This window comes from Suricata suricatta, chromosome 9 (genome assembly GCF_006229205.1).
Source record: "Suricata suricatta isolate VVHF042 chromosome 9, meerkat_22Aug2017_6uvM2_HiC, whole genome shotgun sequence".
Taxonomy (NCBI): Eukaryota; Metazoa; Chordata; class Mammalia; order Carnivora; family Herpestidae; genus Suricata; species Suricata suricatta.
The window spans coordinates 90,519,673-90,658,440 of record NC_043708.1 but is presented as its reverse complement, the minus strand read 5'-3'; the positions used below and the strand labels follow the sequence as shown (position 1 = coordinate 90,658,440).

General features: G+C 40.3%; 4 protein-coding genes across 8 annotated transcripts in view; 2 read left to right on the top strand and 2 right to left on the bottom strand.

The window, feature by feature from the left end:
* The window catches only part of LOC115302018 (RNA polymerase-associated protein LEO1), a 40,042-nt gene extending 24,570 nt beyond the window's left edge, over positions 1 to 15,472 (top strand). The window contains exons 10-12 of the mRNA XM_029952007.1: positions 6,789 to 6,975; positions 8,635 to 8,732; positions 15,220 to 15,472. Of these exons, the coding sequence (XP_029807867.1) occupies positions 6,789 to 6,975; positions 8,635 to 8,732; positions 15,220 to 15,324 (390 nt within the window). The 3' untranslated portion in view covers positions 15,325 to 15,472. The remainder of the gene's footprint in view (positions 1 to 6,788; positions 6,976 to 8,634; positions 8,733 to 15,219) is intronic.
* A 5,534-nt stretch (positions 15,473 to 21,006) lies between these two features.
* LOC115302066 (RNA polymerase-associated protein LEO1-like) lies at positions 21,007 to 32,552 on the top strand. Its single transcript, XM_029952064.1, has 7 exons — positions 21,007 to 21,049; positions 21,627 to 21,711; positions 22,834 to 22,928; positions 23,416 to 23,550; positions 25,299 to 25,434; positions 26,301 to 26,460; positions 32,337 to 32,552. Exons 1-6 carry the CDS (start codon positions 21,039 to 21,041, stop codon positions 26,457 to 26,459), a joined length of 621 nt encoding a protein of 206 aa, XP_029807924.1. The 5' UTR covers positions 21,007 to 21,038; the 3' UTR covers position 26,460; positions 32,337 to 32,552.
* A 6,100-nt stretch (positions 32,553 to 38,652) lies between these two features.
* TMOD3 (tropomodulin 3) lies at positions 38,653 to 117,249 on the bottom strand. The gene is made up of 10 exons (XM_029951537.1): positions 117,064 to 117,249; positions 83,451 to 83,651; positions 77,221 to 77,377; positions 60,505 to 60,627; positions 58,768 to 58,854; positions 46,344 to 46,474; positions 44,514 to 44,621; positions 42,555 to 42,698; positions 41,454 to 41,598; positions 38,653 to 38,947 (listed from the first exon to the last, which is right to left on the bottom strand). The coding sequence occupies exons 2-10, from the start codon at positions 83,574 to 83,576 to the stop codon at positions 38,913 to 38,915; spliced, it is 1,056 nt and encodes a 351-aa protein (XP_029807397.1). The 5' UTR covers positions 83,577 to 83,651; positions 117,064 to 117,249; the 3' UTR covers positions 38,653 to 38,912.
* An 8,972-nt stretch (positions 117,250 to 126,221) lies between these two features.
* Positions 126,222 to 138,768, bottom strand: part of TMOD2 (tropomodulin 2) — a 71,689-nt gene continuing 59,142 nt past the window's right edge. For 4 of the 5 annotated variants that reach the window (XM_029950589.1, XM_029950593.1, XM_029950591.1 and 1 more), the window contains 3 exons: positions 135,602 to 135,746; positions 133,589 to 133,717; positions 126,222 to 126,319 (listed from right to left, as the gene is read on the bottom strand). In XM_029950589.1, the coding sequence (XP_029806449.1) occupies positions 133,683 to 133,717; positions 135,602 to 135,746 (180 nt within the window). In that variant the 3' untranslated portion in view covers positions 126,222 to 126,319; positions 133,589 to 133,682. Of the gene's footprint in view, positions 126,320 to 130,116; positions 130,352 to 133,588; positions 133,718 to 135,601; positions 135,747 to 138,768 lie in introns of all 5 variants that reach the window. The other variant, XM_029950592.1, reaches the window with a different exon arrangement.

Here is a 138,768-nt window from a genome sequence, read left to right as displayed (position 1 = left end):
GAGGTACATATGACCCTATGTATCAGCACTCCTGTGTCCCTTGGGTAGATACCCAGCAGTGCTATTGCTGGGTCATAGGGGAGTTCTATTGATAGTTTTTTGAGGAACCTCCATATTGTTTTCTAGAGTGGCTGCACCAGTTTATATTCCTACCAACAGTGTAGGAGGGTGCCCATCTCTCCACACCCTCGCCAGCATCTATAGTCTCCTGATTTGTTCATTTTAGCCATTCTGACTGATGTGAGGTAGTATCTCAGTGTGGTTTTGATTTGTATTTCCCTGATGATGAGTGATGCTGAGCATCGTTACACGTGTCTGTTGGCCATCTGGATGTCCTCTTTGGAGAAGTGTCTATTTATGTCTTCTGCCCATTTCTTCACTGGATTATTCGTTTTTCAGGTGTGGAGTTTGGGGAGTTCCTTATAGATTTTGAATGCTACCTCTTTATCTGATAGGTCATTTGTAACTGTCTTTCCCCATTCTGTCAGTTGCCTATTAGTTTTCTTGATTGTTTACTTTGCTGTGCAGAAGCTTTTTATCTTGATGAAGTCCTAAATAGTTGAGTTTTGCTCTTGGTTTTCTTGCCTTTGGGGATGTGTTGAGTAGGAAATTGCTGCGGTTGAGGTCAAGGAGGCTGTTTCCTGCCTTCTCCTCTAGGGTCTTGATTTTTTGTCTCACATTGAGGTCCTTCATCCATTTTGAGTTTATTTTTGTGTATGGTGTAAGAAAGTGGTCTAGTTTCATTCTTTTGCATGTTGCTATCCAGTTCTCCCAGCACCACCTGTTAAAGAGGCTGTCTTTTTTCCATTGGATACTCTCTCCTGCTTTGTCAAAGATTAATTGGCCATACATTTGTGGGTCCAGTTCTAGGTTCTCTATTCTATTCCATTGGTCTATGTGTCTGTTTTTGTGCCAATACCATACTGTCTTGATGAAGACAGCTTTGTAGTAGAGGCTAAAGTCTGGGATTGTGATGCTTCCTGTTTTGCTTTTCTTCTTCAATGTTACTTTGGCTATTCGGGGTCTTTTGTGGTTCCATACAAATTTGAGGATAGTTTGTTCTGGCTTTGAGAAGAATGCTGGTGCAATTTTGATTGGAATTGCATTGAATGTGTAGATTGCTTTGGGTAATAATGACATTTTAACAGTGTTCTTCTGATCCGTAAGCATGGAATGTTTTTCCATTTCTTTGTGTCTTATTCAATTTTCTTCATAAGTTTATTATAGTTTTCATCATACAGATCTTTTACATCTTTGGTTAGATTTATTCCTAGGTATTTTTTTTGTGTGTATGTGTGTGTAGTCGTGAATGGGATCAGTTTCTTGATTTCTCTTTCTGTTGCTTCATTATTGGTGTATAAAAATGCAGCTGATTTCTGTACATTGATTTTGTGCCCTACTACTTTGTTGAATTCATGGATCAGTTCTAGAAGGCTTCTGGTGGAGTCTGTCAGGTTTTCCATGTAGAGTGTCATGTCATCTGCGAAAAGTGAAAGTTTGACTTCATCTTTGCCAATTCTGATGCCTTTTATTTCCTTTTGTTGTCTAGGAACTTCCAGCACAATGTTAAACAACAGTGGTGAGAGTGGACATCCCTGTCATGTTCCTGATCTCAGGAGGAAAGCTCTGTTTTTCCCCATTGAGGATAACATTAGCTGTGGGCTTTTTTATGATATTTAAATTCCTTCTATCCCAACTTTCTCAAGGGTTTTTATTAAGAAAGGATGCTGTATTTTGTCAAGTGCTTTTTCTGCATCTATTGACAGGATCATATGGTTTTTTATTTTTGTGTGTGTGTTAATGTGTTGTGTCACATTGATGGGTTTGCGAATATTGAACCAGCCCTGTAACCTAGGAATGAATCCCACTTTATCATGGTGGATAATTCTTTCTATATGCTGTTGAATTCTATTTGCTAGTATCTTGTTGAGTACTTTTGCATCAGTATTCATGAAGGATACTGGCCTGTAGTTCTATTTTTTTGCTGAGTCTCTGTCCAGTTCGGAAGTTTTCCTTCTATTTCTATTTTTTGGAATAGCTTGAGTAGAATGGGTATTAACTCTGGTTTAAATGTCTGGTAGAATTCCCCTGGGAAGCCTTCTGTCCCCATGCTCTTATTCATTGGGAAATTTTTGATAACTGATTTGATTTCTTTACTGGCTATGGGTCTGTTCAGATTTTCTATCTCTTCCCGTTTGAATTTTGGTAGTGCATTTGTGTTTAGGAATTTGTCTATTTCTTCTAGGTTGTCCAGTTTGTTGGCATATTATTTTATTTTATTTTTTATTTTTTTAATTAATTTTTTTTTCATGTCTTTTATTTATTTTTGAGAGACAGAGACAGTGTGAGCAGGGGAGGGTCAGAAAGAGAGAGAGGGAGACACAGAAACTGAAGCAGGCTCCAGCCTCTGAGCTGTCAGCACGGACCCTGATGGGGGGCTCGAACCCACAGACCATGAGATCATGAGCTGAGCTGAAGCCAGACACTTAATTGACTGAGCCACCCATGTGCCCCTGGCATATTATTTTATATGATATCCCCTGATGATTTGCTTGTATTTCTGAGGGATTGATTGAAATAGATCCATTTTCATTCATGATTTTGTCTATTTGGGTGTTCTCTCTTTTCTTTTTGAGGAGCCTGGCTAGAGGTTAATCAATTTTGTTTATTTTTTCAGATAACCAACTCTTGGTTTTATTGATCTGTTCAGCTGTTTTTTTTTGACTTTATATTGTTTGTCTCTGCCCTGATCTCTATTATTTCTCTTTTGCTGGGTTTGGGGTGCTCTTGCTGCTCCCCTTCTATTTCCTTTAGGTTCTCTGTTAAATTTTGTATTTGCACTTTTTCTCGTTTCTTGAAAGAGGCCTGGATTGCCATATACTTTCCTCTTACGACTGCCTTTGCTGCATCCCAGAGAGTTTGAATTATTGTATTTTCATTTTCATTTGTTTCCATATATTTTTAAATTTCTTCTCTAATTGCCTGATTGGCCCATTCATTCTTTAGTAGGGTTCTTTAACCTCCATGTTTTCAGAGGTTTTCCAGACTTTTTCTGTGTTGATTCCAGATTTCATAGCATTGTGATCTGAAAGTGTGCTTGTTATGATCTCAGTTCTTTTATAATTGAGAGCTGTTTTATGACCCAATATGTGGTCTATCTTAGAGAATGTGCCATGTGCACTCAAGAAGAAAGTGAATTCCCTACCTTCAGGATGCAGAGTTCTAAATATATATATTAATTCCATCTGTTCCAGCGTGCCATTCAGGTCCATTGTTTCTTTAGTGATTTTCTTTCTAGTTGACCTATCCATCGCTGTAAGTGGAGTATTAAAATCCCCTGCAATAAGCACATTCTTATCAATAAAATTATTTCTGTTATTGTTTTATGTATTTGGGTGCTCCTGAATTTGGCGCATAGATATTTATAATTGTTAGCTCTTCTTGATGGAGAGACCCTGTAATTTATTATATGATGCCCTTTATCTCTTGTTACTGCCTTTACTTTAAAATTGAGTTTGTCCAATGTAAGTATGGCTACTCCGGCTTTCTATTGACTTCAAGTCGCATGATAGATATTTTGCCATCCTCTCAGCTTCAATCTGAAGGTGTCCTCAGGTCTCAAATGAGTCTCTTGTAGGCAGCAAATAGATGGATTTTGTTTTTTATCCATTCTGCTATCCTTTGTCTTTTGATTGTAGCATTTCATCCATTTACATTGTGTTATTATTGAAAAAATGAGTAAGAGTCATTGTGTGCTATGTAGGATTCATGCTTGTAGTTCGCCTCCACTGTGGGTCCTCTGGGCTGCTCCATGAGGCCCGCCTTGGTGGTTGTGGGGAGAAAAATGGCGGACCCCCCAGTCCCTTCTTGAACAAGCATTGCAAATCACTCTTGTGGTTTCATCTTGTGCTTCGGGCGCAGCCAAGGTGGGCAGTGTTCTATGTCCCGCCCCCAGCCTTGTTTCCAGCCCTCATTCCTTGTATAATAGTGATACTGCCTGAAGTGTAATCCTGCAAGCCCAGGCCGGGGCTCTTCCTAGCGGGAGATCGAGTGGGGAGCAGTTTCTCCTGATGCTGATTGAGTCCCTCGCATTTAGTCTGTACCAGAGGGAATTCCTGCGACTAGGGCATCCAGCCCAAAGAAGCCTCCGCAGTTAGAGATAGGATCCCTCTCCAAATGCCCTGTGGTTAGAGATGGAATGATAGGATCCCTCTCAGTCCTGGGCTGAGGTTTTTCTCTTCTCTAGGTATAGTTTTCTCAGCAGTTTCAGTGGCTCTTTTCCCTTTGTCTCTCTGCAGAGGAGGCTCCCTCCCCTCCGTGCTTCCGAGGCCCAGCCCGTTTTTATCTTCCCTAGTTTGCAATCACGCACCTATGAGGCTGTCTTCTTTGTGGACTCTGTCTCTTTTCCTCCCAGACTCTGTGGTTCAGTGTCTTTTGGCTTCAGCCCTTCTTTGTAAAAAAAAAAAAAAAAAAAAAAAAAAATTTAATGTTTGTTTAATTTTGATGGAAAGAGAGTGAGCATGAGCAGGGATGGGGCCAAGAGAGGATATACAGAATCCAAAGTAGTCTTGGGGCTCTGAGCTGTCAGCATGGTGCCTGATGCATGGCTTGAAGTCACGAACTGTAAAATCATGACCTGAGCTGAATTCAGATGGTTAACTGACTGAGCCACCAAGGTACCCACCCTTTGAAAAAAAATTTTTATATCATACTGTAGTCTATTAAGTGTGCAGTAGCTTTGTACCTAAAAAAAAATACATAGATACCTTAACTTAAACATATTATTTGCTAAACTAGTAACCATCATCTAAGCTTTTTAGCAAGTCATAACCACTCATCACAGATCACCGTAACAAATATGATAATGATAAAGTTTGAAATATTGCAAGAATTACCAAAATGTGACACAGAAACACAAAGTGAACAAATAAACGCTGTTGGAAAACTTAGGCGTGTAGATTTTCTTGGCAATGGGTTGCCACAAATTTTCAATTTGTAAAGAACACGGTGGCTGCAAAGTGCAATAAAATGAGGTATAGCTACATATTAAGAATAGCATTTCCCAAAACTTTGTTTCTCATCTCTTCTTGAGCAACCTTTTTTCTTTCCAGCTGGCATGAACAAGGGGCCGAGTCAATTTCCTAAGCATTTGGCAAACAAGAGTGATGTGGTGATGGTCATAAAACCAGCCCAGGGGGCTTGGGTTTTCTCTTACCAGGTTCTAAGGGCTCAGACTGGTGACTGAAAGGATCTGAACTTTCCCATATAATTTCAAAGATAATTCAATGAGCTGTGTCTGGCTTAAAATCCATGTCAAAAATGAGTGGAAATGCTAGAGATGTAGTCTAAAATAGAATAATAATAAACAGTAAATTTTAAGTGGGGACATGCTTCAAGGAGAATCAAGCAAAGAGTAGCTGGTGTTTTTTACGGTCCATTTATAATGTTCTACCTACTAGGTTTTCAAATTGGACTTAGTTGTCAATTAGGCACGAAGTCAGTTCTGGGCGTTGTTTCTAAATGATGGGAGTATAATGCTTATATCGACACCATTGGCCTTGTGTGCATCACTTATTTAAGAAGCCGAATGCAGCAGTATACTTTCATGCTTGCTTCTCTCCATCTTCTCTGATACCTGCTAGATCTCCCCCATTGCCCTGCTTGCTTCGTGTGGTTTCATTCCTTAGTGCAGCAGGGCCCAGTGAGGAGGCTAAGGCATTCTGGTTATCTCAGAGCCTTTCTTGCTGATCTCACTATCTGACTCCTCTCAGACTCTGCCGATGGTCTGGCCCTGAATGCCCTTATATTTTGTTCATGGAGGCAGATTAACTAAACGAGATTCATAGCAGTGCCTAACCTGATGGTGTGTAGGTACATTGGCTTTGAAGCCTGACTTCTTGCTCCAATACCCCACCTTTTCTCCTCAAGCCAAGAGAGCCAGAGGAACCTTCAGACTCCAGTCTAGCATTATTGGAAGAGTCCTCTGGACTACCTTACAGGATCCCCCAAACCGTCCTCCACTTCCCCAGTTTCCATGGAAATGCACAAGGAATGTTCCTAATCCCTCTTATACTGAATACAACAGTATGACCTTAAAGAAAAATTTGCTGCATAGAATGTCTACCAACGTACAGTTGTATGCAGTAATATAGAGCAGCCAAAAGAGGAATTTGTCAAGTACCATAATCTCTCTGACGTCTCATATTGTGTCTCTGCCTTGTGAACACCAGTGCGTGGATTGCTAGGCAGAGGAAGGGTGTGAAGGTGCTCCCTCAGGGCTCAGGGACGCTCCCCTACCAGCACCTCCCCATCCTGTTATTAGGAACAATGGGGAACTCTCTGGAGTGAGGGGCCCAGACAGGAATATCTGGGCACTGTTGTAGTTTGATGGAACCTGGGCAAGCCGGGTGTCTGTCAAAGGGACTAAGAGAAACATCCTCCCTCAGGCGTCCACTGGGCAAGGACCAGGTTCCTCAGGCTGGTCGCTGCTGTCTGGACTCGGACTGACGGGCAGCACTGGGGACGCTGCAGCTCCCAGGGCCATGTCTGTGCCACTTCTGATCGGGTGGTTGGTGCGAGGGAGCCTTCAGCCTCTTCACCCTGTGTAACCTTCACGCCTTAGAACTAAACAGAGTGATCGCCGTGGGTGGGAATAGGTGTGGAATGGAGACAACCAAGTGTTATCCTGGGCTGGGCATTCACATATTCTTTGTAGTAAAAGTAGTTTCAAATGGGCATTAAACTAGTTCATTTTTTAAAGTTCCGTTATCTTATTTGCTTCTTTACAGAAAGAAGAAGAACGTTTGAGGGCTTCTATTCGTAGGGAGTCTCAGCAGCGCCGAATGAGAGAGAAGCAGCACCAGCGGGGGCTGAGTGCTAGTTACCTAGAACCTGATCGGTACGATGAGGAGGAGGAAGGCGAGGAGTCCATCAGCCTGGCTGCCATTAAAAACCGATATAAAGGGGGCATTCGAGGTGAGTGTGCAGAAATTAAATTTCATAATTTTGGGTTCAGGAACTTATCTTTGCATTTGGCCTACTCTGAATGCCCAGTCACTGGACATTTTGTCTTTAAGGAATCTGTGTAATCAGTAATACATTTCAAGAGTTACTGTACTGGACACTGCAGAATTCTTCCAGGTGAGTCTGAAAGGGTAGAACTGTTGTCTTGTCCTTACTGAGGGAACAGAAGCTTGGAGAGGTTGAGTAACTTACCCAGAGATGCATAGTTAGTAAGTGAACCGTTCTTGAACCAGACCCGTCCGACTCCTGGGGCATCTGTCCCGGCCACAGTACTGCATCCAGGGATTTCCCCACAGCCCGCAGCAAGGTGACCTGTTGGAAAGCAGCCTGAACCTGAGGTACAAGACTTGGCCTGGGTCCCCGACCTGACGCTGCCTGCTCTAGTCTCGGTGCTGCCACTCTTCTGTCAGATGGCTTTTGAAAAGTTACAATACCTCTGTTACCTCATCAGGGGAAAAAAAACCCAACCTATTAATAATAGTATTTAAATGGGAGGTTTTTTGAGAACTGAAGGATATACTAAATGAAAAGTACTTTGCCCAGCACCTTACACATTCAAGCACTAAATAAATGTAACATAAATTATTGTTCTTATTCTTACCAGTCATCAGATTCAGGCACATGACTTCATATCCTGAGTATCCTGTTCCCTGTCTGTAAAATAAGACTCTAGTTGTCCCTAGGTTAGCCTGAGAGAGCTTTGGGAACCACCGTACAATGTAAGATACACCACAGGTGGCCATGCATCCTGGTTTTGTCCCTGCCGAGTGACAAATTCTAAGAACAAATTTTTTTCTCTATTGTCGTATAAAACTCCTTTTTCCTTTTCTTGCCGTGGCTGCATTTGTTTTGGTGAGCTATTACACCCTTCCTGCCCTACCTATTATTTATTTTGGGACTATAGTACAGAGGTGATTTTCTTTTTTTGTTAGTGCTAATTTCCCAGAGAAAAGATTAATTGTGGAAATACACCACATAAATACTAGATAAAAACAAAAAGATTGAGGATGCTTTCAGGGAGAGAGATCTATTCGGTTCACCAGAGATTGAAAACCTGACAAGTTCATTAGCACTTATTTCAGTTCTAGGGAAGGTTCTGGGTTCTCAGACAAGGGGGTTGGTCTAAAGTCAGCTGCTCTTGTTTCAATCCTGAGGGTCATCTGGGCTGGGGCATTAGTGTAAACTGTTACTGTTCTCCGTCTCCCTTTGAAATGGCCATCTGGCAACAAATGGTCTTCACAGGATCGGGAATCCACCACTTGATTTGATTTTCAGAGCTTACTTTGGAATTAAGTTATCTCCCAGGAAAGAATGAGTCGGGCGTCAGTAGCTAATTCTGGAAGAATAATAGTTTTTGTGTCTTTAGTGACCTTGCACACAGATTTTTTAATACTTAAAACTGGTCAGATGAACCATTATTGTATTTCAGGAGGGTAAATGCTTCATTTCAGCGTATTAAATCTTCCATTTATTTTTAAATCCAAAAATTTTTAATGATTTGTTTCTTGCAAAAATGTACAGAAGAAACTAAAGATACTCATCCGAAGAAAAACTCAGAAGTGAACAGATCACTGTCTGAAAGTCACTCACAGATCATTCCTTTGCTTTCAGAGGAACGAGCCAGAATCTACTCGTCAGACAGTGATGAGGGGTCGGAAGAAGACAAGGCTCAGAGACTACTCAAAGCAAAAAAACTGACCAGTGATGAGGTAAAGCCAAATTTGTTCAGTTGTAGGGCGTTACCCTGTATGCTTGAGTCCACTCCTGGAATGAAGAACTCACAGCCCAGGAGCACAGACAGATGGCTGTACATTTCCCTGAGAAATAAATGTAGTGACAGGACCAGGAGTGGCCCAGAGGAAGGTCTGACGCCTGTGATCAGGTGGGTGCTGGAAGGCTGCTCAGAGAAGAAGACCCTGTGCTGATGTTGAAGAAAGTGTTAGCTTGTGGGGCACGCTGGCAAGGCGGGCATCTAGGTGGATGGAAAGGCCTGTGAGGAAATGTGTGGGGCCCTGAGATACCAAGGCTTGACTGAAAACGAGGTTTCATTCAGTGTGGGTGGATCAGAAGTTTTCTCTCTTCTCTCTTTTGTCTATTTTCAATACATTTTAAAAAAATTAATGGAAATAGGGGCACCTGGGTGGGTCAGTCAGTTGAGTGTCTGACTTGACACTCATGGTTCATGAGTTCGAGCTCCACATCAGGTTCTGTGTTGACAGCTTGAAGCCTGGAGCCTCTTTCAGATTGTGTGTCTCCCTCTCTCTCTCTGGCCCTCCTCAGCTTCTGCTCGTGCGTGTGCTCTCTCTGTCAAAAATAAAATAAAACTTAAAAATAATTTTAAAAAATTAATGAAAATAGTTCTTATGGCAGAAAAACCTCTTTTTCTTTAGATGAAGTACTATTGGAATACTATTGAATCGTTAAATTTCTATTAAAATAATAAAAATTATTCAAAGTAATTTTAAAATATTTTAATTTATATTTTTAATAGTATCCTTTTCAAATTGTAAAATTACAGGTGCTGAGAAATTTTAAGTCTTTTATTGAGATGTAATTGACCTACCTGTAACTTTATTTTAGATGGTGTACAATATAGTGATAGTCAGTACATGTATATATTGCAAAATGTTCACCACAGTAAGTCAATATTCATCATCACACTTAGGTAACACATTTTTGTTCTCGTGATAAGAACTTTGAAGGTCTGTGCTGGGGCGCCTGGGTGGCACAGTCAGTTGAGCGTCTGGCTTCGGCTCAGGTCATGATCTCATGGTTCGTGGGTTCGAGCCCCGCATCGGGCTCTGTGATGACAGCTAGCTCAGAGCCTGGAGCCTGTCTTCAGATTCTGTGTTTCCCTCTCTCTCTGGTCCTCCCCTACTCATGCTCACTCTCACTCTCTCAAAAATAAATAAACTTTAAAAAATTTAAAAAAAAAAGAATGTCTGTGCTATTAGCACCCCTCAAATATATAATACTGCATTGTTAAACTAGAGTCACCATGCTGTACATTCCATTCCTAGGACTTCTCTTAGTTGAGCCTTTTGGATCTTTATTGTTGGTGTTCTTGAATCATACTGAGATATCTATTTGGTATTTACTTTTCTTTTTCTTTTTTTCAAGTTTATTTATTTTTGAAAGAAGGGGAGAGGCAGAAAGAGGGGTGGGGAGAGAGAGAGAGATGCAGACACAGACACAGACACCCAAGTAGTCTCTGTGCTGACAGGATGGAGCCTGACTTGAGGCTCAGTCTCACTAACTGTGAGATCATGACCTGAGCTGAAATCAAGAGTCAGATGCTGAATTGAGAGAGCATTTTTATTTTTCTGATTGGGATTTGTTCCTGAGTGTGAATTCATCATCAGTTCTGAAAATCTCAGTCATCAATTCTTCAGATATTATTTCTGTACCTTTCTTTCTGAAGCCCTGATTAAATGCATGTTACTCCTGTGTCCTCCACAACCTCACACCGTCTTTCATGCTTCCCGTGTCTTTGTCTCTGCACCCTGGGACATCTCTTCAGAGCTGCCTTCTAGTTCACTATGTCTCATGTTATTAATCTCTGTCACTGAGGTTTTACTTTATTTGTTGTCTGTAGAGGTTTAGTGTCTTTCTCAAATTGGCTGTTGTAAAACTCCTTTCCCTAACTCTTATTTCTAATTTCTCCTTTTTATATCTTAAAATGTTTTAAACCTGTATGTATAGTCTTTTATGTCTGGTAATTCCAGTGTCTGAAATCTTACATGTATAGTTTTATTACCTATTTACTGACTCTTATTTCTTGATGACTGACTTCTGTGTTCTATGATGAAATGGTTGATTTATTTAGCTCAGCTCGGTGGGAATTTTGAGGCCTAGATTGATGGCTTCCTACAAAAATGATTTAGATTAGCCTCTGCCAGGTGCGTTGCATATCAGCCACTTGGGGTCACTTTGACATATATTTCTTGAAACGAGGTCTTTTTAGATTATGTGAAAGTATCAATTCTGACTTGCTGAATGCATTTCCGAATGCATAACTGGTGGTTATGCATTTTCCTAGAATCAATTAATTTTTCTGTTTATTTTTTAATGATGACGAATATTCTGTGATGGAATCATTTTTTGAAAGCAGCTTTCTCAGACTACTTGGGTCTAGGTTGTTTGTTTTCCCTCCCAAATCCTGTTCATTCCTCAAAGAATTCAATTACATATAATCTCGTGAAAATTGAGAATGCCAACTTTTTCTTTTATTTTTTATATTATTATTTTTTTAATGTTTGTTTATTCTTGAGAGAAAGACAAAGCAGGGAGGGGGAAGGTGGCGGGACAGAGAGAGAGGGAGACACAGAATCCAGAGCAGGCTCTGCTCTCAGAGCTGTCAGCACAGAGCCTGATGCAGGGCTCGAACTCATGAACCGTGAGCTGAAATAGGATGCTTAACCGACTGAGCCACCTACGCGCCCCTCGATAGGACCATCTTAATAATGCTTTTCCAGTGTGTGGCACAGTTGACAGATGGGAATCCTCATCCAAGCAGATGCTGTTTTATTCCTGGCAAGCAGAAACTGTGAATGAAAATTGACAATTGCCATGGAACTTCTATTTCTAGTATTCTCAGTAATGAGATTATTAAATGTGATCCATCAAATAGCCTTCCTCTAGGCTGGGAAAACCTGTAACTGCCTGACTTAAAAATGCTTCTCGTAAATGCCTCCTGGCTATCTGTTACAGGAACTGCCCTCTACCTTCCTCATCCACATACTCTCTGTTAGGTGTCTTCCTGGGCCCTTCTTCCCCTTTCCTGACAACAAAGATTTTTCTGCTGCCTGGCCCCTCCATCCCCTGGTCACTTTGTTCTCACTACCTGGGGCTCCCCAGCTATCCGGTGGTACGTCCCGGGTCCTCCTCCTGAGGGAGGGAGAGAAAAAGGGGGCAGGAGAGGGAGACGCAAAGAGTAAAGACCGAACTCACGGTTCTCCGATCAGGCGAAAGAGAGCGTTTATTCAAAGAACTGTTCTTTATATGGTCTTCAGGGGGGAAAACAAGGCAAGCTGACCTAGGCAGGCTAGAGAGTCGAATGCATATCAAAGAAGCGCCCCGACTTTTGTCTCAGCAATCTTGGGGGATGGAGAACTAACACTGAATACGGTTTTGATCTTTTGTGTGCCTTGGCCACTCGTGTCTAGCTCAGCAAGACAGTCGCCAAAGTTATTTTGGCAATCTCCAGCCTCCAGATGCAAATCTTGTTTACTGGCTCACTCAATGGAGTGATAATCCTTGCCTGAGGCAGACAGAAAACTTGGCGGCCAGACAACTACCCCAGCTCAAGTCCTGGCTGTGGTTACAGTGGGAGAGAGGGTAAGGCTCACATGTACTCTAGGTCCCTCTCCCTGTTGGGGCACCGCGCCCGTCCAGATGCCAGGAGCCTGGATGTGCCTTTGAAATGCAGGGGAATTTGCAGATTCTAAATTCCCAGGGAACTACCATTATCAGCAGAGGCTTGGAATAAATTGGACTGTTGAATCTTGGCCACTTCCACGGCCTTGAACAAGTCATCTCACATTTCAGCATCTGTTCCCTCATCTCTGCAATGGGATTTGTGTTTGCTGCTTGCAAAGTTGTGGTAGGACCAAAGCATACGAAAGTGGGTAGCACAGTGAGATGTTATATCTGAATAGGAAACGCTAGTTTCCCTTCCCCAAAGTTAAAAAAATGAGAAAAATAGCTTTATCTCCTCCCTTATTTTTGGAAGTAGTTACAACTTTAAAAAACCTAAATAACTCGAAAGGTAGAATAATGGGTAAGAGGAGAACCTGTGGAAAAGGGAAAGACCCAAGTGGAAAGAAATATGAAGACAGTGGAAGAGAGGATCACACCCCATCCTCAGCTTTCTCTTAGACGGAGCCGGTGACCCACTGAGAAGGATCACTTGGAGTGTGGTGCCTGGTGGTCTGGTTCCTGTCCCTGCTGTTCCTCATGGAACCTTCATTCCCCACCTTGGCATCCCTGCCTGTTAGCGGCCTTTGCCCTCTGTCTAAGGGACTGTAGGTGACTTGGAACAGCACAGCCCCAGCTTCCCCTCTAGTATGGGATTTTCCAGGATTGGGATTTGGAATATATTTCCCTAGAAGCCTTTGACATTTTTGGTGTTGGTCTTTTATACTTTTATACCTTATTTATGTATATTCTTAAGTATGTTTTTTGTTAAATAAACTTTGAAAGCTGGTTTATTAGTATGAAAAAAATTAGCCTTAAAACCACTTACAATTAATTACAGTTAGTCTTAAGGACAAATTGTTGGAAAGCCCTCCGTCAAAACCGTGGGCTGCCTGTTGTTGTGTCAGTACGGACTTGAACTCACAGTGGTGGCAGCAAAACTCGCTCCAGCGTCACAGGAGTAGTTCTGTCATTTGGCGCAGGGTTTTCTCCAATCTATTCAATGTGGCAGAGTCCCACGTGTTTACCCTGCCCTGGCCTTTCCCAGCCTCAGCCTGGTCACCCTGTTCAATCTTTGAGGAAGCAAGTTAAATTCTGGATTGTTTAGATAATGATATATTTGAATTCTGTCTGTAAAAATTGTTTTTAGGGACACCTGGGTGGCTCAGTTGGTTGAGTGTCTGGCTTCGGCTCAGGTCATGATCTCACAGTTCATGGGTTCGAGCCTTGCATCAGGCGTCAGGCTCTGTGCTGACAGCTAGCTCAGAGACTGGAGCCTGTCTTCCGATTCTGTGCCTCCCTCTCTCTCTCTCTCTGACCCTCCACTACTCATGCTGTCTGTCTTTCTCTCTCTCTCTTTATCTCCCTCCCTCCCTTCTTCCCTCCCTCTCTCAAAAATAAATAAAACATTAAAAAATTTTTTAAAAATTGTTTTTAGATAACTTCCTGAATTGTTTCATTAGAATATTGTACATCATTCTTAATTTTTTTTATTTATTTTTTTAAGTTTATTTACTTAGAGCACCAAGCAAGGTAGGGGCAGAGAGAGGGAGAGAGAGAATGCCAAACAGGCTCTGCACTGTCAGCACAGAGCCCAACGCGGGGCTCCATCCCACAAACCATGAGATCATGACCTGAGGCTGAAGTCCAGAGTCGAACCCTTAACTGAGCCACTCAAGTGGCCCAACATTGTACATGATTTTAAGTAATGCAAAATTGTATAATAGGCCTTTAATTCAACTATTTTTTTAAAAAACCATTATGATGTGAGTTTTTAGTATATCCAAAACAAATCATTACTTTTAAAAATTGATGGTCTTTAAAATATTGAATTTTAGGTAACGAAGAGGTAAACTGCTGAGGAAGCAGAGAAAAGTGTAATCACCTGATCATTGTAAAAATATTCAATAGTGGTTGTATTACAAGTGGTGATACAGGCAACGTCTTTGGGAGAGCCTTGGCCCTTTCCAGGGCACACCTAGTCTGTAGTTTCCGCATCCCCTTCTCCATGTACAAGGCCTTGCTTCCAAGAGATTGGTTTTAATTGCTTAGCTCTTCCTTGTAGCCCTGAAGTTAGCTTGTAATTAACTCCAGATGGTTACCATTTTTGAATACTTCTAGTACTTTGTAGATTTGGGAGCTGGCCATGACCTTCATCACTGGCTTTATGCATCTGGTGAATGTTCTTGTTCTAAAAATTATTGGGGCGCCTGGGTGGCTCAGTCGGTTAAGCCTCTGGCTTCGGCTCAGGTCATGATCTCACAGTTCGTTGGTTCGAGCCCCACATCGAGCTCTGTGCTAACAGTTAGCTCAGATCCTGGAGCCTGTCTTCAGATTCTGTGTCTCCCTCTGTCTCTGCCCCTCCCCTGCTCACGCTGTCTCTCAAAAAACAAAAGAAAACAAAACATAAAAAAAAAAATTAAAAATTATTTTGTGTTTTCAGAGGATCATTCAGCTCAGAGCTTTTTAAAAAATTTTTTAAATTTTAGTAATTTTTTTATTAACAGTTTATTACCAAGTTGGTTTCCATATAACACCCAGTGCTCTTCCCCACAAGTGCCTCGCTCCATGACCATCATCCTCCTTCCCCTTTGCCCCTCCCCCTTCAGCCCTCAGTTTGTGCTCAGCATTCAAAGGTCTCTCATGATTTGCCTCACTCCCTTTCCCCAACTCTTTCCCCCTCCCCTTTCCCCTTCCCCCTTCCCATGGTCAGAGCTACTTTTGATAATTGTGACTATTCTCTGTTGACTATGAGATTTTTAAAACTTTTTATTTGTTTAGGAAGGGGAACCTTCTGGAAAGAGAAAAGCAGAAGATGATGATAAAGCAAATAAAAAGCATAAGAAGTACGTGATCAGTGATGAAGAGGAAGAAGATGATGATTGAAGAATAATGTGAAAACATTTTATGTATTTTTTGTACAGTTTATTAAATATGATGTAAACATGAGTTATTTTGATTGAAATGAATTGCTTTGCTTTTGTGTAATTTTAATTGTAATAAAAAATTTTAAAGCAAGTCTCTGCTCAGGAAATCTACTTTTCTGAAAGTGAGTTGATTTTTGTATAAGCTTCACATGAAGGCTCAGGTTTCAGTGAATTCCTGCTGCTCTTTCCCTCCCACCCCCCACACAGCAGCCTGCTGGTCAGGCCTGGTGAGGCACGTGCGGCATCCTTCTGGGGTGCAGCGCTTTGAAGGCTTGAAGAGAGCCTGGCATTGTTTCACTTTGCCAGGGCTGCTGTAACACAGCACCGCAAACTGGGTACCTTAAAACTGCCCAAAGGTATTCTGTCACAGTTCTGGAGCCTAGAAATGCTAAGTCAAAGTATTGGCAGGGCTCGGCTCCCTCTTAAGGCTCTAGGGAAGAATCTTCCTTGCTTCGTCCTGGCTTCTGGGGGCTCCTGGCAGTCCCTGTCGTTTGGCAGGAAATGCAGGCTTTCCTTGGTCTTCACATGGCACACTTCCCCTCGTGTTTGCTGTGTCTCGATGTCTCCAGGTCTTCCTCTCCTTTAAAAGACCCCAGTTAGTGGGTTTAGGGGCAACCCTGTCAGTGGACTTCATCTTAACTAATTACATCTGCAAGGGCCCTATCGCCACATGAAGTCACACTGGGAAGTTCTGGGTAGATACGAACTTTGCGGGGAGGGGGGCCCTGCTCAGCCCACTATAGTAACCAAGATAGGCAACGTCGTGATACCACATTTTTAAAAACTGGAACTAATGCAAAAATCCATGATGAACAAGATGTCATTTTCGTAAACAGGATTTGATGGCTTGGAATTAGGGCCAGGCGGCTGAGGCGAGTTGCACAAGTACCAAGCTGGAGGGATGCTCGCTTTACTTACAGTTTTGATATTTTGTTTATGGGTTTTTCCCATGGAGTTTTAAAAACTTGGTGCTGCAGCATTATCTCTCTTGATGGCTGAGATTCTGGCACGTGCTTTTCCCCACCCACGGCGGGTGTCTCACTTGCATCCCTGTTCTGGCCTTCCTTTCTCACAGGACGCCTGGGATCCAGAGACAAGCACCACAAGAGAGGAAACCAGGGAAAAGCTTTGTGACCTTTTTCAGGTTTTGTGTCTAGCATGGAAAGTCACATCGAAATCCGACACATTCTGTTCATTAAAAGTGAGTCACTAATTGGAGGGAAATTTGACTCAATAGTTGGAAAGGCAAAGAATTTGCAGGTATGGTTTAAATTTACTGCACACATTTGTGTCTTTTCTGTGGTGTTCTACATACACTAATCTTTCCCTTATGAATGGATTTCCCCCCTACTTCTTTCCTAGTGCTGTTGGTACAGTCTGGGCGTGGTGGCTGTGGGAGGCTTATCCAGAAGCCCAGCAACCGTAGAAAAAAGTGACATTGAAAGAGAAGTTCGTAAATCACCATTGTGCCACTTTTCTGACACCAAAACATTCAGTCTCCTGTTACCAAGTTGAAACTCCTATGCCTGGCTTTTTAAAGTTTATTTATTTATTTTGAGAGAGCAAGTGAGCAGGGGAGGGGCAGAGAGAGAGGGAGAGGGAGAATCCCAAGCAGGATCCAAGCTGTCAGCACAGCCCAACATGGGGCTCAGTTGCATGAACCACAAGATCATGATTTGAGCTGAAACGAAGTGTCAGATCCTCAACTGACTGAGCCACTCAGGCAGCCGTACTTTTATTTTTGACTAGTAAGCACTGTGTGTTGGCTACTAAGCTCTTTTCATTTCCAAACCTATTATACCAAGCTTAGTGATGCTGGGGCTAAGTTTCTGTAATCACATTTCATCTTTGCCAGCTGCCCCCTGTTAGGGGGCGCTGGAGGGAAACTGGAAGACTGGATAACAGAGAAGAGCTTACTCCTTCCTGTTTGTTTATAGACCTTTCTAGAGGCTTCCTGTCAAGTTGCAACTTTCCTAAGAGGCTCACAAACCCTTCTTCAGCCTCAGCAGCTCTGTCCAATTTGCAGGTTTACCAACACTTGGAGAGCCAGCTTTGCTGTACCCGCCCCTCCCAGAGGCATCAGGGCCCGCTGGACACTTCTTTTCCTCAGGAGTTTCAGCTTCATACTGTAAGTTTTTAAGTTTAATAAGTCCACCTCTTCCCATTGTTCCCTCATTTCTAGGAGTGCAAACCTAAGCACAGTTTTTAAAAAATGTTTTAAGGTTTGTTTGTTTATTTCTGAGAGAAACAGAGTGAGTGGGGGAGGGGCAGAGAGAGGGGGAGACACAGAATCTGAAGCAGGCTCCAGACTGAGCTGTCAGCACAGAGCCTGACGCAGCGCTCGAATCCACGAACCGTGAGATCATGACCTGAGCCGAAGTTGGATGCTCAGCTGACTGAGCCACCCAGGCGCCCCAGCACAATAATTTTTAAATTAAATTCTGTATAGTTAACTGGTGTGTTTTTCTCTTGCCCAACTTGGACCTGACTGGGCAGTCCAGGAAACATCCTCAAAGAGGTGATTTGTAGGTTAGTTTGGGTGTGAATGCAGGTCTGAGCTCCTCACGGACAGGAAATGGGATTGCTGGGAGTCCATGGTGTGGTGGCTGAGGAATCACGGTATCCGCTGTGTGAGGACTCTGATGGCTGCTACACTTGTTAGGCAGCAGTGATGAGTATTTGATCTGTGGTGTGGCATGGATGCTTCTGAGTGCCTGCAGGACTTACAGAAGACAATTACAAGCTTGAGTCCTTATATTTTAAATTTTTAAAAATGTTTTATTTATTTTTGAGACAGAGAGAGACAGAGCATGAGCGGGGAGGGTCAGAGAGAGAGGAAGACACAGAACCAGAAGCAGGCTCCAGGCTCTGAGCTGTCAGCACAGAGCCTGACGCGGGGCTCGAACCCACGAACTGTGAGATCATGACCTGAGCCGAAGTCGGAGGCTTTTAAGCGACAGCCACCCAGGTGCCCCACAAGCTTGGGTCTTTAAATATTCAGCTCAGGTCATGGTCAGAGAACCAGTGAGTTCATGACAGCCCTAAAAGAATCTCCTGAGGGCTGAGGTAGCTGGATGTTAAGCAACATTTAATTGTGCGATTGCAGAATTAAAACATTAGTTGAATCCACAGCTTCTTGAAGTCCCTCATGTGAAAGGACATTGATAGGGAAGCTAGAAGTGGGGTGTCTGTTTGGACTCAGGTGAAGCTGAGAAGCTTGCTTTCCTAGTCACTCTGAGACTCCCTTGCTCATGAGAAGTTTGCTTCCCTATGTCTGAAGAAACTGGTCCTTACTTGCTTGAAAATGATGATTTCTGTACTCAAGACTCACCCTATTGCATGCTGCCTGACCCACTTGTTACCAGAAGACCCATTGCTAGGATCTCCGCAGACTCTGACAAAGAAAGCACGAACTCCCAGCTGGGGAAGAACTGGCTTACACACCAAAAGAACAAGATTTTGCTGATAACAGGGAGAGGTCTAGGGAATATGTGTGGATTCTAAGAACGTGAGATGAAGGCCAGACTAGCGTGGGCCAAACGCACTGGTTTGGTACACTTACGTGTTCTGGATTTGATGCATTCGTGCATATAGTTGGTTGTTTAGCCAAAACAAACTCACTGGTGGCCTACTTGCATGCGCTAAAGCTTCCCTGGCATTATGTGCAGGGAATCCAAAGGCTTAGGGAGATAAGAATGTTGGAATAGATGTACCTTGTGTTACCTGCATACCACACCTCACCTCCCAACTCTGTCCCCCGAGAAGGCCAGATTAAAATAAGAAACATTTAATGTTTACAATTTCTGAGGGCCGTGATTGGCTTAGCAGGGTAGTTGTGGCTCAGGGTCTGTAATCAAGTGAAGCTGTAATCAAGGCACTCACTGAGAACACACTATCTCAAGGTTTGCCTGGGACTGAAGGATCTGTTTCCAAATGGCTCTTGTGCTGTTGGCTGCAGGCCTCAGTTTGTGGCTAGGTGAGCCTCTCCATAGCAGCTTGGATGTCTTCATGGCAGCCGACTTCCTCTAGAGCAGGTGACCTAACGAGAGAGAGCAAAGCAGAAAAGCCACAATGTCACGTCCTAGCCTCGGAAGTGAGGTTGAATTCTATTGATCGCACAGACCAGCCATGATACGTGTTGGAGGAGCCTATGCAAGGGCAGGAATACCAGAGGCAGGACCACCGGAAACGATCTTGAAAGCTGGCTGTCATAGCAGCTTTGCCTTCCACCAACCCACCTGGCCACCTTCCCTCTCCAGGGACGCTTGACAGGCTCCTGAGGGCTAGGCTCAGGGAGCCAGTTTGAGGTTGGTTGAGCGGAGATTTGGCTTATGAATCTTGGGAAAACGTTGCAGTAATGGGCTAAGAGCTGTGTGAAAAAGTTCAGTCAGTGAAATTAATAATGTACATTTTCTCCCAACACTGAAGGTTATAGTAGGACCATGGATCTGTTTGGAGACATAGGTGACATTTCTTCAGAGAGCGAGGGGGACAACGAACCACCTCTTCTGGGGCAGCCTGCTGTAAGTACACTCACTAACCTCAACAGGTCCCATTGTTGGAAGTTAAGAAACAAGCTTCCAAGGCTGACGGGCCTGACTTCTGTGGGGAGAGGACGTTGAAATGGGTGATTTTCTCAGCTGTGTTGGGAATATGTGGATATTAGCGGTCACAGAAGGAACGTCTCAGAATGAGGTAGATGCCAGACTTTAGGGGCTAACCTCTGAAAACTCATAATTTGAAAACCTTTGACTAAAGTTTTTCTTAACACAAATCTATACCAAAAAAGCATGTGCTATTTGACTTTCTTCTCTGATTTTTTTTTTTTTTTGAGAGATCTAGAAGGATAGAGAGAATCCCACGAGGGGCAGAGTGAGGGAGAAAGAAGCAGGGCATGAACTCACCTGAAGCAGGACTTGAACTCACAAACCGTGAGATCAGGACCTGAGCCAAAGTCAGATGCTTAACCCACTAAGGCACCCCGGTGCTCTCTTCCCCGATTTTAATAGTGACTCAGTACTGAAGGGTTGTACGGTTTCACAGTTCTTTTGTTTAATGTCTTATGCAAACTAGAAATGCCAAAAAATAGATATTTTTTTTCTGGTAATGCAGGTTAACAGGTTTTGTTTCCCAAGGTGGTATTGTTGGGGGGAGAGGATGAACTTTTAGGGAGAGACCTGGAGGGGTTGTTGACTGCTTTATTCTGAAAATGGTGCCTGAATTTATTTCCTGTCACTCCTGTATCTGCCTAGTGTGGGAGAAGAGCCAGAGCATTTCTTTCTTTTTTTATAATTTTTTTTTAACATTTGACTTACTTTTGAGAGAGAGAGAACACGCCTGCACACACAGGTTGGGGAGGGGGAGTGAGGAGGGCAACACAAAATCCAAAGCAGGCTCTGAGCTGTCAGCATGGAGCCCAAGGCAGGGACCATGAGATCATGAACTGAGCCGAAGTTGGACACTTAACAACTGAGCCACTCAGGTGCCTAAGCTAGAGCATTTCTGATTTCACGTCAAGCTCTCACATTCTGATTACTCTCGTAGGATGAACGCAGAGTGCCTCAGGACCAACAGAAGCTGATTTCTGAAAGCAGAATGGAAATAGAAATCCCCAATATCAGCTCTGATTTAGGAAATGAATTGTACTTTGTTAAACTACCTAGATTTCTCAGCATGGAACCCAAGTAAGAGAACTGGTGAAAGTTTTTTTTCAAGATCTTAAATAAAGATAAATAGAATATAAATGTTTTTTCTTAGGAAAAATGATGGCTAGTCATAAAGATGAGAGATTCCTCATATGATAAGGATGACACAGGTGTTTTCACTAGTGTAAAGCTGAAAAATGAGATGGAGAAAGTTTGCTGGAGAATCATAAATGTTCAGTGCAAAGCCACTGGGACTAGAAAAGAACATGGTCTTGAGCAACACACTAGTATTGGGTAGTTTTCATGAAGGTTCATGAGTATAATGATACTTTCCTTTTAAAATATTGAAAGACCATATGTTATTTATATTTCAGAAGACATTTCTTCAAATAAGACACTAAATCATTAGTCATATTTGGATTTTATTTCAGATGTTTTAAAATCACATTTCAAGAAAGTACACTAATTTTCATACTTTCTTGAAGTTTTACATCAAGTTATTTGTCTACTGTGATTTTTTAGGAACATCTTGATGCATGTTGTAAAGATTATTATTCTATAGCATTAATACTATTCATTACTAAATATGGCTAACAGATTAAAAAACCATTTTTAGACCTTTTGATCCTCAGTATTATGAAGATGAAATTGAAGGTGAGAAGGTGCTGGACGAGGAAGAAAGAATCAGGTTAAAATTAAAGGTACCATTCTGTACTTAATTTTTTTTTTAAGATTTTCCATAAAGTAAAACAGAGATAATGATTTGAGACTTGAGATTATGAAATGATCTTTTATGTTTAGTTTTCAAACAACAAATAACTGTTGAGACCAAGGTCTACAGGTCATCTCAGAGTGTGTTTAGGGGAGAAGTTACATACCCCACAGTCCCTGTAGGTGTCACTTTTCTAACCGTTTTTTTTTGCAATTTCAGTGGAAATAAAGATAAAAATCTCAAAAACTGTTAGTTCATTTTGGATAAATATAGTTAGGCATAGAACTGCCTCTACACGTTATAGTCGATAGGTCTTCGTGACTTCCTACAATACAAATCTCTCAGGCTCTTTCTGGAAATTCAGGCTATGCACAAAGAGAGGCCTTGTCTTTAGGTGCTTCCTATCGAGAAGGCCTGGGAAGGCAGGACACCCCACTCTTCACACAGGGGATCATCTTGAATGGGGCTCTGTATGAGCTACTGTCAGAGGCAGAGCCAATTTTCATGCTACCTTTGTGATTTGGAGTCACCTACTATTTGGGTAGGATAAATTTGACCTAAAACAAGCAAACAAAAAACTCTAAACAACAACAACAAAAATGGCAAAGCACAAGTCTCAGCTTTTAACTGTGAATATCTTAATTGTATATTCTTTTATTTAATATAATTATTTTTAACCTAATGCCCAGAATTTCCTTGTCTTACGAAGCCAGGCTTACTAGTCCTTCCTTCATTGGGTTGATAGCCCTTCAAGTGGACTTAACAGTCGGAGAGATCTCCATGTTAACTGCCCACCTCATGTAGACCCAAAGCCTCATCCTTTCTTTGGAACTCTTGGTGTGTCTGGTAATACCTCCGTCCTGCTTTGTACTTGGCTTCTGCCTCCACTGCTACGAACGAGAGCTCAGGAAAGATTTCAACAAAATGGTTAGTCTAATTAATACCTCTCGGTGTTCGTAGCAGGAGTGTTTCAGTGTTGCCTAATCAGCTATTTGGGAAACTTATTTTATCACAACGTGTGAATTCTTGGCACATGATCATAAGTCGCTTGAGGAAAAAGAACATGCAGTTGGTTACATTGGTTTTCTGATGCCTTTGTGTTTTGCACCAGGTGGAAAATACTATAAGATGGAGGAAACGCCGGGATGAGGAAGGAAATGAAGTTAAAGAAAGTAATGCTCGAGTGGTGAGGTGGTCAGATGGGAGGTGAGCCCATGATGCCTGAAGAGCATTGACAGACCCGGAGGGCTGCCCGGCAGGAGTGCAGTTCTCCTTGCGGGACCTTACTCTGGGGTCCTCGTTCATTAAGAATTAACAAAACCTAGGCCTCTGGGAGGACACTTTAGAAGCGGGCCCAAGACGTGATCAGATCTGTCTTATCTGAGTGAGTGCCTGGTGCTCGCTCCCATGGCCCAGGTGCTATTGGACAATATAAATTGGTATTTTGGGAAAAATGTTTCTGTTTCACTAATGAAGTGGTAGAGATTGGGAAAGTGACAAAACAATTTTATTTCAAATGGGAAGGAGAAGGAATTTTACCACCTTTTGCTTTAAAAGGGCACAAGTTATTCACGGTGTCTGTGTCATGAGTTCAGCGCACAGTTGGACGGCAGAAGTAAAGCCTGTCGGGGAGAACGGGAACCGCAGGGTCTGCTGCGTGTCCACCCAGTACTGACCGGGGTCTCGTTTCCAGCCTTTCCCTGCATCTGGGCAGTGAAGTGTTTGACGTCTACAAGGCCCCCCTACAGGGCAATTACAACCACCTGTTCGTTCGAGAAGACACGGGTCTACGGGGACAAGCCGTCTTCAAAGACAAACTCACCTTCAGGTAACTCTTCACACTGACGTGTTGGTACTGGTTGTTAAGGAGCAGGCAGGCTGGCAGGTTGTGCAGAAAGCCTGCCTGGGCCCTGACTGACATAATTTCTGGGTGCAGCTCACCAGGGGACGTGGTCGGTTCCCGTGCTGTTTTTTCACTTTTGCTACAAGTTGCTGTTTCTCAGGGAGCCAGTTCATGCTATCAAAACCAACAGAGACGGGTATGGAAGCCGGAAGACCAGTGAATGAATTCACCTTGGTCACTACACCCTGTAGAAGGCCTAGAGGACTGGTCTGCGCTGCCCCACTGGTCCATATCCTTCCCCGTGGGAGGAACGCAGCTGGGTCACCGGCGGATCGTGAGCATGTCATTGCCGTGTAAGAGGAGGGGAAGGGCTGGACGGTGTGACAGGCTGCGGCCTGACCCCAAGCTGACAGGCGCTGCACGGCCTAGCTGTGACCTTGCTGGGTGCTCTTCCTCTGCTCCTCGCGCACCTTCCCTCTGAAGGACACAGCGCCATTGTCCGTCATGTGGGGCATTTAACAGACTAACAGTGTGCACAGGGTTTCTTTCTTGGGTTCCTGGAAATACCTTAAAATCAGATTGTTGTAATGGTTGCACAACTTGTAATTTAAAAAATCATTTACATGGCACCTGGGTGACTGAGTCGCTTAAGCACCGACTTTGGCTCAGGTCACCATCTCGTGGTTTGTGGATATCACCCTCCACCGCCCCCCCCCGTCAGGCTCTGGGCTGACAGCTGCTTCAGATTCCGTGTCTCCCTGTCTTTCTGCCCCTCCCCAGCTCGTGCCTGCTCTCTCTCTCTCTCTCTCTCAAAAATAAACAAATGTTAACATTTTTTTTCTAAAAAATCATTAACTTGTGTATTAAAATGAGTGAATTTTATGGTATGTAAATTATACTCAATAAATACGTTGTTTTGTTTTAAAGATTAATAGCTCTGAGATTTAGAGAATAACAGTGTCGGACTTCTGTGTAAGTTTGAAGACTCTCAGTCTCACTAATTTTTAGTGTCTTTATCTATAAAATGGAGATAGTATCTAGTTCACAGGGATGTTGTGTCAGTTAAGTCAGATATTACATTATCTGTCATGCAGTGCGGAGCCCTGGCATAATAAACACTGTTCGGATCCGACCTCGTAATGAGCTTTTCCCAAAAGGTGTAAAAGACGATTCTGCAGCGTGACTTTTCCCATTGTGCCCCGTCTTCCACACTCCTTACGTCCCGTCTCTCGGTAGCCTCAGACTCTCTCCTAAGGATCATCCTTCCTTTCGGATGTACTAAGAGTCTGCCTGCCTGCAGTCCGGAGTGCTTTCTGCACCAGCCGTTCCTGTCCTCTGGGCTCTCGCGAGGCCGCCTAGCTTTGCCCTTCCTTCTAGTTGTGTGCAGCTAGAGGGGCTTGGAGTCCTCGAGTCAGGACTCCGGTCTCTGCATAACCCTCACAGACCTGGGACTTCCTGTCCCTCTTTTCTTTCTGCTTGTCACCGGGGACTTCTTTGTAAAACCCTTTGACCCTGCCGCCTGCTCTCCTCCCTCCTCCACTTGCACTTCACCCCCTTGGCATCCCTGGGAGATTGGACAGAGGGAGCCTCAGAGCGCCAGGACCGGTGGCCCAATGTCCCTCGTCTGCTAAAGGGGAATGTGGCTGTCGACACAGCTCTTTGTGCTCTCTCAGTATGATCGCCTGCAAAATGCTCTTAGTCACCATGGGACATTCTTGTCCATCTCCCGGCAGGCCTCACTCTAGAGACCGTGACACATATAGAAAGACGACCCTGCCGCTTGCTAATAGGTGCTCAAGGACACAGAAGATTAGAATCCTACCAATGGCTAGCTGTGATCCCGTGTGCCAGCGCACAGAGCTGATTAAGGTATGTTTGCTAATAAGCACTATGCTGGGGGTTTTGGGGGGTACTAAGAACTCACTTTCCAGAATACTAATTCACAATTTTGTATTGCCACAACTGTTTTATTTCTTACAGTTATCAGGTTATCATAGTTCTAGTTATCAGCCAGTTTTAAACCTAAGTGTGTGGTTAACCATAGGAACGTCAGTGGCTACTTGTGAGATACAGCCAACCAGACACTCAGGTGCTCTCTCTCCAGTTTATGAGATTTCAGGGGGAAATCTGATAATTTAGAAAATGTAACCTTTGAAAGATATACAACTTTGTGAGATATGAAATGCTGGGAAGGTCAAGACATTCCTGCCTGACTCAACTTGGCGCTGCCTTGTGAACACCAGTGCGTGGATTGCCAGGCAGAGGAAGCGTGTGAAGGTTCTCCCTCAGGGCTCAGGGACCCTCCCCTAACCAGCACCTCCTCATCCTGTCATTAGGGGAGATGGGGGGTCAGGGGAGGTCTCCTGGGTGAGGGGGCCAGGCATCATCATAGTTTGATGGAAACATCCTCCCTCAGGCGTCCACTGGGCAAGGACCAGGTTCCTCAGGCTGGTTGCTGCTCTCTGGACTCGGACTGACGGGCAGCACTGGGGACGCTGCAGCTCCCAGGGCCATGTCTGTGCCACTTCTGATCGGGCGGTTGGTGCGAGGGAGCCTTCAGCCTCTTCACCCTGTGTAACCTTCACGCCTTAGAACCAAACAGAGTGATCGCCGTGGGTGGGAATAGGTGTGGAATGGAGACAACTATATTCTAAAGACAAAAATTGTAGTAAACGTAAGGTTCAAGTGGGTTCAAGTGGGCATGTAAGGTAACTGGTTGATTTGCTTCTTTACAGAAAGAAGAACATTTGAGGGCTTCTACTCAGCAGACCGTCCATCTGTGGGATCAGGAGAACCAGCAGGGGCTGGGTATCCCCTACCAGGGCCCCAGTGGTGTCCACGAGGAAGAGGAAGGCACTGAAGCTGTGAAGAACCATTACCAAGGCGACCTCTGAGGTAAGCGGGGCACGGAGGTAACATTTCATCATCTGAGGGCCGCAGAGACTGATGGGCTTTTACTCCCTGTCCTGCTGTTATTTACTTAGGACAATGGTACAAAGGCCTTTTATTTTTATTTTGTTTTTGTTAGGGCCGCTTTCCCATAGAAATGCTTAGCTGGGAAGGTAAGGCACCTCCAAAAAAAAAAAATCAGTTAAATAATTTTTGCCCATATGGAGGAAAAATGTGTAATGAATAGTTTGCTGCTTGTACAATTGACCCAGTATTTAAACTGTGTAGTTTTTTAGTGTGTGCATAAAACCTCTTGCGTGTTTAAAAGTGATGAATCTTGGGGGCACCTGGGTGGTTCAGTCGGTTAAGCATCTGACTTTGGCTTGGGTCTTGATCTCATGGTTCGTGGGTTTGAGCCCATCATCGGATCCTGAGCCTGGAGCTGTTTCAGATTCTGTGTCTCCCTCTCTCTCTGCCCCTCCCTTGTTCACACTCTGTCTCTCTCTGTCTCAAAAACAAACATTAAAAAAAAATTAAAGGGGCACCCGGGTTGGTTAAGCATCCGGCTCAGTTGGTTAAGCGTCTCCGGCTTTGGCTCAGGTCACAGTTTGTGGGTTCGAGCCCCGCGTCATGCTCTGTGCTGACCGCTAGCTCAGAGCCTGGAGCCTGCTTCGGATTGTGTGTCTCCCTCTCTCTCTGACCCTCCCCTGCTTGTGCTGTCTCTCTCCGTCGCTAAAAAAAAAAAAAAAAAAAAAAAAAAAAGGCGATGAATCTCTCTGAGAATAAAACCTTTCAAATCTGTCATTTCAGCATGCCTGCAAGTTATATATACTTTCTCATCAAAACTTTAAAAATGTTGTTGGCTCCTCAAGGGAAAAGGTACAATGGGAAGCAACACTACTCGGAAGAAAAGCTCAGGAATAAACAGGTCTTCATCTTTGAAGGTCAATCCCATGTCTGGAGTTCGAGTTCCTTTGCTTTCAGAGGACCAAGCCAGAATCTATTTTTCAGACAGTGATGGGGGTTCAGAAGAAGAAAAGGCTCGAAGAAACTCGGCAGTGATGAGATAAAACCAGATTTGTCCATCAGTTCTAAGGGGTTTGTCCTGACTCCAGGAGTCAGCTCCTGGACTAAAAAGTAGCTCACAGCCCAGGGCCACAGACATTGTCTACACTTCACTGAGGCTCGGGGAGATAAATGTCGTGACAGGGCCGGGAGTGGCCCAGAGGAGGGTCTGACCCCGTGACCCAGTGGGTGGTGGAAGGCTGCTCAGAGAAGGAGACTCCTTGCTGGTATTGAAGAAGTGTTAGCTCGTGGGGCGCACCGGACAGGTGGACGTTCTAGGCGGATGTGCAGAAATGTGCGGGGCCCTGAGTCACCACCGTGCTCAGTGCGGTGGAGCAAGAAGTCTGTCACGTTTGTTGTGGTGACTGGGCGTCCTTATTGTCTGGGTCTATGCGTAGTTGATGGTTATTCCATGTCCATGTTATTAAAATACTTTCCCTTTAATTATTTCCTTTTCTGCTTATAACATAAGTGCAGATAAATTTTAAGTCTTAAATATACAAGGGAATATTTACCATGTAAATATACAAGGGCAAAATGGGAATTATTGCCCATAGCCATATTTAAAAAAACTTTTTTAATGTTTGTTTATTTTTGAAGGAGAGAGCATGAGTGGGGGAGGGACAGAAAGAGAGGGAGACACAGAATCCAAAACGGGTTCCAGGCCCTGAGCTGTCAGCACAAAGCCCGATGTGGGGCTCAAACTCATGAACTGTGAGATCATGACCTGAGCTGAAGTTGGAGGCTTACCCAACTGAGCCACCCAGGCGTCCCTGCGCGTATGTCATTTTAATTAATTCACTGTTTTCTGAACACTTAACATGCTTCACTCCAGGTCTGGAGTCACAAGTGGGAGTAAACATTGCAGAAACACAAATGTGAAGCGTTTTAAGTAAGGACTGGTCACCTAAGGGAGGCATTCATTTTTCATATAAAAAATAGACTTAAAACTTTGAAAGCATACTGTGAAAGCACATAAAATGCAAGCAGTCATTTAAAAATATCCCCAGGTTTTAAAATACTGAATTTTAGATAGGGAAAGTGAAATACTGAGTAAGGAGGAGAACGTATTTCAAGCAGTGTGATTGGGATGTCAGTCAGTATAGAGTGAGGAGGGAGTGTCCCTCCTGCCCCGCCCCCTGCCCGGGCAGCCCAGGTTCACGTGGCCTGACCCCCAGCGTCTGCGGACATGGGTCGCTGCTGAGGGGTCGCCTGCTGCTGTAAAGGGCTGGCTGCCCCATCAGTCAGGACTACCTCATTTATTTTTGAAGTTTTTGTTTTATTTTATTTTTTTATGTTTTATTTATTATTGAGAAACAGAGCATGAGCACGGGTGGGTCAGAGAGAGAGGGAGACACAGAATCCAAAGCAGGCTCCTGGCTCTGAGCTGTCAGCACAGAGCCCGATGCGGGGCTCCAACTCGCAAACTGTGAGATCATGACCTGAGCCGAGGCCGGACGCTTAACCGACTGAGCCACCCAGGCGCCCCTGAAGTTTTAATTTTAATTCCAGTTAGTTAACCTACAGGGCTACGTTAGTTTCAGGGGTACAGCATAGTGATTCAGCACTTTCATATGATACCCCGCTGCTCATCAGTGAGCGCGCTCCGCAATCCCCGTCACCGCCTCCTCCCCTCCTCTCCATTTGTTCTCTCCATCTAAGAATATGTTTCTTGGTTTATTTTTCCCCCTCTTTTGTTCATTTGTTTCTTAAATTTTACATGAGTGAAGTATGGTATTTGTCCTTCTCTGATTTCTCTTAGCATTATACTCTGTAGCTCCATTCATGTCATAGCAAATGGCAAGATTTTATTCATTTTTATGGCTCAATAATATTCCATTGTATGAATATATCACATCTTCTTTCTCCATTCTTCTAGCGATGGGCACTTGAGAGGCTGCTCCCATATCCAGCTATTATAAGTAATGTTGCCGTAAACCTAAGGGTGCGTCTATGCCTTTGAATTACTGTTTTTGTGTTCTTCGGGTAAATACCAGTAGCGCAATTGCTGGGTCATAGGGTAGTCCTCTTGTTAACTTTTTGAGGAGCCTCCACGCCATTGTCCACAGCGGCTGCACCAGTTTGCCGTCCCATCTCCCACAGGGCAAGAGGGTTCCTTTTTCTCCACGTCCTTGCGGGGACTCGTTTCGTAGGTTTCTGATTTTAGCCTTTCTGACAGGTATGAGATGATATCTCGTATTCAGTTTGATTTGCATTTCCTTGATGATTAGTGACCATGAGCATCTTTTCGTGTCTGTTGGCCATCTGTATGTCTCCTTTGGAGAAATGTCTGTTCATGTCTTCTGCCCATTTTTAATTGGGTTATTTGGTTTTGGGATATTGAGTTTTATAAATTCTTTATGTATTTTGGATACTAACTCTTTATCAGATATGCTATTTGCCATTCTGTTGGTTGCCTTTTAGTTTTGTTTCCTTCACTGTGCAGAAGCCTTTTTTTTTTTTTTTTTTTTTTTTTTTTGATGTAGTCCCAATAGTTTATTTTTGCTTTTGTTTCCCTGGCCTCAGGGTACCTATCTAGAAAAAAGTTGCTACGGTTGATGTCAGAGAAGTTACTGTCTTCTAGGATTTTTATGGCTTCAGATCTCATATTTAGGTCTTTAATCCACTGTAAATTTATTTTTTGTGTGCTGTGAGAAGCGGTCCAATTTTATGCTTTTGCTTGTTCCTATTCAGTTTTCCCAACACCGTTTGTTCAAGAGACTGTCTCTTTTCCATTGGATATTCTTCTCTGCCTTGTTGAATATTAAGTGACCATATACTTAAGGGTTTATCTCTGGGTTTTCTATTCTGTTCTTTTGATCTGTCTATTTTTGTGCCAGTACATACTGTTTTGATTAGTAAAGCTATATAACCAGAAGTTCGGGATTATGATGCCTCCAGCTTCGTTTTTCTTTTTCAAGATTGCTTTGGCTATTCTGGGTCCTTTGTGGGTTGTTCTAGTTCTGTGAAAAATGCTATTGGTGTTTTGATAGAGATTGCATTACAGGTGTAGATTGCTTTGGTAGTATAGACAGTTTAACAGTATTTTTTCTTCCAATATATGAGCATGGAATATCTTTCCCTTTCTTTGTGTTCTCTTTAATTTCTTTCATCAGTGTTTTAGTTTTCAGAGAACAGGTCATTCACCTCTTTGGTTAGGTTTATTCCTACATATCCCATTATTTTGGGTACAATTATAAGTAGGACTGTCATTTTAATCTTTCTCCTGCTTCATTATTGGTGTTTAGAAATGCAACAGGTTTATGTACATTGATTTTGTATCCTGTGACATGGCTGAACTCATGGATCAGTTCTAGCAATTTTTTGGTGGAGTCATTCAGGTTTTTTTAATGTTTCTTTAGTTTTGAGAGAGAGTGTAAATTGGGGAAGGGCAGAGAGAGGAGGGGACAGAGGCTCCATAGTGGGCTCTGCGCTGACAGCAGCAAGCCCAATGTGGGGCTCGAACTCAGACTGCGAAGTCATGACTTGAGCCAAAGTTGGACAGTCAAGTCACGAAACCACCCAGACGTCCCTCGGGTTTTCTATATACAGTTTCATGTCATCTGCACATAGTGAAACGTTTACCTCTTTGTTTCTGATTTGGTTGCTTTTTATTTCTTTGTCTAATTACTATGGCTAGGACTTACAGGACTATGTTAAATAAAAGTGGTGAGAGTGGACATCCTTGTCTTGTTCCTGACTTTAGAGGAAAGGTGCTTAGGTTTTCCCCATGAAGGATGTTAGCTGTAGGTTTTTCACAGATGGACTTCATTATGTTGAGGTATGTTCCCTCTAAACCTAATTTGTTGAGGGGCGCCTGGGTGGGCTCAGTCGGTTAAACCTAATTTGTTGAAGGTTTTTATCATGAATGGTTCTTGTACTTTGTCAGATGCTTTTTCTGTTTATTGAAATCATATGATTCTTTTATTGATGTGATGTATCACGTTGATTGCAAATACTGAACCACTCTTGCAAAATAGGAATAAATCCCGATCATGGTTTGGTGAATGATTTTTTAATTTAATTTTTTATTTTTACTAAAAATTTTAAAAAAATATTTTATTCTTGGGGCGGTTGGGTGGCTCAGTCAGTTAAGCGTCCGGCTTCGGCTCAGGTCAGATCTCACAGTTTGTGGGTTCGAGCCCCACGTCAGGCTCTGTGCTGACCGCTAGCTCAGAGCCTGGAGCCTGCTTCGGATTCTGTGTCTCCCTGTCTAACCCTCCCCTGCTCGAGCTGCCTCTCTTTGTCTCTCTCTCTCTCTCAAAAAAAAAAAAAAAAACAACATAAAATATTTTAATCTTTATTTTGGAAAGAGAGAGAGACAGAGTATGAGTGGGGGAGGATTAGAGAGAGAGGGAGACACAGAATCTAAAGCAGATGCAGAGCTATCAGCACAGAGCGTGATGCAGGGACCTGAGCCAAAGTCAGACGATTAACTGACGGAGCCACCCAGGCGCTCCAGTGTTTTATTTTTGAGAGAGAGAGAGAGAGAGAGAGAGAGAGAGAGACAGAGAGAGAGAGAATGTGTGTGTATGTGTGTGAGAGAGAGCGGGGTAAAGACAGAGAGGGAGGGAGACCCAGAATCTGAAGCAGGCTCCAGACTCTGAGCTGTCAGCGGAGAGCCCAACCCGGGGCTCGAACTTACAGACTGAAAGATCAGGAACTGAGCTGAAGTTGAACGCTTGACTGAGCCACCCAGGTGCCCCTATTTTTAAATGTATGTTGGATTCAGTTGAGGATAGCTCAGAACTACTTTAGACAAAATTTCTAGAACTGTTTGAACTGAATTTTACATCTTATCTCTTGTGTCTGTTCAGGAGGTGAGCCCTTCAGAACAAGAAGAGCGGAGTTTAAAGAGGAAGAACATGACTGAAGTATGAAGTGTGTGCTCACTGTGTACACTTGACCCCTGAACACAGGGCTGAACTGCACGGGCCCGTTTACACACAGCTCCTTGCTAGCTATGGTATAGTACAGTAGATGTATTTTTTCTTTGTAGCTTTTTAAAAAGTTTAATGTTTTATTTATTATTGAGACAGAGAGAGAAACAGAGCATGAGCAGGGGAGAGTCAGAGAGAGGGAGACACAGAATCTGAAACAGGCTCCAGGCTCCGAGCTGTCAGCACAGAGCCCAATGTGAGGCTCAAACCCATGAACCGTGAGATCATGACCGGAGCAGAAGTCGGAGGCTTAACCGACTGAGCCACCCAGGCACCTTGTAGCTTTCTTAGTAGCATTTTTCTTTTGCTTATTTGAGTATAGTATATAATACATTAAACATGCAATATATGTATTAATCAACTGTTATCAGTAGGGCTTCTGGTAAACCGTAGACTATTAGCAGTTAAGTTTCTGGGGGTCAAAAGTTGTATTTGGATTTTCAACTCTGCAGGGTTTTGGCACCTGTAACCACAACAGTGTTCAAGAGGCAGCTGCATATTATTTTCAAGTTTGTTTTATCTTTTAATAATTTTTCTTAGCTTTATTTTTGAGAGACAGACATAGTAACGGGGAAGGGGCAGAGAGAGGGAGACACAGACTCTGAAGCAGTGTCGAGGCCCCAAGCTGTCAGCAGAGAACTCAGCGGGGAGGTCAGACTCAGGAACCACCATATGATCTGAGCTGAAGTCAGACGCTTAACTGACTGAGCCACCCAGGCACCCCGTCAACAGTTTGTTTTAAAGCAACGATGAAATGATTTTGTTTTGATTGAAGTGATGAATTGAGTTGCTTTTGCATAATCCTAGTTGTGAATAAAAAAATGTTCAGAAGTAAGCCTGTGACTTTAGAAAATCCATTTACCCCAAGCAAGAGACTTACTTTGGTAGCTGTTTGCTCCGCGTCTTGGTTTTCTGTGTATTTCGGGTGCTCTGCCCTACTTCCTCCTCCGGGCTGAGCCCAGAGGTGGGCTTCGGTCCAGGTCAGGTATTGCCTCTTCCAGTATGTCCTCCTGTCCTGCCTAGCTGCGTTCGGGCCCCTTCTGTGCTTGGTCATCACCACTGGTGTGGCACTAATGTTCCTCTACCCACATCGCCCTGGATCTTGCCAGAGCAGGTACAGCACCCTCGGGCTCACTGGACACTGGGTGCTTTGCCCAGCGCTGTACCAGCCCTCCCAGTTCTAATCCAGAACAACGTGAAAGGTGGGTGCTCTTCTTTCCATTTACAGACATGCAAGGCGGGGGCGGGGGGTCTAAAGAACTTTAAGACCTCTATCCGAAGCTTTTTCCTTTCAAGTAAAAAAATAAGCATTTTGAGAGAAGGGTCATGGTCTTTTATATGGAGCAATCACAAGGTTAAACAGACACGTTAGTGGCCTTATGGAGAAAGACACCCAAACTACCGGAGATAAACGGTCATCATAAAATTTAGAGAAACGAGCAGTGGGCAACAAAATGCGAGGTTTGCCTGCTCGCTTTGTGACTGGTACACTAGCTGGAATATAATGGGAGCCTCATAAATATTGACAAATGAACAAGCCGACGGTGGCAGGTGTTGGGCAAGTTACTTGACTCTCTGAAGTCTGTTTCCTCAACTCAGTGGGATTTGGACTTGACCACATAAACCCTTTGTGGTTTACATGGCTTTTATTTCTCTGCCTCTGCAAGTTGTTACTAATAAGATATATTTTAAAAACGTATCTGACTCCTGCAGAACACAGTGAGTAGTACTAGCACAGGTTAATCCTAAGCCAGCTCCTTGTCACAAAGGCTGTCCCTGAAGCTCTGCTATGTCTGCAAACAGGCCCAGGGCTGGGTTCTCTAGGTCCTCAACCCTGGCCCGGTGGGAAGGAAAGCTTCACATTTAAAGGACAAAAGATGTCTGGTGAATTTGGACCCACGTGTGGTTGGCTGCCCTCATCATCTGGTCCCTCAAAGAGCAGGGGCCACTGCGCTGGGCCTGAGGGCACTGTCTCCCCGTGGCCACTCAGCCTCATGGGAACTGAGTCACCTGACAGGGCAAGTGCCCGCGCCTCTTGACGTGGCCCAGAGGAGGACAGACAGCACGACCTCCCGTAGGACAGGGTAAGCCCGCCGGCCATCCTCGCAAGGCCGGCCAACATCAGGTGCAAGGGGACAGTGCTTGTTCCCAGAGGTTCCTGAGCGCGGAAAATTTTACATTATTTGACTCTTATCCCTAATTCCTCAAACCCATTATAACACATTTCATTGATTTTTCTCTTTTGCTTGGTAGATTTGGGTGACTGCTTTGCTGTAAAAATAATCTCTAGCTTATGAGTAGCAATGGCTCCCATCAGGTGCAGAACGTACTGTATCGTGGGACTTGTTTCTTCACATTTGTCAACTCAGTTCACTTTTATGGATGGACCAGACTGACATGAAATTACTACTTTTAAAATGGGTAAAAATGGTCATGTATTGAGAGTTTTATATGGTTTAATGTGAGATTAAATTAAATTAAATTAAATGTAGGTTACAGCGGGATGCAGTAACTCTGGGAAAATAATAAGCTTGTTCCTGAAGAAATCTGTAAGAAATGAACTTTAGAACAATAGGAACTGAAGGGATTTTTTTTCAAAAAGTCCAAGTCTATACATAGAATATTTGATAAACTTTATTGAAATGATTTCAGTATGAAGTGGTAAGTTCTAAATGCATACAGTACAGAGTTTTCAAAAGAAACTTGACTATTATGAACCAAATTTAATATTTTAATATTCATGAGTATACTTAATATCAGTAATATTGGAATATCAGACTTGAGTGGAATTATAATGCAGAAGAATATAAGACAGACCAAATTAAAATGACATAAAAATATAAAAATCTTTGCTTATAAATACATTTTCTCAATTTAAAAATAGTGAAGGGTTTCTTTGGTAAGCAAGTCTTGTGGTGAGAATGATCTGGGAACGCGAATGCTCCGGAAGGGCTGACAGAAGGCGGTTCTACAGATGGTCAGACCCGCGAACTCACAGCTTTGAGAGCGGCACTTCCGGTACGTCCATGTGCTTGGGTCTCGCGGGCGCCATGTCTTGGGTTAGTACTATTCAGAAGTGGAGAGGCTGGAAGGCCATTATGCTCAGTGAAGTAAGACAGAGAAAGGCCATGCTGTATGATCTCATTATATGACTGTCTAAAAACACTGAGCTCAGAGAAACCATCGCCTGGTGGTTGCCAGAGGGCAGGGGTAGGGGGTGAAGGTGGTTGAAGCTACAAACTCCCAGTTAGAAGATGAGGAGGTCCGGAGGATGGAATGTGCGGCCTGTGATCGCAGGTGACTGTGCTGCGTATTTGAAAGTTGCTAAGAGACTAGATCTTAGAAGTTCTCATCACAAGGAAACAGTTTTTTTTTTTTTAAACTATGTGAGGTGATGGATGTTAACTAATTTGGGGGTACATATTTTGCAATATATATATAAATCAAATCATGGTGTAGATCTTAAAAGTAATACAAAGTTACATGCTAATTGTATCTCAATAATACTAGAAAAAATGTTTTTAAGTGAAGTGGATTGTGATGGAGGAGCCCGGGGACAGGACTGAACCTGCAGAGGACGGACGCTACTATGGATTCCAGAGAAAGCTCAGTCCTCAGATGTGCAGGAGGTACTGTGGTTCCCGACTCTACGGGGAAAGTGAGTCAAGCCCTGGGAACGCAGAGCCAAAAATACAAGATTTTATGAAACCTCATGCATCTTTTCATATGACTTTAATGGCAGCAAGGATTAAATATAATGTACAACAGAACATGACTAACATTTTATCAAAACATTTTTTCTAATTATACCATGGAATCCCCTTTTTAAATGAAAATACACCAGACACTGTCACTGGAAAAACCATTTACAAAGTTCTATTTACATGTAACTTTTCCCGAGTGCACCTATTGCACAAAGTGAGTATGTGGGTCACTTCATTCAAATAATGAGAATTTGCAATTTAATGACCAAGATAATTCTCCTTGTTGAAATCCCTAACAATCTGCAAGTATTTTTAACACACAAAATGTTTATTTGGTCTTTTAAAGGACAGGCACCCTTAGGAATGTAGTTCACCTAAACTTATGACTTCTACTAGAGTTTAGCTACAAGTTTATAGCACCAAAATCCATTTTAATAATATCAGCATTAGTTGTTAGTACTGATGTTTCTCAATACAATTTCATGTAGACATACTTAAAAAATTAGATCTTCAAATAGTATAAAATTTTTCAAAATGGGCAAGTAAAAGCTTTTAAAAAACAGTAATTTAAAAATGCAAAGAATATTCTTTGATTAGGTAAGTTTAAATTGGTTACCTATAGAACGTACAGTCTTAGAAAAATCTTTGGTTTAAAAATCACGATTATTTGAGAACTCTAATCCATTACAGCACTTCAGAGCTCTAAAGAAATACTGAATGTTACTAAATCGTTAAGAGGTGCCAGAATTTTAAAGATCAAAGTAAACATTAGTTTTCTCCCTTGAAATTTCAATTCTAGAAAGATTTTCTATATTCAGTTAGGTTAATGTTCAGCTTTAAAGATATTTATGAAGAAATCTTTTCTTCATTTATATAATGCACTGTCATAGCTGAGAACTGGAATGGTACAAGCAAAAACACTTAACGTCTTCATACTTGGGTAAATAATAAGTGAAAAAGAGATTACCTGTAAGTATGATACACATACTAACTAGGGTCCCACTTACCTTTATTAAAAAAGCCTTTACGCTAGAAGAGGTAATCTCCGTATCAATGCACTGACTCACAGGACGGCGAGCAGGGACGCTCTGCCCGCTCTGCGCTGACCCCCGCCCCGCTGGAAGGGTACCTGAGGTCAGGTACATTTCCCAGGTTGCTTGTGAGAAGGAGAGAGACGCGGAGAGCAACACTTGCTAACTTGGAAAACAACCATCAGTGGTCTCTGACAGAAAGGGAATAGTGCAAAGTCAATCTTTGGCCCCTTTAAAACACTGGGTACTGATTCAGAAAAACAAAGACATCCAGTTCTTCTGAGGGAAGCTTTTGCCTGTTGAGAAGCGTGAATACCAGAGACATACGAGAAGCTGCCTGGCTCAGTAAGTGAAGTGTCCAGCCCAAGCCAAAGGAGTGACGCTTTGTGATTCAATTTCAAAAAATCTTCTTAAAAGAATCAACAGACCTTCCCTACTCTTAACCAGGGGTCTTCCCTTCACTCTGTGTAAGTGGCCGAGCACAGGCAGGCCTGAGTCTCAGAGGCCGGGACTGCTCCGATTTCCTCCTGCCCTGACCCGGCGCACGGGCCAGCGCTCCCCTGACGGCGGGAGCGGTCCGGAGAAACTTCTCTTGTGAGCGACTCCTTTTACACAGGATGGGCAAAAAAGTACAAGGTGGAAGGAAACATGATACAAACTAGATTTATGAAGAACAGTTTTCCTTCCTGGTTGGAAAATTCCTGAGTGCCAATTCAATACTGCTGATACAATTCTGCAGCGCACACACTCTCCCAATCCTGTGCCACAGTTAATTTATACACATGCCGGTTTCTAATTTACAGTAATCATCAGTTTAAATGACTACTTGGCATGTGCTTCAGACTTAATTCCACCATGTTTTATCTTTGATTTCATGTGTTTAACAACCGCCTTTTTTTCTTACTATCTTAAATAACCAAGAATTGACTATATGTATGCCCTTTACAGGAAAGAAAACGGCTTGTCTACCTAGATGCTTTTTTACTGAATTTTCACAAAAACAGAGTAATGCCCACATTATTAAAATAACAGACTATAGTGATTTCAGCCATAACGGTTTACTTGGTGAAGCTGATGACTTTGTTGAAACAAGTCCAGGTGGTGGTGACACACAGTGGACAAGAGCAGTGACCATGAATGTGCAGAAGCCCCCTTTCTCCCCCCGCAGATCGGCTCAGCTGAGGACCAGATCTGGAGTTGTTTTAACATTCTGGCATTTTGCTTTCTTGATAGGAGCCAAACGCACACTCTAGCCAAGTTCATGTATTCTAAAACAGGAAAGGGCTCCATATGATGGACTAAGAAAAGCCGTGAATGTCTTGTACCTAACAAGTGCAACAGCAATTCTGATGGCAGTAATGTCCCTTTATGATTTAAAAAAGATTGGTCCTTAAAATGTTCATACTATTCTACGTAAATGATTTCCTAAACTTTTTTTTACAATTGCATTTTTTAACTCATGACACATCACAAACCATTTAAACTAAATTAAAACTGATTTTAGCAAAAGAAATGTTATAAAATACAAAATATCGCCTACTACTGATTTTGCAATTTGAAACTGATAACAATGGTAAACTAGAAAAAAGATACATGTAGCTAAAAAAAAAACATTTCCAGTCTTTTCCCGTCTACCCAGGAGAATTTTACATCTGACATCACCAACATGAGCCCTTGGTGACCTTTTAAAGTCTCCCAAAGATTGGATCTTGGTGGGTTTACTGGTGGTCTCCTTCAACTCGTCTTTTGCGAACTGTGAGAAGAAAAAGAGGGTATGTTAGAAATCCCGGTGACTTTGTACGGGGTTGACGTGCTCGTACGAACAAGCTGCCGAGGACCCAGGTACAGCTGTACTGCCGTGTAACGTCCATTACTTGCTAAGAACTGTGGGGCCTCAAAATGAGAAGACACGTCCTCAGCTCACCTGTGCTTACACAGCAGCATCAGAGATCTAAAATAATGGTCAGCAATCACCTTCAAGTCACTGCACCCATTTGTTATTTAAAAAGTTGATACCTCTCTTAAAATAACGAATTATAAATTACTGTGTTGAATTTTGAAATGACATTCAGGAAGCTGGGATTAGAAAGTATTAAAAATAACAAATATTTGCATATTCTGATTAGGCATTACAATGTATCTCCTTAGTTTGTGAAAGAATATACCAAAAACATTTTTGTCTTTTTTTTTTTAGTTTCTTTCTCTCTCTCTCTCTCTCTCTCTCCCACTCATGCTCGCTTGCTCTCTGTCTCTCAAAAATAAACCTTAAAAAGAAAACAATGAGAGGGAAAGACATTATCGAAATCAACACTAAAGATATGATACAGCCCCATCTGCAAGGTGAAAAACGATTGCCCAAGATTCTGCGTGTTTTCCTGTCTTGTTTGGTATGGCTTTCTGGTGGCTACGTATTAGATCGCCTGTCAGACGTATGTCTTCATGCTGGCAGCCGTGATCTGCGGGCAGAGATCAGCAAAAACCAGCTGCGGCTGCTGGGAGCACACAGAGCGGAAGACGGGGCCGAGGGTTGTTTCTGACTCTCCTTTCTCACCAGGCACCTACTTGTTCCAAGCAGGTCCTTGGCTCAGCCTCTAGATGAGAGGTTAGAAATTTGGCCCTATTAACAATTCATTGGCAATTTCTTTCCAGAACCCCCCCCTGCTAATAATAGGTTCTCAGTGCTCTGTGATCAATCAATTGCAAATAAGTTCAAGCCTCATACCCTAGCTCTAGAAGAGTAAACGGGTTTTTTTTGAAGTATCATTTTAATCATGCATTCAGTAACTCTCAAATGCCTCCCACAAAAAATCCAAAGAAACTAAGTTTCTTCCCATGGAATCTGAGTGCCTCTACCAGCATTCCCTCCTGACCTGCTGACATCACTTTTTATTCTGTTCGCATAAGCAGCAAGTGCTTATTGAAGATTTATTCTCGAGGCAGCATCCTGCAACAAGAGTCAGTTTTCAAAACCTGCGAGCTGTCCTCTGCGCATAAAAGAACTCGCTCGATCCCAAATCTGGGCTTTTCTCCATGCCTTTCCCCCACTCCAGGAATGTCCGTATTCTCATTTCATATCTGAAAAGCTGTCTTGGATCAGAATGAAACAGCATGAGGGGAGGGGCTAGAGAGCTGTTTGCTTTCCCTCAGTTCCGCCTCACGTCGGACCACACCTTCAACCTGACCTCACCTCCATTACACACGCCGCCAGCAGCTGCCTGACTGCGCGGCGTCAACCAAAGCAGCCTAGGACACAGCCTTCCTGTGCTCCCTCACCTTCTGGTGTACTGCTGATTTTTGATGTAATTAGCATGGCTTTGCAAATTACACTGAGAATCACCAGTCCACCAAACACACCAATTTTCTAAAATGCAAGAGACTACAGAAAGGGTTTGAACTGATACTCTTCAGAGTAATTTGGGTTGAGGGAAGGAAGCTGTAACTTTTCTGCTTTGGAAATCTTTTAAGAATGCAAACTCAAATATGGCCGAAGCTTTAAAAGAACCGCCTCACTCTGAAGTGCTACTCGCTTTATGAAGTGTTCCTGTCTGAATACATCTTTATAAAGTCCTTCAGTGACAAACACACAAGAATCAATCTTTGGAAACATGTGGAAACAAACTACAAGCATCAGATTCTTTGGTTCAGCGTTGGCTGCAAAACTATCAAACAGAAGCACAAGCATCAGCAGTATTTCGGTGGGAACCAGGGAAAAAACGGGCGACAGCCGACCATGACCGATGTGCACAGTGAAAAGTCAAACTGCCCAGTGAGGGCTGTGTCAGGGAGACCAGTAAGGACAGCCAACACTTAGGTGCCACAACCTATATAACTTGGATCTAAACTATAATTACTCCATATTTTGTCACGTAAAACTAGATTTCTATCTAGGCCTGTTTAATAAAAAGGGCAAAATCTTTCCTATAATGTCGAAATCTTTAAGAACTCCAGGAGGTGACTTGTAACACAGAACAAAATATTTGTTACAGGTAGCATTTATTATAATATTTCTTATAGAAAACTGTTCACTTAAAGCTGTGAAATGTTTGTGACCAGAAGAGGTCACCCACTAATCCAATAATCACTACAACTGCACTTACAATGAACTCTAATTCAATCAATATAAAAAGGCTTGTGCAGATTTAAAAAACAAAGATCAAGTCATCTGTGTTAACATATTTTTTTAATTAAAAAAAAGTTCCTCTACTATATTAGCTTAATGATATAATTCAGAAATTTGATTTAAAATTTACGTGTCTTACCTAAGTCATTGTTTTTTGTTATAGCATTCGCCGCTCTGGTTCGGGGTCCCTGCTGTGTAAACTGATATCCAAATTTAAGGATATTTGTATTTTCCTCAAGCATGTTGGCGATTTCCAATTCCACAGCTGTCCCCAACTGCTGCCTCTGGATTAAAAATAAAGAATAGTATAAATAAACTAGATAAAATATTTTTCAAGGTAAGTCAAGACTAAGGTAATTCAGGTACATGCTGATTCTGTTGGTTTTTTTAAGTTTTCCCAATTCTTACAACATACAAAAATAAGAGAAATTTTAAAGTTCAGTAGGGCGGCTCCATAGCTCAGGGGTTAGAGCACTGGTCTTGTAAAGTTCAGTATATGATCATACAGACATCAAAAACTGAAGACTACCAAAATAACATACCACTTCATACCCATTATTGTAGGATGACTATAATACAAAGTGTTGGCAAGAATGTGGAAAAACTGGGAACCTCACACGTGCTGGCAGGAATGTAAAATGGTGCAGTCGTTGTGGAAAACAACGTGGCCACTCCTCAGAAAGTTAAACACAGTGTTACCACTGAACCTAGCAACTCTACTCCTAGGTGTATATATATACATGTGAGAAATGAAAACCTACGTTCATATAAAAACGTGTATACGAATGTTCCTATCAAGATTATTCCTAATGTTCAAAAAGTAGAAATAACCTAAACGGATATTCAGCCATAAAAAAGATTAACTACGGATACATACAACATGGATGAACCTGCAGAATATTTTGCTAAGTGAAAGAAGGTAGACACAAAAGACCATCTACTATATAACTCCATATACATGAACTGTCCAAAATAGGCAAATGTGTAGAGACAGAAAGTGGATTATTGGTTGCCGGGATGGTGGAAGGGGTGATGAAAATATTCTGGAATTAAAGGTGATGGCTGCACAACTCTATGAATATGCTCAAAATCCATACTAAGAATACGAAGTTAACGTTCTGGACGCTTCAGATGTCTTCATCTCCTTTCAGCCACCGCTGCCCACAAGCCTCCCCCCCAAAGCCTTCCTCCCACGGCCTCCTAACCCCGCGGCCCCACAGCAGAGCCGGCTGGCGCTCACCTGATTGTCAATCTTGAGCTCTGCCAGGGTTTCATTATCTCTCAAAGCATCAATCAGCGCTAGGATCCCAGCTCCTGTAATAAAGTTGGACTCCAGATTTAAGCTCTTCAAATTTTTGTTCACTCTCAGCATATCTGCAAAAGCCTAGAAATTAAAGAAAATATTTGGAGATAAAAAGTGACAGCATCTATCACATATTATACCTGCTATGAACAAAGCCACTAATTAACAGAACTGCTCTGGTGTTTCTCATTAGGTGGTTTTATCCTGACACCACCTCACAGGCTTCCCATGGATTACTTTTCACAATATTTAGAGTTGTCCCTGTTGGTAATACTCTCTGCTGCTATTCGCATTGTTTTGCTCATTCACACCCTACTCCTCGCTTTTCTCTCCTGTGTCTCTCATCCTGTCTCTCAGCTCCTGTGCAGGACTAACTTCATCATGGTCTCTTTGGAACTGCTTTTCTTACTTAGGTCCTACTGCAGCCTCGTTACTGTATAGCCAAAATGAGGATAAATTATGGACTGCTTTTCAAGGCAGAGACCGGAAGGGATGCCTAGGCAGAAGAAAAGCTCACAGATAAGAAGAACTTAAAGTCAAGTTAAAAAAATAGGCAAGAGGGGGGAGACAGAACTTGGGACAGATATCTATTTCACATTTGATGCCACGTAAAACAGCTGGCTTTGAGATGGGAAAAACGGACATCAGCAGCTCAGTGAGGAGGCTACTGCAATAATCCAGGTGAGAGAAGATGGTGGCCTAGACTGACCAGGGTGGTAGTCGAGAAACGGGTGAAAAGTAGCTGGATTCTGGAATATTTTGAAGACAAGGTTGGATATATTTAAGGTGATAGGAAAGGGAAGTCAAGGATGACTCCATTTCTTTCTGTCTTGAGCAAATGAAAGAGTGAGTTTGTCATTTACTGAGACAGGAACAAGTGGGGGAGGAACAGGTGTGAGAGGGAAGTCAGTTGTTAGACATCCAAGCACGCTGTTAAGTAGGTAGGTGGACATGAGCATGGAGTTCAGGAGAAAGGCACGAACAGGGAATAACAACTCTGGAAGTCAGCAGCATGTACAGACAATATATAGCAAAGAAAAAGACTGACATCACCTAGAAACTGAGTGTAGACAGAGAAAAGAAGAGGGCCCAGGACTGAGACCTGGGGTCATTCTAATCCTTAGAGGCTGGGGAGAAGAGGAGGAACCAGCATAGGGACCAGAGAAGGGATGTGCAGTGAGGAGGAGAATCCAAGGGAGTGATGGCCTCAAAGCCAAGTGAGACCAAGTGGGACTTACCCCAGGAATGCAAGGTTGATCTAATATGCAAAAATTCATCAATATGATATACCATATTAAGAGAGTAAAGGACAAAAACCACATGATCATCTCAATAGACACATTATAAGCATTTGACAAAAATCCAACACTGTAGATCCATAAATGGAATCCTCTACAGATGTCAAAAGTCTAGAATTTTATGTAGTAATATGAAAAGATCTCTAAGACATACTGTTGAGTGAAAAATTAATGCAAAACAGCATATATTACCTGAATTCATTTATGTTTTTAAAATTATAAAGGTTGGGGCAGCTGAGTGGCTTAACTGATTGAGTGTCTGACTCTTGATTTTGGCTCAGGTCATGATACTAGGGATTGAGCACCACGCTGGGCTCTGTACTGAGCTTGGAGCCTGCTTAAGATATTCTTTCTTTCTCTCTTTCTCTTTCTCCCCCCTCCCCTTCTTGCCTCTAAAAATAAAAAAATAAAATTGAAAAATTACAGAAAAGAAATACAGGGGAAAGAACTCATAAAAATAGATTATGTACTGCCTAATCGTGGGCTAAATACCAATGGAAAAAAGAGTAAATCTTGTTCATAAAATCAGTTTAGCCACCTCTGTAACATGCCCTTGTATACAAGCATAATTTCAATATTATCAATAGCAGTTACTTACAACAGCAACAGGGTCATTGCTCCGGGTAGCTGCGAGACTGACACATTTCACATGTGTGTTGGTTTCCAAAGCTTTTGCAAAATCTTTTAGAGTCGGGATTGGAATATTCTTGAAAGACAATAATATGAAATATAATATTTTAGTTTTCAGGAAAGTCAGTCCATTAATCAAATATATTTGTACTTTTTAAAAATTAAATGAACTCAGAAATTATATAAACATAGCATCTAGTCTACAAATGAAAACAAGCAGCATCCTTCATATCCATGTGATTTCTCTCTTATGGTACATTTGCACGAACTGCTGACCTAGAGCAGAGCATAGATCATTATTTCTCTAGCATCTAAAGAAACTTCCATTATTCTATACTTAACTGTTTTGCTTCTAAGAAGTCAACGCCTGAGTATTCAAAATGGATCTGACTCTTCTGCAAGACAGAGAGGTCACTTACTTAGTTTAAGTGACAAAGTATTGAGATTAACCTTACACTACCTAAAATGTGGAAGACAGAGTTCTAGAAGGTACTAATTTCTCCTTTTAGTACAAGATGACAATTCTTGATAGCCCAGTTATTTTCTGACCATTACTTGTTGATTTAGATATGAGGATTGAATTTTTTTTTTTAATTAAAATTAGTGGTCAACTAGGAATGTTAGCTTTTCCCAAGGCTTTCCTTTTTCTGCTCAGAGGAAGAAACAGCCACTAAAGGAGCAGAGAGGTCTATTCCCTAGCTTCTTAGAATTACCAGATGCTCCCTCAGCCCTCAATTCAGGTAAGTCAAGATACAAAATGAGGATTGCTAAAAAATATTAATAAAATATGAAGGAATTCTTAATGTAGCTATTATTAATGACCATTAAGAGATATTTTGAATTTATTCTTTGTATCCCTATGCCCTCCTAACTCATTTCTCCTTTACTTCAAGGAAGAGCTACATTAAAAAAAAAACTCAGTAAGATCCCAGAAAGCCCACTACCAGGCGTCCACTCAAGAGAAATGAAAACATGTTCACATGTTCATAGGTGTTGAATGACTTTCTTAAAATCATCCCAAACCAGAGAGAACCTAGAGGTCTGTCAACTTGTGAATGGATAAACAAATTAACAAACTGCAGCATATCCACATAAGAGAATACTGCTCAACAAACTACTGATACACACAACCTTAGAGCGGAATCTCAAATGCATTATGCTAAGTGAAAGAAGCCAGACTCAAAAGACTACATGTTATATAATTTCATTTATATGACATTCTGGAGAAGGCAAAATGATAGGGAAAGGAAAGAGATCAGGTGCTGTCAGGGGGCTAGAGTTGGGGGCAGAAAATGATGACAAAGGGGAGTGACATGTTCTACATCTGTGGTGGTGGTTGTACAACTTACGCATTTGTCAAAACTCACTGAACTAGACACGAAACGGAGAGTTTCACTATGTATATCGATTGTACCTCAAGAAACCTGATTAAAAAAATAATAAAATTCAAAAGACTAAAAGCTCTTTGTACTTTGAAAGTCAGAGAGATTTATGCTGACCGTCTATAGGGTTTACATGTTTATATTTTATTTTTAAAAAGCAAGTCAGAAAAATATTACATCTTAATCTCTAAAATATAAAGGAATCTAAGCATACTGTTACGACCAAAAACTTTACCTTTAAGTAGAATTACACTATATCAAACCTGCCCAAATCTAAACTATATATATATATCTCTCAAAAGGAAACCAACTTGACAATAAACTATAAATAAAAATAAATAAAAAATCTGCCCAAACTTTCATCCTACATCTGACTCAAGCAATTAAAAACTTTATTATTTGCTTAGCACACCTACCTTTATATTATTCAAATTGACTTCAACAAGACGAACATCATTTTCTTTAATTCTCTTTAAACTCTCTTCAACATTGGTTGGATTTGGTGGCTCATCAAATACTGGAAGAATCTTTTCACCTTTCACCACATCTGTAGTAACAAATGAAAAGAGCACATGTCTCACTGGCTGATGCTATTACAGTGAATTCATCCACGAACTTAGTAACACATATAACACACACACATACATGCATATTTAAAAGAACTAATCAGAAAGTTTCCTCCCCACAATTTCTAAAAGATTCTTTATGTGCTGACACATATTTAAAGCACTCAAAAAAGTTTTATCCTCTCATATCATTTTATCTGAGATTTAACTAGTAACTACTAGGAAAAGCAGTAAGAGTCACAGACTTGAGGAAACACAGCCTCAGTGAAGAGAGTAAAGTGACGGAAGGACACATGACCTGTCTCTCGTACGGGGAGGACTACACCTGGGAGAGCGGAGGACAAGCAGGAAGAGGGAACAGGGAAGCAGAGAGGTAATGGTAGACAGAATAGCTACTGAGACAGAAATCCCCCAAATTACTGCCCTCCTTCACTCCTATCCTCCAATCCTTCCTCATGTATACTATACCCACACACCCAAATACAACTGTGCAAAGCCAAAAGAGGGCATAAAAGCCCTGAATCTTCTAATGAGATCTAAATGCACTTTGATGTATATGTAAAAGTCTATGAACATGTTTAACTGGCAAACTTCTATTGATAGATTTTCTGGGAAGAAAACCTATAGCATCAGATTCACAAAGAGGCAAATGATAGAAAGATTGACATGGTCACTGTATGGCTTAGTTCTTCCTTTCTGCCTTCTTCTAGTTTTTAGCAGCAAAACTCCTCTTAAGAGAAAGTATACTGAATAAATTCCATCTAAGAGTACCTTGTTCTTTCTAAATACCAAACACATGTACACACAGCATCCTGAGGAGAACAACTTAGATGATCATCTGAAAATTATTTTCCTGAGGAGAGTGTATGGACATATATATTAAAAGAAAGGATGCACACTTTTTTCATATTTATCTTGAGGAAGGAGAAGAGAGAATTTCAAGTTCTGAAAGGCTGGGTTAGAACAGGTGTAGATCGCTAGGAGGTAGAATTTGGTTCAATGCAAGGATGAGCCTCCTATCAAGAGCTCTGCTAAAAGGATAGAATGGGCTCCTTCTCACATAAGTTCAGCAAGGTAATCTTCTCCAAGACCGTAGATCAAGGAGGCTGGAGAAGAGTTTTCTCATTATAAAGAAAACTGAGTAAATTCTGTCTCAATTCTAAGTTTTATAAAACCAAAGGATTTCTTTTAATTTCACAAAATATATGTGTTTATAGGCCTTTGCTTATGAATAAAGTAATGCAGCCAGTAAATGGGATGCTGAAATCATTAAGAAAGGCTCATGGCAGGTTTTAAAATGGATGGATCAGGGGTGCACCTGAGTGGCTCAGTTGGTTAAGCAACCAACTCTTGATCTCAACTCAGGTCTTGATCTCACAGTTGTGAGTTCAAGCCCCATGTTGAGCTCTACACTGGGTGTGGAGCCTACCTAGGAAAGGGGAAAAAAAAAAAAGGATGGATCAGGTTGCTAACATTTGAACACAGTGATGACTTTTGGCACATTCCCCAAAGAGGAATGACCAGACTTGATATGTTTCCTAATGTGATTCAATCACCACCTAGGAAGCATTCTTGTCCCAAAAAATAAAAACCAAAAAGCTGTACCTGAATGTGAATAAGCCTCTAGAAAATAATAGTTTATAGAAACACAGAGGACAGAGAAATACATAAAATGATACCACAAGAGGAAGACAGTGATGGAGTAGGAGGACCCTAGGTCAGCCTCATCCCATAAGCACAACTAGACAACTAGCAGATCATCCTAGATACCCCAGAAATCAACCTGAAGACGGGCAGGACAAACTCCACAAGTAAAGGCAGAGAAGAGGCCACACACAAGAAGGTAGGAAGGGTGAAGACACAGTTTGGGAGAGAAATGGATTATGGCCTCTGTAGTAGGGAGGAGGGCTCCAGTTGTAGAGAAGGGTGACAGACTAGCACTCGGGACAGAGCACAGGAAAAAAATGAATCCCCACAAGTTATCAGCCTGGAAGGTGAAAGTCTTGCAACCAGTAGGGCTTAAAGCCCGGATTTTAAAGGTCAGGATCCTTGGCTGCGGGAGACCTCGGAGGACATAGAGGATGAGGACGCTCTTGGAGAGAAGGCAGGCAAACAGCCTGTGCATATACAGCATGGAAACAGCAATCTGAAGACCAACTGGGACACACAGTGGGGAGGTTAGTTGCCTCATCTCGGATTGTGTCCCAAAGAAGCAGCATTCATGGCCCTCTTCATAAAGCTATTACCCTCAAGAACAGGAGGTACAGCTGACGTTCCTAACACAGAGAACCAGGCACAGAGACTTAGACAAAATGAGAAGACAGAAGAATCTGTCCCAAATGAAAGAACAGGACAAGAACATGGCCAGAGATATAAGCAAAACAGATATAAGTAACAGGTCTGATGGAGAATTTGAAGTAATGATCATAATACTCACAGGACTTGAGAAAAGAGTAGAGAACATCAGTGAGACCATTACCACAGAGAAAAGGAATAACACACCAGAGATAAAGGGCTCAAAAAAAGAAATGAGAAACATGCTTGATGAAACAGGACGGAAGAACCAGAAGAATGAATTAATGACATAGAAGGCAAAGAAGTGGAAAGTAATCAAACTGAACAAATAAGAGAAAAAAGAATTATGCTTATACAAAATGAGAACAGATTTAGGGAACACAGTGACTCCATCAAACATAATGACATTCATATTATAGGAGTCCCAGAAGTAGAAGAGAGCAAAGGGGGCAGAGAATTTATTTGAAGAAATGATAGCTGAAAATTTCCCTAATCTGGGGAAGGAAACACACATCCAGATCAGGAGGAACTGAGATCCCTCAACGAAATCACCAAAGAAGTTCCACACCAAGACACACTAATTAAAACGGGAAAAAAATAGTGGTAAAGAAAAAATATTCAAAACAGCAAGACAAAAGAAGACAGTTACAATACAAAGGAAACCCAATAAGGCTATCAGGATTTTTCAGCAGAAACTTGTCAGGCCAGAAGGGAGTGTGATATAGTCTAAGCGCTGAATAGGAAAAACCTGTAGCGGAGAATACTCAATCCAGCAAGGCTATCATTCAGAACGGAAGGCGAGGGGCACCTGGGTGACTGTCAGTTAAGTGTCCGACCCTTCATTTCAGCTCAGGTCGTGATTTCATGGTTTGTGAGGTAAAATCCAACATTGGGCTCTGTGCTGACAGCATGGAGCCCACATCAGATCCTGTCTCCCTTCTCTCTGCCCCTTCTCAGCTTGTGCTCTCTCTCTCTCAAAAATAAATTAAGAATAGAAAAAGAAATAAAGAGTTTCCCAAACACTAAAGGAGTTCATGACCACTAAACCTTCTCAGCCAGATATATTAAAGGGGACTTTGAGTGGAAAGACAAAAATGACAGTATGAAGGTAGGAAACACAAAAGCAGTAAAAATGAGTATTTCTGTAAAATTAGTCAAGGAATTCACAAAATAAAAGGATATAAAATATGATACCATATACCTATAATGTGGGTAACAGAGAAGTAAAGAATGGGTTCAAACTTAACCACCAACTTAATATAGACTGCTGTATGCAGAAGACATTATACACAAACCTAATGATAACCACAAATCAAAAACTACTAACTGGGGCACATGGGTGACTCAGTCGGTTAAGTGTCCAACTCTTGATGTCGGCTCAGGTTATGCTCTCACAGTCTGTGGGGTCGAGCCCTACATCAGGTTCCACACTGATAGCATGGAGCCTGGTTGGGTTTTTTTTCTCCCTCTCTCTGTTCCTCCCCTGCTCACACTCTGTCTCTCAAAATAAATAAACCTAAAAAAAAAAAAAAAAAAAAAAAAAAGGAGGCCCCAGCTACTAATAGTATGTGAAGAGCAAAGAGAAAGAAATCCAAATATGTAACTAAAGAAAGCCAAGAAACCATTAAAGACAAGAAAAGATGAGAGAAAATCTTAAACAACCACAAAATAAGTAATAAAATGGCAACAAATACGTATCTATAATTTAAGTGTAAATGTAGTAGATGCTCCAATCAAAAGACACAGGGTGACAGAATGGATTTTAAAAAACAGGACGCATCTATATCCTGCCTACAAGAGACTAATTCTAGGGGCGCCTGGGTGGCTCAGTCGGTTAAGCATCTGGCTTCAGCTACGGTCATGATCTCACGGTTCATGGGTTCAAGCCCTGCGCCAGGCTCTGTGCTGACACCTAGCTCAGAGCCTGGACCCCATTTCAGATTCTGTATCTCCCTCTCTCTGACCCTCCCCTGCTTGCACTGTCTCTCAAAAATAAATTAAAAAACATAAAAAAAGAAAAAAGAGACTAGTTCTAGACTTAACACCTGCAGATTGAGAGTGAGGGGATTAAGAACCATCTATCATGCAAAGGGATGTCAAAAGAAAGCCAGAATAGCAGTATTATATTGGACAAAATAGATTTTAAAACAAAGACTATAACAAAAGACAAAGAAGGACACTATAAAATAATAAAGGGAATAATCCAACAAGATATGACAACTGTAAATATTTATGCACCCAACACAGAAGCACCCATATACATAAAACAGTTATCAACAAACATAAAGGAACTAATCAATAATCACGCAATCATAGTAAGGGATTTAACACCCCATTTACAACCAATGGACAGACCATCTACACAGAAAATCATCAAGGAAACAACTGATTTGAATAACATACTGGACCAGACAGATTTAACAGATATATTCAGAACATTCCATTTTAATACAGCAAAATACTTTTCAGTGCATAGAACATTCTCCAAATCACATATTAGAACACAAAATAAGCCTCAACAAATTAAAAAAAAAAATCGAAGTCATACCATGCATCTTTTATGACCACAAAACTCCTATGAAACTAGGAGTCAACCATGACAAAAAAATTTAGAAAGACCACAAATACATGGAGGCTAAATAACATGATACGAAACAATGAACTGGTCAACCAGGAAATAAAATAAGAAATTAAAAAGTGCATGGAAACAAATGAAAATGAGAACACAAGGGTTCAAAGCCTTTGGGATGCAGCAAAATTAGTATTAAAAGGGAAGTTTATAGCATACAGGCCTACTTCAAGAGACCAGAAAAATCTCAAACAACCTAACCTTGCACCAAAGAAACTAGAAAAAGAACAAACAAAACCTAAAACCAGCAGAAGGAAGGAAAGCATAATGATTAAAGCAAGATAAGTGATACAGAAACTAAAAAAACAAACAAAAAGCAAAAGAAAAACAACAGAATGAATCAATGAAACCAGGAACTGGTTGTTTGGGAAATAAAATCAACAAAACTGATAAACTTCTAGCCAGAATTATCAAGAAAAAAGAGAAAGGACCCAAATAATAAAATCACAAATTAGAGAGGAGAAATAACACTACAGAAATACAAACAACTATAACAGAATACTATGAAAAACATTAAGCCAACAAACTGGACAACCTAGAAGAAATGAATAAACTCCCCAACACATTAACTACCAAAACTTAAACATGAAAAAATGGAAATATTTGAACAGAGTGACTAACAGCAAAGAAATTAAGTCAGTAGTCATAAAACTTCCAAGAAACAGAAGTCCAGGACAAGAAGGCTTCACAGGCCAATTCTACCAAACATTTAAAGAATTAATACCTATCCTTTTCAAACCATTCAAAAAAAAAAAAAAAAAACAGAAAAGGAAAACTTCCACATTTGTTCTATGAGGCCAGCATTACCCAGATAACCAAGCGAGATAAATACACCACAAAAAAAGAGAACTACAGTCCAAATCTCTGATGAACATATATGTAAAAATCCTCAACAAAATGCTAGCAGACTGAATACTACAATATGCCAAAAAAACCCCCCAAAAAACCCAAAAACCAAATCCCACCAAAAACCAAAAACCATTCACCATGATCAAGTGGAATTTATTCCTGGCTTGTTGGGTGGTTCAATATTGACAAATCAATGTGATACATCACAGCAATAAGGGAAAGGATAAGAATATTATGCTCATTTCAACAGACACAGAAAAAACCATTTGATAAAGTACAACATCCATTCATGATAAAAACCCACAACAAAGTAGGTTTAGAGGGAACATAACTCAACATAATAAAGGCCATCTATGAAAAACCCATAGCTAACATCCTTAATAAGGAAAACCTGAGAGCTTTTCTTCTAAGATTAGGAATAAGACAAAGATATCCATTCTCATCACTTTTTTTTTTTCTTTTAAGTCATTCATTTAGTTTTGAGAGAGTTTGAGTAGGGAAGGGACAGAAAGAGAGGGAGACAGAGAATCCCAGGCAGGCTCCATACTGCCAGCATGGAGACAGATGCGGAGCTCGAACTCATGAACCATGAGATCATGACGTGAGACAAAACCAAGAGCTGAAAGCTTAACCAACTGAGCCACCCAGGCACCCGTCACCCTCACCACTTTTATTCAATATAGTGCTCCAACTCCTAACCACTGCAATCTGACAACAAAAAGAAATAAAAGGCAAGCAATTTAGCAAGGAATATGTATAACTTTCACTATCTGCAGATGACAGGACACTGTATATAGAAAACCCAAAAGACTCTACCAAAAATTGCTAGAACTGATAAATTCAGCAAAGTCAGAGGATACATAATCAACATAGAGAAATTTGTTGCATTTCTACATACCAATAATGAAGCAGCAGAAAGATTAAGATGACAATTCCATTTACAATTTTACCCCAAATAATGTCTAGGAATAAACCTAACCAAAGAGGTGAGATCTGTACCTGAAAACTATAAAACACTGATAAAAGAAACTGAAGATGATACAAAGAAAGGGAAAGACATTCCATATTCATGGATTGGAAGAGCAAATATTGTTAAAATGTCTATACTACCCAAAGCAATCTACACCTTTAATGCAATCTCTATCAAAATACCAACAGCAATTTTCACAGAACTAGAACAAAAATTCCAAAATGTGTATGGAACCACAGAAGACCCAGAATAGTCAAGGCAATCTTGAAAAAGAAAACCAAAGCTGGAGGCATCACAATTCCAACTTCAAGTTATATTACAAAGCTTTAGTAATCAAAACAGTGTGTACTGGCATAAAAATAGACACATATATCAAAATAACACAGAAAACCCAGAAATAAACCCTTAAGAATATGATCAATTAATCTTCAACAAGGCAGGAAAAAATATCCAGTGAGAAAAACTCTCTTTAACAAATAGTGCTGGAAAAATTGAATGACAATACACAAAAATGAAATTGGACCACCTTTTTATAACATAGCAAAAATAAATCCAAAACGAATTAAAGATCTAGATATGACACCAGCTATACCCACTTTGTTCTAGTTAGGTGCCCCAAAGCAAAGGAAACAAAAGTGAAAATAAACTATTGGGACTACATCAAAACAAGAAAGCTCCTGCACAGAAAGGGAAACAATCAACAAAACTAAAGAGGCAACATACAGAATGGGAAAAGACATTTGCAAATGACATATCCAGTGAAGGATGAGTATCCAAAATATATAAAGAACTCATACAACTCAACACCCAAACCCAAATAATCCAATTAAAAAATGGGCATAAGACATGAACAGACATTTCTCCAAAGAAAACACATTGATGGGCAACAGACACATGAAAAGATGCTCATCATCACTAATCATCAGGGAAATGCAAATCAAAACTATGAGATATCATCTCACACCTGTGAGAATGGCTAGAATAAAAAAACATAAGAAACAACAACTGTTGGTGAGAATATGGAGAAAAAGAAATCCTCTTGCACTGTTGGTGGGAATGCAAACTGGTGCAGCCACAGTGGAAAACAGTATGGAATTTCCTCAAAAAATTAAAAATAGAGCTACCCTGTGATCCAGCAATCACACTACTGGGTATTTACCCAAAGAATACAAAAACACTAGTCAAAGGGATACATGCACCTCTATGTTTATGGTGACATTATTTACAATAGCCAAGATATCAAAGCAGTTCAAGCATCCATCAACTGATGAATGGATAAAAAATGATGTTGTGTATATATACAATGGAATATTATTCAACCATAAAAATGAATGAAAGCTTGCCATTTGCAATGACCTGGATGGAGCTAGAGAGTATAATGCTAAGTGAAGTAAGTCAATCAGACAAAGACAAATACTATAAGATTACACTCCTACGTGGAATTTAAAAAACAAAGGGAAAAAGAGAGAAACTAAGAAACAGATTCAACTATAGAGAGAAAACTGAAGGGTATCAGAGGAGTGGTGGGTGGGGGAATGGGTGAAAGAGGTGATGGGGATTAAGGAGTACACTTATTGTGATGAGCACCACGTGATTAAAACAAGAAGTTAAAAAAAGTGATACCACAAAGTTGCAATCAACTGAGAATGTGGAAAATTTGACATGACAACCCAGTTTCTTCAAGAAATGAATAGCATGAAGAAAGAGGGAGACAGGTTGAGGAGGGAAACTGTTGTGAAATTAAGAACGATTGAAACCAAGTGACAACCAAATACAATGTGTGACCCTTATATGCACCCTAATTTGAACAAACCAACTGCGAGATATAATGTTTTTGACAGAACCTGGGAAATCTAAACATGGACTGGGCAGCCGAGGACATGAAGGAATCATTAATTTTTAACTTTGATAATGGCATTGTGGTTATATTAAAAGAAAAGCCTTTATTTGTGAAAGACACATATGGAAATATTTATGGGTGAAGTAACACAGATAAGCAGTAATTGCTTTAAAATATTCCGGGGGGAAAAAAGTGAAAGGGGTGGGGAGGGAGGCAGACAATGGGTGAAACAAGGCTGACAAAATGTTAAAAACAGTGGAAGCTGAGTAACGGATAATATTATTCTCTCTTCTGTGTGCAATACAACATTATACAGATATCTGAATGAGGCAGATCTCTATGTACTAAACTGGAAACATGACAAATTGCTAAGTGATACACTACATAGCATGCGTTTGAAATCCTTACCACTAACTTTGTGTGACACTGAAGTGAGTTACTTAACCAATTTAAACCTCAGTTCCTCACATACAAATTAAGGATAATAAAACTTATTTCACATAACTGTTGTAAGGATTAAATGAGAACAATTCATATTCAAGGGCGATGCATACAACCTGCCCACAGTCAGCATTCAAGAAAACGATCAATACAGTTGACTCTTAACATAGGGTTGAGGCCCTGACCCCCACAATGGTCGAAAATCTGGGTGGAACTTCTGACTCTTCCAAAACTTTACTAATAGCCTGCTGTTGACCAGAAGTCTCACTGAGGACATAAACAACCTAATTTGTGTGTTATATGTATTATATACTGTATCTTACAATACAGTATTGTAAAGAGAATGTCATCAAGAAAACCATCCCACACCAATATGGTCAATTAATCTACAATATAGGAGTCAAAAATATACAATAACGAAGAGTCTCTTCCATAAGTGGTGTTGAGAAAATTGGACAGCAAAATGCAAAAAAATGAAACTGAACCACTTTCTTACACCGTATACGGAGATAAACTCAAAATGGGTCAAAGAACTAAATGTGAGACCTGAAGCCATAAAACTCCAAAAAGAAAACATTGGCAATAATCTCTTGGACATCAGTCTTAGCAACATATTTATGGATATGTCTCATCAGGAAAAGGAAACAAAAGCAAAAACAAACTGTCAAGATCACATCAAAATAAAAAGCTTTTTGCACAGTGAAGGCAACCATCAATGAAACAAAACAGCAACCTAGCGAATGGGAAAGATATATGCAAACGATGTATCTGATGACGGGTTAAAGCCAAAATGCATACAGAACTTCTAAATTTCAACACCAACCCCCCCCCCAAATAATCCAATTAAACAATGGATAGAGGGACTGAATAGACATTTTTCCAAAGAAGACATAACAGATGGTCAAGAGACATGTAAAAAGATGCTCAATATTACTAATCAGGGAAATGCAAATCTAAACCACAATGAGCTATCACCTTACACCTGTCAGAATGGCTATAATCAAAACAACAATAAAATAACAAGTGTTGGTTGACAAGGGTGTGGAGAAAAGGTAACTCTTGTGCACTGTTGGTGGGAATGTAAATTGGTACAGTCACTGTAGGAAACAATATGTAGATTCCTTAAAAATTAAAAATAGAAATACCATATGATCCAGTAATTCCACTACTAGGTATTTCCCCAAAAAAACAGAAACACTAATTGGAAAATATATATGTACCTGTATGTTTACTGCAGCATTCATTATTTAGAACAGTCAAGATATGGAAGCAACCTAAGTGTCCATCCACAGATGAAGGGATAAAGAAGATGTGGTATACACATGTAATGGACTAGAACTCAAACGTAAGAAAGAATGAGATCTTTCCATTCAAGACAAGGGTGGACCTAGAGGACATTATGCTAAGTGAAATAAGTCAGAGAGAGAAAGACAAATACCATATAATGTCACTTATATGTGGACTCTAAAATATAAAACACCAACCAAAAATACAGACTCTTAAATACAGAAAACAAAGTTGTGGTTTGCAGAGGGGAAGTGGGTGAGGGGAGATAGGCAAAATAAAGGGCATTAAGAGACACAAACTTTCAGTTATAAAATAAAACAGAGATGGAAAAGTACAGCATAGGGAATACAGTCAATAATATTGTAATAACACTGAACAGTGACAGATGATGACTAAACTTATCGTGGTGAGCACTAAGTGACAGAACTGCTGAATCAATGTGCTGTACACCTGAAACTAGTATAACACGGTATGTCAAGCACACTTCAATAATAAAAAGAAAATCATAAGAGAAAAATATATTTATACTATACTGTAATTATCAAAAAGAATCCACATTTAAGTGGACCCACACAGTTCAAACTTGTGTCAAAGGTCAAATGTAATATTATTGAAAGGGGCCCCTGGGTGGCTCAGTCAGTAAGCATCCAACTCTTGGGTTCAGCTCAGGTCATGATCTCATGGTTTGTGAGTTCAAGCCCGCTTTGGGCTCCATGCTGACAGTGTAGAGCCTGCTTGGGATTCTCTCTTCCTCTCTCTCTCTGCCCCTCCCCTGCTCACTCTGTCTGCCTCTCTCTTGAAAATAAAAATAAACTTAAAAAAATATTAAGTTGCAAGAAATACCTACAGTAGGGTCCCATTTTGTAAAAAACAAAAGACTATGTAAAACATATGTGTGTATGCATGTGTGTTTGTATGAACATAGAACAAGTCTAGAAGGACATCAACCAAACTGTTAACAATTTAGGCCGGGGCCGGGGGAGCAGAAGGCACGGTGGCTATGACACTTTTACTTGTTAGGTCTTACACTTAGGTATTGCTCATATGTGTTACCAAAAAATGCATTATTTTGGTCATTTTAAAACATCCTATAAATGATTTTTTTAAAAGAGTCTTGTAACAGATTAAAAGGTTCAGATTTGGGGCACTTGGGTGGCTCAGTCAGTTAAGCATCTGACTTTGGCTCAGGTCATGGTCTCACGGCCGTGAGTTCGGGTCCTGTGTCACGCTCTGTGCTGACGGCTCAGAGCCTGGAGCCTGCTTTGGATTCTGTGTCTCCTTCTCACTCTCTGTCCCTCTCTTGCTCACACTATGTCTCTCAAAAATGACCATTAAAAAGTAATAATAATAAAAAATTAAAAAAGGTTCAGATTCAGATGGTTTCTCCTGAATCTGATTTTATAACAGTTTCTTTGTCAGCATTGTTGTGGTCTTCTTGAAAATCAGTAACATTGAAAACAAAATGTCAACAAAAACCAAAGTTTGATTACCTTTTATAGTGTTTACCATTTATCATTATTTATTTTTAATTATTATTATATTTTTTAGTGTTTGTTTATTTTAAGAGTGAGAGCAGGGAGGGGCAAAGAGAGAGGGAGACACAGAATCCAAAGCAGGCTCCAGGCTCTGAGCTGTCAGCACAGAGCCCCACACAGGGCTCAAACTCAGGAACCAGCAGATCATGACCTGAAGGAAAGTCTGATGTTTGACTGAGCCACCCACGTGCCCCACATTAGTATTAGTGAGGTGAGAGTAGTTCATATTAAATTTGCTGGCACATTAAGAATATTTAATACTCGATTTTCAATAGTTTTCCATGTCAATACCATCTAACTGGAATCTTAGGTTTCAAGTAGTTATATGGAACATTTGGTATGTACATACTGAAGTTGATACATGAAGAAAACAAAATACAGTACATTTAACAAAGGATTCAAATTCATAATGCAGTACAAATACTCACTCGAAAAATGTTCTTGGTCGACACCGTTACTTCCCACTATATTACATAACTGTGCATTCGTTATCAAATTGTGCATCCCAAGGATAGCTATAAATATAGGGGAAAAAGGTTATTTTTATTTCCATCAGTTTTAAACATAAAGAACTCACTTTACAACCAAAAATTTGATTTTTAACATTTTCCTACTCAATTAAAATACAGATTTTGTAGCCCCAAAACAGAAACAACGTGATTAAAAAATCACCTGCAATATCTTTCTCATTAATACCCTTATTATTTTCCCCTTTCATTTTGGAATTTAGATCTCCCCACATTTCTGAATTCAGAGATACAACTGGAACCAGCCTAACCCTAACTGTAAATTTACGCTTGGCTCCATTTGGTGGCTAAAAGAGAATACTGAAATGATGTTTACTGTTCATCCTTTGCACAAGGTTCTAGGAACAGTGCAAAGGTGGATTTTCAACTTAACCATTATTTTTACACTTATTAGCTTTCATGTTAATTTACATTCATATTTTAGCTAAGGGTAAATAGCAAAAGTATAGTTGAACTCTTATCTTTAAGATTAACGTAGCAACCCTCAAAAATGACAGGAGTGATAAATCCGATTTTGGTTTTGATGCCCTTTTTGCACCAATGTGCCAGAAGCTACAGTATGCCCCAGCCCAATCCACCCTGATGAAAGCACCATTTACAAACACCTCAGTCCTCAGCACCCCGAGGAACAAGACACCTGCTCTGGCTGTAGCACCATGCTTTGACTGTCCTTGTCCTAGGTCCTTCCATAAGAACCATCACTCTCCTTCCAAACATGTTAGCTCTTGGGGTTACTTGGTGCTAAGATATCCCCATAGGTCATATTTTTCTACCCAGGCAAATGGATGTGTGCTGAGGCTGGTGAGGGAGATACTGGTCCAGGTAAGAAACCAGCAATGATGAAAATAACAGGGAGGTCTGGAGTGTTGCATATATTTCAGAAAAGATGGGAAAGTGGTGAGTATAACTGCTTGCCAGTTATTCATCTTGGGGTCCTCTTTTTCTACAAAGTTTATTTATTTTTAGTAATCTCTACACTCAATGTGAGGCTCAAACTCATAATTCCAAGATCAAGAGTCGCATTTGGGGCACCTGGGTGGCTCAGTCAGTTAAGTGTCCAACTTCAGGTCAGGTCATGATCTCGCAGTCCGTGGGTTTGAGCCCTACATCAGATTCTGTGCTGACAGCTCAGAGCCTGAAGCCTGATTTGGATTCTGTGTCTCCCTCTCTCTCTGCTCCTCCCCCATTCACGCTCTGTCTCTGTCTTTCAAAAATAAAAAAAAAAAAAAAGGAGGCGCATACTCTACTGACTCAGCCAGTCAGGTGCCCCTCATCTCAGGGTCTTCTGATAAAATGGGACAGTGGTTGACCCTGAAGACTCTTTTTCAACTTAGACAGGACAGCTTCTGGCTGAGCACCCGCTGATAAAAGCTTTTTATAAAGACTTTCGATATGGTAACATGGTAAAAGATGTCAAATACTACAATACATTTCATTAACAGAAAAAACTACCAGTGACAGCATTTTAAAAACTAAAATCTTTTAGGTCACTTTTATAGGGCACAAAAGAAAGCCAAGTATGTGGTCAGTGATTCAACAGCACTTGCTAGGCCAAGGAGGCATCTATATGATGTGCACAGGGGCGTGCTGATACTCCCTCCCCTCCACACTCATCCACGAACATGATTTAGGAGATACCTGCAAGGTCACACAATTCTGTATCAGAAGCACTTGTCAAAGCTTCTTCTAATTCTGGGTCAAGAGATACTTTTTCTTCTGTGAAAGTCTGTACAGGCTTCTGTTTAGGGATAAATATTTTCCCTGTAAAACAAAGTAGTTTGTTAATTCCAATACTACTCCTATGAACTAACTCATTACATTTACACTTCTAACAAAAATTATGAAACGTATGCACAATTGAAGCTGAAGAAAAAAGTCAAGATAACCATCTACAATAACATTTCATCTTTAATATGTATGATAAGTTTCCAGGGCAATATTTGGTGATAAAAGTTGAAAGGAAGAAAAAAAAAATCACATGAGAAATTCTATTTGTGAAAATAAAAACAAAATCTAATTGCAAAGAAATTCCTGTTTGTCCTAAGCGGTATCCTGAAACTTCAGGTCACTGTTCATCTAAGCCATGATAAACACTAAAAAGGGTTACCTGATAAGAAACTAGTTATTGTAGAGAACTAAAATCTTTATTATGTGAAAATCACTATTTTATTACCATATGTCCAATGCAAGATTGAAAACATGAAGAGAATGGGAAATGATAATGATACAATTGCTGATCAAACAAGATGTACTCACACATGGTGGAGCCTGGGTTACCAAGAGTGCCTCCAGTTTCTCTCCCAGCACAAGTGACAAGTCTTACTAAGTGATCTGGAAAGGTCTATGCATAGATTCACAGATGTGCCAAAGAAACTACCAGAGATATATGAAGGAGTATGTGGCCTGATGGATCTATGCAGTGCTCTATCAAAAGAATGTTTGTGGGCTCAGAATCAGCAAGTGTTAGGTACTTTTTCAAGGTACACATCAGTCAGTGTATACCTAAAAGGAATCTGGCCAAAACTGTTCAGCCATTTTCTGCTAAGCCCATCTAAAGGATCTTAATTTTTGATATTATATGTTTTTTGTGTTTAGTATTTCCATTTGGTTCTTTTTAAAAAAAGTTTTCATGTCTCTGCTGCAATTCCTCATTTGTTCATGCATGCGGTCTACCTTGTTCACGAGATTCTTTGGCATTTGTCATACTTATATTTTTTCATTTTTTAAATTAATTTCTTTAAATTTACATCCAAGTTAGTTAGCATATAGTGCAACAATGATTTCAAGAGTAGATTCTTTAATGCCCCTTACCCATTGAACCCATCCCCCCTCCCACAACTCCTCCAGTAACCCTGTTTGTTCTCCATATTTAAGAGTCTCTTATGTTTTTGTCCCCCTCCCTGTTTTTATATTATTTTTGCTTCCCTTCCCTTAATGTTCATCTGTTTTGTCTTTTTTTTAATGTTTACTTTTTTTTGAGAGAGACACACACAGAGCGTGAAAGGGGGAGAGTCAGAGAGAGAGGGAGACACAGAATCAGAAGCAGGCTCCAGGCTCTGAGCTGTCAGCACACAGCCTGATGCGGGGCTTGAACTCACAAACTGTGAGATCATGACCTGAGCTGAAGTCTGCCACTTAACCGACTGAGCCACCCAGGCACCCGTTTTGCATCTTAAAGTCCTCATATGAGTGAAGTCATATGATATTTGTCTTTCTCTAATTTCACTTAGCATGATACCTTCTAGTTCCATCCACATAGTTATAAATGGCAAGATTTCATTATTTTTGATTGCTGAGTAATACTCCATTGTGTGTATGTATGTATATATATGCGTGTGTGTATCTGTATACACACACATCCACCCCCACACACCCCGTATCTTCTTTATCCATTCATCAATCAATGGACATGTGGTCTCTTTCCATACTTTGGCTATTGTTGATAGCGCTGCTATAAACATTGGGGTGTATGTGTCCCTTTGAAACAGCACACCTGTATCACTTGCATAAATACCTAGTAATGCAATAGCTGGGTCGTAGGATAGTACTTTTCAATTTTTTGAGGAATCTCCATACTGTTTTCCAGAGTGGCCGCACCGGTTTGCATTCCCACCAGCAGTGCAAGAGGTCCTCTTTATCCTCATCCTCGCCAGCATCTGTTGATGCCTGACTTATTGATGTTAGCCACTCTCAGGTGTGAGGTGGTATCTCACTGTAGTTTTGATTTGTATTTCTCTGATGATGAGTGACGTTGAACATTGTTTCATGTGTCTGTTGGCCATCTGGAGGTCTTCTTTGGAGAAGTGTCTGTTCATATCTTTAGCCCATTTCTTCACTGGGATGATTATTTCTTTTTTGGGTGTTGAGTTTGAAAAGTTCTACATAGATTTTGGATACTGTCATAGTTATTTTTTTTATTATCATCATAGTTATTTTTAAAGTCCCTAGCTGATAACACCAATATCTGGATCATGTCTGAGTCTTCTATTGACTTATCTTCTTGAGTATGGGGCATATGGGTCTTAATATCTTGGATTCCAAGCTAAGAATTTTTGTATACAAGTATGGCAGAAATGGAAGGAAATGGTATTTCTTCTCAGAAAGAAGCATGCCCCCTAGGTCAGTGTGAAGTCAATATACTCTACAGTTGAGCTAAATCTGGCCTTTGTTGCAACTTTAGTTTGATTTAGTTCCTCATTGACTTCAGACATTTTGAATACAGGATCAAGACTTTCTCTCTCAGCAGGGCCTTCTGTTACACCCATGGTGAGGTTCTGGAGATCTCCTGAGCTCCTTCCTGTTTTGAACGGTGAACTTTGAGATTTCTCCTGATACGTGGCCTAGCCATCAGCTTTCTGGATGACTAAGGAGCCCTCTTTGTCTTCTAGTCCCATTGCCTGATTTTTGGGCTTTGGCAGATCTTGTCTGCTTTATACTCTGTGAAGTTGGGGTTGGCCTTGAAGGGATTTGTCCAACCCCTCCTGCCTCTCCCTCAGTCTCTCCCAGCTGAAAACGTATGCCTCAGGAATTCTCTCTCTGCTCTGCTTCTTTGCCTCTGTTCTTATAGTATGTCTGGCACTAAATGAAGACCTGCAGGAAAGAACTGGGGGTAGCAGAGTCTCATCGTCTGTAGGGCTGCACTGTCCAATATGGTACCCACTAGCCACATGTCGCTATTTAAATTTAAATTAGAAACTCAGTCCCTCAGTCACATGAGGCACATTTCAGGTACTTGACAGCTACATTTAGCTATTTATTTTTGAGAGAGAGCTAGAGGCAGAGTACGAGCAGGCGAGGGGCAGAGAGAGGGAGACACAAAATAGAAAGCAGGCTTCAGGCTCTGAGTTGTCAGCACAGAGTCCGATGTGGGGCTCAAACTCATGAACCACAAGATCATGACCTGAGCTGCAGTCAGACGCTTAACCAACTGAGCCATCCAGGCACCCCTAAACTGGTGACTTTCAAACTTAACTTTTTAGCAGTAGACTTTTCCCCTCAAACAAATACCTCAAATATATGATGGCATCTAACTGATCTTCTTAGTACCAAATTTTGGAATTCTGATTAATCTTTTATTATTGGTTCACAGACAGAGGCAAATCCAAATCATTACATCCTGATAATTCCACAGTACTTTTCTCAGTGTTTGTTAGTATACTTAAAGTAGCATACCACTCATGACTTTTACTGTCATTTCACGATAATTACATTTTCCTGAGCTTAGTCTCACCTGTATTTTCAACTGTCTGTGGGAGGGGCTTCTCAAGATTGGGTGCACACTGGATTCACCTGGGGAACTTTAAAAAATTCTGTATGTTTAAGTCCCAGGGATTCTGATTTAATTGGTCTGGTGCACTGCATGAGACATCTGGACTTTTTAAACTTCTCTGGGGATCCTAATGCATAGCAGTCAAGGTTGAGAACCACCAGATTATGGGATTCACTTATGAAACAAAACTACACAAGCTATCAAATAGCTGCCCATGTCTTATTCTAGGGACCAATGGAATCTAAAGCATTATAAAAATCTACAATGTTTATTTTTGTAATCCTCATCTACATTCCATAGAGGCATTATTCAAATCTAAGTTTTCCCATACATAAACTTTTGCCAAACTTATAAACACAAAATTAATCTCACCATAAAAAACAACAAAGCAAAACAACTAAATTTTGAAGAGCTTATGGAAATTTTCCTATGATATGTAATTCTTCTGTTTTATACAGCTCTGAAATAGTTTGGTACCTCATCTGGTCCTCCTCTTTATAATAAATTCTCTGTATACAGAGATTTTTGTTGCAGAGCTATTTAGCCTATACAATATTCTGTTTTTAACAATATAAAAAGTACTTCATATTTCTTCATGGTTAGTTTAACATTAACACTAAAGAATTCTGTTTGAATGCATTTTTACAAAATCTAGTTATAGAAAAGTAACAGTAAGGAAAATTAACTTTATAAGAAACAAACTAGTCAGAAACGAAGTTTAATATTATGAGTACAAAACCTAAGGAGATTCCTCCCAAATTAATTTATGGACTTAAACTCTCCCTTTCAAAATTTCAGCTGACTTTTTTGCAAGAATATGACAAGGTGATGCTAAAATTCATATGGAAATCCAAAAGGCCCAGGACTGCCAAGTAATCTTGAAAGAAAAGAACAAGATTGAAAGACTTACACATCCCAATTTCAAAACGTAATATAAAACTACTGTAATCAACAGTGTTATGGTGCATCAGGAAAGACATCTGGATCAATGGAAGAGAACTGAGAGTCCAGAAATAAACCCTTTATGTATATGGTCAATTGAAGTCTATAAAGGTACCAAGGCAATTCAATGGAGAAAGAATGGTCTTTTCAACACATGGTGCCGGGAGAACTGGATTACTACATGAAGAATGAAGTCAATCCCCTATGTCCTACCATACAGAAATATTAATTCAAAATGGATTATAGGCCTAGATGTAGGAGCTAAAACTAAAACACTCTTATAAAAAGCAGTAAGAAGGGCACCTAGGTGGCTCAGTCAGTTACTAACATCTGACTCTTGATTTCAGCTCAGATCGTGATCTCAGGGTCATGAGATTGAGTCCCGTCTTGGGCTCTGCAGTAAGCGTGGAGCCTGCTTAAGATTCTCTCCCTCCCCCTCTCTTTGCCCTTCCCCCGCTTGTGTGGGTTCTCTCTCTCCTCTCTCTCTCTCAAAAAAAAAAAAGAGCAATAAGAGTAAATTTCCATGACCCTGAGTTAGTCAAAGATTTTTAGATATGTTACTACAAGCACAAGAGAAAGCAGATTAGTGATTTTCCTAGGGCTGGGAATAGAGTGAGGAGTGAAGACTGACTTCTAATGGGGAGGTACATGGTTTCTTTTTGGGTGATGAAAATGTTCTAACCTGAAGACTGTGGTGATAGTTGCACAACTCTGCAAATATGCTAAAAATCATTAAATTAATCACTAAAAATCACTAAATCATTAAATTATATACTCCAAATGGGAAATTCTATGAATACATACTGCATCTTAAGAAAGATGTTCAAAAAATGTGTTAAATACAGGTTTTCTGTCTGCCCAAGTAAACTTCTATTCACCCCCTAAAATGTAAAGAAAAAAGATAATTTTCTGAGACATACTGAGTCAGAGAGCAGGTTTGTACTTCTTAGTCAAAATCAGCTGTTTTCTGAGAAATACATTATTAGCAAACCACTGGATTGATCCCCTAAAACAGAAAATGCCTTTCTTAACATGTGTCCTAATTTAGTCTTTTATAAATTAGACTTAGGTTAAAAATCTTAATGATGTTGACAAATATAATAGATCTTTATAATGGTTAGATTGGTTTGTGCCCCAATATCGTGCAAGATGAGTGAAATGTTAGGATTCTGTTAGAGGCAGGGGTGTTTTTTTTTTTTTAATGTTTTTATTTATTTTTGAGAGAGACAGACAGCATGAGTGGGGGAGGAGCACAGAGAGAGGGAGACACAGAATCCAAAGCTGGCTCCAGGCTCTGAGCCATCAGCACAGAGCCCATTGAGGGACTCGAACTCGCGGACCACAAGATCATGACCTGAGCTGAAGTCGGACACTTAACTGAGTGAGCCACCCAGGCGCCCCGAGACAGGGAGGTTTTGTATGGTGGTATTTTTTGCAGAGTAAGGAAATGCACAACAAATTTGATACTGCTTTTATATAAAACTATTAAACTTATAGCATTCCATTTTATTATGATTATCTTGATTCTTTTGTGTTTTTTCAAATCATGGATTATTTCTTTAAAGAATTCTCCATCTCATTCTGTTAAATTATTTAACATATATAAAGGAACTGGTACATAATAAACATAATAGACACATTAATTCTTTATTCTTATTTCCCCTGACGTGTATGTGTGACAGAAAGAGATACGGTTTTCCAAAACAAACTAACAATCCAAGAAGATTGAAAATCATATAGTTCCAAGTATCTTTATCAGTGGTTCTTAAAATCAGGGAACTGAAATTGGTTAGGCATGAGTATTTCTGAAAAAGTTCCCTAAGTGACTCTGATAATTACTTATTCAAATTGATAACCACTAATCTGTATGATTATAGTTCTGAAAAGATTAGGATGAGTTACCCTGGACTAATCTTACTTTTTCTCTCCTAAAAATATGGTCAAAAAGCCCTAACTTGGGGCACCTGGGTGGCTCAGTCGGTTAAGCATCGGGCTTCCGGCTTCAGCTCAGGTCATGATCTCAACAGTTCGTGGGTTTGAGTCCCGTGTTGGGCTCTGTGCTGACAGTTAGCTCAGAGCCTGGAGCCTGCTTCCGATTCTGTGTCTCCCTCTCTCTCTGACCCTCCCGAGTAGTGCTGTCTCTCTCTGTCTCTCAAAAATAAATTACAAAAAAAAAAAAAAAAAGTTAAAAAAAAAAAAGCCCTACCTTATAACTCTATCTAAATGACTTTATGAAATGACATGCCCCTCCCACCCCCAAAAGAAACAAAACAAAAACAGAGCTATGACTCTTGGTTGCTAATGTTAGAACAGTTCAGTGATGTTTATGTAACTACAAATGACAGCTAAGGAAATAGAAGAAACCAAGATAAGAATTCATGTAATAGTGATTTAAATGCATGGCACTTACCCAAACTCATGTTTGTGCCAAGATGGGGGAAAAAAGGGAAGATCTTGCCAAGACCCTTGTTTTTGTTAAAAATCAGTAGGAGATACTGTTAACCATGTTAACAATTTTATTGCCAGGACCTTTCTTCACTAGTCCTCATCTCTTCCTTTTGCTGTAATATCAAGTTCCAGCTACCACAAATGTTAAGAATTATCTTGGTCATAGCTTCTAGCCTTACTGAGTATATAAAAGGTACAATAACATGAAACAGAGACGGCTCCTATTTATTTCATTTCTACAGAGGTGAAAGGCCCCAACTAATTTTAGTGTTTGTTTAAAAGCTACCTGTTCCAGAACAGATTCCAGGCAGTTAGGCCACTTTAATCTCCAAGGGGCTTTGACATTATGCCTTTTGATCAGATGCACATAAACTTCAAATCAACCACACTCAAGAATGAAGGGCAGATCCTGGAAAGGCATTTTTGTTTTCACCCAAAGACACATGATACTTACTCAATACTGCAATAAATGCTCATTTATTCAACAACTGTTTAGTAAGTTTGTATATACTAGATAACGAGCTACAAAGATATTCTAAGGAAAATATGGTATCTTTACTTTGGGGAGAGAGAATTTTGGAGACTTCCACCTGTGGCCAAAATGAAATAATAAAGACAGTATTTACCCCCGTGCTTGAAACCCCAAAATGGACAAGATACATGAAAGAAACTTTCAAGATACTAATAATCATCACACAATCAAGGACATCAACTGCAGGGAGATGAGAAACAAAGGGAGCCCTGTGATTGTTCAGCTTCCTGCCTGGAGAAGGTGTCTGGCTGCAGCACAGGGAGCGGGAACTCAGGCAGAGTTGGGGGAACATTCTGGACTGAGAGAGCTGAGGTCCAGAAAGGCCAAGGTGGCTGTGTGTGTGCAAGACAGAACACCAGAGAGGAGAGAGCTGCAGAGACGGTGCTCTGGAGATCTGCAGAGGGCTGCCTTTTCATACTCAGCACATGTGCGTGATGGAACTACTTGGCATCAAGGAAAAAAAACACGTGCAGAAATTATAGATAATAGTGCCTCTGCTCATGCCAGGCTGGGGGTAAGACCTGTCCCCAGCAACCAGACTGTGAAACCTCATCCTTCATAGGGCATTGGATAGGGAGCTCACAAGTTCCCGCAGTGGAGAAAAATTTAGCCCTAGACTGAACACTGCTCTAGTCTCACTTAACAAATCTTAAAAACAAGTCCCTAAAAATCAAACCATTTCCAAGTTACTTAATCGTGTCCCAGAATGAAATTCAGGAATATTTACAGGGAAACCAAAATATCCAGCACCCAGCAAGTTAAAATTCATAAGTCTGGGATGCCTGGGTGGCTCAGTCGGTTAAGTGTCTGACTTTAGCTCAGGTCATGATCTCACAGTTTGTAGGTTTGAGACCCGCGTCGGGCTCTGTGCTGACAGCGAGCTCAGAGCCTGGAGCCTGTCTTCAGATTCTGTGTCTCTCTCTCCTTCTCTGACCCTCCACTGCTCATGCTGTCTCTCTCTCTCTCAAAAATAAATAAAACATTAAAAAAATTAAAAAAAAATTCATAATGTCTTAATCAAATTAAAAAAAAATAACCAGAATGTAGGAAGCAGGACTATTCCATCCAAAAGGAAGGAAAAACAATCCAATATAAGTGACTTAATAATGACAGATATAAAAATAGCAAGGAAGGATATTAAAACTATTATTATAATTATATTCCATATGTTGAAAAAGTAAAGGAGAGACATGGAAGATATGGGGGGGAAGGAGGAAAAAGGGAACAAGGAACTGATGGGTCAACAGAAAAGATATTCCATCCTGGCACTAATGAAAAGAAAGGAAGACTGGCTATATTAATATCAAACAATATAGGTTTCAGAGTAAAGAATACTTTCCAGGGGTAAGGAAGATCACTTCATAATGACAAAATGGTCATTTCATCAAGAGGACTTACCAATCCCTAAATGAACAAAAACTAGTAACAGAGCTGCATAGTATATGATTCTGGAACAATTAACAGCAGTATTCTATACAGTATGTAAATTATACACTACAATGTTGGAGGGAAAGGAATATGCATTCCCTGGTATGGTTATCCAGGGGATAGTTTCCATAAAACGAGATCTTAACATGAGCGATGAACAGTCCATCTGGCTAACTCCTTACCCCAAAGGAGTAATGAATGAATCATTCAAAAAGATACAGTGACCAGTCTGAAAAGGAGACACCAGCACCTGCATCACTACACTTAAGCAGCCCATTTCAAATACCAGCTTCAGTGCCGTGAAGACCACTTTACATAGGTGCATAGAGGGGAAATTTAAATTTATAAGACATGAATACAAAAATAAGAGCCATCTTTATCTTCAATTTAGTGGAAACGAATTACCACGGGCAGCTACATAAGCCTTTTTGTTCGGGCAGGTTATAATCACAATCTTTCTGGTTTACAAAGGGATGAGGTCTGCTTTTTCTCCAAAGAAATCATGTACTCAGCAAGGTGAAGGAAGCCTCTTTTAGTGTAAGAGTAACTACTGTAAGTTTTCTGGAAAGCTAATATAATTGTGAATAAATAACTTTGAAAGTGCATGAGAAGCTTTTAGTGTAAATCATCTGGTTAAATTCACCTTTTGTTAACAAGCAGAGTAAGGGAGGGCATGTGAGATTTGTGGGAATGAAACCCAAGGGCGTTCCTTTCTCAGGGAGGGAAAGAAAAACAACAAGAAGCTTAGCCCACTCTCCCCTAAGGGCCAACAGGGAGAACAGGAGGCTCTCTGCCAGGAACGGAGGAGCCCCCTCTCGGGGCATCGGTGGCTCAAACGGAATTCTCTGGTGCACCTGAATGTAGTATACAAGGTGCAGCACGGCTCTGGTTCATCTGTGAAATAAGGAGCACTTAGGGGAAAAAACTGAGGCCAGGTAAGGGTGAAGGGTGACAGGAGAAATGCAAAGGAAGACTGCTGGCAAGGAAAAGCAAAATGACAGCAAGAAATACATATTAAAGAGTAGGGCAAATTATTTCTCCAAGAGCCAAATTCATGGCAAAGATCTATGCCTTATCTATCCTGGAGACAGAATAGTCAAGATGGGTAGAAATAGAATGGGAAATGCTAATACAGCCAGCACTCTGCATTTTCACCATTTTCAGGAACAAGAAAGAACAGGATAGATGGACACTCTCCTTCACCCTTGTCTTGGTCTCTACCGCAGTTACACATTTTATAACATTTCAAGGAAAAATAGGTAAAAAACTTCCAAAAGGTAAAAAACTTCCAAACATTTTAATATTATATTTTTAAGTAAAAGGAATGAATATTAGAATGCTGTTTAAATTTTCTTAGGTGCTGAGTTTCTCAACATTTTGAACACAGCAGATTTGTAAGACAAACATTTTCTTTTTTTTAATTAAAAATTTTTTTTATGTTTATTTATTATTGAGACACAGAGAAACAGAGCATGAGTAAGAAAGGGGCAGAGAGTTAGGGACACACAGAATCCGAAGCAGGCTTCAGGTTCTGAGCTGTCAGCACAGAGCCCGACGCGGGGCTCGAACCCATGAACCATGAGATCATGACCTGACCGAAGTCAGACACTTAACTGACTGAGCCACCCAGGCGCTCGAAAAAAACATTTTCTTTAATACTTGCCAAGATTACTGGATACCACATCATACCCAGCATGAGCTTATTAGAGTTAGGTGAACTTAACAGATGCATATATGCATATTGTGAATTCTGCTGTAAATGATGCACTTAAAAACAATCCTGAATACATCTTGTCAGCTCTGCCTTACTAGCTGCCTAATACCTTCTTTTTGCTATTAGTAAAACCACACTATTAAAAGCAGAACATTTACTAGTGCAGGACACAATGTTCCCAAAAATGCATCTAGGATTAATTCCTTCTTCTCAGATGTTGGCATACACCTTCAATTCTGTAACATTTCCCAAATCACAAAATGAAATTACTAATTTATCTATATATAACCACTCTCAAGAGTCCTTTTTAGTCTGTCATGTTTTTTTTTTTTTCACATTTATTTATTTTTGAGAGGCAGAGCTAGACAGTGTGAGCAGGGGAGGGTCAGAGAGAGAGACACACACAGAATCTGAAGTAGGCTCCAGGCTCTGAGCTAGCTGTCAGCACAGAGCCCGACACGGGGCTCGAACCCACGAACCATGAGATCATGACCTGAGCCGAAGCCGGACGCTCAACCAACTGAGCTACGCAGGCCCCCCATGTCATGTCTTGTTAAAACATTTTGAGGAGTTCCTGGATGGCTCAGTTGGTTAAGTGTGGGATTCTTGATTTGGGCTTGGGTCATGATCTCACAGTTCATGAATTCAAGCCCTGCATTAGGCTCTGTGCTGGCAGTATGGAGCCTGCTTGGGATTATCCCTCTCTCCCTCTCTCTCTGCCCCTACCCTACTTGTACTCTCTCTCTCAAAAAATTTTGAGATGATCTAGAAAGACAAAATTTGGCATACGTATACAGTTTCTGTCAAAAGAAAAAATCCTGAAATGTCCAATTTTCAGTTTTACGTTAATTCCCTTCGGTCACACCAATTCTATGTAATTTTACCTCCACAAAGAGGGTGTGTCTTTAAGTGAACAAGTGTAATTAATCATTTTGTCTCAGAACATGAGAAAGCAGTCAACTTTAATGATTGGATAATCCTTTTAGTGGTTTCCAATTTTTTGCTTAAAAAAAATTGAGTTGTCATCTCTTCAGTCTTTGGCAATAATTAAGACGTGAGATCACTGTGTGATTTTGGCACGTAACTTGGAACTCAGGGACAGTGCTGTAACATGCACTGGCACAGACACCTAGTACTGTCATTGAGCATTGAATTCTGCAACATAGCATCTTAGTGTAAAAAAAATTTTTTTTAGAGACTAATAGCACATTTTACATGTTCTACGTGGCCCAAGTACATTAAAAAGTAAAACACTTTTCTTAACAGGTTTGTAAACTTTTTTTAAAATAAAGAACCAGGAGAACCTCTATTGCCTAAAAGGCATCCTCAATAAGAAAGCAAGTCTATCTCCTATGAAATAAGCTATTAAGTAAGAAATTTGGGACTCAATCCAGGTGTTCAAGGTAAAAAGTCATAGGAGAAGCATCTTAAACATCTTAAAAACATACATACATCTTTAAAAAAAAACAAGCTTTGGGATTTTCAAAGCTAAGGGGATTCACATTTAGCTCAGTTGCAAGGTATGCTAATTAGATGAACTATTCTCAGGATCTTCTGGAATGTGATCAAGATCTTGAAGATGAGACCCAAAGAAACAAAGGCATATTAGTGACTAAGGATAACTAAAGCTACCTGATTTAAGGATGAGAGCCTAGAGTGGATTTGAGAACATGAGAGCTGGCTTTTAACTCTCCAGTATTTCAAAATAGAGCTGTACGACCAAAGTCTCCCAATTGTTGAAGATTACTTTGTGTTTCCCTGGGTCTAGAACACTGTAACATGGCTTCTTCTAAGGCTTGACCCACCCAGTCTAGGGTGGTAGTATTTGCTTCCATCACATGGAGTCCTGAAATTCAAACTTCATTTCTGTGGTTCTGGACCACTTCAACATGATAGAAATTGAAGTCCCTTGTGTGGTAATAACATCACCCTTACAATCCTTTAAAATGACTCCACCACCACAGGGGCACCTGGGTGGCTCAGCTGGTTAAGCATCTGACTCTTGATTTCAGTTCAGGTTACGATGTCAGTTACGAGGTCGAGCCCCACACTGGGCTCCATGCTTTCAGCATGCTTGGGATTCTCCCTCCCTCCCTCCCTCTCTCTTTCTGCCCCTCCCCTGCTCGCACTGTCTTTCCATAAATAAATAAACTTAAAAAAATAAATAAGGAAAATGACTACACCATAAAGGATTTTAACGGTGATTTCACTATACTCATGAACAAATCTGGTCCACACAAAAACTATATGAATAATGCAAAGCAGATAATTCAGACTATATGATGCCTTTTACATAAATTTTAAAACAGGCAGAACTAATTTACTGTATTAGAAGCTAGGATGGTGGAGGCACCTGGGTGGCTTAGTCGGTTAAGTGTCCAACTCTTGATTTCGGCTCAGGTCATATCTCACAGTTGTGAGATTGAGCCCATGTTGGGCTCCATGCTGAGTGTAGAGCCTGCTTGAGATTCTGTCCCTCCCTCTCCCTCCTCCCCTCCCTTACTTGCAACGACAGACAGATAGAAAGGAGCTAAGATGGTGCTTACCTCTGAAAACAAAAGGAAAAGTGACTGGGAAGAAGCCAGGTAGTGGCTACATGGCTGTGATTACTATATAATCCACGAGCTACATCCTTCTCATTTGTACATTTTCTGTAAGCATGTTATGTACAGGAAAAAGCTCACTATTTTTAAAAATGCCAGTCTTAGTCACTGCATCATAGCTGCCTGTAAATAGTATTCAACAAATATACACATCTTAAAAGAAGCAGTAAAAATAGTGAATGTATTATAAAAAGAAAACAACTGATTATGAACATAAAATTACCTGCTTTTTAACTCAATTACTTCTGTTTCTTTCATACCCATCCAAAGTTTAAGAAATGAGATAAAAAACTTTCTAAGTTATAAAATGGGGTACATGGGTTGCCTAGTTGGGTGGGCATCCAACTTCAGCTCAGGTCATGATCTCACAGTCTGTGAGTTCAAGCCCTGCACTGGGCTCTGCACTGTAAGCTTTGGATGCTCTGTCTCCCTCCCTTTCTCTGCCCCTCCTCTGCTTGCTCGCTCTCAAAATAAATAAACACTAAAAAAAAAATAAAATCTTAAAAAAATACACAATTTTAGGGGCACCGGGTGTCTCAGGCGGTTAAGCGTCCAACTCTTGATTTCGGCTCAGGTCATGATCCCTTGGTTCATAAGTTCAAGCCACACATGGGCTCTGTGCTGACAGTGCAAAGCCTGCTTAGGATAATCTCTCTCTCTCTCTCTCCCCCTCAAAATAAAATAAACTTTAAAATATAATAAAATAGGGGCACGTGGGTGGCTCAGTCAGTTAAGCATCCAACTTCAGCTCACATCATAATCTTGCAGTCTGTGGGTTTGAGCCCTGTGACCAGCTCTGTGCTGACAGCTTAGAGCCTGGACTCTGCTTTAGACTGTGTGTCTCTCTTGGCCCCTCCGTTACTTAGACTCTGTCTCTCACAAAAGCAAACATTAAAAAAAATTTTTTTAAATAAGAAAGTCATAAAAAGAAACAAAATTATTACACTCCAGCTGAAGGAAGATACATTTTTTTTCCTTTTCACCCATATTCCTTGCCTCATTTCTCCCCACTAACATTTTCTTGTTTTCCACAATTCTTCTCTACCTTCTTTCCTATTTCCTTTAATCCTCCAAGATTTTTCCCTAGGCAACTGGAGATTATGAAACAAGAGCATACTGGGAAGCTTCCTGGGTCAGCTTAGGACAAACGTGGCTCTTTCACATCTCTTATTTCCTCTTCTTGTCCTCAAATTCCACATTTTTTTCTGCCATCTCTCCATTTCTACCTCCATTCTTCTTCCTAATTATACTCCCCAAGTCCATCTAATACACGCACAACAGTAAAAAATGATCAACCCACATTTATTCTAATAAAGTCATGTTCTCCTATAACCGTATTGAAGCTGTACACACACACAGCGACGTTACATGTATGGCTGTCCGGGTGAAAGCATAACCAGGTCTTTTCTGTGATAAACACAAAGGAACGGACAGTTTTGTTCATCTCTGATTCTCCATACTTCAAAACTACATATTGGTTTTCAGTCCTTTTCCAGGTCCGAAACATCTGAGGGACAAGACATTCCCATCTCTAACAGTAGTGCGATGGTTAACTTTATGAGCCATTTTGGCTGGGCACTGTGCCCAGATAATTGGTCAAATATTATTCTGGATGTTTCTGTGAAGGTGTTTTTTGAATGAGACTGACATTTAAATCAGTGGACTTTGAGTAAAGTCATATGTGGTGGGCCTCATCCAATCAGCTGAAGGCCTTAACAGAACAAAGAGTGATCTCCTCTGAGCAAAAAGGAATTCTGCTGGCAGACTGCCCTTGGACTTGAACTGCAACTCTTCCCTAGGTCTCTGGGCTGCCTGCCTGTCCTACAGATTTCAAACTTAATAAGCTTCCATAATCTCATGTGCCACTTCCTTAAAATAAATCTCACGCCCCTCCCCAACGCACAGCCTTTCGGTTCTATTTCTATTTCTCTAGAGAACTCTAAAACAAGTAGCTATGGTAATGATGCTGAACTAGAGATAAACGGGAGGTCGGGTGTAATGAAAGAGCAAATGAGTTGGGGATGATAGATAATTTTAAAAAGGCTTAATACAGACCTTGTGAATTACCCACTTAAAAATCATTTACCAGCCTTCCTCTATTACAGAAGCTAGAATGCTAAAATGAATTTTCCAGCTTCCCTTGCCACTAAGGGGTAGCTATGTGACAGAGCTGTGGCCAAATTCTTGAGAAGGGCTTCCTGCCTAAGAGCTAAAGCCTAACTAGAAGAAAGCACTATGTTCTAACCTTCTTCCTGTCTGGAGTACTAAGGATTCAGATGTAAAATCAGTGCCTGGAAGAGTCAATCTTCAGATCTTGCAACTGCTGCCACCATTCACCAGTATTCCATACATGATACCCTAAACAAGGGTGCAAGCAGACTGGCTTTGCAGGCCAACATGCACAGAAAGCTGAGAGGCTTCATCTACTTCATGTTGTAAATTATACATAGAACTTTAAAATATATGGGGCAACTGGGTGGCTCAGTCAGTTAAGTGTCCAGCTTCAGCTCAGGTCATGATCTCACGGTTCATGGGTTCATGCCCCGCATCGGGCTCTGTGCTGACAGCTAGCTCAGAGCCTGGAGCCTGCTTCAGATTCTGTATTTCCCTCTCTCTCTGACCCTCCTCCCTGCTCGCTCTGTCTCTCAAAAACAAACAAACAAACAAAATATATGGCTATACTCAGTCTCCACTAAGGCTACCTAAGGTCAAACTGCAGTGGGAGGGACCTGGACTAGAAAACTTTCCTGAAAGTAATGGTTATGAAGCATTGGCAATTATAACTATGAATTACTAAGGAAGGCTGTGAGGTATCCTTTAAAAAGTCTTTGAAAATATGGCCTGAATTATTTTATGACAGTTCTCCTTAAAGACAGGAGTTAGAAAAGAGTGCTGCTTTGACATCATTTGCATTCTGAAATGCACTACTGCATTAAAATTTTTACCTCCACACACTTTTAAATCCATTATGGTACAGAACTAGAGTGTTATATAAAATCACTACATAATAAAATCTCACAAATCAGTAAGAAGGAACTTATTGGCCAAGTTGATGAAAAATGTAAATGAAGATGCAAATTACCTAACAAGTTTCTAAGTCAACAAGTGTCAGATCTTTAAGGCTACTTATGATACATCTCTAAAAATATTTCTCCTGGTGCACCTGAGTGGCTCAGTCGGTTAAGTGTCTATCTTTGGCTCAGGTCATGGGTTCAAGCCCCACATCAGGCTCTGTGCTGACCGCTAGCTCAGAGCCTAGAGCCTGTTTCAGATTCTGTGTCTCCCTCCCTCTATAACCCTTCCCTTCTCACGCTGCCTTTCAAAAATAAAAAAACATTTAAAAAAATAATTTCTCCAGACCTACTTTACCTATAAAAAGAAAAATCAAATGCTATCAAATAATGACTTCAAAGTTTACCCTTTTTTTCTCCAGTGTAGGGCACATAGTCTTCCCTGTCCTTATGCTCCAGTGCCTCCTTCTCCAGGTATGAAAGGAGATGTTCTCTATCAAATGGTCCTGTGGCGGACTTTGAAGTCTGGTTCTTCTGCCGGAACCCTGCAGGCAGAAGGGCATTCTGCCAAAGAGAATGAATCAGCCATTATGACCACCAAGAATGCCAACACTATATGCTCCCATAGATCACCCATTTAAGAAAGAATTATAGACCAGAATGTGATACATTAAACATTTCATTTTAGGGCAGCAACGTAAAAGTGGTCCACACAAAGTTTTATTAGGTTAGAATTCACATTCATTATTAAAATAAGCACATATTTTCTTCAGAAAGTATTCTACTAGGAGGAAACATCCTTACTTTTTAAATGTCCTGGATGGTAATAAAAAATAGTTTTCTTAATGATTAGTTACTCCTCAGCACATATGCATATACAGAAAAGAATTCTAAACAATACATATATCATATTCCTTCATAATGACATCTATTTCGTGGCAAAGGCTTTTTCATATAAAAACATGTTTTCCATAGAGTAGGATATCAGGATATTAATGTTCACTGTGTTTAAACACAATGTGAAAGATTCAATGTATGTATGTATACATCAGCACTAGGATATATTTGCAGCAATCACTGTCATTGCTACTCATCCACCAAGGCACGCTGAGGCACTCCAAGCAAGGGTTGTACCTGTGGGGTTCCATGTGGGTACAGTTTCTTTGAGGGCATGGAGGGACTGAGAGTGGGGAAGGGGTGCAAGGTAATGGATTAAAGTTGTCTCTTGTAGTCCCTACTCTGAATTTTCACTAAGTCCAGGGATAGCAAGTGGCGATTAGACAGTGTGAGCTCCATCCTTTTGCTTATCGAAAGGCAAAAAGGTGGGGCACCTGGGTAGCTTGGTCAGTTAGATGTCTGACTTCAGCTCTTGCAGTTCTTGAGTTTGAGCCCTGCTTCAGACTTTGTGCTGACAGCTCAGAGCCTGAAGCCTGCTTCAGATTCTGTGTCTCCCTCTTTCTCTGTACCCCCCCTGCTTCTGCTGTCTCAAAAATAAATAAACATTAAGAAAATTTTAATTAAAAAAAAAGGGAAGGGGCGCCTGCATGGCTCAGTCGGTTAAGTGTCCGACTTTGGCTCAGATCATTATCTTGCAGTCTGTGAGTTCCAGCCCCTGTGCTGATAGCTCAGAGCCTGGAATGTGCTTCTGTTTGTGTGTCTCCTTCTCTCTCTGCCCCTTCCCCACTCATGCTCTCTCTTGCTCTCAAAAATAAATAGAACATTAAAAAATAATTCGGGGGTCCCTGGGTGGCTCAGTCGGTTGAGCGTCCGACTTCATCTCAGGTTGTGATCTCATGGTTTGTAGGTTTGAGCCCCGCGTCAGGCTCCGTGCTGACAGCTCAGAGCCTGGAGCCTGCTTCGGATTCTGTGTCTCCCCCTCTTCCTGCCCTTCCCATGATCATGCTCTGTCCCTATCAATGATAAATAAATGCTCAAAAAATTTTTTTTAATGATTAAAAAAATTTAATAAAAATAAAAAAGAAAGGCAAAAAGGTGATACTGCCTTGTTTCAATATTTCTAGATATTCCTTTGCTTTAGAAATGGAAGGCAGCCCAGTAAGTCACACAAAAGGGCCAGCTGTCTTTTGCAACACCTCCCATAATGCTGAATCTCATGGATGTTATAATTTTCATTAAAAAGAGAGATCATATATAAATAATAATAGGGAATGTACATTTTTATAACTAGAAAATATAGCACTTCAACTGTGGCCATTTGTTGAGATCCATAATAATTTTCATAAAATTCACCTTTGCATTCTCCTCATGTAATGGTATGCATTACACAGAAAGCTCACCTATAAATATGAAATACAAAGGAGGTCTGTTCCTAACCCTGCACTAACAATGTTTTTTGTAACCCAAAATTGTCTACAGGAACATAATAAAGAAACAAGATTTCTACCCACCAACTTTGAAATCAAGAGCTATGCATGAAGAATCCATTCCCAATGAACCATCAAATCCTACCCATTTTTACTTCCTAAAAAACTTATTTGTCTATTTATTTCTCTCCAACTCCAACACCATGACTTGGGTCCAAGCTATGATCGAGCTGGCATGGAATATTATATTAGCTTCCCAACTGGTTTCCCTGGATCAGTTGCCCAATACTTATCATCCTTCATTCCCATTCCATGATATTACCTTAGCCCCACCTCACATACCCTCCCCATTCCAGCCACACTAGCCTTAGTTCCTTCCCTGTGCTCGCCACACACTTCATTCTACCAAAGACCTTCTCTGGAATACGCTGTCCACCATTTTTTGCTACTTATTTTTAAGACTGTAGCTCCATTCCCCCCAAGAGAAGCTTTTCTTGACCTCCCATTATATGCTCTTATACTAATAGGATACAATTATTTGATTAATGCCTACCTCCCCCCAATCCTACCACTCTGCATCATGAGGGCAAAGACCACATTTGTTTTGTTCCCTCTTGTAACCCTAAGACTAGCATAGCATCAGGATCCATTGGTTGTCCCCCAAATATTGACTGAATAAAGATTTGAAAACACTTTTAAAGAAAAATGCTCATTAAGGCAAATTAATCGAAGTTACTTCCCATCACCACCAATAACACCTACTGCTCTTTCATGGTGGTAGTAATGGAGTTGCACTATTCCACCCAACTGCTCAAAATCATGTGAAACATAGGTGTTTGGTTTTTAAAATTTTTTTTTATGTTTATTTGTTTTGAGAGAGAGTGGGACAGCACAAGTCGGGGAAGGGCAGAGAGAAAGAGGGAGACACAGACTCCAAAGCAGGCTCCAGACTCTGAGCTGTCTGCACAGAGCCAACGCAGGGCTCGAACTCACAGTGAGATCGTGACCTGAGGCAACACTGGATGCTCAACCGACTGAGCCACCCAGGTGCCCCAAAACGTAAGTTTTAAATGATACATTAACTAGAATTCTGGCTCCTTAAATACATTTTTGAACATAAAATAAATGAGAAATAACTGGCTTTGGAGGCTATAAACTCATCAACCATGCTTTACTAGAAGTATACTTTAGTCAAGTTACTAGATCATAATTATTTTAGAACAGGTAAAGATTTCATTAAAATGATTCTCACTATAAAGTACATGTTTCTTCCTCACAGTACAGTTTTGTTGTAATGATATATATATTCCAAGCCATGGAAATTTAAAAAACAAATTAGCTTTTACCTAGGCTGGCTGGCTGTCTTGTAGAGATAGGTATTTTGAGAAAATGCAGTAGGTTGGCAAATAAATATACTGAATGCAGTATATAGAAAGAAAATGGCCCTTTAAAATGTAACAAGGAACCATATACAACCTCTATCTGCTCTGGTCTTCTGAGAATTTACAAGTTACAGTGGTGTTTCTCTGCCTAAAGTGGAAACTACTACCCTTGCTCTTTTCATACCTCACTTTCACTGGCACTCTTGCCCCAAACATCACCCAACAAGTGGCATGCTGTCCATAAACATCATTGTTCTTCCCGTCTCAACTAACAGTACCTGAGGATGGCTGAGTTGCAACTGGGGTTGGGGAACTGGCAAAATACATCCAAAGGTTACATCCCATACAAGAAGCAGGCCCCATGGTTTTGCAATTAAGAAAATAGAAACCATCAGCTTCTACATGTACAGCGTAGTGCATGTATTAAGAGGGGACTCACTGCAATTTAGCAGAAAGATCACTGGACTCTGCCAGGGAGCCATCAGGCAGCGAGGGATCTGGCCTCAGTTCTTCCCCTAACTGTAGTAACTGAATCAAGTCACCTGACTTTTGTTTTCTATCTGTAAAACATAGGGCAAGTGCCAGATCAATGTTTCTCAACTGAGGTGCTTGCATAGGGGACAACTGGCAAATATCTGCAAACATTTTTGGTTGTCATGACTTAAGGGGAAGAAGTATTAACCATGTTTTCTATTTTCTGTATTTTATGGTGCTTTGCCATCTTGGGGGCTAATTCCTAGGGAGAGCAAACGACTTCCTCTGCCCTCCCCCCAGCAGTGTTTTTCCATATGAAAACCAAACAATCCAGAGCCCATACCCCAACTACCTCCTTTATCTCTCACCCAGCAAACCATGATTTCTCCTGCCCTAAATCACCCAGGGCCAGGTAACTAAACAACTGGAGACTATTCCTGTGGCCCAGAGCCCACTGAAATTACTCAAATTATCCATTCCTAACTTTGCTCAAACCTGCCAACCCTGTCTCACCCATTCCTTCCCTTGGATACCTCAAGAACGGTTCTGGGCAGCACTTGTTCCTTCCTGCTTCTGCTTCCTGACCAACCCAGGTGCTTTCTTTCTCATGTTCCCTCTTGGGAACTGAAAGTAATAAACTTTTTTTCCTCCATGTCTGTAATCTTACCATAGCTAATTAAAACAAAATCCAAGGGGCGCCTGGGTGGCTCAGTAGGTTGAGCATCTGGCTTCGGCTCAGGTCATGATCTCATGGTTCGTGGGTTTGAGCCCTACATTGGGCTCTATGCTGACAGCTCAGAGCCTGGAGCCTGCTTCGGATTCTGTATCTCCCTCTCTCTCTGACCTCCCTGTTCATGCTGTCTCTCTCTCAAAAATAAATAAAACATTAGAAAATAATTTAAAAACAAAAAAAAATCCCAGGTACATTAAAAAAACTTGTGTTTTTTTTTTTTTACACTTTATTTATTTTTGAGAGACAAAGAGTGAACAGGGGAGGGGCAGAGAAAAGAGACGCAGAATCCGAAGTAGTCTCACAGGCTCTGAGTTGGCTGTCAGTACAGAGCCTGATGCAGGGCTTGAACCCACAAACCATGAGATCATGACCTGAGCCGAAGTCAGATGCTCAACGGACTGAGCCACTCAGGCGCCCCTCCCAGGTACATTTTTAAACGGGGGTGTGCTACTGGCATGTAGTGAGTAGAGGCCAGGATGCTGCTGAATAACTTAATGATACACAGGACAGCCCCCATAGCAAAGAATTATCCAGCCCCAAATGTCAGCAGTGTCAAGGTTAAGGAACTCCTGACTAGATGAGCTCTTAGGGTCCTGCCAGTTCTACAACCACTTGTTAAAACAGTCTAATAGGTTGAACTGTTTGTAGAAGAGATTGCTGTGACAGGATCAAAACAGCACTGTTATCCTGGGTTCGCTCAACTTCAGAGTACCACAAACTTTTTCTTGTGATAACTGCTACAGTTAAGGGTTTTGATCTATGGTATAGACATATTAATGAAGCGCTGAAGTAATGCTGAAAAAAAAATTCACAATAAAAATTCAAAAACATTCCAGCAAGAAATAAATGTGTTGTAGTAACAAGAATAATTTTATAAAACAAACTCAATTTCAATTCTTAAAAGGTACTAAAATCAATGTCTCACCCATTCCTTCCCTTGGATACCTCAAGAACAGCATAGAGAAACATGGAGTAAAGACAAGAAGCCTAGCAAATGACCCTCACCTTCAGGGTAAGTAGCCTCAAGGACTCTCCCCTCAAGGACTCTGGGCCCACCCCCACCCCCATACATACCAGGGAATAACAATTCAGGTGTCAAGGGACTCTACCTTAGCCTTGTCTAATTTATAAGACAAGTAACATCCACTTTGCAATTAAAACATATGTATATACATATTATACACACACACACACACACACACACACACACACACACACACATTCAGGTTTGTTCCACATGGACTGCAGTACTGCTGAGAGTCTACTTAGATCTAGTCTACTAATGACTAGAAACTTATTCAGTTTGGTCAGCATCTTTCAGAAAGGTAACAATTAGACTTAAAGTCACAAAACACCTTCTAGAGACACTCTACACAAGGGCCATCATAGTACACAAGCTCCATAGAGGCACAGAGGTTGGCATACATCAAGACCTAATCATCTGCTTCATTTTACCAAAAACATTCCTTCCTGCCCAAAGAGAAAAGATTTCATACAGGACAGAAAATGTCAGATGTTTGAAAATAAGGGTGTTGGTGAAAATGGTTAGAATAGGCATGTCTGGAGATATTGGGGCAGAAGGGAGGGAACTAAAAAGAGGCAAAAAGTTCATTTGGATAAAGAGAGAATGTGAGGGGTATCTGAGAAAAGTCATGAAAAAGCTAACTGCTCAAAGAAGTTACTTAGTTTCAAAGGGTTTGAAAAAGTATTTCATTAACACCTACCTCAGGGTCAAGATCATCGAGAACAGTTTCTAGTTGTTTTAGTTCTACTTCTGATAGATTTCCAAGGAGCTCATCTTCATCCAGGTCCTTGTACTTTTCTAAGTCCTTCCGGAATGGTAGTGCCATGATTTGCAGTATAGGAAAAGTCACTTAATTTTTGCTATTCAATATAGTCAGGAGTGATTTCTACTTTTCTTAAAGCTATGGAGAGAAGAAACAAACACATTTAAAATGTTAAGTCATCTCCACCTACTTAGATTTATTATTAGGTTACGTGAAATGTAATTTCCACGTGTCAGATATTCTTTATCAATCTATCACATATTACCTTTGCTCAACAGACTGAGCCACTCAGGCACCCCTTCACATATTACCTTTGTATACGGATCATTCAATGTCCTTACCTCTTATTTTTGGTTAATGAAAAAATCAGCTGGGAAAAATAAGGGTGGAGGGAGTAAATTCAAATGTATTAAAAGAGTTATTTGATAGAATTTAGAATTTCTGGTAACTGAGTTTTAGGAGGAAAGAACTCATCATGTGCCAAAATAAAATTTTTCTCATCAGTGACTTTCAAATTATTCTACCAGAGTACTTTGCTTAAGCATGATACGTTTAAGACGCATTTGTTTTACTGTAAATTGTGTATGAGAACATTATTTTCTGACTCACTACTAAAAGGAGGATATTAATACACTCCCCATTGAAGAGTGGCCACTAGCCACTGGAAAAAATAAGTTTTAGAAAGGCACATCAAAAAATTTTTTTTGAAAAAGTGTTTTTAAAGGAAAAAATACAGCTTTCTGAAAATGTTTCTTCAAAACTATGCTGGGATATGTCAGCCACCAACTGGCAAAGGTGGTCAGAAAAGTCTGATTATAGGAAAGGACCTTTGTCATTTCCTCACCGTGTGAATCTTTCCCAAATGAGGTAAAACTCAACAAGCAGCCTCCTTCCAGATACAGCAGAACTGTTCCAAAGGAAAAGATACTTTGAATTGATTCCACAAAATGTGCAAAGTAGAAATAAAGTATTTCTGTAAGTTCTAGCCACAAATGTGGATCATGTTTCATAAAATGTTCCTATATGAACAAGAAATAATCCTTAAAGATTTTGCTCAATTTTTCTTGGCTGCAAAACACTCAGTACTTCAAAGTCCTGATATATTTCCTTTACTACTCCTTTCTCCCAAGGTTTTCCAACTTACTATTTAAGCTAATATATTTTCCTCCTCAAACCAGTAACAGTTTATGGATCCTTTCACGTGTTTTCATCTCCTAAGAAGAAAGGAAGGTTCACCACAGGGGTCTGTCAGGGCTGACTAGCAGCCACCTGGGTCCAATAACAAGCAAATTAAGAGAACTGTGCTTATGCACATGTTAAACTGAAGGCATTTTGTGTAACTGCCCAAGACAGGTCTGGCTTACACCTTTTCTACCTGGCATCTCATCTGGCTTGGTTTAAAAATTATCCTGGATTTTTTTTCGGTGGGTTGTTTTTTTTTTTTTTTTGCATAAATTATCATCATTGCTGTCATTACTAAGCTTGGTAAATCTCTGCTTTATCCTTCCAACTTTAAGATATTAAGCTCACCAAGTACCTTGAGAATATATTTTCTCAATTAAAAATAATACACTTTGGGGGCACCTGGGTGGCTCAGTTGGTTGAGCATCTATCTCAGGTCATGATCTCAGGGTTGTGAGATCGAGCCCCAAGTTAGGCTCCAAGCTCAGTGTAACAAGACTTTCTCTCTCTCTCTCTCTCAAATTAAAAAAAAAACAACCCACTGCAGAGAAGATTCAATAAAAGGTATAAGCATTTTCAAATATATTAACCAACAAATACATCTTTAAATAAAGTGGGAGGCAATTTTAGGGAGAAAAATAAAAATTACATTAAAATAATATTCCCTTCATAGGGGCTCCTGGGTGACTCAGTCGGTTAAGCATCCAACTTTGGCTCAGATTATGATCTCATGGTTTGTGAAATGAGTTGGAACCCTGCATCAGGCTCTGTGCTGACTGACAGCTCAGAGCCTGGAGCCTGTCTTCAGATCCTGTGTCTTCCACTCTCTCTGCCCCTCCCCTACTCATACTCTGTCTCTCTCTCTCTTTCTCTCTCTCAAAACTAAATAAACATTAAAACAATATCCAACTCATAAAAATACCAATGACATGGTATTTGAGACAGATAAAGGTAAGAAACTGATAAAAGTATATGAACATATACCAAGAGTAATTATTTAGCTTTTGTATTTTAATGTTTAGACAATCATTATAAAAATGTTTTTAATGTAGTTTAATATAATTTGTTTTTGGGGTTTATAGTATATAATAAAGCCAATTTCTTAGTCAATAAGTAATTCCAAGAAATTGAGCATTCCCTCCCTTTACCCTTAAAAGTTTTCCAGTACAGGCCATAAGTTTAACAGTCACCCTATTGGTAAGGCACTAGTGTCAATATGGACAATATGATAATGGACAATATGGACAATAATGGATGATATGATAGGATGAATACCCAGGAATGCACTATCCAGCTTCAGAAAGAGAACATTACAAGGTCTCACATGTTTCCCTTTCCACTTGCATCTCCTTCTCCCAAAAAAGGAGCAAGTAACATTAAAAAAAAGTGGACTGAATTTTGAATTAACCATTCTTTTGCTTTCTTGTACAGTTTTACCTTACATGTACATGTCCTTAATGGTTTTAGTCTGTTCTTTTTTTTTTTTGCACTTTATACAAATGGAATCAAACAGCATGTATTTTTTGGTGACTTGCTTTTTTCACTCAATATTGTTTTGAATTCATGCTTAGAGCTGCACTTCCATTTTCATTCTTGTAGAGTATTTCATTGTATAAATGAACATAGTAGTTGTCCCCTTCTATTTTTCTGCTATAAACAATCTTGTTACCTATTTCCTGGTATTCATGTGCATAAGTTTCTCTAAGTTATTGAAACCTAGGAATGGAATTGCTGGGGAAAGGGTATAGTAATACTCAACTTTACTAGGTAATATTAAACTGTTTTCAAAGTGGTTGTATCAATTCATATTCCTAGAAGATTCAGTGCATGACAATCTATGTTGCTCATCCTTGTTAAGTGTTGCTATTCATGGTTTCCTTATCCATGTTGCCATTATCCTTGTGTATATCTCCATTACAACCACAGATTGTATGTAAGAATCCTCAAAGCTTAAGGGTACAACTGATAATGTTAACATACAATGATGAGAGATTGTTTCCCAAAGAAATAGAATAAATTACTACAGAATGGTGTTAGCGTAACTAAAGAAGGCAATAAGCATACAGATGTAAGAAAATGGGGTTCATCAAGCAACATGTGGCCATGTTCATTAAGCACAAGGGAGGTATGGTGTCCTGTGCAGCAGATGTGACTGGCTAGCTCCCACTGCCAGTACGGTCATGGTACAGAGAAGCATCAGACAACCGAAGCCTGATGTCATCTGACATTTACATCACCCGATTACTTCCCTTTATTCTTCTCCATGCTCAGCAAGTAATCTTCTAATAAAAATTGGCTGTTCACATAGCTTTCCTCATTGTAAATTAATAAACTGGTTTTCTGGCTTATGTACTGCTCTTTTATGAGTGTGGTTAGCATGGGTCACTTTTTAAGAGATTAGGCACCTACTGGAATCAGGTCTCTACAAAAGCAAAGCTGAGGACCACCATGTGAAATCTTACGCATGGACTGGCTGGCCAGCGACTCCTAAAGATACCTATCTCAGGGAGGAGCCAAGATGGCGGAGGGGAAGGGAGCTCTGTAAAACTTCGTCCTCCCCATCTATCAAATTGAGAAGGACATTACTCTCATCTGCAAGAGTGGAAGGAGAAAATACAGACTCCAGAAAGAAAACAACCTCAAAGATGCCTGAGTGAGTGAGTGTGAACTGGGCAGATGGGAAAATGGGCCAGCCCGAGAAGGGGAGGGGAGGTGGAGCCTCAGCCAAATGCAGGGAAAGCGCACGGAGCCCCTGAGAGACAAAAGGAAGAGAAAGAGAAACTGAACACACTCATAGTACTGTCTCTAGAGAAGAGATAAAGAACGTTTAACCCTGCATGGAGAGAAAAACTCTCACTCCATATATAACCGCTGGGAAGTCCAAATCCCAAACTGCAGTGGCACAAGGGAAAAAACAGCCTTCACCCCTGCACGATCCTGGCAGGGAATCTGTGGCCGCAGTGGTGGCCCCGGGGGCACGCACTTCGGCCTTGGCTGGGGGAGTGGGAGCACATACCTCATTTCCACAGCGCATCTCGCCTCTAGCATTGGCTGCCGAATCCAGAATCCCGGGTGCCAACAGGGAAAAATAGCCCCCACACCTGCGGGATTCCAGCAGGGAGTTGGTGGCGGCGGAGGCTGCCGGACTGCTCACATAATTTCCGGCAGCGCCCAGCACCTCAGGCAGCGGCATCACGAATCCCAGCAGGCACCAAGAGAAACTGCTCCCTCCCCTATATGCAATCCCGGCTGGGGGCTGGAAGTTGGCGGTGACGTCTGTGGGGGCGTGCACTTTGCCTCCTGCAGTGCACCTTGCCTCCGGCAGCAGCCATAGTGCAAATCCCTGCTGGTGCCAAGACAAACTGCTCCCTCCTCCTACCAGATCCTGGCTAAGAAGCCAGCCACCAAAGCAAGTACATCTCATCTGTGGTAGAATAAAAGTGCAGGGACTAGGATTTTGAAACAAGGTGGGCCTGGAAAATACAGCTTGGCTCAGCTGCAGCACATGGAGATTGGACTCATTAGAGGGGCCTGCAGCACTTAGTTCCAGCAGAGCTTGGGGCGCCATCATTCATCCTCTGCAACCACCATGGCGGGGCCTCTGAGAGCAGCCCCCAGACCTATGTACACCAAACCACGCCTATCTGTGAGGGAGAGCTGCTTTTTTTTTGTACTTATTTTTATTATTATTACCCTTTTTACTTTAAAAAATTTAATTTTTACTCATTTTCCTTTTTCCTTCCACCCCCTTTTTTCCCCTTCTTCTAACCATCCAGATATATTCTCCCTTATCTCCTCCTTATCTCTCCCCTCGACTGGTTATACACTTCTAGACTGTCCACTGTCCTTTGTTGTCTCTGCCCCTCTTTATTTTTTTTTTCTTCTCTTTCCTCTCCCTTCTTTTCTTCCATTCCCCCTTTTAATTTGTTTGTTTGATTTATTTGTGCATTTACGTGCTTCAGTTCCCTCTGTGTTTGTCTATCTGTTTTCCTTCTCAGGGCTACCCCAAGAAACAAGCCAAAGTACGCATGACGGCAAGTCCCAAATATCACTGAGTAGGGAAATAAAATAATCAAAGGCACAACAAGAGAAACTGAGAGACACCACTAAAAGACTATTTCCTGAAATGACAGGCTCTGGACAGTCAATAAGCCTCCTTTAACTGAGCAATACTAACAGGTACACAGTGCACAACTAGCTTTTAAAAACTGACAAGAGACAGAAAACTAGCTGAAATGATAAAACGAAGGAACTCTTCTCTGAAGAATCTCCAGGAAGAAGTCACAGTCACAGAACTACTCAAAACAGATCTAAGCAACATAACTGAACAAGATTTTAAAACCATTGTCATAAAATTAGTTGCTGGGCTTGAAAAAAGCATCAGAGAAGCTACTGATACAATGACTAGGGACTTTCAAATTGGTGTTACGAGTTTAAAAAAAAAAATGGCTATAAATGAGGGGAATAATAAAATGGAGCTGGCCACCTCACAGATTGAAGAGGCAGAGGGAAGAATAGGTGAACTGGAAGACACAGTTGTAGCAAAAAGGGAAGCTGAGACAAAGAGAGAGAAACTGATCCAGGAGCAGGAAAGGAGAATTCGAGACCTGAGTGATACAATCAAACAGAACAACATCCGTATCATAGACATTCCTGAAGGGAAGGCAGAAAGAAAGGTCCTGAAGGGATATTAGACCAAATTATAACTGATACTTTCCCAAATCTGGGGAAAGATATAGACATTCAAATTCAAGAGGCACAAAGAACCCCCTTAAGACGTAATTTGAATCGACCTTCAGCACAACATATCATAGTGAAACTGGCAAAATATAAAGATAAAGAGAGAATTCTGAAAGCAGCTAGGGATAAAAGGGCCCTCACATACAAAGGGAAACCTATCAGAGTGGTTACAGACCTATCTAATGAAACTTGGCAGGCCAGGAAGGAATGGCAGGAAATCTTCAATGTGATGAACAGAAAAAACATGCAGCCAAGAATCCTTTATCCAGCGAGCCTGTCATTCAAAATAAAAGGAGAGATAAAGGTGTTCCCAAATAAACAAAAATTGAGAGATCATGACCTAGGTGAAGTCCGATGCTTAACCAACTGAGCCAGGCAGGTGCCCTGAGCAGTTTTTCCTAAAAAGAGAGAGATGAACTAAGGAATGACTATTTCAGTTAGTATTTAGTATTAATTTTTTGTGTTATACCTATTTTTTTCTGAGGAGTTTAAAATGGCTCTATGACACCTAGAATTCTCAGTATGGTTTTAAAACAAAGTCTCTTGGTTAATATTTTCAGGACGGTTTTGAGATCCACTTTGTGAACTGCTCTAATATGACAACTGCTGAACAATTTTTGGACAAATTTTTTAATAACTACCAATGAACTGAACAAATAACATAAATAAGCCAACTACCAATTACTAAATAAAACAAGTCCTATGGTCTTCATTTTATTTGTATGCTAAATCAAAGCACATGTCTTCCTTAATACCTTTTCTGGTATCTTCTGCAAAGAGCTAAATCTAAAAAAGCAAAAAGAAACATGTAATTTGTCATGATTCTTAAAAAATATATATACAATTACTCTTATTTTCTTTCCAGTATTTTCCATGCTTAGAGTCAAACTGCTAAAGAGATGGTCATGAATTTGGCACCCAGCATCGTCATTTCAAGATCTACCAGCTGACCCTTCCAACACCTCTACTCTGAGTTCCTTGACCTTCTCTCTTCTGATGATCCAGTCTTCTGCCCTGCCTCAGTCCTACATAGCCATGGTTGTAACCTAGTCCTTCTCATTACCAATAATTATACCCCTCCACAACTTTTAACAACCTTGATTGAGCCTCCCTGTCTCTGAACTTCTCTGGCAAAACCCGAACCCTGTTTAAAACTCTCTTCCTACTCCTCTCCTGCACCAGGGTGGCAGATCATGTGGGAGAAAAACACACACACCAACATGTCATATTTAATATTTATCATCGCTAACATCAAAGAGTCCTGCCTAGCAATCCTATGGCATATCCCTAGTCCAGTCACTCTCCCACTCTCTTACATGGCTCTTTACTTCTTCTCATGCAAACCTTTAATATATCTTATCAGTCACTCTCAAAGACTCAATCTTAATATTTCACTGAGATTTATAAAGACAATTGTAAGAGGGTGGACATCTAAGCTCCCACTGCTATACTAACCAACCTACTACATCGATACCGTATACTGTACCTTCCCTTTTGCTTCTATAGATGAACTGTCCATACTCTTACCTAAAGCCAATCTCACCTCTTGTGACCACAGCCCATCCCTGCTCCTCTATGACATGATTGCTCCAGTAACTATGACCTTTTGTTACTAGTCATGCCCATGAGCATACAGGCTGTAATATGTCCCCTGACTTCATAACCCCTTCCAGATACTATCCTACTTCTTGGCTCCTCTTTACAGAACACTTTAAAGAAAAATTCAGTATCCCTCGCTCCTCTCCCTTTTATTCTCTCAAACCTTCTCCAATGTCGTTTTTTTATTCCCAGCATTCACACCACCCAAACTGATCTGGTTAGCAATAATCTGCACAATGTCCTATCCAACTGTCAATTCTTACCCCTCATCTTATGGGACCTATCAGCATTTGACAGCAAATCACTCCTGTCATCCTACAACACTTTCTTCAGCTGGCCGTGGGGACATTATTCTCTCTTGGTCCCCCTTGACCCCTTTACTACTTTGGCTGTGCCATCTCATTCTCCTCTGATGGTTCTTCCTCATTTCCCCTACCTTTAAGTGTTGGAATATCCCCAGGTCCCCCTTAGTTCTTTGGACAGCTTCCTTCTATACTCAATCCCCAGGTAATTTCATACATTGACAATTCTTGGATTTATATATTCAATCTGGACCTCTCTCCTGAATGCCAGACTTAGAAATATTTATGTAACAGCTCTACTTGGATAACTACCAGGTGTCTCAAACATAAATGTGCAAAACAGACTCCTAATTTTCTTCCTTATACCTGCTCTTAGTATATTTTTCACCATTTAATAAACAGCAACTCCATCCTATTAGTTGGTTGGGCCAAAAATCTTGGTGTTTACTGTGACTACTCTTACATTCCATATCTGATCTGTCAAATAAATCCTCTTGGTGCTAACTTTAAAATATTATGTCGCACTATCTCCACTGCTTCCATTCTGGTTCAAGTCATCATTTCTTACCTGGTTTATTGCAATACTCTCACTCTAATGGCTATATAGTCAATCGGTAGTCTATCTTCTGCAAAGGTGCCAGAACTATCATGTTCTTTCTAACTGAAGTTTTTATTGAGATAATTATAGATTCACATGTCAGTTCTAAGAAATCATACAGAGAGATCCCTTGTACACTTTGTCTAGTTTCCCTCAGTGGTAACACTTTGCACAACTAATGTATACCACAATGAGCATACTGACATTTATATAGTCTGCTGATCTTCTTCTGATTTCCCCAGTTTTACTGGTATTTGTGTGTTTGTGTGTAGGGTAGGGTTATGGCCTACATTTTTATCACCTTGTAGGTTTAGGTTTGTGTACCCGCCACCACAGTCAAGATACCGAATAGTTTCAAAACAAAGATTCCTCCTGTTGCCCTTTTGTAATAACCAAACCCACCTTCTTCTTTAACTCCTGGCAAACTATGAATCTGCCCTCTATTTCTAAAATTTTTTCACTTCAAAAATGCTATATAGAATCATATAATATGCAACCTTTAGGAATTGGTTTATCATTAAACATAAATCTCTAGAGATTCTTCCAAGCTTCTGTATCAGTAACTCATTCCTTTTATTGTGTTCCACGGTATGTATGCATCTCAGTGTAACCATTCAGATGTTGAAAAACTTCGAGAATGATTCCAGTTCTTAACTATTACAAATAAAGTGTCAGTGAACATTCGTGTACAAGTTTTCGTGTGAATATAATTAGTGAGATCAAATTAATTCCACTGTTCACAATCTTCTAATGGTATCTCATCTCTGTCAGTATAAACGCCTAGTGGCTCCCAACGCCCTGCATGATCTTCCTCCAAGCCCCAACTTATCTCCAACCATTCTATCCCTTGCTCACGACACTTGATGTTCTTGCTCCTCCTCCAACAAACCAGGCACATGCCTGCCTTAGGACCTTTGCACTTAATGCTCCTTCTGCTTGGAACACTCTTCCCTGGTACAGCTAAATAACCTTTTCCTTGGGGCACCTGGAGGGCTCAGTCAGTTTAGCTTCCAACTTCAGCTCAGGTCATGATCTCACAGCTCATGAATTCAAGCCCCACATAGGGCTCTGTGCTGACAGCTCAAAGCCTGGAGTCTGCTTCAGATTCTGTGTCTCTCCTTCTCTCTCTGCCCCTCTCCTGCTTGAACCCCACAAGCCCCCATAATGCTGCACTAGGCAATCTCTTCTTACCCCATATTTCCCTCTGTATCATTACCTGACAATACATATTTATTGATTTGTTGTCTGTATTCTGTCACTAAAATCTAATTTCTATTCAAGCAAGGACTTTATTTTGTTCACTACTGCCTCGTCAACAGAGAACAGATTGTGGCACATGCTAAGTACTAAAAAATAGTCAATATAATTATTTTCAAGGCTAACAGTAAACTTATAAAAGTCATTTACGTTAACTTGGAGTCATCCAAGATTTTCGAAACAACTAACTTTTTAATTTCATATGACAGTAACTTTGTTTTAGATCAGATCTTTCTAAATTAGGAAGCTATTTAAGAAACTAAAAACTCAAGAATATTTATTTCTTCTTTACACTAAGAATTAATGGGAAGCTTAAATCTCAATTAAGATGGGTAACAGTATTCTTAAGTTTCTCATGTTAAATTGCCAGGCCTAGGGTTTTTTCCTTCAAAATCTGCCTTTTTTAAGTTTTATTTATTTAAGTAATCTGTACACCCAACATGGGGCTCGAACTGATGATCCTGAGATCAAGAGTTGCATTTTCCTCCAACTGAGCCAGCCAGGCACCCCCAAAATTTGCCTTTTTAAAAATAAATATGGGGCACCTGGGTGGCTCAGTCAGTTAAGTGTCTGACTTCAGCTCAGGTCATGATCTCGCAGTCCATGAATTTGAGCCCCACGTCAGGCTCTATGCTGACAGCTCAGAGCCGGAAGCCTGCTTCGGATTCTGTCTGTCTGTCTGTCTCTGCCCCTCCCCACTCATACTCTGTCTCTGAAAAGTAAATAAACATTAAAAAATTTTTTTAAATACACACACACACACACACACACACACACACACACACACACACACTCCCAGCATGGCTAAAATAAAAATGACATGTACCAAGTGGTGATAAGGACATGAAGCAACTGAAACTCTTATACATTACTAGTGGAATGCAAATCAATTCAACCACTTTGGAAAACAATTTGGCAGTATCTACTAGAGCTAAACAGACTCAAACCATAGTGGCACAGCAATTTCATGTTCGTCTCATAAAAGACATTAGTGTTTGTTAATAAAATAAGATGTACAAATACGTTCAGTGCAGCTTTATTCATAATATCCCCAAACTGGAAATGATGCAAATGTCCATTACTTTACTATTTGTGTATACAAATAAATTGTGGTACTGTCACAAAATAGAACACTACATAGTAATAAAGTACTGGAGACCTACAAACATATGAAGGACTGTCACATGTAATATGTCAAAAGGAATGTAAAAAACTAAACATGATATAATAAATACTGTGTGCTTTTACATAGATTAAATTCAAGAACAGGCAAAACTAATCCATGGGGATGGAAATCAGAATAGCTACGGGGGGCGGGGGCAGGGCTGCAGATTAGGTAGGGACATTGGAAAACATTCTGAGGTGATGACAATGTGCTACATCTTAAACTGGGTGATATATATGCAAGTATATATACATGCATAAAATTAACCTGTCCACTTAAAATTTTCTTCCTTCACTCTGTTATACTTCAAAAAATTTCAATATACCCCTGCTTTGTGCAAGTAACTGTATGTATCTGATGTTGAGAATTAAAGTTCCCACATAGAACAGACTGATTTTTCTTTAGCCACGGTAATGAGTAGTCATCAAAAACAAAAAACAAAAACAATCTGCCTTTGTAAGCCAATCAATCACCATCAGTTTCTCACTTCTGAAGGAAACATTCCTGAGCCAACGAAACAACAGACTCACCCAAATAATCATGCCTCTACAGATGATGTCATTATGGTCTTGGAAAAGTTTGCCAGGCCTAAAATTCCACACTTTCCAAAAACCCTATATAAAAAATTGGTCTTGTCTGCTCAAAGAGACTATACCTGGCCAACAAAGTTTTCCCTTATTATATAAGTATTGCTGAGCTTTGTCTTCTCGTTTCAGATATTGACTACTGGCTGATAGTGTCATTATCCTTTCATGCTAAAGAAAACTTCTAGTCATTATATATGTTTATTTTTAAATAAAAATATTTTAATGTTGATACATAGTAGTTAATAACTACTACTGGTTAATCACTACAACTAGTTAATAACTACTAGTAGTTAATAACTACTACTAAATATTCCCCCTAGATAAATACCCATGTAATCATTTGAACTAGATATGACTCATCATCTGATAATCTCTTAAATTATCTACTTCAATTTGCTTTGGTTAAAAAAAATTCAAATTGGGGTGTTTTGGTGGCTCAGTCAGATAAACATCCAACTCTTGATCTCAGGTCAGGTCTTGATCTCAGGGTCATGAGTTCAAGCCTCGTATTAGGTTCCATGCTGGAATGTGAAGACTACTTAAAAACAAACATCAAACCAGCATTGCTTTTTCTTTTTTGTTTGAACCTGGCTTGGAATTAATTTGGAAACAAATTTAAAGTAAGTTAATTCCACCTGGAGATTTTAACATGTAAAAGTATCTAAAATGCTCTCTTATTTAATGTTAGGCTTGAGTTTCATCTCTGTTAGTTTGAGGAACATTCTCTTTGATAAAGAAGACTGGAGTAAAGAAAGTCATCTATTTTTCCTGGCATTAGTAAAGCCGAGGCTGAGTATGAATATCTGTCAGGGACAGTGTACAGCAGACTTCTCAACTGCAAGGGAATTTAAGAGTCTCATAAGATCACTTCCTTTTTATGAGCTTATGAATTCTAGATAACACTAATTACAACCCAAACATGTGCTTCCTGTCCACTGCATCCAAAGCACTATGCATAGAGTACTTATCTTCTAAAAAGTAAAAACCATTTTATTTTACTTGTATATAATATGTATTACTTTTATAAAAAACTTTTTTTCAAGGGAAAAAATGAATGTTAAATCATCCTTCTGTTCACTACATCTTCAATACAATGAGGCTGAAACGACAGTACATTTAATAATTTTGTAGAGTTGTGTGATGCTATGGTTGACCCTGATGAACACACACTGAAGAGAGGTAGTTGCTTTGCACACAGAAATTTAAGAAAATGGTGGCTGAGGGGCGCCTGGGTGGCTCAGTTGGTTGGGCGGCTAACTTCAGCTCAGGTCATGATCTTGCGGTCTGTGGGTTCAAGCCCCGCACTGGGCTCTGTGCTGACAGCTCAGAGCCTGGAGCCTGCTCCAGTTCTGTGTCTCCCTCTCTCTCTCAAAAATAAACAGTAAAAAAATGTTTTAAAAAATGGTGGTTGATTATTCTGTGTAAAAATTCCATGGTAATGAACCAACCCACATATGAGATTAGCTAAGTAGTCCCATCTTTCCTGCCACTGCTACTGATGCCATCTCGAATTTTTTTAAATGAGATCTCTAGATCCCAAAAGCACAAAAAAAGAAATCTGAAGTCTGGAGACCCAAAAAAAACTTGTTAAGGTCAAAAAAGGAAGAGATTTAATTGGAAGAAGGTCACTGACGGCATTCTCAAACTAGAAACCAGCCAGATAATTTCTGTAACTATTACAAGAAAATACTTCACAGGTTACTCACACCACAACAAAAACAATATTTCAATAAGACCAGTAAGAGACTCTGTGGCTCCCATGTACCCCACTTCCTTCTCTGGTTCAAAGCAGCCAAACTAGCTCCCAGCCCTAGCCTACCTTCTCTCCTTTCATTCTTCTTAGTGGTGTTGTGGCACCAGAGATAGAAGGCCAGGTCAGAGAGGAATCCATTTTGTGCACCCCCCTGATGAATGCCACAACAGCCACACTCTTAGCATACTCTGTTTCTCAGTACCAAATGTTTTCAGTCTTCTTCTCCTCCTCCTTCTTCTCTTTGCTTTGTTTATTTAATAGATTGGGGAGGCTAGGAAATGCTGAAGCTTTTCTAAAAACTGTTGCAAACTCAAAAAGTCTTAAAATAGAAATGACATCATACGAACAAGTCTCTTGGGGGTAATAAGCTTACAGAGCTGGTAATCTTTGCTGGTTAACCCAGAGCCTTCTACCAGTCATAATGTGGACAGAACCAAATATGATACGAGGTAGCTAGGGGAAGCTTGACAGTGCTCAGCCATCAATCAAAATGCTGAATCCATTCCAAGCATATAATGGAGAGACCCATCTGAGGGCTTTCTTTCTCTTTCTCTCCCAAAGGGAAGTATCACTATGACTCATTCTTCCTCTTGCAAGAATTTTCTTAATCCAGAGTTAGTAAGCATTGAACTATATACAAAACCCTAAAATAAACAAGGCTAGGTCTAAAAGGAATCATGCTGAGAGCAATCTGAATTTCATGCAGTGAACACAAGGTGAACAGTAACATCTTTTCTCAGTTTCATCCCTTCTGAATTTCCTGGGCTTCAGATCAGATGCTTTTTCCCCATCATTCTGAAAAGCTCCCCTTTTCCAACATTCCCAATTTCCACATCTTTAAATCAGTATATATCTGTATACACTGATTGTCTATTACATACTTGTTTTTTTCTCCCCACTTTATAAATGCTTCTCAAACCGGAATTTAAGGTATCAGTCTAAGACAAGACAATTTAAGACAAGAATCAAAGATGGCACAGATAGGGAACAGACACTCTAATACTCGATTGTAGATTTAATGTTAAATGTAGGTACATACTTAATACTTTTAATTTTCTTTCGTTACATGTCACTCTCTGTTTTCAAAGGCAGTGACCAGCAAAGTTGGGCATAAAGCGAAAGTAAATCGGATTCTCCCTTGGACTCTCCTGCCACCTTCCATCAGAGTGGCATACAAAAAAGAACCCATCTCTTCTCTTTCTTCACTCCCTTTGTCCATCCATGGGTACGCAGAACTCTAACCTCTAGCAATGCTGTATATCAACAACTGTGCCACAATAAAGATTAAGAAGGAAATCGCAGTTAAATGGAAAACATGTCTATATAGGAAAATATACTTCTAAATGAGAAAACTATCCTGGGAGAAATCAACTATTCTCAGCAAAATGTACCTAGATGAAGATGTGCATAATGGTTGCTAGCAATACTTGCACATCTTCTGATTGACACTTAATAAGGCATCAAAATATTTTGTATGAAAGCTATACCAACATTCTAGGGACTGTAAGAAGGTAAGTTTTTTGGTAAAACACGGGAGAAAGTGCTCTAAGGGATTACCAGAACTAATCTAGATCACCAAAATAAACCCACAAAATATGGAAAATGTCAGAAAGAATATTTTTTATTTGAAGATTTTCTAAATTGATGACCATTAAAAAATACTAATATATACATAGTATGCTGAATCCATTCAATATGCAGCTACTATTGTCATTTGTATTGTTTACTGTTAATTGTATTTGTATGCAAAATAATGCACTACCTTGGTCAAAATGGCAAGCAATATAGTAGACAAATGTCTAAAATAAAAAGTTCGGGGCGCCTGGGTGGCTCAGTCGGTTAAGCATACAGCTTCGACTCAGGTCACGATCTCACGGCTCATGGGTTCGAGCCCCGTGTCAGGCTCTGTGCTGACAGCTAGCTCAAAGCCTGGAGCCTGTTTCAGATTCTGTGTCTCCCTCTCTCTCTGACCCTCCCCTGCTTGCGCTGTCTCTCTCTGTCTCTCAAAAATAAATAAAAGACATAAAAAAAAATTTTTTTAAATAAAAAGTTCTTAAAGTATATCCCTATTCTGTTTCATTCTACCAGTGTTTTAATCCTTCCTGACTAGATTTTGTTATTTACCCAACAATAAAATTCAGTCTTCCTAAATAAAATTCTACTTTTCCCCCTTTTGGGGGTAAGGTGGGCCTGGTTGGATTATAATATAGAATATGGGATAATATAATAACAAGTTTTAAAAATTTAATTGGAAAGTCTTCAGTTTTAAAAATAAATGAAAAGAAAATTCTCAATTTTAGGTAAACTGTGTAACTCAAGTCCCTTTTCTCTGGTAGCATAAGGAAAATCCTATCTTTAGACTGTATGATGAATACTTCTGAGTTTTTTCTAAAGAAGTAACAAACTATAACAAACTTAAGTATCTGAGAGAATTCAATGATTACTCAAGGAAGAAAAACAACAAAAATCCAGAACACCAGCAGTCTTAAAGAGAAAATGCCTAGCATTTAGCTCCTAGCACTGAACTCCAGGAGGTCTGCAGATGTATGGACTTAAGAGCTCTGTGACTATGAGCAAGTCACTTCGCTTCTCAATTTGCTTGGGTAGATGGAGAATAACTAACACACGGCTCCAGTTCCGACAATGGACCCATCCACATCCACAACAGACACTGCAAATCAAATGGCCTTTCCCCCAGGAAACCCAGACGCAGCCTCAGTCCTTACACAGCCACTACCAACAGAGGACAAGTGGCAAAAGGATGAAGCCTGTTCACTTTAACCCTGGGCTCAACGGCCTCAGGTCTCTCCTAGCTCTAATAGTCTATTATCTTAAGGAAACCCTATTTAACTCGACCTTGGAAAAAAATAGCAACTTGCTCTCATCACTGCCAAGATGAACAATGTTGTAAGTAGGAAGGAAATATATGAAAGCTGAATCATGCCAGATAAGCACAAAAACAAAGTAAAATATTTCAGGAAAGGGACTTGAAAAACCAGGACAGATTAAACAATGAAAAAAGTAAATAATGAAGTCAAACATGGGCCAGTGTTGTTGTGTAATAGAGAAAAAGAAGTTAAGGTGGAATGACCATATTAATAAATCTTTTCCTGAAAAGTCACCAAATAAAGCAAATTTCTATCATTTCCTATTTTCTTGTAGTAAAATAGAAATGTTTTATGAAAACGTGTATTCCCGACACATCATAAATCACAGGAATGGATGCAAAAAATTTTTAATTGCAAAATACAAATTTTATTACTACAGTAAAAATACTAGAGTAGTACATTCATTTCTGCCTTGTGTTTTATTTCATTTTTTCCATTTTAAATTTTTTCAAGTTTATTTATTTTGAGAGAAAGAGACAGAGAGAGTAAGCACAGGATGGGCAGAGAGAGAGAGAGAGAGAGGGAGACAGAGAATCCCAAGCAAACTGTGCCACCAGCATGGAGCCTGATGTGGGACTCAAACTCACGAACTGTGAGGTCATGACCTGAGCTGAAGAGTCGGATGCTTAATGGACTGAGCCGCCCACATGCCTCCCCCACTCCCATTTTTAAAAATTCAAATATATCTAACTCTTGTCACTATCTTCATTAAATTTTAAAACCAATACAACTCAAGAGTAGAGCAGTACTGGAAGATATTACCAAAAAGACTTTTAGAGTAAGGAAAATAGGTTAGGAAAGTAGATTTGGAATTTAGGAAAGAGATGTGTGGAAAACAATCTTCATACGGCTTTAGTTTCAGATGGTGATATTCTAAGGAATTTTAGAGAGGTCAACCAATTCCATTATTCACATACATCCATTCCTCAACTACGGTTCACTTTTCTCTTTTATAATGAAAAACGTTAAGGGTTAACAAATGACTCTTAAAATCCTTCCAGATCTAAGAGTCTAACTAAGATCATTTAACTTTTAAAAATAAGTGCAGGGGCGCCTGGGTGGCTCAGCTGGTTACGCATCTGACTGCAGCTCAGGTCATGATCTTACGGTTCGTGGGTTGGAGCCCTGTGTCTGGCTTTGTACTGACAGCTCAGGGCCTGGAGCCTGCTTCAGATTCTGTGTCTCCCTCTTTTCCTGCCCCTCTCCTGTTTGCACTCTCTCTCTCAAAAATAAACAAATCTTAAAAAAATAAATTTTAAAAATAAAAAAATAAAAATAAATGCAAAGTTCCACTTTGGTGGAAAAGCAAAACTACAAAAAGCATTAGCCATCAAAGAGTCCTACTAACAGAACTTCAGGATGTTAATTAAGAAAAAAACCTAACAATCTATAAGACCAATATTCCCAAGTTTCACAGCTTGGGACCAAAGGCCCTCTAATTGAACACTCTGAAACTGGGACTGAGGCCAGTTTTAGGGTGTTTCTTCCTTTTCCCTAAAGAAACATCAAGAGTAATAACTTCAACTTTTCTGAAGTTCTGTGCAGGCCTTCAAAGTCTTATGTTTCTTGACCCTGCCCCTTACCAGGAATGATTCCAGTACCTAGTGAAATTTCTGGAGCCTCATAATGAAAGGAAGTAAAAACAATGCTTTACCAAGCCCTCTCTCCCAGGGACAAGCAAACTCCTTGCCTGACTCTAAGCTCTTGTTTTCCTGCTCTAATGATCTTGCTTACAGTCACCTGATCACGCTTCCTGTCATAGTGTTTTTACATTTCATTCCTTTGGTTAGAATCTTTGTTAGGTGTATTTTGATAAAACTCCACTTTCCTACTTTCACTAAGAATTATTAGGAATCCTCTGCTCTAATCTGGCTGGCTTCCTCAGAGTTTCACAAACCTCCTAAATTCACTACAGCCCTTTGCCTCATTTGTTTCCCTCAACAGTCTGTACTTATCTTCAACAATCCTCCCTACCCCACCCTCAAGTTTCACTTTTCCATTCTATCTAAACTCTGCACACCCTTCCAAGACTAGCTCAAATCCACCCCCTCCAAATCCCTTCCTAGTTCTTCCAACCCTACTTGGTCTCTTTTCTGAAGGTCAACAATGCTCAGGGTGCACATCATTTAGCCCTGATATTTGCCAACATTTGCACCAGGTGTCTGGTGCCCTGACTGGTATGAATGCACACTCCTCCAGACTATGTGTCACTCTTAGATGGTGAAGACGTTTCATACACCTTCCTAGAAACAGCACACTTGTGACTTTTAGAGATACTACCAGTTTTACTCTGATTTCAGGAGACTGGGGACATACTAACTTTTGCTACAGCAATTAAATTAATTTTCAGACTAACATGGAAAAGCAGTTAGAATGGTTTGAAAGACACATGCACAATGTGTCTTGATGTTTCAAGGGGATGACAGAGACTACAGAACCATCCAAGGGGATTGTAGGCCCCGGAGGAAGAGTATAATTCTCTTCAGGTGAAGAATATTAAGAGAAAGTCAAGTTCGATCAGTCAACAGTCAGGCAAAAAGGGAGCCATTCTTCAAGAAAATGGCATTACTCCTTCAATCTTGACTCTGACTCCCAAGTGCAGGTAACCTCAATCTTAACAAGTTACTGTATTATGGAGAATGAATAACTGAAGCAATAACCAACAGATGGGTACTTGTGAGTCACCACACAGCAGCCAGGAGCAACAGCCACACAGGCCAGAGAAGTGATCTTGGGAACAAAACGGGGAAAGGGCAAGTTAACTATCACCGTCTAGACCAAAGACAGCACTGAAGAGCTTTTCATAGGAAAAGTTATTTGGTATTACTGAATCGTACATTTAAAATGGATGAATTTTATGGTACGTAAATTATGCCTTAATAAAACTGTGTAAAACAAATTTGGTGACTTGAGCTGGAGTATTTGCATGTGGTGAAGCATCCATGTGATACTACAGGTTTTTATCAGGGTTTCAAGACAGAAGGCAAAAAACCTCTGGTACAAAACCTGAAATTTTTCATAATATTAAAATAAGAGAGTTCCCTATGAATAATGAAAATTACAAAAAGACAACCTTTGAAAAATATATAATCACATATCAAAAAAAACCAAACCACATAAAACTACTGAAGTAATGAGTGGGAACAGTTGCTGGGAAAGGAGAAATGGAAGAGAGTGAGGATGAAAAGAAAAACTAATATTTTAAGACTGATGATAGCTGAAAAAAGCAGAACTGATGAAAGAAGGGAAGTTTTAGAAATTATTGCTATTTGCCCAAGAAGCGTGGTTAACTGCCCCTAGGGTCATGAGGTTTGCCCTGGCACAGGTTCTTTTAAAAGGGGCTGATGGGAAGTTTTCCTTTAATAGCAAACAAGGGAAATTCCAAGAGCCACTGAGAAGTAAAGGCAATTTAATGCAGGGAACAAGAGATGTTGCTGAGAAGACCCAAAACAAAAATTTAGGATAATATATCTCAAATTAACACTTATCATGCCAACTGAAAAAATATTTTTAAGTGAGAGAATAAGACTGTCACTATCTTACATCTACACACATTCTTTCATTTATCGAAGTTTCTCAAATTAATGAAGAGGCCATATGCCATATTCCAACATAATGGGGGAAATAAAGGAATCAACTTCATTTGCATACCTTTTATATGCCAGGTACTTTACCATATACATATCCTCATACTAACTCTGCAAAATATTACTATCCCCATTTCATAAACGAAGAAAAAGAGGCTCAGAGACAATAAAGAGCCTGCCCCAGGATGTGTAACTTCTTTCTCAACAGTGTATGTGAGATTTAAACTTGACCCTAACACCCATGCTTTTTACACTATATCACACTGCCTCTATAAAACACTCACTTTCTACCACCGTTTTACTTTTATGTTACAACACACTACACATTAACAGAAGCAAATCATTCAAGTGACAGTTATTGGCAACAAGAAGCCACAGGTGGATGCAAAAGGGAAGGCCAAACTATAAATTAAAACACAAAAGTGTGAAACAATTTAATGGAATTACCAACAGCCTATAAAAGTCAACAACCTCAGAAGGCAAGTCAATAGTACAGAATAATATCCAACGCATTCAATGAATTTTAAATTCTATGGGGTGCTTGGGTGGCTCAGTTGGTTAAGCCTCTGACTTCTGGTCAAGTCATGATCTCCCAGTTCATGAGTTTGAGTCCCACATCCAGCTCTGTGCTGACAGCTCAGAGCATGGAGCTTCCTCAGATCTTGTGTCTCCCTCTCTCTGCCCCTACCCCCACCCAGCTGCTTTCTGCCAGCTCTCTCCCTCAAAAATAAACAAACATTAAAAATTTTTTAAAAAAATACATTTTATATCCTCCAAATCATCTTGGTTAAATTAAATTTGAACGACTCTATTTAAGATTGTCATCAACAAATGGTGTTGCTACATGCAAAAGAATGAAAGTGGATTTCTTTCACATACACAAAAATAAACTCAAACGGACTAAAGACCTAAATGGGGGACCCGAAACCATAAAAGTCCTTGCAGAGAGCAGTCAGCAATTTCTCTGACATTGGCCATAGCAACATTTTTCTGAGATATGTCTCCAGAGGCTAGGGAAAATAAAAGAAAAATAAACCATTGAGACTACATCAAAATAAAAAGCTCCTGCACAGCAAAGGAAACCATCCACAAAACTAAAAGGCAACTTATGGAATGGAAGAAGAGATCTGCAAAACACATATCTGATTAAGGGTTAGTATACAAAATATAAAAAGAATTCATAAAACTCAACACTCAAAAAACAAATAATCCAAATAAAAATGGGCAGAAGATATGAACAAACATTTCTCCAAAGAGGACACATAGATCGCCAACAGACACATGAAAAGATGCTCATCATCACTCATCATCAGGGAAATGCAAATCAAAACTACAATGAGCTATCATCTCATCCCTGTCAGAATGGCTAGAATCAAAAAGACAAGAAACAAGTGTTGGGGAGAATGTGAAGAAAAAGGATTCCTTGTGCAATGCTGGTAGGACCGCAAACTGGTACAGCCATGGTGGAAAATAGTATGGAGGTCTCTCAAAAAGATAAAAATAGCTACCTTATGATCCAGGAATTGCGCTACTGGGTATTTACCCAAAGAATACAAATACACTAAGTCAAAGGGATACATCCACCTCTATGTTTAGTGCAGCATTACTTACAATAGCCAAACTATGGAAGCAGCCCAAGTATTCATCAATAGATGAATGGATAAAGATGTGGTATATATACAAAATGGAATATTATTCAACCATAAAAAAGAACGAAATCTTGCCATTTGCAACAATCAAATCTCCCAGGTGAAGTTTGTATTCTAGTGTGTTGGTGGGAACAGATGGTTACCAGAGGGGTGGTGGGTGGGGGGATGGCTAAAATGGATGGTGGGGATTAACCAGTACACTTACCACAATGAGAAACAGAGAGACAGAGGGAGAGAGGGAAGGAGAGGGAAAGAGAGGAGAGAGGGGAGAAGGGAGAGAGAAAGGGGGAGGGAAGTAAGGGGGGCAAGAGAGAGAAAGAGAAGGTAAAACTTTATAATACTTTTTACAAAAAATGGCACTTAGGGGCACCTGGGTGGTCTAGTCAGTTAAGCTTCTGAATCTTGATTTCGGCTCAGGTCATGATCTCAGGGTTCATGGGACAGAGGTCTACATTGGACTCTGTGTTGACAATAGGGGGCCTGCTTGGGATTCTCTCTCTCTCTCTCCCTCTCCTGCTAACACTCACTGTCTCTCAAAATACATAAACTTTTAAATAATGGCATTTAAAATAGATTTAATGAGTGCCTGGGTTGTTAGGTCAGCTAAGCATCAGTCTTTGGCTCAGGTCATAATTTTGCTGTTTCTGGGTTTGAGCCCAGCATCAGGCTCTGCTCACAGCTCAGAGCCTGCAGCCTGCCTCAGATTCTGTGTCTCCCTCTCTCTATGTCCCTCCCCGACTTGCACACGTGCTCATGCTCTCTCTTAACAATAAACTTAAAAAATTTTTTAAATAAATTTTTAAAATATGTCAATCTTCCTACAAAGATGTCATTTCTAACCTTGGACAATTTGCCAACTATCTATTGTCCCTCTGTTTTCTCATCTGTAAAACAAAAATAGTAACAGTTACTATCTCATGAGGCTGATACATTAATTCACTGAATACATATAAATTACGCAGAACTGTTCTTGACACAGAGCAAGGGTTTGCTAAATGTTAGCTAATAAAGTCATTCTCAAAGTTCATTTTTAAGAAATACTTCATTAGTTCATACTAGATATATGAGATATTACTATGCTGTGATCCATACAATAGAGTTAATTGCAGAGACTGAAAGAGAAAGACTAAAAACGAGAATATTAAAATAGTGAAAGATGGGAGCACCTACATAGCTTAGCTGAGTAAGCATTCAACTCTTGATCTCATCTCAGGTCATTATTTCACCATCGTGAGATCAAGCCTGATCATGAGATTGATCCAGCCAGGGCTCTAAGCTGAGCATGAAACCTGCTTGGGATTCTCTCTGTCCCTCTCTCTCTACCTCTCCCCTGCTCACACATGCATGCTTTCTCTCAAACTAAATAATTTTTTTTAAGTGAGAGATATACACAAAGACAACAGTAGAACAGAAGTGCTAAGTCATCACCTTGCCCACACTTTTATCACAATTTATCTCACAATACTATAATCAGCTATGTCATGTCTGCTTCCTTTACAGGCTGTGAGTACTTTGAAGGGAGGCATTTATTTTTATATTATCAGACCATCACAGTGCCTGCAACATAATAGATAATAAATATATAATAAAATAAGGGGGGGATCAGTAAGCTTTGAAATCAGTGATGGGCAGGGTGCCTGGGTGGCTCAGTCGGTTGAGCGTCCGGCTTCAGCTCAGGTCATGATCTCATGGTTCGTGGCGTCGAGCCGTGTCAGGCTCTGTGCTGACAGCTAACTCAGAGCCTGGAGCCTGTCTTCATATTCTGTGTCTCCCTCTCTCTCTGACCCTCCCTTGCTCGCTCGCTCTCTCTCTCTCTCACAAAAATAAAAAATAAAACATTTTTAAAAATTAAGAAAAAAAAAAGAAATCAGTGTTGGGAATACCTGATTTAACCATATCCTATTTGGGCCAGGGGTCAGTTAACAAAGGCTAATTACTACTTTTTGTTCAATTGATTATCAACATTCTATTCTCCCTTTCTTTCTAAACCAGAAAATAAAGTTCACAAATGTTCAAAATATAGTTTGTTCTAAATTTTTTCTAAAAAAAAAAAAATCATTCAAATGATGATAAAACACATTTCAGGGGCGCCTGGGTGGCTCAGTCAGTTAAGCGTCTGGCTTCGGCTCAGTTCATGATCTCACAACTCGTGGGTTCGAGACCTGCGTCGGGCTCTGTGCTGCCATCTAGCTCAGAGCCTGGAGCCTGCTTTTCAGATTCTGTGTCTCTCTCTCTCTCTCTGACCCTCCCCTGCTCACACTGTCTCTGTCTCTCAAAAATAAATAGAAAACATTAAAAAAAATTTTTAAATCACATTTCAGTAATTTATTTTAAACATTAAAAATATTGCTCTGTTTAGTCTGTTATGCCCAAAGTTAATCCTAATGGTCAAATGGTCAGAGAATCATAGCAATAAACAGATACTAAATAAAAGACACAGCCACCTTTCAGCTGTTAATCTGCTAGATGCAGTGCAGGTATAGAAAAAAAGTTAAGACATACTCACTTCCCTCTGGCCACCGGTACTAAAGCAAGCACGTTTGGGGATGTCCAAACCTAAGCCCCCTTGTCTGGGACCACCTGAGGCCCTGTTTCGTATACAGCCTAAGCAGCCATCAATGCCCCGCCCCCAGATATTCGGTAGCGGGGGTATCTGTAGCCCAAGGAGGATAGATCAAATCTAATTCTTTACCAGCAATATGGAAAGCTAAGAAACAAAACCTAAACTGGTAGATTACATGTCATCAGTCTAGAAGCACCTTCAGAGCAAGTTTAAGCCACATTTAAACTGAAGCTAAGGGGAAAGCACATGCCAGGAAAGCAGAGAAAGCCAGTCCATAAAGGAGAGGATGGAACAGGACTAGGGAGACAGAGAAAGGCACTTGCCTCAGGTGCAAGATTTAAGAGAGTGCCAAAAAACTCAGTAATCAAGATAGGTAATATTGTCGGGTACATGGCAGGCTCAGTCAGAAGAGTGTGAGACTCTTAATCTCAGGGTCATGAGTTCGAGCTCCACACTGGATGTAGAGATTACTTTAAAAAAATAAAACTTTGGGAGAAAAAGGATAGGTAATATTGTAATGCAAAGTATTCACAAAAATCCAAATCAATGTCCTATAATGGAGCACAGACACAAGAGAGGCTGAGGAGTCTAGGCAAACTGAAGGCAGCGGAGGAAGCACTGGCTTTCTAAGCGCCAGCTCTGGGTTCCAGCTGAGAACCCAGCTAGCTATAAGGGCGCTCAGTTGTCTTATAATAACAATCCACTACAACTCCCAGCCTTGCCACCATACCTTCTGGAAGGCCAGCTTTAGTGTGTTGCATTCCCTGAGAACTAAAAATCTTGACTAATACACTCTATTTTGGGAATATGAGATGTGAACACAAAGCTATTTTTTTTTAATCAAAGCAACATAAAATTAACTGATAAAAGAATGGGACTGGTAATTAGTACTAGAGAAGTTCAGAGATCATTGTGGGTGGTCAGGGAAGGATAGATTTAGACAGAAAGAGAAGTATATACAAAGCAAAGAGATCAAAGTACATGCTGGGAGTGGGGGAGGAATGGGAAGGGAGCCAGGGAAAGGAGAGGAAGAAAAGGGGAAGGAATGATCACACACCCTCTATTCTGGCCTAAGAAGTACAGTTCCATGCTTTTCTGCCTCCAAAACTCAGATCACACTGTTCCTTATACCTGGAATATCCTTTCCCCCTTTTCTTGTATTCAAATCCTTTCATATCTTTCAGGGACCAGTTCAAATAACATTTCTTTGAAGAGCCTTCCCTGATATCCTACTCAAAAGGAAATATATACCAGGGCTAAGGTTTTGTCAGTAGGGAAAAAAAGAGAGAGAGAGAGAGAGAGAGAAAAGAGAAGAGAAGAGGATATGGGAGGGTGAAGGCTAAGGGGCTGAGGCGAATGCAGGGATGAGCATTATACTCTGGAGAGCAAACTACACCCAGGAGTTCACCTGGGAATGCAGTAGGAAGTCTTAGGATAGACTGTTTGACAAGGAGGAGTAATAATAGGAGCTCAAACGACACGGCAAAGGAAAGGCAGGTGAAGAGGGTGTGCTGACAACTAACAAGGTCTTGCGGAGGTGAAAATGTGTGCCTGTCAAAGAACCAGGTATTTATTGGTATTTCCCAATCTAATTAAGCATTCTGCCCCACTTCCATACCCACCTATTACCACTCTCCCAATAAGGAGGTGTAACACCCCAGGGGCCATATTAAAGAGGAAACAAACAAAAGAATTCCTTAAGAATACTAACTTGGGTTAATAATTACCCACCAAGACCAAAAATAAATTTTGGGGTTATTATTTCAAATTTTGCCAGGGTAAGGGCTGCCTGAATAGATGCCAGGCTTATAATATATACATTTGAGGGGACTCATCTCTTTTCACTGTATGAGTATCAAAAAAACATTCCTTAATGACTCATTAAAATGATAACACCACACCCAGGGAACCAAAATATTCTGTTGGTTATAGTTTTCCATAAGGAAATCCTTTACCTTATAATTACAATTAATAACATCCTGCTCAAAGGGACTGCTAGACAATAGGCTAAGGAACTCCAAGACATACTTGATGCCTATATACATATTAAATAAATGTCAGACTGTTGCTTCTGATTAAAACAACTAAAAGCTCTAGGAAGTGTTTTAAACAGCAAGAAAATATACATTAAATATATTCAACTTGCCATCACAATCTAATCTGTCTTGTCTTGTCTCAGCCCCTCATTTTCTCCCAGTTTGCCATGTTTTCATCCATTTTCTCTCACACACTTCAGGAATTGTGTTCACCTAGATGTACCTGTAGTGGTATTAGTGCTTAGATATGTTCTGATATGAATCTGTTTATTTGTAAAGGGTTATCTCTATCAGTTACCTTAGTTTATATGTTTGTATTGGTGTGTTTGTGTTTTTTGATGAGTAGGTGTAGGTGTCTGAGCATACGTACCTGAGGGAGTGTATATTCTTACAGGTCAAAAAGTGTGCACATCTGTGAAGGAAACTTGCTTGTCTGTATTTCAATATTCTCAAACTATTAAGAGTATAAGGGCAAAAGAAATCAGTCACAAAAGACTATATACTGTATGACTCCATTGTTATGAAATGTCCAGAATAGGCAAATCCATAGAGACAGAAAGCAGATTAATGGTTGCTTAGGTTGGTGGGGGCTGGGGAAAGTGGGTAGCAACTGTTAATGGGTAGGGGGTTCCTTTGTGGTGTGATGAAAACGTTCTAAAATGGATTGTGGTGATGGTTGCTCAACTCTGTGAATATCTAAAATTCACTGACCAGTACTCTTGCAATGAGTGACTTGTATAGGATGTGAATTTCAATAAAGCTGTTACATATTAAAGAGCAAAAGTAAGGAAACCAGAGTTGTCCTACATTTCCATAGAGGGGTAACCTGTCTTTGAAAATCTTAACTTTGCTTCTATTTTACTTAAGCTTGGGTTCAAGATTTCCCACTGCTAAGTTCCCTAACTGGTCCAGTCTCTGTCTCCAGCTTTGTCTTTACTAACACGGATGACACACATGTGGCAAAGTGTTTACCGATTATCACTCAATGTCTGAACCAGAAAGGAACATATATACTATGATTACAACCATATAAAAATATGTAAATGGAAGAACAAAACCTGGAAGGAAATGAGGAAAAATCAAAACAGTTACAGTGGAGTAATATAGTTGAGGTGATGCTCTTGAAAATAATATTGCTTTCTGGGTACTTGGGTGGCTCAATGGGTTAAGCATCCAACTTCGGCTCAGGTCATGATCTCACCACTGGTGAGTCTGAGCCCCATATGGGGCTCAGTGCTGACAGCTCAGAGCCTGAAGCCTGCTTCAGATTCTGTGTCTCTGTCTCTCCTCTGCCCCTTAGCCTACTCACACTCTGTCTGTCTCTCTCAAAAATAAACATTAAAAATAATAATAATAATAATATTGCTTTGTATCATCAGTCAATAAAATCTGGTATAAAAAAATAACCACCTGTTTCCTAGAAATTGTTTTAGGGCACATTCAGGAACTGTGTCACAAAGGACTGGACTGGAGTAGTGTGGTAGAAAGATGGAAACTAAAACACTTGAGTTATATATATATATAGTTACATCTATTTTGACCAAATCAATAAACAAGAAAATATTAAGGTCTCTACAGCTTGCCCTAATAGAGTCTAGACGATCTCTCTAGGCTTGAATCTCTGTCCTTCCCCCAGGAGCAGCCTGGCTTCTGGGCAGGGGCAAGCACTACTGAAACTGATGTTACATCTATTACTTCAACCTGCAGGAAAGCAATTTCAAATTCAAATTAATTATTAGCATTCCTTCATCAGAAAATACATGGTAACCAGCCCCGGATCAATCTCAGTGTAGCTACAGTCTGGAAGAGGTGCATTAAAGTCTTTTTTGTATTTTCCTTTTGTTTTTAAAGATACAGGGCCTATGCTTACATAACTAAAAATAAAAGCACAACCAAAACACAAAGTAGCTGTATTAATTTTTAAGTAAGATACCAAGTCGATCTAATAGAGAAAGGAAAAAAATTTTCTTAACCTACGTTGCAATAACAAGGTACCAGTATGGAGGGAAAATGAATTAAACCCCTACCTCCCATCTTAATACAAAAATTAATTTGCAAAATATCACAGACCTAGATGTAAAGCCTAGAACCAGAATGCATTTAGAAGAAAACTGAGAATATCTCTGCAACCCTGAGGCCAGAGACAAAAAACAGTAACCATAACATTAAAAACTGGTAAAATGGACTACACAAAAGGTAAAAATTTCTGCTCACCACATCATCAAGAAAATAAACAGAAAAGGCACAGACTTTGTAAAAAATATTGTATATTTGGCAAAGGATTTGTACTCAGAATATATATATAGAACTCCTAAAACAATAAAAAGATGAAACACTGAATGGGAAAAAAAATAGGCAAAAACTTTAACTGATACTTCACAAGAGAAGTAAAAACCAACTGCTACACAGTAAAGCATTCAACATTTTTAATCATCAAAAAAAAAAAGCGAAATTAAAACCATTCTGAGGTGCCATCTTACAGCTTCTAGTGTGACTAAAATATAAAAGGCTGATGTCAGTAAAATTAGGCAACATAAAAAATGTGAAGCAACTGGAACTCATATACAAACCACTTTGGACAACAGTGTGGCTACTTTTTAATAAAGTTAAACAGACAGCTACTTTATGACTCAGTAATTCCACTTCTAGGTGTTTATCAAAAGAAGTGAAAACATCTATCCACAAGAGACTTGTAAAGGAAATATTCATAACAACTTTATTTCTAATATCCCAATCCTGGAAAAAACCCAACCATCCATTAAGAATAAAACTTCTCAGGGCGCCTGAGTGGCTCAGTCGGTTAAGCAGCCGGCTTCGGCTCAGGTCATGATCTCACAGTTCGTGGGTTTGAGCCCCGCGTCGGGCTCTGTGCTGACAGCTAGCGCAGAACCTGGAGCCTGCTTCAGATTCTGTGTCTCCCTCTCTCTCTGACCCTCCCCTGCTCACACTGTCTGTCTCTCAAAAAAATAAATAAAAGACATAAAAAAATTAAAAAAAAATAAAACTTCTCTGTCTCCCTCTCTCTCTGCCCCTCCCCTGCTCCCTGCTTGCTGGCCCCCTCCTCCACCCCTCTCTCAGAAAAACAAAAACATTATATTACATTAAAGAAGCCAGACACACAAAAAAAGCATATACTCTATGACTCCATTTATGTCAAGTCCAAGACTAGGCAAAACAAGTATATAGTGTCAGAAATACGGAGTTGAAAGTGGCTGCCTCCACCGCAGGAGGATGGGTGAGGGAAAGGACCGGAAAGGATAAGGAGGAAACTTTCTGTGGTGATAAAAATGCTTTCTATCTTATTTTGGTTGAAGTTACAGTGTATAAAATTATTAGAATTCCTTGAACTGTTCAGCATTTTACCTCCATAAAGTAGCACTCTGCTTCAAGATCTAAGTTAATGATTTTGTTTCAAATGAAATTCTAGAATATGACAGAATAGACACATACATTTTCAATTATTTGCCACTCTGGATTATTCATATCCCTATTCCTTCATTACTGCCAATAACCTAATGCATTACAGACACATACAGGCAGATACATACTACATGTTTATGTTTAATTTTTCCCAAAGAGCAAATCTAGTTTGGTTCTTCACAATTTCAATAGGTACCTAATGAACTGTCAAAAGTTGAGCACACTTTTCTGTTTCTATAGTATTTTCCTCTCAATAAGATCTTATAGTTGTGTGGATCTGAGATAAAAAAGAATAAATGGGGCACCTGACTGGCTCAGGCAGTGGAGCCTGCGACTCTTGATCTCAGGGATTGTGGGTTTGGGCCGCATGTTGGGTGCAGAGATTACTTAAAAGAATAAAATATTTTTTTTAAAAATGAGTGTGAGACATATAAATCAAATATCTTCAAGAAAAGTCACTGACCCAACAACAGTGCTTTAGCCACTATGACAGGCTAGAAAATAATGCCCTCCTCAACTAGTTTAATCAAGACAGAGGAGCACCTGGGTGCTCAGTAGGCTCAGGTCAGCATCTCACCATTTCCTGAGTTCCAGCCCCGCATAGGGCTCCGCGCTGACAGCTTCCAGCCTGGAGCTTGCTTCGGATTCTGTATTTCTCTTTCTTTCTCTCCCTTTCTCTTTCTTTCTCTCTCTCTTCTTTCTCTCTTTCTTTCTTTCTCTCTCCCTCTCCCTCTCTCTCTCTCTCTCAAAAATAAACAAACATAGGGGCGCCTGGGTGGCTCAGTTGGCTGAACCTCCAACTTCAGCTCAGGTCATGATCTCGCTGTTTGTGGGTTCGAGCCCCACATCGGGCTCTGTGCTGACCGCTAGCTCTAGAGCCTGGAGCCTGCTTCAGATTCTGTGTCTCTTTCTCTCTCTGCCCCTCCCTTGTTCATGCTCTCAAAAATAAATAAATATAAAATAAACAAACATAAAAAAAGAGCCCAGACATATTTAAATTTAAAAGCAATTGAAAAGCTTGAAGAATAGTTTGCCAGCTAATTTGATCTTTAAAAGGTAACACAACCTAAATAACAAGAGCTATTACCTTAGTATATCTGACTAACACTTAAAAATCTACAGAGCCATTTTTACTAAGTCTTCTGTGTCTTTCTCTTCATCTCTTCCCCTCCCTCTTTTGGTCTCTTTCCAGGAATATTTTTATCCCTTACCTCCTCTCACCCTCACTATAATATTGCTTTAATTGATTTTCATACAGTCAGCTCACTCCAGGTTCCAAATAAATAAATTTACAAAATTTTACTGTATTCTATGTAGATTTGTCACATAACCAAACAGTACAGAGACAATAGCCTAGGGATAGTGATGAGAAGTTGAAAAAAAGATTTTATTTGTTCCCCACCGCTACAGATGTAAAAGATCTCTCCTTAACACCAGTGCAGGCTTTTATTCTCTACACGGGGCTCATACAGTGCTCTGAACTATAAACACGTACACGTGCCCAGTATCAGAGAGAGTAAGCTCCCAGACAAAAACTATATCTTATATGTATGTATTCACCATAAGCCTAAGACAGTGCTCTGTACCGAATGGGGCAAAACGCCTATTTCTTGAATTAGTGAATTACTGAATGAATGGGAATGAAAAAAGTTGAGGAGGGATGAGGAGGAGGGGAAGAAAAAGCTCAAAGTACAGAACAGAGAGAAAGGAAGGAGAGAGGAGGAAAAAAGGAGAAAGAAGAGAAAAAACTTGTGAAGGCAATTATTTTTGTTAGAATGAACAGGATTATCTTTAAAAACTGAGAGTTGGGAAAAACCACTGCTATGTATCCAGTATCACAGCAATCAGCACAAGTCATAAACATCTTGAAACACTTCCCATCCCTTGATATTTAAAGTGTGAGAGGGGCACCTGGGTAGCTCAGCCGGTTGAGCGTCCAACATTGGCTCCGTTCATGATCTCAGGGTTTATGAGTTCAAGCCCCACATTGGGCTTGTTGCTGTCCATCCTGCTTTCCATCCTCTGTTCTCTCTCTTTCTGCCCGTCCCCCATTCACACCCTCTCTTTCAAGGTTGAAAAAAAACCATTAGAAAGTAAGTAAATATATACAGTGTGAGAGACTACAGCATTCCTTACATGACATGCGGGGACCTTCTTCAAACCTACAAGATCCCGGGTCATTTATGCATATTAAAGTCTGAGAAACACCACCCTACGTCCTTCGAATCATTTCTGTTGAGACTTGAAAAGTCTCTGATTAGAGCAAAACCAATCCTTGTAATGGGATGTGACCAGCAGGTATTTAACTTTATGTATGTATTTAACCTTGGCCTGGAGGGCATACCACAAAACTTTAGAATTAGTCATAAAAATAGGATTAAAAGAAACTGAGGGGCACCTGACTGGTTCAGTTAGAAGACTACGCGACTCTTGATCTTGGGGTTGTAAGCTTGAGCCCCATGTTGGGTGTAGAAATTACTTTAAAAATCTTAAATAAATAAACAAATAAAAATAAAGCGGACGCCTGGGTGGCTCAGGTCATGATCTCAAAATTCATCAGTTCGAGCCCTGCCTTGGGCTCTCTGCTGTCAGCACAGAGCCTGGTTGGGATCTTCTGTTCCCCTCTCTCTCTGCCCCTCCCTAGCTCACACTCTCAAAAATAAATTAATTTAAAAAACAATAAAAAAATAAAAAAGAAACAGCACTGGGATAGTAACATTCTCAGGAAATAGTTTTTGTTCCTTCAGGCCTACCACAGGGCTTGGAATGACAAATGTGGCCAGTGTTTCCTGAATGAACAGAATAAATGATTTCTAAAAATCAGATAGGGCTAGAATAATCTGTGGTCACCTGGTCCAATAACCTCATTTTAAGTTGAAGAAACTCCGGGCACCTGGCTGGCTCCATAGGTACAGCTGGAACTTTCTGATCTCCAGGTTGTGAGTCCTAGCCCCAACTGAGGTGCAGAGATTACTTAAAAAAATAAAATAAAGATGAGCAAACTGGTAACCCTGAGTGGCAGGCTAAAAGATTTAGAATATACTGGGTTTCCCATTTTAATTATCTTTTTGTTTCTTTCCTAGAAATGGGCTGGAAAGGGATTTTAAATATTATAATAAAAGGACTGTGGGCTTCGAAAGAAGTGGTAGGGTAAAGAGTACCAAGGACTAGGAGGAAGAGACTAGCAAAAGTAAATGAGGCTGGACAAAACTAATTTTCTGAGCCTAATATATTTTTTGACAGGCCAACTAATTAATCAACCTAACCTGCCAAAAAATTAATTTGAAGGATTCTCAGAAAAAGAAACAGGAGTTGCATGAAAATGTTGCAAACCAGGGGAGACCGCACATAGCTAACTTAAATCTCCACAGGCTTATTTCCTGTTCAAGTATGACCTCCTGGGATAAGTTTTATTGCAGTGTTCATTACCAGACGACTTTTGGTTTTAAGAGAAGCCAAGGGCAAGTTGGAAATGGAATTCTTAACTAAAACAGTGGGGGGAAAAGGAAGTGGCTGTATCCCATTTGTTTGTAATTAGATCGCTGGCTTGCAGAGGACAGACATCAACCTCACAATCAAAAATACAACGACCCAGTCACGTCCTCAAAACAAATCAACACACAAACTTCACAGCCGGATCCAGCTGTGCTGCACAGGAGCCAGGAGTTTATTTTAAGGCAAAGGAATAGATCAAAAAACGGTGAATACAAGACAAACCAGATTTTAGTACCCCCACCTAAAAAAAAAGAGGGGTGTGACCTAATTTTTTTTTCTTTCAACTTTAAACTAGCAGAAGCCTTTGCAGGAGTCTCGGTGAGAAAACCCTTTTACGAGGACCGTCCCCCAGCTACTCCTGGGTGGAGTGGAAGGGGCGGGAAGGCACGACGAGCTCGCACGGCTTCGACAGGCACGGGCTCGGGCGGGAGGGGAAGGGGCCGGTCCCGAACCCGAGGAGGCTGGGCCCCCGAGTGATTCATCAGCAGCCGGGAGTTCGCGCGCCTCCACCGCGGGCGACGCCCAGCGTGCTCCACAGCCCCAGACCAGGCCCGCTCGCCCCCCAAACAGCCCCCAACGTCTCCCTGCTCCCCGAAAGACCAGGAGGTAAGGAGGCCGGGACTGGCGGCTGGAAGACAGCAACCTCTCCCTCCTCAGCCACCATGGCCGGTGCGACTCCCTGCCTGCGCCTGCAGACGGACTTCCTGGAAAGCACCGGGCTGGGCATACCTGACTGGCACCCTCTGGAGCTGCTGACCTTCTTCACAGACCCGCGGGGACAGCCTGCTCCTAGCTTCCCAGCACCCGCCGGTCAGCCTGTGTCTTCTCCTTGGGAGTTGCCCGATCCACTCGCTCGCGGCTGCCCCAATCCGACAGCGCAGTCGGTGCGGCCAGTTTCCCCCTCCGCCACGGACGCGCGTGCGCACTCCCAGATCCCGGGGCATCCTGGGAGCTGTAGTTCGAGCGGCTAGAGCGACGCTCAGAGCCGATCTTGGTCTTTACAATCTGCAGGACGTTGGAAGTGGCTCCGGAAAGCAAGCCTTCCTCCAGCCGAGGACAACAATCTCCACTAGTGGAAATATCTACCCTTGACCCTCTGGGAGTCTCTTTGGTATAGATTTCCACTTTACTTTGACTAAAGAGGCACATGAGGCAGGGCTTGTATTGTACCCTTATTTGCTAATGCCAGGAAGCGACATTGAGCCCTATAAACTCACCATGAAAAACTGATAGAAAAGTAGACAAAGGCGAAAGAAGAGAGGAGCATAAATCAAGAACATGTCATGTAAAGGATGTAGTGACCTCAGTGATTTTCTGAGGTATGCAACCAGGGTTGACGTCGCAGCTATAGCCCCTATATTCCTAAGCAGTTTTGGCCCCAACCTGTCTTCCCATACCGGCTTCAAACTCTACACCAGGTGGTGAAGCTCAGCTAATAAAAGTGGGAGAAAAAAAAAAAAAAACAAGTGCTGCTCAAAGGAGGACAGTAGCCGAGAGGGGACTACAAGAAGCGTTGGAATACCTCAGAGGACAGTTTTGTGTCGTAGGAAATGGCTGTCTTTTATGCAGGGCTCTGTGGAGAGGGAACGGCAATGGCCTTCGATTCATTCACTTAGTCACTCATTGGTAATTTTTCTGGCCTGCTCTTCATGACTAAATCATTCCCAGGAGTAATGCTCAGCTTTGATACACCTTCTTTCAAGAATGCAGCCAGGGGCACCTGGGGGTCTCAGTCGATTGAGCGTCTGACTCTCGGTTTCTGCTCAGGTCATGATCTCACAGTTTGTGAGTTTGAACCTGGCATCAGGCTCTGCACTGATAGTGTGAAGTCTGCGTGGGGTTCTGTCTCCCTCTCTCTACTCCTCCCTGCTTGCTCTCTCTCAAAACAAAAATAAACTTAAAAAAAAAAAAAAAAGAATGCAGCCAGGAAGAGGACGAAGTGCCTGCTTGAGGTACATTCCAGCCAAACCTATTGTGGAAACCAACTAATGGTTAAACCTCTCCGGTCATTTACTTCTGCCATTCAGGGCAGGAAGCACCCTAGGTAAAGTAAACAGTCTGGAATTTTGTGCAGCTAGTCTCCATTAATCCCTGAAATGAAGATCACTGATGATTTGGAGTTTTTAAGGAAAAAGGCACTCCTAAATTGAAATATTCTTAGAAGACCATCAACATTAGATCTTGTGGCCATTACTCTCTATAGCATCTATATGAAGCACAGATAGACTGACTCAAACTTTAGCATGCTTTCCACTATTGATCAGACTGGTGTGTCTCCTAAATCTCAATTTCTTTACACTTATCTTAGCCAAAAGGTCAAGAAGTGATTCTCATGAAATTCTTTAAAGTAAGGTAATCTGTGACCATGTCCATGGTATATAAAAACATTCCCTAACACAGTCCAAGGAGACTGTACTCTAACTGGATGAGGAGACTCATTGGATCTGTATCATGTGATAGTTCTGTATTTCATTATAAATTAACACATAGGTATTTTAGCTTACCAGCAAGTCTCTTGAGACCCTGCAATACCTCTGGGGCATTGCTTCTGGGGAAAGTGACAAAATGGAGTTCCTGAACAAGCAAAGCAGAGGGCTATAGCCAACCAGATATGGTTTGTTTTATGAAGGATTTTCCTCATAGGGTCCCTGGGTGGATCAATCGGGTAAGTGTCCGACTCTTGATCTTGGTTCAGGTCATGATCTCACAGTTCATGATTTTGGCCCAAGCTGGGCCCTGTGTTGGGCTCTGTGCTGATGGTGTAGGGTCTGCTTGAAATTCTGTCTCTCCTCTCTGCTTCTCCCTGCTTGTGCTCTCTGGCTCTCTCTCTCAAAATAAATAAACTTGAAACAAAAACCAACTTTCCTTTGCAATATGGTGTCTTTTACTTTGATTTTTTTTTTTTTAAGCAGAAAGGGCATTTTAAATTCAGTGTCTGAGTGACTTAATCCCAGACACATTCCCTCACTGATCTTCCAATATGGGGTGTTAAGTGTACCTTCAATGTATTTTCTCTTTTAGCTAGCAATTTGTTCCATTTATTTATTTATTTTTGAGAGAGAGAGAGAGAGAGAGAGAGAGAGAGAGCGCGCACACATTTACATGAAGGTTGGAGAAAGTGAGAGCAAATCTTTTTTAAAAAATTGTTTTAATGTTTATTTTTGAGAGAGAGAGAGAGAGAGAGAGAGAGAGAGAGAGAAAGTACGAGCAGGGAAGGGGCAGAGAGAGAAGGAGACACATCTGAAGTAGTCTCCTGGCTCTGAGCAGTTGGCTCAGAGCCCGACACAGGGCTTGAACTCACATGAACTGTAAGATCATGACCTGAGCAAAAGTCAGACGCATAACTGACTTAGCCACCCAGGTGCCCCAAGAGAGAATGAGTCTTAAGCAGGTACCACGCTCAGCCCAGAGCCCAACGAAGGGCTGAATCTCATGACTGTGAGTGAGATCATGAAATCAATAGGCACTGGCTTACCAACTGAGCCACTCAGGTGCCCTGCTAGCTATTAATTTTAAAGTTTTCCTAACAAATATCTAAATATTATTGTAGTTGCTTTATCTAAAATAATGTGATTTGGTGCTGGGGTTTTGCCCCATTATTCAGACAAATATTAATGTATTATAACCACAAGGTTTACAGACATAAATCTCCTAAACCCATGTGCACTAAGTACTACACATAGGACCAGAGGTGTTAAAAATAATGTCCTAGTATTGAATAAAACTGTGAAAAATCAAACCTTCCTAACTACTTCCACTTTTGCTATGATCCATTCCCTGAGATCTGTCCATCCTGCCAAGCGTATTCCCACTCAAAGTTCTTTGCACTACACAGGAGGATGCTTTTCCTCCCAAATACCCATGGCTCATGCCCTCATTTTAATGAAGGTTGTGCTCAAGGTTCACCTCTGAAAGGCCTCCTCTGATCACCTTACCTTGTCTTTCTCCCCTTTCCTTACTGTCTTCATAGCACTTGTCACTCCCTGGGATCATCATGCTTATGTACTCAGTGTGAGCTCCTAGAGGGCTTTGTGTTGTTTACTCCTCTATCCTTACCATCTCCAACAGTGTCTGACATGGGGTGGATATTCAATGAATATTTGTAAAAAAAAAAAAAAAAAAAAGAAAAGAAAAAAAAAGAAAAAGAATATTGAATCCCCCCCCTCTCATTTTGGGACACAGAACAAGAGGCTTTGCCTCTAAGTGCCAGCCACTGACGTGATGCAGATATAAACACCAGCTGTGAGAGGGTTGGCTCCACAGGACAAGATATAGCGAAGTTGATCCTGAAATGGAGGCAGAGCTTTCTTTTGAAGACTATACTTTATGGGTTGCCATTAGTAGCTTACAAGTTAGAAAGACACAATTCTATTTAAAAAATTTTTTTAAAACATTTATTTACTTTTTGAGAGACAGAGTGAGACAGAGCATGAGCGGAGAGGGTCCAAGAGAGGAGACACAAAATTTGAAGCAGGCTCCAGGTTCTGAGCAAGCATTCAACACAGAGCCTGACGTGGGACTCGAACCCACCAACTATGAGATCATGACCTGAGCTGAAGTCAGGCGCTTAACTGACTGAGCCACTCAGGTGCCCCTAGAGAGACACAATTCTTAAAGAGGGAAAAAAAAAAAAAGGAAAAACTTGAAAATTAGATTGACATAAATAAGTGAAAAGATAAATCCACTGAAGGTCTGTGGTGGACTGAAATATTGTTCCCAGATATTTGCTCTCCTCTAAAGGACAGAACAGCCCTACCCACTGCTCTGTGACTTGCAGTGCCTCCCTGTAGACATTGTCAGGTTTCGCTATGATTTAGTAACATATTTTCCCTTCTTTCTTTACACAGATGTAGTCATATTCTAATCTCAAAGTTTACAAACATGGGCAGACCTTGTTTTGACCTATGAAATGTGGGTGGAAGAGACAACTGGACAGCTCTGGAGTGGAAACTTTAAGAGTCACTGGTGTTTCCCACTAGCGTGCTTCCTCTTTGTCCCAAATGGAGGCTGATCCTTCTGCTGGGGTCGTAGAATGAGAAGTCACATAGATCAGTGTCTCAGCCAAACAGAGGTACTGACATGTAATGTGGCAAGAAGTAAACTGACATTTAGGTTTGCTTGCTACTAGAGACTGACCTAGCCAGAGCTGACTGCTACAGTGCCCATTCAGTGAAAGGCAATAGAAATGGAAGTGGTATGGCACCCCTCCCCCACGCAATTAATCCCACTCTGAATAATGGAAAACAGTAAGTTCAGCACACTGCAGAGAACAAATCTGAGACTGTTAGGTAAAATATCTGAATAAAGGACAGGGTATGGTTCCTATTAATTTTCAGGCTTTGGTCAGAATGAACGTGATTGATAAAATGGCACTGTAACTGTACTTAATGTATTATAAACCCTAATTGCTGTTTTCTTTAATCCTCTAGCCATAACTCATAAAGCGTGTCAGACTGAATCAGCATATGCAAATCAATGCCGGCAGCAATTTTCTTGTTATCAAAGGGTTCTTTAGGGAATAGTTTCCTTGATACACTTAAGTATTTTTTTAAATATGTGTTTTATAGGAAAGCTGCGAAATCTTAAGCTCAAGATGTAAATATTCATATGTTTACAAATAAACTTGAAACTAAAAGGTAATGATTTCATTCTGGGAGCTTGGAGTCAGTTAAAGTGGGAGGTAGGAATCACAGAAGACAAACACCATAGTTGGGACATGCAATTTTATAGAAAGGATTCAAGCAAACTCTTCAGTTTGAAATGTTCTTACCTTTCACCCACATCTGTCTGTTAGACGCCTCCTCATGTTTCATTGTCCATCTCAAATGCCTCTTTATCACTCAAACTTCCCTAAGGCCATCTGGAATTAATATTGCCGTTCCTCCTATTTTCATACCCTATTATGCCTTCACTGGGATGCACTGAATACATACTTCAGCCAAATATAAAGAACTGAGAACTAAAATTTTCAGTTGAGGCCAAGGTTGTTGACAAGTATCAGTATGAAAGAATAAACTTCTAGAATACACAAATAAACCTCACGTTTTATGCCAAAAGTAAAATTATTACTTTAATATTATTATCTAAAATATTAGTTCTGGGGCACCTGGGTGGCTCAGTCAGTTGGGCAGCCAACTTCAGCTCAGGTGATGATCTCGTGTTTCTTGGTTTCGAGCCCCGCATCGGGCTCTGTGCTGACAGCTCGAAGCCTGGAGCCTGCTTGGATTCTGTGTCTCCATCTCTCTCTGCCCCTCCCCATTCACACTCTGTCTCTCTGCTTCTCAAAAATAAATAAACGTTAAAAAAATTAAAAAAAATAATAGTTCTAAAATTGTAAAGTTTAACACTGTATTATAGAAATAATAATTTCCCAGCACTGTCAGCTGTTATTAGACTCCTACAGACACTGTAGAATCAAACTCAGCTGACGTAAAAGGATGAATAAGATCCATGTCCTAAAAGAAATTAAGTAAGAATTAAATTCTGGTTTAAAATGATAAACACTAGTTACATCAAAAACTCCTACAAAGAACAGTATGATATGATGTAACTTCTATTTATTCTTATTTGCAAAAACATTTTCTTTGATGTTTATTTATTTTGAGAGAGAGAGAGGAGGAAGAGAGAGAGAGAGAGCATGAGCAGGGGAGGGGCAGAGAGAGAGGAAGACACAGAATCGGAAGCAGGCTCCAGGCTCTGAATTGTCGGCACAGAACCTGATGTGAGGCTCCAATCAGTGAACCACCAGATCAGGACCTGAGCTGAACGCTTAACCAACTGAGTCACCCATGTGCCCCTGTATTATTTACATTTTTATTTTTAAACATCTGTTAACTAAAAAATATATACTGTTGGGGTGCCCAGGTGGCTCAGATGGTTAAGTGTCTGACTTTGGCTCAGACTATGATCTCACGGTTTGTGAGTTCGAACTCCACATTGGGCTCTATGCTGATGGCTCGGAGCCAGGAGACTGCTTCGGATTCTGTGTCTCCCTCTTTCTCTGCTCCTCCTCCACTTGTAATCTTCTCTGTCTCTCAAAAATAAATAAATGTAAAAAAAAAAAATATATATATATATATACACACTGTTCTTCCTAAATTATCTAGCTAATGCATTCTCTCTTTATATTTGTAGTTATTGTCAACTGATTTATTTACCTCCTTGAAAGTTCTTTTTATAACATTTTAAAAATAATATTTATTTATTTTGGGAGCACTTCAGCATGAGAGGGGTACAGAGAGGAGGACAGAGCTTCCAAAGCAGGCTCTGTGCTAACAGGCTGACAGTAGAGAGTCAGATGTGGGGCTGGAACTCATGAACCATGAGATCATGACCTGAGCTGAAGTTGGAGGCTCAACCAACTGAGTCAGCCAGGTGCCCCTACCTATGTGAAAGTTCTTAATAAATTTTTAATAATTTTGAATTGATTTTTAAATTAGTTTTAAGTTTAAAACAAACCTTTCACAATCAGCAATTATTACAGCATTTTATTTATCCAGGAATTAGTGTACATTTATACTTTGATAGAATTTCAACAAATAATCTCTATATACTTTTCATCCAAATTATATCTAGAACACTTGTCTATATCTGGAAATGAATATTCATATAATAATAGCAAATATAAATTACATATTTTGTTCTTATCAGGGACACTGTTGACTGATTAGATATAAGAATAACCTTTATAAACACATAAACACTTACCATGCTAAAGTTCAAGAATAATGGAACTAATATTGAAGTAGACATTCCAAAAACTGAGGCCCAAAGCCCAGGACAAATTTGGATTTGGGACCAAATACCAAGATTCTTTGTTTAATGTGACTTTAGAGTTAGCTTTTTAGGCAGGACATTCTCCTTCTCATTCATAGTTAAGCTTATGGTCAACCCCCAAATCTTCATCCGCACAGTTAAGTCATCTTTTTCCATTCTATCTTTTGTAGTTTATTTTTTTGGATTAAAAGTAGACAACTACACTGGTACTTGTATTAAATTTTACTTGATTTCATAAGGCTTATACTGTGGCCTGTCGATATTTTTGAGCCTCTCAAAGTATTCCTTGTCCCTCCCAGTGCCCAACCAGTGATTTATTACTGATAAACTACTGATCAAAACATGTCAAGGAAAGTGACCTGTGGTGCCTACTAAGCCCTTCCGGTTGAAATTCTTCCATTCATCAGCATTTACTTATGATCAAGGGTCAAGATTGTTTAAACCAGTCATTTAACTGTTTAGCTATCATGCAACCCACATTGCTAAAGGATGTTGTGAGACTTTGTCAAATGTCTTGCTGAAAAATACAGTGTGTTCTTTTCCCTGGACTCTCATGATTTCCCATCATTTACTCAAAATGAATCTGTGCTTCATTTTAGAGACCACTGTTTCACTTCTAAGTGCTCAAAAACCACTAAAGCAGGTAACACATTTTTCTAAAATTTTGCTCAAGTTTGGTTAAGTTCAGAGGTCTACAATTTGGAGAACCCCACCTCCACACACATACCTTTTGAGTCATGATGCTGTCTGATTTTCCGAAATCTGCTTCTTAGGCTGGTTGGGCTCCACACAGAGCCCTATCTCGTTCAAACACACACATATCTAATTCCTACTGAGGGTATGTGACATGTGGGACACTTGCTAGAAGCTGTGGGCATCTGGTCATGTTCTCTGGCTGGTGGGACTAGGGTATGGGGAAGTGCTGGGGCAGAGGAGGCATGAGGCACCATTTCTCATAGTGTTGGGGTAAAGGCTGAATAATCAAACTGAAAAAGGGAGGTCTATAACAGAGTCAAGTCCAGCACAAAACAGACCCAAAAGTCAAGGAGTTGCTTCAGAAGCCAGACTGCCAAATGCAAAGGAGGGCACCCAAAAAGCAGAGCAGGCACAAACAAGTCGAAACACCAAGGAAATCACAAGGAGCAGAAGTAATGAGAGGGCATGTCAGGAGTAACTCCTGAGTCAGCTCTGCCTTGTTTATATTCAATTATTGGAGTGCTGGGGCGGGGGCTGTTTGCCAGAAGGAATGGACAGTAGAAACACACAAAAAAGACATAGTCCTGCTTAAATTCCTGACATTGTCAGCATAAAATAGACAACTTTGTTGGCATTAATATTCATGGATATTTATTTTACAGTTTAGTATAGTAATACTTAAAATGCTTTCTATATGTTGGGCAGTGTCCTAAGTGTTTTACACATTAATCCTTATAACAGTACCACTGTTACTACTGTCAAGTATGATTATGATTCCTATTTTACAGGTGAAGAAACTGAGGTAGATTTGCAGAAATTCACACAACAGAAGTGAGACTCTAACTAGGCAAGTCTGACTTCCAAGTGTGTACTTGTAATTCTATTCATCACAGCCCCACGAAGAAATCCTTTAAACAAAATAATCAGTATACCTCCTGGTGTGGAACAGCAAATACAGAAACTAGACATTGGTCTTCTGTGCTTCTTCTTGGACTTCCTCTAGGTGACAAAGAGGGCAGAGTTTAGCTGAATGGCAGAGGAGGGTTTTCTTGTTTTTCCAGGACAAACCTTCACAGAATAACTTTATTATTTTTAGTGTTTGTGTTATCAATCCCAGCATAGATTGAAAAAACTAAACCCAAAGTTAAAAAAATTCAAGTAAAACAATGAACCGATTGGGGTTATCTATATTTCTGCTCCCATTCATTCTAACAAATTTTAACTGTTCAGCCACATGTGTGCATTGTTTTAATAATGGGTTCTCCTTTCTCCCTCTGGCTACTTCTCATTGTCTATCTACTTCTTATCTTCTTCATAATAAAGAAACTTTATAGTCCTTTCTCCAAACGGACTCATTTAATATGAAAACATGGTGACAACCGTTCATTTTAAAAATTAGCCAGATTAAATCAGTCTTTACTTTCATTTTACAAGAAATGTTTATTAATTCCTAATGTTCCGTACATTTTCACTTGGAAGCTTCATTCTGGACATAAACGAGTGCACTGTATCTCTGAAAGCAGAAAGATTTTGAGGAGTTAAAACACATTATGTTTACCTTAGCATTAGGTCTGGCTGGCTAATTCCAAAGGGTCAAACACGGCAACCGATTTGTGCCAACCTGGCTTCTTACTAATTATCAGGGTGAAAAGATTTCACACTTCATACATTTTGCTTTATCACACGCTTATTTCCCACAATGTTCAGTTTTACATTTAAGAAGCAAGTAAGTCTTTAATTCCCTAATGAATATAATATCTACCTTTGATTGAAAAGTTTTAAAATGAAAAATAAAACTATGTGGATTTTCAATAACTGCTTAGCCAAATAAATGTTGCCAATATAAGTTTAAACAGTTTACAAAGCATTATTTCCTTTGTTCTCTTTAAAATAATACAGATACACATAAAGTCACACATTACAGGCATCCAAACTGGTATGATATTACAGATTGGTGGCATGCAAGTAATTTACATTTTTAAATGCAATGAAAAATGCTGCTTGTTTTCCTTGAATAGATGAAAGAAAATTAAGATAAAGGTTTAATTAGAATATAAATATCATTCCATGAATTCAGTGGGTTTTTAAAAAACCAAAATGACAGAGGTAAGATTTTAGGTCAGAATAATTTCTTTCTTAACTAAAGATTGTCACTGGCAATGTTTGGTACTAAGATAAAATTTCCATAAGTGCACATTTTCTATTCAGCTCATTTCACCACATGGCCAAGTCCTATCTATTTGCATGTAGATTATCCATGGGAAATTTTAAATCCTGGGCCAGCTTCTCTTAATTGCACACTGTATTTCTGATTGGCTTCTCATTGTTATCCAGTTAATATGTGCTCAGAAACACACACACACACACACACACACACACACACACACACACACTTTAAATAAAAGCCTATGAAAGACATGCTGCGTTTACTGTGCTCAGTTTCCTTATATGCATTTCCTCTTCTTCACTGATTTTGAGAAAAAACTACCATACATTTAAAAATCTCCTTTCAGAAAAGGCTGCTCTTCCAGAACTATTCTGAAAACAGTAAAAACCACTGAACAGGAACAAGTTAACTGTGGAATGCTCTGGACAAAGCGTTTTGAAGACAGATGGAGTTGCAACGGAGGCATTATTCACACACATTCGGAGACAATGGAATCTTCAGAATCACAGGATTCTTGTAACCTTTGGGAGCTGGAAGGGATCTTAGAGAGCATCTAATCCACCCACTTCATTTTACAGATGAAATGAACACAAGATAGATGGAAAGGCTTGCCCAAAGTCACACACAGCTGATATTCAAATCACTACTGTTTTCTAAATATCACATGATGACAAATGGAGCATAATTCTTGTGGGGCGGAAAACAATTTGATCCAAGCAACATTTATAAAGCACCTGTTATATACAAAGCACCTCACTAGATACTACTGAAGACACGAAGGTTGATGAGAGTCCTTGCTTCCACGTGCTTACCAAAGTCCTATGAGGATGTTTCAGTATCTGTCTTAGCATAAAAATACTGACTAGAGCTAAGGTTGCTGGTGATAACAAGGCAACTGATCTCATGGGCGACACTTTCTCCCCTTCACTATCAAGGCTTAAGTCTGTTACGCAGCTGCTGGAAGCTTACAAACAATCTTTTCTTCCTAGGTTTCCTGTCACACCTCATGTCATAGCCTCCCCTGTGGTGACAGAACCTGGCTGGAGGGCAGCAGTGCCCCAAACCTTCCCCTCCATTCTTAATCAGTTTGCTCTCCCCACTTGTGTCCAGCCTGAGACTCACTGCCAGGGCCCTGACCATGTCCTAGGGTACTGCCAAACTGACCCACGAAAATGCTCTACCCCACACATCATATTCATCCCACCCATTCATCAACTAACTCTCCCACCTTTGTGTCAAAGATAAAATAATTCCAGTCCCCCTATGTCATCCCCATGCTGTGATTCCTCACACTCAATGGTCAGAAGAAAATAAAACATTTAAGAGGCAGTGAAAACCGTTAGTGAATAGATGATGAAAATGATCTCCCACTTTTGTATTGCCCTTTCCAGTATAGTGTTCTCATCCCATTATCTGATTATATTCTCACCACAACTCTGTGAGGTAGTTAGTGAAGGTATTATTCCCACTCATATAGCTGAAGAATCTTAGGCCTGAGAGACTAAGTGGCTTGCCCCAAAGTCACCCAGCTAAGAAAGTGTGGAGCCAAGTGTCCCGGTTCCTTGACTCCAAATCCAGTGCTCTTCCCCCTATATAGTCTATAATTGTCAGGCAATTGAATGAATTGCCCATGATCATATACCTGCTAAGTGTTGGTGATGGGAGTAGGAGTCAGTCTCCAAGTCTGGTAGTACGGTGCCCTGACACCAGACCTACAAGCAGAGCCAGTGTGCTCAAAACAACTACCATGGAAGATGCTAGAGAAAAGTCCAGGCTCCTTCACCCTCTCCCAAGTCAATGATGCATCACAAAACCGGGTTACTTCTGGCAAGTGTATGGCCTTCCTAGGACAGCACGCAGAGCCAGGTTACAAGTTTAAACTTTGAAACCCTCCCTCCCCCCATCAACTGGGTGTTTTATCTTTGTTGCTGTGGGCAGACAGGAAGGAGGTAAGCTGAGCAGAGCTTGCTTCTCCCTTTATGCAAATTAAGATCTTTAACTACCATCTTCCTTCCCCACCTCACTCAGCTCCTCCACTTAACCTCCACACCACAAAACAAAATTCAATCTAATCTAGTGTTGGGAGCAAGAAAACCATAAGTACATCCTGAGGTTCGGGGTACTTTTCTCTCTCAAGCTTGTTCCCAGGAGGCCTGATCATGTGAGTTCCATCCAGCGGGCTCAGCCTGATGCTGCCAAGCGCTCTCACACCTTTCCTTTGCATGTGTCTCAAGCCTTTAGCTTTGAGGATAGCCTGGTACATGGCATGGATATTTGAAATGAGGAGCAATGAGGGGAACCTGCTACTAGAAGGCAGAGCTAAAACATTTCTTCTTCTCTGCTCATTAAAATGAAAATAGCTGTTATTGCATCATTAGTGGAAGAGCAGAAGGAAGCTTCAGGATCATGACTTAAAAGCTGACACAAGAAATAATTCCAACTCAGTAGAGGTAACAACATACCACGGAACCCAGTATTCACAACTTACTGCCTTCTGTCCACTTCTGTTGATGCTATCAATTCTTCAACGAAAGACGGCATCCACTCTGCAAAAAAGTACTCTAACCCCCAAACCCAGAAACACATATCAAATTATATTAACCCAGAGTTCTTATACTTCCTCTGTCTCCTTTACAGTGCCTAGGAGAGGGCCAAGTACATCATATCCCTAAAAAAAGCAAATATCTGCAAACTCTTTTATAAATTTAAAGGACTATTTTATGCCTAAAGCATGCCAGTTTCAAGTTGGAGTGTCTAAAATGTTCTCATGGTAGTTCTTCAGAGCACACTGGCTTCCCTAATGCTGGTGCCCTGCCAAGGGCCATGCTGCTGTCGGAAGAGAAGCACCTGTTCTTTTGGTTTGATATACCAGGCTTCCCTTAGGGAAATTCTTTAGAGGAGTATAGGCATTGGGATGATTTTGAGTTTTTAAATGGAGATGGGCTGCGTGCTCTAAGAGGGGTAAGCCGCACATGGCCCTTAGGCTAGTGATTATCTAACCTAGGCCAGCGGCAGCTCCAAGAAGGGTAAGGGAAGAGGGACTGGGAGACAGCATCTCCCTTCAATCAGACATCCAGCTCCAGCCAAATACCACTTACAGTATTTGGTGATTTTTATGTACAAAATATTTATATACAGCTTACCTTACCCAGATGGAAGGAAGGGGCTTATGCATGTTGATGAAGATGAAAAGTGCTTGCACATACACTCTTTAGGCATAAAAAGAGTTTTGGTGCCGGAACAGTAAAATGATTTCCAGGCTTTTAATATTTATTTCCTAAGAGTGATCTTCCATACAAGCTGTGAGATTTGGCGTTTGGTGATCTAAGCTGCAAATTCCCGGGAGTGATGTGCATTGAACCTGGGCCTGCAGCAATGCTAAAAAGGACAAGGGAAATGGAGCTGGGGAGAGAGAATCTCCCTTCAATCAGTGGTCCAGATGTAGCCACATACCTCATTACATATTTAGATAGGTGGCCACACACACTCACACACTCACATACACACATTTATTTACATTATGCCCTACCAAGATGAAAGGGATTTAATCAACCAATGAGGATAAAAAGCTTTTGTTACACGCTTTGGGCAGAAAGGGAGATGTAGTGCTGGACTAGTGAGTTATATGATCTCTAGACTTTTAAAAGTCATCTTCTACATATGCCATGACAGGTGTTGGTGACAGGGGCCTGCAAGCCCTGAGGAGTGATCTGACACTAGCAGGGGCCTGTACAAGTCTGAAAGGGGAAAGGAGGTGGTGTGCAGGGAGAGTTATCTCCCTTCAATCAGTTGTCCAGATGTTGCCAAATGTCTCAACACAGGATTTGGCAAAATGCATACATATAAAAATATTTTATATACATTATGCCCTACCATGACGGACGGTAAGGGATGAGTCACGCTCAGGATTATGAGAAAGCTTTTACTTACACACTGTGGGAAAACAGGGACATGAAGTACTGGGCTCATGAAATGATTTCAGGCTCCCAGAAAAGTAAGTTTATCTTCTAATAGTTACCTTTAATATGTGAATACTCATGTAAATGTCACCTTTCAAGTTATTCTAAAAACACAGGTAATGATAAGATAAACTGTGTCATAAATATTCGATTTTATAAACTCTATTACATGTGACCCAACTATTTCACAGCTAAAAACAGGGCTTAATGTTGGTCATATTCTATGATCTTGCTTTAATACTCTCAACAACCGCAGCATCAAATTCTGACTTTTTTTTCCTTGATTTCTGCCAAGGTTTGTCAGGATCTGCTTTTAGCTCCCTGTCCACAGCGCCTTGGAGCTTCAGTGAACACTGTGTACAATACAAGATTTCTTAAAGGTGAAGGCAAGAAAGAGAGTGAATAAGAAAGGAAAAAGTCTTACTTGAAGGGCTTGTCAGGGACTCAGGACTTAAAATATTATCTGCAACAAATCTAAAGGGACAGGATAAAGACACTTAAGAGAAAGGATCTTCCCTTTGGCAACATGGTAACCAAAACACATATATACAAAAAAAAGAACTGTGGGCAGGCTCATGAGTGTTTAAAGGGGTGGGAAAGCCTGATCTGTAACATTTGCTCATTTCCAGAGTAGAAGTACTCCCACCACAGCCAATTTCAAACCGTCAACAAGAAGTCGTGAACTTCTGAGCTGGGAAAAGATGCACAAAAGCACATCATTATCCGGTATTTCTGCCATACAGACACAGTAGACGTGAATAATCTCGAGAGCAGAGAAAATAGTGAAAGGTATTTTTGAGTATTACCTTTGTTTTTAAAATAATTTAACTAATTGTAGGTGCATGCCATTTAATTGTTAATAATGGCTATACTTAACAAGTATGCAAAATTCTTGAAAATATAATAATTGGTAAGCCTGTATGAGTTGGTTCCAACATGCCACACCTAAATGAGTAAGAAGGAAGGAAAAATCAAACTGAAAACCATCAACTGGTATTTACTATGTATGCTTTTCATATAAAGAGATATAGTCAAAAGCTAATTAAAGATTTTTTTAGGATTCCAAATGTGTCAACGTGTTCTGCTCATTATTCCCTCAAAAAAAATGTAAGATAATGTCAAGAAAATAAGATGTTTCAGAGGATTTTAGAGATATAGATCTAAGATAGGTAAATGTCCAGTTTTATGAAGGCTATCTCTGACTAGATTCCATGTGTTTTACAAGCTAACTCGAATAACACACACATTGTTTTCCCATTAACTTGCTTTACTATTCTATCAAGCAACTTGGGAACACTCAATTACTAAACAAATTCTGACTTGGGCCCGTCTTCTGCCAGAGTCAGCAATATCTTTAGCTCCAGGTGTCACCAGCACAAGGGGTCTCACCTGTACAAGTCTCAGAATTTCAGAGCAAAGAAAAAAAGAGAAAGAGTTCGAAGGAAGGGAGGAAGAGAAAGAGAGGGAGAGAAGGTGAAGTGCCCAAGGCAGGGTCGGAAAGCTACCAGGAATAGCCTCAGGCACTGAGTGTCATCAAAGGCACGTGAGCTTGAGCCAAAGGCTACAGACACATGTCTCCTTCGCTTAGGATCACACTGCTGCACTGCGAGATGAAAAGTTAATGCACGAACCACACAGTCATCCCAGCTGTACTTTCACAGGCTTTGTCCTTGAGATGACAAACATCTGGGTAAGTGACAATTCACATTTTTTCCTGATGTTTGCAAATGGATGGATCATGCCATATGGACAAATGTCTATATAATTAACTTGAACATTCACAGGTCATTCTGTGATCTTGCTACACTAAAGATAAAGCAGTAAATACTTCTAAAATTTGCCAAAATGATGCAATCATCTGTATCCAACAACTTTAAGGTGCAATTATTTTATTTAGGAATGTGCTGTGTTAAAAGCCGCCCTCTTACTAAAATTTAAAAATTTCCCATCATGTCCGGAAAAGTTTAAAACAGCTTTGTAAAAAATTATCCAGTAGATCGAATGTATGTTGAATCATCAATAAAGGTAGATGTGCTAATTAAGTTTGCTGCTTCTAAGTCTGCTTTGAAGACTTTTCATGGGTTAATATTTCATACTTATTTGCTAATGCTGTGTTAAAGTACCATAATGCTGCCTTGCTTTTATGAAGATGACATCACCACCAAAATTCAAACAGGACACGTGTATTTAGTGCACTTCTTCAAACAGTGGGGCAGGTGCGTTTGGTGCTTTTTCTGGAGCTAGGGGAGAATTTGTGCTCAGTCACATGTTCTCACCCAGTTAAAGGTTGGCAATACTAACTTCTTTTGTGGTCAGAAGAATACTTCTGACGTATTTAGCCTAACTCAAAGCTATGCATGTAAACAGAGATAGGCCTCTATCATAATCACAGTTACAAATACATTTATATACTAAATTCCTTTCAGTGATTAAAAAAAAAAAGTTCATGTAAGAAAGCCAGACAACCCAATATGAAAGTGGTTAAATCATTTTCCATTGCTGTTACCCACGAAGATCTGCTTAAGTCCACTGGTGCAAGTCGCCAGAGGTGCGAGCAAATGAAATAATTGTATATATTAAAAAAATCCAATATAAATAAGTAGTGCTAAAAAAGAAAAACAAACTATGAGCAGTGTGGTTAACGGAAATGAACAACCTTTGATAAAATGGTCCTGATGGGGAAGAATAGTTTTTCTTTGCTTATTTTTAGTTGGCCTCCGTCATGAACCTTTGCCTCCTCTCGTGGAAGTTTACCTTCGGTCTCCTTCAACTCGCTTTTTACGAACTGGGTAAGGAATAAAGAAAAAAAAGAAAAACAAAATTTAAAAGATAAATTGAAGGAATAGTTCTTAAATTACAGACAAACAACATTTATCACACAGAAGAGCAATCCCACACATCTAAGGATATAGTGATCTTAAATTTCAGTGCTCAATTACCCAATTCACGATGGAAATGGAAATGATATAATAATCTAGTATTTGTGGAATTTACATTTAAATAAAGTTACATCTGGTATTTGGGAACTTGGATATGAGAAATTTCTATGGAGTAGAAGGTCCAGAATAGATCCATGCAACAGTGAGCCTCTGGATGTTTCCACGGTTACTTCTCTACAGCACATCTCAGCCCCTGTGCAACCAGGGCCTTTAACTCCCCAGGATGACACATTCACAATCTATGAATTCTGCTTATGACTTGAAGACCAGGAGGAGTTTAAAGTTTCTGAATCTGTTTTACAGAAAAACTTCCAATTATCCACCTCCAAGGAAGGGGTGATTCAGATAGTAGGTAAACTCAGAGATTAAGGTTCCCTTCAGCAGGTACTTAGCATCAAAACTGGCCATTCCCAGTTTCTGCAACCCATTGCTCCCTCTCACCTCTCCACCTGCAGGCTTGCCTGGTGCACAGGAAGAAGGCTACTCTAACGTTCCTGGATTAGGCAAAAAGGTGCCATGGCTGTGGTCCTGCCCTAACTCTCCACTTTAAATAGCCCAGCCTGCAAAAAGTTAGACAAAAGCTATTGCCTACAGCTACCACTCTTGGGCTCAAAATCGCTTCTCCATTTGCTTCAAGCCTCTTGTTTTGCCGATTTCTCTTTGGTCCCATGCTATTCAGCTGTGGACTGCATGTGATTTTCCCAGATGTCTTCTGAGAGTGACCGCCACTGCCCCAAAGCCCTGTTTACTAGGCTGCCCCATTAATTTCATCTTCCCAGGAGCAAACACTGCCATACGCCTGGCCAGCCTCTGGAGGCTATATACCACACCCCAGCTGGGCCTTAGCATCTTGGTTAAGTATGTCTGGGCAGGGAAATGGACACTAATCCTTATCTGCACCTTCTGGTTCTAACCTTTGGTTTCTGTCTTGTCTGTCATCTGAATCCAACCTGTGGCCAGCATTCTACTTAGTGGTATGCTGTGCTCAGTTCCTGTCCAAGGTCTGGCATTCTGTCCCTGAAACTCAAACTGAGGACTGAGTTCTGCGATTGGCTAACTGCTTGTCAAGTGACTGCTCCCCGGATGTCCTTTTGCCATGCTGCTTCAGGTGACCGAGCCGTGTCCAGACCAAGATTTCTCAATCTGTCCCATTCTTCTGAGCTCTGGTTGACCAGGATATGCCCCCTCTCATCCTAACAGAAGAAATGTCATGAATCCTCAGCAAAGAGTAGGTAACAGGAAAAAATGAAAGAGGGGCTAACTGAGAGAGCTACTAATACATTTAACCTTCATAACAGAGCTCCATTAGTTTCCTTCACATGGAAATCACCAGAGTATCAGACATTTGAATCCGAGTTCAAAAGCAAAGTCGGAAGTCAGACATAAGTGAACTGGGAATTTCCATGTCACTGCATCCATCTTCTGGTGCAGGTAATAACAGGGTGATTACATGTAAGAAGTAAAGGAGAATCAAACATGTAAAGTAAACCAAGCAAAACTCAAAGGCTATCTGGAAAAAAAGAATAGTTTTTCTTAAGAGAATGCTACAATAAAGCTGAGACACTGTGAAGCTGATGAGAACTCCTAGGATAGTGTAGTAATGTCTTTAATCAAGGGGTGACACCAAAGGTGAGTGGAATGATGTCTGTGCGATGTTGTATCTGAAGTAGAGAGGGAAATGGTTATCGTGCTCCTCTAATCACTAACAGCACACAGTAGGGCTGCATTACCCAGGTCATTATTCTTGGTGATGGCAGCTGCCACCCTTGTTCGAGGCCCTTGCTTGGTAAACTGGTATCCAAACTTGAGGATCCTTGAATTCTCCTCGAGCATCTGGGCAATTTCCATCTCAACGGCTGTTCCCAACTGCTGCCTCTGGTCACAGGTGTGGACACATACACAGGACGACCAAGAAGGACAAGGAAACCGTTATTTGCATGGAGAAGATGCACAGCTACTTGCTAGACAGAAAGGTAAAGGGGCTGGGGTTCTTGGGTGGCTCAGCTGGTTTAAGTGCCCGATTTTGGATCCTGTCATGATCTCGCAGTCTGTGAGTTCGAGCCCCATGTTGAGCTATGTGCTGGCAGCTGGGAGCCTGGAGCCTGCTTCGGATTCTGTGTCTCCCTCTCTCTCTGCCCCTCCCGGGCTCTCTCTCTCAAAAATAAATAAAACATTTAAAAAACACAAAATAAATAAAAATATTCTTTATTTAAACCACAGAAATTGGGGTAAATTGGAAACTCCTCTTCTGAGCTGTCAGCACAGAGCCTGTTGCAGGGCCCAAACCCACAAACCGTGAGACCATGACCTGAGCCAAAATTGGATGCTTAAGTGACTGAGCCACCCAGGTGCGCCTGAATAAAGAGTGTTTTTAAATAGGGAAACTATCTTATAGCGCTCAATCCAATTACTGAATTTTTAAATTCTGGGATCTATATCCAAAACTAATCAGAGTCTCACTGGGAGATCCCAAAGAAACTTCACTGTGGTTTGAACCATGGCCAGTGAATTATCAAACACTGAAGGGGTGATCGGGCTGTAGAAAAATCCCCAAGTTTTTAAAGTTTGGTGCCAAGAGGTTTCTTGTTTTTTGTGTGTTTGTTTTTAAAGTTGAGATACAGAATTTAAAAAAATTAAAAGAATTACAGGTAGAATTTTTTTAATGGGTGCATGTAAATATAAGAATTTAAAATTAATCAGAATTTAATTAGCAGTTAATAAGTAAAATTTAATTTTTCCATAATATATTTATTAAACATTTTCAATAAAAAGTGCAGGCTTATTTAGAAAAAGCACACAAAAAGTACATAAAGTACAAAAGCTCCCTTCCCCCAGTATTTCCATTCCCCACAGAGAAAGCCTGTTTGGTATATGGTATATAGTCTTTTAAAACATTTTCTATGCATTTGTAGGTCTACATAATCACATGTATATCTATTCTTTTCTTTTTTCACATAAATGGATTATACCAGCATATTGTTCTGAAATGTGTTTTTGTTTTTCATTTAACATCAAGAACACCTTTTCATGGGTAAATATACATGTCTCTCATACGTAAACAGCTGTCCAGTACTCCATTGTGGTGATGGAGAATAACTGATTTAGCTCGGTCCTACTTGCTGTTACACTGCTTTCCATTTCTACTATTCTAAGCAATGCTGCAGTAAACTTTCCTCCCACACACGGGTGTATCCAGCATTTCTGCAAGTGTGCCTTGTAGGGCAATTTAGAGCTGGGTGCAAGAGTAAGCATGTTTCAAATTTTGACATGTTTGTGACTTATCCTCAAAAATATGACAATTTTTACTCCTACTAACAGCATTTGAGATTTACTGTTTTACCCACCCTGGCCAACATGGGATATCATGAATCTTTTTCATCTTTGTCTATCTAATAGGTAAAGATTTATATTTTACTTATATTTATTTGTTTTAACTTGTATTTCTCAAATTATGAATAAGAACAATTAATTTTCTTATGCATCTGTATTTCTCTTTTTGGGGACTACCAATCTCTGTCATTTGCATATACCTGCTTATAGTTCCTGTGGGGTTTTTTTATTGATTTGTAAGTTTCTCATATATTAGGAAATTAGTCTTTTGTTAAATGTGTTGTGAAAATACTTTGTTCAGTTTGTCTTTGACTTTCCTTTTGATTACTATAAAGACCTTTTTAAATTTTCATCTGGCTAAATTTATCAATCTCCTAGATTTTATGTCATGTTTAATAAGGCTCTTCTGATGTCTTCTACCAAGAATCTTTCTGATTTCTCCCATTTGTTTTATGATTTCATATATTTTCATATTAAAATCTTCATTTTTGCCTGGAATGAATTTTAGTACAAGAATTAAGATAGAGCCTCAACATAATATTGTTCCAAACTATCTTTTACTTTACCCTTTCTGCACTGAGTTGAAATACTTTGCTGCAACCTTCCCAGGTGTACCTGGATGAGTTTCTGGAATCCACTGCTCTGCCAAGTCTATTTCTGTGCCAGCATCATACAATTTTGATTGCTTTATTATATTTTAAAAACATACCTTTTAGGTTTGGAAAATTTAAGTATTGTGTAGATTCAGGAGAAAAGTTAAGGGAGAAACTTTTGTGTCCTAGGCAGTCCTCAGATCTAACTCTTTGCTCCTTTTCTTTCTTTTCATCCAGCAACCTGTCAAACCAGTCTCTCCCCCAAGAAATTAACAAAATGTGGTATTTCCAGTCTGACAATAACAACTCTGGGTATCCACAGGGTAGAGATTAGTGTTCTAAGCCAATGGGAGGGAAAGGCATCGAAAAAGAGATCCTGATCTCACAGTTCCCTGAACAACTTTAGCTCATGACACGCTTTATTTAGAACAGTAAGGATGTATTAAGGATTGAGACCTGAGCTAAGGTTGGGGCTGCCATTGCTATGCCATGAGCCCCTGGAAGGGGCCAGGTGCTGCTATCCAAGGGCAGAATCGTGGGTGTGGATGTGGCTGACAGGGAGGGAAAACCTAAAAGTCCCTTTACTTCCCCTCACAAATCTCAAGGCTTTAGAGTTCTGTGCTTGGGTAACATTCAGGCCTTGCCTGTCAGTATGGGGATGCTGATGCCTATATAAGGGACGTAGGAGATGCAGAAAATTATATGGGGAAGGAGCATATAAAAGAAGGGGAGAAAGTAATATACCATAAGGCCTCTTTCTTTCTCAGCCTGAGTCGTTTTATTTGAGGTCTTTTGTGTTATGTAAACCCAGGGTAACAAATGGCAGCTAAAATTTCTTATACTTTGTATATGTTTCTCCTTTATAAGTCACTAAATACAAAGAAGAAAAGAAATACAAGTTAAGCATACATTTCTTCTCTTGTCTTTTATTTTTTAATGTTTTTTATTTATTTTTGAGAGACAGAAAGAGACAG

Bases quoted from the DNA above. Each gene is read 5' to 3' on its own strand.
- LOC115302066 (XM_029952064.1), top strand. The intron at 22,929-23,415 runs GTGAGCCCATGA...TCTCGTTTCCAG, and splicing joins GTGAGGTGGTCAGATGGGAG to CCTTTCCCTGCATCTGGGCA. The intron at 25,435-26,300 runs GTATGTTTGCTA...GCTTCTTTACAG, and splicing joins AGCGCACAGAGCTGATTAAG to AAAGAAGAACATTTGAGGGC.
- TMOD3 (XM_029951537.1), bottom strand. From the start codon at position 83,576: ATGGCACTACCATTCCGGAAGGACTTAGAAAAGTACAAGGACCTGGAT. The intron at 77,378-83,450 runs GTAGGTGTTAAT...TCTCTTTGGCAG, and splicing joins TCGATGATCTTGACCCTGAG to AATGCCCTTCTGCCTGCAGG. The intron at 44,622-46,343 runs GTAGGTGTGCTA...TTGTCTTTCAAG, and splicing joins TCAATTTGAATAATATAAAG to AATATTCCAATCCCGACTCT.